General features: G+C 40.6%; 8 protein-coding genes across 21 annotated transcripts in view; 5 read left to right on the plus strand and 3 right to left on the minus strand.

Moving 5' to 3' along the window:
* Positions 1 to 27547: 27547 nt before the first annotated feature.
* On the minus strand, positions 27548 to 41083 carry slc25a22a (solute carrier family 25 member 22a). Of its 2 annotated transcripts, none has more exons than XM_041038373.1 (11): positions 40952 to 41083; positions 34712 to 34912; positions 34470 to 34595; positions 34248 to 34303; positions 33927 to 34017; positions 33232 to 33286; positions 32469 to 32529; positions 32108 to 32252; positions 31858 to 32012; positions 31701 to 31776; positions 27548 to 31567 (listed from the first exon to the last, which is right to left on the minus strand). In XM_041038373.1, the coding sequence occupies exons 2-11, from the start codon at positions 34729 to 34731 to the stop codon at positions 31414 to 31416; spliced, it is 939 nt and encodes a 312-aa protein (XP_040894307.1). In that variant the 5' UTR covers positions 34732 to 34912; positions 40952 to 41083; the 3' UTR covers positions 27548 to 31413. The 2 variants fall into 2 exon arrangements, with proteins under 2 accessions (XP_040894307.1, XP_040894308.1); XM_041038374.1 differs by lacking the exon at positions 40952 to 41083 and adding an exon at positions 38475 to 38569.
* A 974-nt stretch (positions 41084 to 42057) lies between these two features.
* pidd1 (p53-induced death domain protein 1) lies at positions 42058 to 49608 on the minus strand. The gene is given in 16 exon segments (XM_041039242.1): positions 42058 to 42767; positions 42770 to 42990; positions 43647 to 43843; positions 44167 to 44274; positions 44991 to 45106; positions 45260 to 45383; positions 45579 to 45729; positions 45816 to 45951; positions 46033 to 46180; positions 46280 to 46453; positions 46578 to 46727; positions 47146 to 47347; positions 47459 to 47510; positions 47635 to 47787; positions 47927 to 48340; positions 48577 to 49608. Coding segments are annotated over 16 exon segments (2916 nt in total). The 5' UTR covers positions 49106 to 49608; the 3' UTR covers positions 42058 to 42726.
* Positions 49609 to 51742: 2134 nt separating this feature from the next.
* On the plus strand, positions 51743 to 58567 carry pnpla2 (patatin-like phospholipase domain containing 2). The gene is made up of 9 exons (XM_041039007.1): positions 51743 to 52273; positions 52908 to 53140; positions 53748 to 53813; positions 54671 to 54880; positions 55018 to 55078; positions 55489 to 55698; positions 56068 to 56200; positions 56416 to 56538; positions 57149 to 58567. The coding sequence occupies exons 1-9, from the start codon at positions 52087 to 52089 to the stop codon at positions 57465 to 57467; spliced, it is 1542 nt and encodes a 513-aa protein (XP_040894941.1). The 5' UTR covers positions 51743 to 52086; the 3' UTR covers positions 57468 to 58567.
* A 2233-nt stretch (positions 58568 to 60800) lies between these two features.
* On the plus strand, positions 60801 to 76175 carry zmp:0000001167 (protein phosphatase 1 regulatory subunit 12A). Of its 5 annotated transcripts, none has more exons than XM_041038561.1 (25): positions 60802 to 61171; positions 65061 to 65191; positions 65386 to 65504; positions 67064 to 67220; positions 67390 to 67534; positions 67632 to 67706; positions 67828 to 67907; positions 69118 to 69323; positions 69496 to 69608; positions 69707 to 69901; positions 70058 to 70140; positions 70241 to 70330; positions 70514 to 70615; positions 70717 to 70818; positions 70925 to 71015; positions 71132 to 71269; positions 71362 to 71464; positions 71582 to 71685; positions 71852 to 71911; positions 72005 to 72027; positions 72136 to 72199; positions 72291 to 72395; positions 73282 to 73332; positions 73551 to 73601; positions 74823 to 76175. In XM_041038561.1, exons 1-25 carry the CDS (start codon positions 60896 to 60898, stop codon positions 74907 to 74909), a joined length of 2751 nt encoding a protein of 916 aa, XP_040894495.1. In that variant the 5' UTR covers positions 60802 to 60895; the 3' UTR covers positions 74910 to 76175. The 5 variants fall into 5 exon arrangements, with proteins under 5 accessions (XP_040894498.1, XP_040894495.1, XP_040894496.1 ...); XM_041038562.1 differs by having other exon boundaries at positions 69710 to 69901; XM_041038563.1 differs by having other exon boundaries at positions 69142 to 69323.
* A 2132-nt stretch (positions 76176 to 78307) lies between these two features.
* pgghg (protein-glucosylgalactosylhydroxylysine glucosidase) lies at positions 78308 to 83886 on the plus strand. Of its 6 annotated transcripts, none has more exons than XM_041037385.1 (14): positions 78308 to 78884; positions 79089 to 79437; positions 79529 to 79739; positions 79838 to 80273; positions 80363 to 80482; positions 80734 to 80865; positions 80939 to 81050; positions 81331 to 81403; positions 81483 to 81619; positions 81711 to 81844; positions 82456 to 82551; positions 82648 to 82745; positions 82837 to 83060; positions 83648 to 83886. In XM_041037385.1, exons 2-14 carry the CDS (start codon positions 79194 to 79196, stop codon positions 83722 to 83724), a joined length of 2094 nt encoding a protein of 697 aa, XP_040893319.1. In that variant the 5' UTR covers positions 78308 to 78884; positions 79089 to 79193; the 3' UTR covers positions 83725 to 83886. The 6 variants fall into 6 exon arrangements, with proteins under 6 accessions (XP_040893319.1, XP_040893321.1, XP_040893320.1 ...); XM_041037387.1 differs by having other exon boundaries at positions 78308 to 78549; XM_041037386.1 differs by having other exon boundaries at positions 78308 to 78520.
* A 646-nt stretch (positions 83887 to 84532) lies between these two features.
* Positions 84533 to 93750, plus strand: LOC121182695 (inner centromere protein). Of its 4 annotated transcripts, none has more exons than XM_041039351.1 (21): positions 84533 to 84721; positions 85880 to 86028; positions 86186 to 86296; positions 86413 to 87014; positions 87133 to 87175; positions 87426 to 87495; positions 87609 to 87741; positions 87887 to 87926; positions 88130 to 88217; positions 88346 to 88486; positions 88762 to 88779; positions 90005 to 90114; positions 90255 to 90375; positions 90472 to 90582; positions 90779 to 90939; positions 91134 to 91233; positions 91567 to 91650; positions 91973 to 92008; positions 92113 to 92175; positions 92289 to 92442; positions 92926 to 93750. In XM_041039351.1, exons 2-21 carry the CDS (start codon positions 85889 to 85891, stop codon positions 93099 to 93101), a joined length of 2502 nt encoding a protein of 833 aa, XP_040895285.1. In that variant the 5' UTR covers positions 84533 to 84721; positions 85880 to 85888; the 3' UTR covers positions 93102 to 93750. The 4 variants fall into 4 exon arrangements, with proteins under 4 accessions (XP_040895285.1, XP_040895284.1, XP_040895286.1 ...); XM_041039350.1 differs by having other exon boundaries at positions 91567 to 91665; positions 92926 to 93749; XM_041039352.1 differs by lacking the exon at positions 88762 to 88779 and having other exon boundaries at positions 91567 to 91665; positions 92926 to 93748.
* A 19844-nt stretch (positions 93751 to 113594) lies between these two features.
* Positions 113595 to 114883, plus strand: fth1b (ferritin, heavy polypeptide 1b). Its single transcript, XM_041038086.1, is given in 5 exon segments — positions 113595 to 113633; positions 113635 to 113698; positions 113822 to 113958; positions 114196 to 114321; positions 114758 to 114883. Coding segments are annotated over 5 exon segments (492 nt in total).
* A 26906-nt stretch (positions 114884 to 141789) lies between these two features.
* Positions 141790 to 143770, minus strand: part of best1 (bestrophin 1) — a 4440-nt gene continuing 2459 nt past the window's right edge. The window contains exons 6-9 of the mRNA XM_041038667.1: positions 143430 to 143582; positions 143252 to 143332; positions 143021 to 143172; positions 141790 to 142941 (exon numbers count right to left, since the gene is read on the minus strand). Of these exons, the coding sequence (XP_040894601.1) occupies positions 141864 to 142941; positions 143021 to 143172; positions 143252 to 143332; positions 143430 to 143582 (1464 nt within the window). The 3' untranslated portion in view covers positions 141790 to 141863. The remainder of the gene's footprint in view (positions 142942 to 143020; positions 143173 to 143251; positions 143333 to 143429; positions 143583 to 143770) is intronic.

Here is a 143770-nt window from a genome sequence, read left to right on the forward strand (position 1 = left end):
TGGATAAAATGAATAATTACTATGGTTCCAGGTAAATAATGTCATTATCAAATAAACTGATGAGGTGACATTTCACACAGTGAATTCACTCGTGGTTGCTACCACTGCTGTGGCGTGCTCAAAGGATGACCTGTTGTATTGGCATGTTTTAGCCCTTTCACTGTTGTTACAAACCCAGCCAGTCTGGCCAGGCTCAACCGGCATTTTCTTGAGACAGAATGTTATTTCAAGCGGGATGGAGGACAGATGACTGACAGCCCTCTCCGTCACGCAGACATCATTGTGAAGCCTTCCCACAGGTATTTAAACGAAGGTACCACTTGGTGGGTGGACACTGGTCTTTGTTATACCTATAACTGTTTAGCAGAGTTTTTCAGGGTAGTGCCGACAGGAAGTTCAGAAAATCCATTACTGTAGTTTAGAACAGCAACAATTTAATTCACAAAGCTACAAAATGTACATGATCCTTGACAACACATACTTATTTGGTTACTGGTTGTGTCTGATTTTCTGACAACATAGTGTATCTGGAGAGTGTTTGGCAGGGAACTCTCAATTCTTGAATGTCAGTACAGTCACCACCACTTTGTTGCATTACTATGCAACAGTCACAGTCAGAAGCACAGTCTTCATTGGAAGTTATGGGGAACATCTATTCATCAATCCAAAAAGCCATGGTATGCTTTGGGAAAATTGTGTAAGTAACACTGAGTTTATGCAATCTGCAGTGAACGGGAAAAACAGGCACAATTTTAGTATGGTCCACAAGTCCACAATGGACACTTGAGCCCCATGTGCTGCAAATCACCAGGATGTGTAGAGCAACCAGTGAAATTTTGACAGGTGGAGAGCACCTGTGGTGAGAGCGAGTGTCTCTTGCATCCCCTGTAGGGTAGAGGGAGCTTTGCCGGTTCTCTGTCCCTATATGCTCCCTGTGGCTCAGCTGTAGCACTGCTGTGCTGTCACAGAGGCTGTTTCACAGCGAGAGTAAGAGGACTGCCACCCACGTTCTGTCTGCTCTCGGATGAGGGATAAGATCCATCTCAGCCCAGTGACAAGCCGGGCTGGAGTTGGACCAGCAAGACGTCATGTGACACATGCCTGGTGTCATCTATAATGGCACCATCGTCTTATTAGCACCTCTGACACAGACTGGGTGAATAAATTATAAAACCCAAGAAGATCTGGACACTAGGGGTGTAAGTGAACTGAGACTGCGATAATGTTTTAAAACGCTTACAAGGGAACAAAATCCAGTGTGGCATTTTTCTGATTCTGCCATACAACTGATGAATATAAAGTATAAAAATAAAATACAGCAGATAAAACAGATGGTGTTTTGTCCAGCACAGTAATATTCTTATGCAAAATGCTATGGGAAAATACCACAATTAATGAAAATAATTAAAATTAATATATCCTAGATATTATTTGGCGTAATTATTTAAGTCTCAACAAATCTAATGCCGACATGAATTTCTTGGCCAACATTTTAGCAATAGTCTGTTTTCTTATCTACCCTCTGCTAATGGTAAATACTCAGGAGTGTCTGTGAAAAACAACCAGCAGTCCGCTCACAGTAAGATGCTCAATGAATAGCTTAGTTTCTGTGCTGTAAGTAGGGTTGTATTATACTGCCAAAATGACATACTGCAATACAAATAATGAATGTGTGATTACTTAATATTTTCCTTTACAGGATATTTAAAGAAGCATGAACAGAAAGAGCTCAGTTTGAATTTGTACAGCTTATTCATATTTTTTATCATTTTCTTAGAGCCTGGTCTGTTTATGAAAAAAAAAAACAGCAGTTTGCTGGAAACTCTATGACAATATTATATTATATATATTTTTTAAACTGTGATGGCCTGGCTTCCAAAAACTGGAATCAACAAGTTCATTTTGAACTAATTTTCTTTAATGTGGTGATCTCAGCGGGATGTAAGTGAATGCAATCTGCTTTTAATACTGATTGAATAACTGATAAAGATAACATTTTGGGTAGATCTATTTCTCTGGATGTCTTTGATAAGGACTTTATACAGTATGCATGGTCTTCATCTATCACATAATCTATCAGTGTCTCTGCCATAATTTTCTCCCCCCAGCTCTGCCTCAGAAAGACTGAATAAAGTGGTTAGATTGAAATGGATGACTTTCATATAAGCCACAAGAAGGACTCAATACATTTACCAAGGACACTCTTCCCTGTCTTCTAACAGGCCAACTTGTTTTCCGATTTGTAAGTGCCCCTGCCTCGCATCAAACCTGCATTAATAATGGATTAGAATATATCACAGGATGATTCCAAAACACTGCTTTAAAAGAGGCTATTATTCAAGTGGTGCACAGCTACTGGTGCAGTTTACCAACTAATTAAATATCCAGTAACTCATTTGTGTCAGATCTGTCATGAATGAAGAAAAATATTCATAAATATGATGCTTGATTAATTTTCTCATACGGCTGTATCTCTTTGCTTCATGTTCCTCATGACAGTGTGACCTCTACAGTCTCTCCATGTGTCACCTATCTCCTCTTTTATAAGTACTAATCCCACTTTCACTCCCTGAGTGTCACACTGGGACAAATGACTGTTATATATTCCAGACACATGATCAAGCTGAATGAGCTTCTCCTATTTAGTGGTCCCAGAGCTTTAGGATCGTCTAGCTGCTTCACACAGTAACAAATAACCTATTACTCACCAGTCCCACTGATGTCCTTGACTTTATTGACTGAAGTCCACATGGTGGCTGTTGATACTCTGGAGGTAGACTAGTGTCCATCTCAGTAATGAGCTTGTGAGCTGTAAACTAAATCAGCCATGACTAACATTATTCCAAGTTCAGGGGCATTAAATTGCCGATATATAGCAAACTTTATTTGCTGTAAGCAGGGTTAGAGCTTGCACTAAAGCAGCACATTACTGGATTGTTTTACAACATTTCTTTTCTAGTGTCTCCCTCTTCCCCAACTTTTCAGTATCTTCATATTTGTGACCATTTGCTATGCCAGTCTTCTATCCTCACATGAAGGTACACATGAAGTACACGGTGATAACAGCGGCAGGTTTATCTCTCAGAATTCATAGTAATTTAAACAGCAATTTCTTGATTTCAGAGACAATCAAAAGCTGGATGAAGTCGGATGAAAATGCCGTCTCCAGCTGACTTTTTAATGTTTCGTTTCAAAATGAGGACCCTGTAATGCAAAATAACACGGCAAAACACTGAGGCTGCATGTTTCAGGCAAAAAGTCACTATCCTCATCAGGTGATGATCTATGTACATGACATGAAAATAGAGATACAGCCTTGTTCTCGTATTGCAGCATAGTGCCAGTAAGTCTGTTAGTATTACAAGTAGGATGAGTAAAAAATGTCAGATATCATACCATTACTTCACTCTCCCATAACCCTGTTTAGCTTCATCCTAAAAGGCTTTTAGGATGAAGACTCACTAAATGTGATGTTATCTCAGGTTATACTGTCTGTGTAAACTTCCCCAAATAAAAAAACGCTAATGGGACTCTAAACTCTGACAGCATCCAGCTTCTGCACAATGGGTAAATACTACATAGTGGATGTGCTAATCATGAACTTTTCTTAACATAACCTGTAACACCACAAAATCATGTAACCTACTGTGGTTAGTTGATGATATGCTCCTCGGCCTGGGAGATAACACCTGGTTATTACTGTAGGTAGTTTGCTAGTTCCTTACATGTTTGACATGCATTTTTGGTTTTGGAAAGGCTAAAAAAAGGCACCACCCTGCAAACTCTTTAAAAGCAGTGTATCACACCTCTTCCACATGCACATCTTTTCTTTTTCCAACACTCATCTTTTTCCAACACTCATCTTTATCAAGGCCTGAAATGGCGATAGTGTGTAGCCAAACATTTTGCCTGGCTCCTCTGACTTCCTCCACCCCCTCAGTGTTCCCTGTCTATATAACCTTCTTCTCCTCTACACTTCACTGTAACTTCTAATTTAATGCTGTACCCCTTTTACCATCTGTGTTGAAAGTTGTGTTTTAGTTGCTGCTGTGCTAAAAATGGGTACACGCACATGTGCTCAAAGCCACAAACACACACACACGCACACACTGATGCACACATATTCTTCCACTTGACACAGCTTAAGCACAGTGACATGAGTGGGAACACATGCGCTTTAGGGATGTGAAGAAACCAAGAAAGTGGAGAGAGAACAGTGCAGGAAAAAGCAGAGTGGGAGTGATGGAAGAGGGACTCGACTGTAATGCTATTGAGGAGCAATTTGTGAAGCTTGTGCATATGCATACAGGCCTACAGTCCCCATCTGCCCACATCATCAGCTCACTGCTGGTGACATCAACCAAGACAAAGAGGTCTCGGATGCTCCAGATGTATTATGTGGGTGGCATTATAAAATCGAATCCGAGTCAAAGTCAATTGTATTTGCCTAAGGATACAGGGCAGAGTTGCATGCATTCATGGTATGTGTCTTTGTGTATGTGTGTCTTTGTGTGTGTGTGTGTTTTGGATCTATGTCCAATTTCTCCTGCCCCCCCTTCACATAAAAATATTAGCCTAAATATTCTGTCTCCTTCAAAAATGAGAAAACAATTATTGAGGGTGTAATTAAAGTATTGGCAGGACAAGTTCAACTTTAATTGAATGACAGTTAAGTGACAGTCAAATGACAGCGAAGCAGCCTAGTCTTAGCATCTCTGCCATGGTTTATACAAAATCTCATCAAACATCACACAACTACACAATGAGCTTAACTTAAGACTTTTACATGATTATTCACGACCGAAACAGACTCACATCTAGCGAGCAAAGTTCATGTGAAAAAGCCAGACAGACATTTGTCATAAATGAATTAATTTAGTTTCATGGCTACCTGGGGGCCTCTACCTTTGCCTTCTTCATTCAATTAAAGACTCCCTGTAAAAAAGACTTTATTACACGTCTGGACAGACCAGGCAGTAAAAACCCAGGACACTGCAAACCCTAGCCTCTAGCCAGAGGTTAGTGTATTGACTCTGCCACAGCCCAGCCAAAGTCGTCTCTCTTTAGACTCCATAAAAAAGCCACTAAAAGACAGAACTCACGTGACCTGATGCAAGCCATGTGTGTCTGTCTCTCCATCTGTACGTCTGCCTATGTATGTCTTTCTGCAAGTGGCATGCACTTTCCCTGGAGTCAAAGCCTCACACTGACTAACTTGTTCCTTCAGTTGGTATGATGACTGATTCCTCTACATCGCCTGTGACCACAACCTTCTCACAACCAGAGTCAAGAGTGATGGTGAGGGGAGGATGTACAAGTGTACAACAGCTAAATGAGGTGTTACTTAAAGGTTACTTTGAAAGAAATAATGGGTCTGATGTGGCCTTTGTATGTGCAACAGGCTGCCGAACTGCAATTTACACTGTCATAGGGGAGAACTCGGAGAACAGAATAACTCTACTTCAGAGCACATTACATTTGCTCAGTGACTTCTGCTCTCATCAGATGGAATAGAGAATCCCATCTCTCCAGCGACCACCTTTCTCCCCAGGTGACCTTCCTCGTCAGCGGCTGTGCATTAACGGTAAAGCTCTACTATGATCGAAGTGATCCTGTCCTCTTCAGTGCTGCGGACTGAGCAGGGGCCCCTGGGACAACACTATGCTGGCTCTGTGTCAGGAGGAGATTTAAATACCCCTCTGCTTTTAGACTCCAGCTGGACAGACACCACACAAAATAACCCTCATTAGCATCAGCCAATGTCAATGGAAGGACAAATTAAAGTAATGAAATACATCCTATAACATCTACCGTACGTTTCAATGTATCTCCTTCCTCTGACTCAAAAATGGGTTTCTTCCAAAAAACACATTTAATAATTAATGCTAAAATTGAAAACGCGACATGTTCCTCAGAATGAAGTCTTACTCTTCGCTGACAGCTCCATATAAACATAATTTGCTCTTCATAAGCACCTGTGGGGTCATCTTGGACGGGCCTTCAGCGCTGCTGTCTGTTGCTTGACTGCCCATTGATGTGTTTGCTTGTATAACTGTCAACAATTTACAGCTGGGTAGTACCCAGCAGACTGAGACTTATTGACGATGCCATGCAGCTGCTCGCTTGCAGCAGGATACAGTCAAGGGCTCATGGGAAATATAGTTTTCCACAACTACCGGTCCTCGTGGCCTTCGTTTCTGCTGGGAGCAGCCTGTAATTTTCCTTCCACATTAACTCAATTACACAGCACCTGAGGACATTTTAGCCTTGCTCCATACTGTAATAGCTGGTCTTAATTCTTACTCACAAGCATATAAATAGCAACTGTTGTGGAGAAATGAGCTTGACACTCACACGAAGGGGCTGCCGTCAATATCACCTCGAAGTTCGGGAGTGGCCATAATACCTGCAGTACTGTGCAGCATGTCACTGTTTGTCACGTCAACCAATACGAAGAAGTTTTCCATCTGGCTGGCAGAGCAGCAGAGAATAAATGGCAGGCTTGGCTGCTTTCATTAAGCAGAGTGACACACACACAGAGCTCTCACACCTACTTGACATTATCACCCTAACATCATGACAAGGATGTCATTTGGCTAACTATTGCAGGCGTAGCTGAGGGGGGAAATAATAGAGGGAGTGTGAGTTCAGGCTGGAGAGGAATTAAGAGCAAGAAACAGAAGAGATTTCAGTTATTACGTGAAATCACCTTTGATGCCGCTCTGGCAGGGTAATAATGAGCAACAGGGTATTTCTACTACAAATATACGATTAAATGTGGAAAGCGGTGGTGTACTGTTTTCCATCACTTTCTCAATTTACTTGGTCCCCTCTTGAGAGCTCAGAGTGCTGTATTCACTAGGCGTAGCCTGACCTGGGTATATGCTAACGAAGATGTCACAAACAATCTAACTGGCATTATGAGCGTTATTTATTATGACTGGAATGAGAAACAAAGAGGCAGAACTAACCTGATCCGTAATTGATTTATTAACTCTTCAAGTGAGCTATAACTCTCATCATGTGTAATGGGCCAGATGGAGTAGACGAAGAATCACGGATGCTATTGAGGCAGCCTCTCAGCCCTGTGTCTCTATGAGGTCTGTTAAATTACTAAAAGGACAAACAGCGCGGTTGTGTGATTTGTATGCAACCTGACCTTTAAGCCAATTGAGGAGCTCTTGAGAACACAAAGCAATCGAGGAACAGTCTCCAAACAGAGGCTCCTGTTAGATCAGTATCCCATTAAGATTTGGTTGTACTGAACAGGTTTTTACAGATCATGTTTCCTGGCACTTTCTAAAAAAGAACTCACTTCAGCTCTGATCAGTTCAGTTCAGTTCAGTTCAGTTCAGTTTAGTTTAGTTTAGTTTAGTTTAGTTTAGTTTAGTTTAGTTTAGTTTAGTTTAGTTTAGTTTAGTTTAGTTCAGTTCAGTTCAGTTCAGTTCAGTTTAGTTTAGTTTAGTTAGGGCTGGGCTCAGTTTGGCAAGAAATGACTAGTTCAGTCATGCTAATGGAGTACTAAAGCCATGCTGCTAGCATGTCAGTCAGTCGGTCCCTATCTTTGTAGACAGTCAAAGCATGTTATTAAAGGACCATTGTGCAGGACTTTGGGGGATCTACTGAGAGAAATGAAATATTCATATTTCATATAATCATCATATTTCTATAATCAACGGTTTTTGGAAAGGGAAGGGTGAGTAGAGGGTTATTCACTTGGTTGCAAGATGGCACTAAATCCCACACACACTGGTCCTTTAAGTCAGAAAAGTAAAATAAATACTGGATCAACTACATAAGTGTTTTGTAGACATTTTGTGATTAAACACACCTCTTCTATTTGAAAATCAGTGGCTACGTTAATAGAATGGCTATATATTATGCCCTGACAGATATCTGATGAAAATGTGTAAAGTGGTTAGCACTATGCCATTTCAAAACACTAATTGACGCACAGATGAAATGAAAGGTTCAGGGGGGATTATGTGTGTGTGTGTGTGTGTGTGTGTGTGTGTGTGTGTGTGTGTGTGTGTGTGTGTGTGTGTGTGTGTGTGTGTGTGTGTGTGTGTGTGGGTGTGTGGGTATGTGGGTATGTGTCCATGCCTATTTGTGTAATTCTTAGAACGTGGCTCAGCTGTGCTTAGCCTGTGGATGCAGGGTGATTCACCAGGCTGTTCTGAAGGATTCCTGCATGGGCTGACAGTCGTGGACAATGGGAGCTGAAACTAGGGAGACTGAGGAAGAGGAATGGGAGGCAGAATGACACTGATTACCAAAGATTTCATCTAGATTTCATCCAGATCCAATTTGGACCCTCGTACCCTTGTCTCCAACGACTGGTGATATGACAAGTGCCACCTCCACAGTGACATATGGTGCATGGTTGAATGCTTCTAAACAGATGAAGTATTAATACATAGGGAGGGGGTCTGTAGTGTCACTCCTGCCTGCATCTGTGCTGGAGAGATTGTGCAAACCTTTGCTCAAAAAGCAGCACCCAAAATAGGATTAGTCCAGCGCAAGTACAAAAATCAAACACAGAGGACTGTCAGCGTGCCCTACCTCCAGGCTGTTCTAGTTGGGGGCAGGCGAGCTGGAGGCTGGGGGCTGGGGAGGGGGAGAGGAGACCACGCGTATGTCTGGCTGTGGCTGTGCAGCCTGGCTGGAGGAAGACAGTGAGTGAGCATGGGCACACAGGCCTACAGATGCTCAGGGCTTTTCATTAGCCTGCTTTCCACTGCAAAGCCAAAAAGGACTAGGCATTACTAGGTAGGTCATTACTCATATCACTAATTTCTCCCCTAAAACAACTGTGAATCTTTTTGCACCTCTTTATTGACAGTGTTGATTGCCAAGTGGGTTATGATTTGATAGAAACAAATAGTGTTCTATTGCATATTATCATTACCCTTTCCAGCTGGTTAAGTTTCTAATAAATCCTACCTAGTGTTGTGGCTGGTTGCCCATAAGCCTGTCAGAGAACAGCCCTTTCACATGTGTTTCATGTCCTGTTCAGACCAAATGTCTCCAAACTGTGTCTAGATTCTGCTGCAAATCAAACTTGGCATCAGAATGCGTCTAAAAGTGACTACATTGCTTCCTGGCTCCTGGTTTGATTGTGTCTGTGGGAAACTACAACCGCTGCTCAACAGAAAAACACATTTATGCTCAGCCAAAGAGCTGTTGTAGAGACAAGAATTGTTGTTTGTCTGCTCGTGAACTGACTTCAAAACACTGTCCATGCTGTTCGCTCTAAACAAACAACTTGCCGTGCTATAGGCATGTTGTACAAAGTTGAAGTTGACCCCACGGCCTTTGCATGCAGTCAGGGAGGCGCTTGCTTTCACACTACATTGAATATGCAGTCACATGCGTCACTGAACACCGCTGAATGCTGTTTGAGCAATTCAAGCCCGGGAGATCTTCAAAGCTGTTTGGATGCAATTATACCTGGATTAAGAGCTGCTCACTGGTGATCAGATCACCCACGATGCATTTTGGCTCTAAATGCAAACAGGGTCTCAGTAAGGAGGCTCGGTCATATCGAGCATTCGCACAGCCCTTATTCTAGGTAGATTCCCATTAGGATTGAACACCAGGAAATGCTGGGATCTAATTTCTCATTTCTAGGAAATTCTCACCAAGGTCTCCTCCCTCTTACCAGGAAGAATGCATGCAGGAACCCAGGATTTTTAGTATTTATGTGACTGCATGTCTGTTTACACACTGAAGATCATACTTTGTGAAACAAAGATGCCTTCTTCAAAGCTCATTACCATGCAACTGTATGACCTAAAAATGCAGTTATTACAGTTATATAACTGGATAACATTTTCACCTACAAATCACATTTAATGGTAAAAATGACAGCCTACAGTCCAGCTGCATGGCAAAATATCATGTACAATAAGAATGAACAAAGCAGAGTGAAACATCTGTAAATGAAAACTATGCAGCAAATTCTGAATGTGTATTAATTAGACAAACATGCCTCCAATCCTAAATCAGACTGCAAAGTGAAATTCAACAGGTGAGGCACTGAATGCATAAAATAAGACATGATATGTCAACTTAACCTCCAACAGCAATGCCTAAAACCAGTGAAACAGCACGCCAAAATGGCTGCATGCAATGGATTTTCCTTCCCCATCACTGCACACAGTAATAACCTCAGGTCAGCACTATAAAGATGGTCATACGCTCCAGTATAACCACTCAGACATATTAAAACTGGTAAGAGTTTATTCTTTTGTTACTGTGTTCTTTCCACCTCAAAGATAAAATACTTTTAAGAGGAAATGTTGCTCTACTACTATATTACCACACAATCTGATTGAAATTAAATAAGAACATCAGAGAGTCAGAATAAACAGTCAGGATAAACACCACTTTATGGAGCTGTGTGTTTGAAATTAAACTTCATCCTCCTCATGAAAACAGTGATATATTTCCATGATGTAAAGATAAAGCTTTAGCCTTAATTCCGCTCTCTCTGTGGCTGCCCATCCTCCTTCCAGTTTTTTTTTCTTCACTCTTCTATCTAAACCTCACAGACTCCAAATACCTGGGCTTGTGATCTCCAGGTAGATAGTACTCTAACAGGAGGTATTTTATGGTCCACGTCCAGGCTGTCAAATCTGTCTGGAGCACATTACACAAAGTGCTGCTGCAAACAGTGGGTAATAAACAGAGGGAGACGGGGGAGAGCGCACTGTGAAGCAGAAGCTGAAGAAGAGGAAAATGGAGCAGCCAAAAGGACACAAGAACCATTTTCACTGAACTTCCTGAAGCGATTCCCAGCTCACACTACACACTATGAACTCTGCTCCTCTGCTATTCTAATTCTGTCCCGGTCCTACAAGTTTTAAAATTTCAAAGGTAATCTAAAGTAATACTGACCAGCGGTTTATGAGATGCAAATATGACACAAAATTAAATATTTAATACAAATAGCCTATTACATTATATTAATATTTCAGAGGAGTAAAGGAGAGGAGGTGAACGTGGCTCAGGGATTTGGACTGAAACAGAGGAGTGTGCAAAATCTGTCTGCACAGAATATTAATATTCCCACTGTTATTAGACCAGGGCTCATCATTTTATAAACCTAAGATACCAACATGTTGCACAACATCACACATGCCACAGTATAGGTAAAAGCTTATACAGCACAAAGCACCATAGATCCATGTATAGGCTATGCTATATAACCTTGAGCGATTCATGTTTTATACATGGCCCTTACTTGGTATGTCTCAAGTCAATAGAGCCCGTGTGAACAGTCCTTAATGAGGTTTGTCAGGCGCTTTAAGAAGGAGGAAGACTGTCGGAAGAAGCTGGGAGCCACATGTCTGTCAATCCTCAGCCATGTCTGATGTGCAGTCATTGTGTGTTTGCCTCAGAGTCAGAGCCTGTTCAGTGGGGGATCTCAGAGTGCAGTGATCATCAAATATTAACTGTCATTTTTAAGCAATGCTACTTCTAAAACAATCCTAATTAAGAACATTCTCCCTATATGACGTCAGTTTCTCACAGCTGCCCTCATGCACCCATTTTACCTCCTCCAGCTACATGCTTAAAGCCTTTTCTTCCCTATTTCTGGCTTTTGCTCATTTCTCCCACTTTGTCCTCACCTCCTCCCGCTGTTGCTCTGTAATTAAGCAGTGTGTTTTAGAGGGCAATGGACTCAGAGACAAGGGAGGAACACATATACCCCAGGGAAAGATGGTGTGAGAGGCAGATACTGTGACGTCCCATGCATGCATCTACGATAGCTCAATTAACAAGTGAAGACCTCCATCATCTCATTAAGAGTGTGCTGACCGTCACTGGTGGGAAAACAATTCACTGTCCTTATCAAGTGGATAATCACATATAAGATAACATAATTTAGCACAATCAGTCTCATAAAGCAGCTCACAAACGTTACCATCCAGGAAGGAAAATCACCACAGGCAGGATGCACTGTGGATTCTGCACACTGGATGATAGAATGACAATTATCATATAGTGCTTTTTGGCATTCAGGCTTCTTGTTTTTTTATTACGTAATCAACATGCTTATTTTGGTGGTGAGTGAGCCGAGCTGAATCACAGTGCATTCTGGGAGCTCTGTGTTTGACCTGCGTGTTTGTTTTTTCGGGCTGTGCAGCAGGATCCTGCCTGTACCTAAATATCCTGAGTGCATGGAACACGCCACGGGACTGGAAAGTCAAGATTTCTCTGTTTACTTGTGCAAATGCATGTCTGGGGGCATTTGAGTGTGTGCCAACTCTGTCGGCAAACAGACTCCAAGAGTGAGTGACCAATTGAAATATCACCCAATGTCAAGACTATTGGAGTGTATAATTCTTTGCCTTTTATGACTCATTAAGGGTATCAGTGACCCCTCCCAAGCCTGAGAGCCATAATCACTAAGAAGGGTCTCAGGGCGGTTGGCATTAATCAATGAATGTTGTGCATATGAAATATGATCTGTGGACGTAGAAAAGCACTGCTGTTCATTAGCAAGAGAGTAAAGAGAGAGAGAGAGAAAAGAGAGAGATATTTCTACTGCATGTCAGATGTGTGGACCAGTGGGCACAAAAGGCACATTTCAACTGTGTAGCTCAGACCAATCAGAAATGTGCTGCTTGGACGAGCCAGCCCAATCTGGTGTGTCTCAGCTCTACTGAGTCCGGAGCTGAGCTCTCTCAGCTCAGTCCCATGCATGCACAATTGCTTGCATCCAATTCATTGTGCTCTTCGAGCTGCACCAATTCACGCCGCTGCCAAGGCAAACATAGGATGATAAGCCTGCAACCACAAAAAGTTAGATGACTGGGAATCAAGAGGGGCAACGAAAACAGTAATCCAGATCGTTTTTGTAGATGGAGTGGGAGGGAGAGAGAACAACAACAAGAGTCTCCCATCTGTTGGTATCAGTAATTTGATCTTTTTGTGTTCACAACAGGTACCTAGTTACACTGTGAATGGGGTCAGCAATGCTTTTCTTGAGGTAAATATGCTGCTGATGAATTTCAAGCCCCCTAAATCCTCTGAATCTGCACCCCCCCCCCCCCACCCAACCACCCCCCAACCCTCCAGGTTTTCCATTTGCCAATCAGTCGTGTGAATCCATATTTGGATTTAGAGATGTGGGCATGTGTATTTCTTTTGTCTGTGTCAGGTTTCCCCACATCATCTGCCCCCGCCCTGCCTAGGCTCATTACTCCCTGTTCTACCCTCTCCTCCTCCTGCTCCTCCTCCTCTACCCCGTGCTCCCTCTGTCCCATTCTCTATAAGTAGCTCCAGTGGGGCACTACAAGCCTGAAAGATGTCAATTTCAAAACGCCTTATTTGCTCAAATACACGCTAGATACACGCAAAGCAGATGTAGAACATAATAACAATGTAAATGCGTCCACTGAAATGTTATCTTTTCAACTTTACCCAAATGAAAAAAAAAGCTGAAAAGGATTGTGAATACAACAAAATTAGGACATACTGAGAGCTGTTGCTGAAAATCTATCTTTCTATTATTGACGCAGCAGTTCTAGTAAAAGCATGAGCATGAAAACAAACACACGCTGAGACACACACAATCACTCTGTTGAATCCTAGTCATGACCCGGCCTCCCTCTGTTCAGTCCTACAGAACAATAGCTCTCTCTTCTTGGTCATCTACAGTATCTGTGTATTTTCCAACTAACCGTGCTGCAGCCACAAAGTGAGAACAGCTCTAATGGAAGAGAGTAATGCAAGAACACATAGTCCACTCACTGCCATCTCTGGCATTTTAACCTAACGCTGTCACAAGCTGCCTTCCTGGCTCAAGGACAGGGGGGAGACAGACCTGGATGGCTGATCCATCAGGGATTGTTGCTACAGTTATGGAACATTGAGTGGAGTTGATCCAGGGCCATGGGTGAGGGCTTACCTATACAGCTAGCTAGATAAGGCGAATGAAGGAAAAATATCCCTTGCCCTGCTGGTCACCACTGAAGCAGGGTAATAGGGAGATGAGACGGAGGGAGGAAGGAGGAACGAGGGAGAAACACTCAGGCTGCCAAGCTGAGGAGATGGCACTCGTACAGCCCAATCTGTCAGTCTGACTACCTTGCCAGATACAGGGTGGCTCACACAAAATCACGCACTTTTTCGCTAAATACCAAGAGACAGCGCGGCTACACACACAAATGAATGCTCGAGCACACACACTCAGTTGTGGAACATGCTGTACTGAAGCAAACAGCATGATACATCTATAAACACTCCCTTTTTAAGAAAACAAGAAAATACCTGCACTTTTCGGTTCTGTTGTCCGTCTAACAAAGAGCAGCTCCTGTACACCGTTACCACTTAAGGTCAATGTATTGAACAGGTAAATGTATTGAACAGATGTTTTGTGATCCGTAACTATTCAACAATTCACCATGCGTTTTGGAAGTGTATGCGAGCTGGTTTCTGTCCCGAACACATTTCTTCTATGACCATTTTTTTTCTATGAAGACATTTTTATTTGAACTAGCACCATCTGACAGAATGGCTTAGAGCAGATTCCTTTCAGTTAAAGTTAAGGGTCGGGACACCCTTGCGGATGAGTAGTTAAGATGCCATAAGAGACAGTATACCAGGAGCATCCCCCATTTGATTCCAGCTGGGGACTTTTGTTATATGTCATTAGCCTGTCTCTCTCCTAGTTTCCTCCCTGTCTCTATTCTTTCAGCTGTCCAATACAGTAATAAAAAAAGTTAAGGGTCATTTATACACTAGCCCGTACTGTAGGTCAGCTCCGCAGGGTCTGTTTAAGATGAGTAAAATTACAGTCTATAGCTGGCAAAATGCTCTGAACCCATTATTACAAAAGCTATTACTCTTCATCTGCGTAAAATCATAGTGGAAAGATTAATTATGCTTTTGAATGGTAATGATGTCTGTCAACACGATAATTTGCCAAGAATTCACTGGGAGTCTTCAACTGAATGCGACTGTGTGACCACTGGAGGTTTAATGTGAGGATTAGTGGTGGCGACTGCGTTTTAGGAAAGAGAGTGGAAAAAGGACATTTTACTAAAAAGTAAAATAAAATTACATCAGTGGAACATGAATGCATTAAGACAGAGGTTATCTAAAACAATAACAGTGAGAGCTGTGAGCAACCTCGGGAGGCCACCCACAGGGTGAATTCTTGACCCCATGCAAACAAAGTCATCATACGTTATCACGACTCCACACACCATTGCTCCAGAGAGATAATGTCACAGAGCCACCTCAGATCTTTCACATCAGCACCTTGGTGCTCCAAAACACTATGGCAACTGCTCACGCTCGTAATCTCTCCTGGGTGTGAGATGCAAACAGGGCTAATATGTTTGGAGAGACAGCAGTGATCACATTTCCAAGTGACTCCCTGCATCCTGCTAGGATAACCGAATAATGAATGTTCTGAGCAAACCACAATCCCGCTTTCAAAACACTTGATCCTAAGATGACAAGCACCAGGCTATCCATTATGTAATAGTCTTCGTTTCTCCACCACTAATCAAAACTAGAGCAAGTTCTCTGGCTGGGATTAACAGCGTCTTCCTCGTGCTTCTTTGCTTTCAGAACGCCGAAAAAAGGTGGCAGGATGTACCTGCAGAGCTACTGCTTTTCATTTTCAAAACACATGCTTTTAACAAAATGCACCAGGCACCCACTGACCGTGGGAGCTGCAACAAGACAGCAGAGGTCATCAAGTGGTGAGAGAAAAAAACAACAACAGAGAGAATAAGAGGAAGAGACTGCGAAGAGAACATGGATCAACATGAGAAGATGGGATGGTTATGCAACGGCTTACATGGAGATGCTCACACATGCATCATGACGCAGTATTACCATATAAATTACAAATGTGCCACCACTGCCTCTGAGTTCAAGTCAAACATATTCAAAGTTACACATTTATTAAGCCGTTCCTGTCACAAACACAGGATTGAAAAGAACATTAAGCATTAAGAGAGTGTTGTGAAGCCATATTACAGGCTCTTTTCATCTCTGGCTTCCTCTGTTTCCCTCCTCTTCTTCCTTTCTTCATCCCTTCCCCATAAAATCCCCCATCCCAGACTAAACCAATCCGCTGTCACCAGCCCTTCATTCTTTACTATATAGGCCTCCCATCCCCACTGTTTTTCCCTTTACACACATACACACACATAGACATATACACGCAGGGCCTCCTCTCCTCTGTGTGACCTTGACTGGCTAGCACTCCAGGGCTTGTTCTTTGCTTCTCCCTCTGTCTCTCTTGCTCTCTCCATCTTTTCACGCTCGCCTCCACTCTATTGTCTGCCTCTCTACCTCTTGCTTTCTATCACTCTTCCCCCGGCCGGCTGATGTTAACCGGCGCGGTCCTTTTTCTCCTCCTCCCCAAGACACAGAGGAGAAAGGGACAGAAGATGGCAGAGAAAGGAGAAGTGAAAGACCTCCCCCTCTTCTGCAGTCCAGTAGGCTGAGAGAGTCCACCGTAAAAATAACTCCAGCTCTACAAAGGTTCTATCAACAAGTCTTATGTATGAATCTTCTTTCTCATCATATATATTAGAATAAAAGGACTTCAATCATTTATACAATACGTGGTCAAATAAGTGGGTAAAACTTTACCTATATAGTTTCCCCATTTAACATCCATAGACAGTATATAAACATAAAATAAATGGGTTAAAACATATTATAATGCAGTTTTAAGGACATATACGTGTTTATTAATGTATTTGTCAACAACTACAATTCCTCCAGTATGAACCCATATATGGAGGCAGGTGTATAAACAGATACATAGAATAGTTTTAATAGTATAAAATATGTCTTTATGGGAGAAGTTATAGTTGTTGACGAATACTGTTCATTAATTAACACTAAAAATGCTGCTTACAACTACATTAGTGTGTTACAAACACTGTATTAAACCTTTATATTCTGCTAATACATAAAATAGGGGGCTTTAAAGTAAAGTGTTACCAGTAAGGGTCATGAAACAGTAAATAGTAATTGTCTTTAGCTACAAATCTCATATCTAACTTTGGTTTACATTACGTAAGACTATTTTTTCAAAACAAGCCCCAGGTTAATCAATAAAAAGTAATTTCTTTTTTTTTTAAATTCATTACGAATGTGATTTTATTTTATTTATTTATTTATTTTTTATTTCAAAGTGTGATTAGACTTTGCTGTAATCAGTTGATACGGCTTCCTGTTCCACCAGGGAGGATGAAGAGCTCTCTCAGTGGAACAGTGAAACAGCAGGTCCAAATCTGTGTTTCATTGCAGGTGTTCCTACAAAAGCATCTAATTGCGTGCCTTGCCAGCATTGTAGCTTGTTCCTCTGACTCCAGTGATCCTTGAGATTTTCCCAATGGCTTAGTTGACAGCATTCATCTGTATAATAAATTGGAGCTGTTAACCATTTGACTATCCATTCAAAGCTAAATAAACTTAAGCTCAAGTGACGGAGTGATCTATTAAATGTCAAACAGGCTGATTAAGCGCTCTCTACAATTACCTTATTCCTGTGCCAGTTTATGTACCTTACAAATCTAAAGGTCTCTGCTGCAATTGTCCTCACCAATCTGATGCTCGCAGACTGAATCTAATGCTTTGAATTCAGGCTTTGCTGTAAAATATGGCATTTTCCTCTACTTTACATCTGATATCCGTACAGCAAGCTGATGGGACAACAGAATAGCTCGCGGCAGCTTTATGCTTTAAACAAAGTTAAGAGAGAAAAAAAAGAGGGCATCATAAATGAATATCTCCAGTAATCTCTCTTTTAAGTTTGCTCACAGAAGTATAGACTTGTTGAATGCAGCTGCTAAGCCCAAAGCAATTCCTTTTCTCCCAGTATCCAGCTCTTTTTCAATTCATCTTGCTCTAAGAGGCATGGACATTACAAGACTGCCACAGCAATCCCCCCAATAATTTCCCATCCCACATTAGTAAAACAGCCATGAAGTAGAGGGACATCATCAATTTCTACAGGGCAATAATAACAAAGAGGTTAGGAACTCACAGTCTTCTGCTGACACTTATACTTCACACCATGTTAAAGACTCCCCGCAAATTCCCTCCATTTTTCATTTCATTTCCTTAGCAGTTAAAATTCTTTGATGCATACCAAGAATTGCCAGACACCACCAAGTTAGCACACCAAGACCTGCCAAAACCCCAAGCATAATGAAAGTCTTTTCAGTCAGAGGTAAGTGACTGCAGTAAATCACACATATACAAAGGCTCTAACTGCAACTTTAAAAATGTGTATAACAACATATGTGGGGTTATCGCCAAAGGCAGGGACCCATAACTCAGGAGGGACTGAAATATATCCAGCTGGATTGTTTTGTTTCAAGTAGACTAAGAGTCCACAGCCATGTTTGCCTTTCTGCGAGGCAGGCACAGTGGTGCTATGAACTAAATGTTTACATCAGCATGCTGACATGCTCACAGTGACAATGCTAATATGCTAATATTTAGCAGGTATAATGTTCACCATCTTAATTTGGCATCTTAGTATACATTTGCTAATTAGCACTACACATAAAATGTAGCTGAGGGTGATGGGAGTGTAACCAGTTTTGTGGGTATGTCGTCATAAACAAACTGTCCATAAATTACTGTAGTAAAGTTAATCTTTTTTAACATTCATGGTATTCCTGTCATAATTAATCACATGATAGCTTCTGCTGATTGCGTAACTTTTTTTAGGTTGCAGATTAATCTGCAAAGAGGACAAAAACAAAAAGCCCAACCTGAAGAGCTCTCTTAGTGCAGGTTCCACATGCCAAACTTAAGTCATTTAGATCGGTGGCGGTGGCCGGAGGTTTGGACTCCAGCCCAAATCCAAGGCCGGCTTCAACCTAAATCAATAATGAACCTGATGGTATTACTATACTGTATATCATATTCAAGTGGTGGATAGTGTGGGCTGCCAGACAGAGTACAGGACCACACATCAAATAAATTTAGGGAAATTTGTCCCTGATGCGCACTCTGATGCAACTCTGTCTCCAGACTAGAGAGATAACAAAATGACATACACAAGGATATTTAAAGCTGCTGAGCAAACAAGTGCAGTTCTACACTAATTTCTTCCATTACGTAAGAAAATAATATAAACTGCTTTGAGCTTAATCCTGCATGAAACTGAACTGGACAATGCAATACAGGCAAGGCAAGAGAGCAAAATGTCCTGAGGTGACATTGCTCCACCTAGAGAAGCCATAAAGCTGTATGGCTGATCCACCTCTTGTTGTCAGTTATACAGATCAGGGTGATTGCATGCATAATGCATGAAGTCAGTCAACCACAGATTCCCTCTCTGAACATGTCTCCCCAAACCTAACCTGTACCTGAACCATTCTCCCTTAGTGCAATCGATCAATAAAGGCATCATTTCTTGTCCAACAAATCTATTACAGTCAGTTCATCAAAACAGTCATCAGTATATGAAGCTTGAAAGCTCTTCATTTGCTGGTCCCCTGCTGTTTGACAAGCTGAAAACAGCCCTGTGTTTCACTTGGAAAGAAACCCTTCAGTTTCTGGCTTCAGCTGAAATTCCTGTTGAAGTGGGAATAGAAGTAAATCTCCCCGTTCTGTGTAGCACAGGCATTTCACAAGTAGGGATGGTCTCCTGCTTGTGCATGGGGCAATGATGCCGCCTGCCTGACAGATTTTTCACACTTGCTGGTAATGATTAAAAAGGAGAAACACACACTATCGTGAAAGCCACATTCCAACTCAATCCGTTAATTTTACTGAAAAGAAAAATGCATGATTATCATTAATTAAGCTACAGTAGGCAAAAATGTAGTCTTTGTATTCTAGAAAGAAGAATACTTTGATAACTGATTAATCATTTCAGTCATTTTTCAAGCACAAATGTCAAATATTTTCTGGTTCCAGCTTCTAAAATATGATGATTTGCTGTGTTTCACTGTCCAATATTAAAGCAGACTGAATATCTCTGAATTTTTGGGTTGTTGGTCGATAAAAAAAAATTATTTGAAAATGTCACCTTGGGCTCCGGGAATTTAAATGGGCTTTCTTCTGTTTCCTAACATTTTAGAGAGTAAACCATTAATTGTCTGATTAAGAGAATAGTTGGCAGATGAATCATTAATGAAAGTGACCATTAATTAATTCCATCATACAACGATGTATGCTAAGCCTAAACTCTGAAACATCCAACACCTTAGATAGCTAGTTGTTTACTGTTACTTAAGAACCTTTAATGTCACCATGCTCTGTCTTTCAGTAAGACTGTGTAAATATTCACTGGTTCTACAGGTTTTTCAGTATAAATACACTCTGAAACACTGTTTATCATACCCTTGCCCTAAAGTGTTTAGTCTCAAAAAGTAAATTCCTCCTGTTGCCAAAAACAACAGTGAAGCAATCGATGCAACATCCATCACACACTGGAATCTTGTTTGTGTTATTTCAAGCTTTGTGACGGTTTTATTCACAAGTCTAATTGGTTTACAGATCGAAGTTACAAATAACCTATGTGTATTCTTTATTATTATTAGTATTATTATTGTTCTTTTTTCTGGCATTTTTGCCTTTATTTGACAGTCAGTGGAGAGTAACAGGAAAGGTGAGGGGAGAGAGAGAGAGAGGGGATGTCGTGCAGCAAAAGGCCCGGGCTGGATTCAAACCTGGTTCACTGCAGTAAGAACTCTGCCTTAATGATTCACATTTGTCCAAGTGAGCTACCTATGTCCCCAACCCATGTGTCTCCTTAAACTGACACTCTACTTCACTCTAAGTGATTAAATATTCTTAAATATTATTTTCACCATGATAAAGAAGAGTTTATTGTATGTGGGCTAGATGATCTGTACATGCCAAAGTTGTCAATAGCATACAATCAAAAACTGCAGGAGCTTACACTGCTGCATTTTGAACATCAATAAGTAGTCTAAATAGTCACTGAATAGTTGTTTTCCAGTGAGTATAAATAACGAACCATTTAGCCGTCAGACTGAAGAGACAATAATAAGATGCCACATTATCCCCAGCATTCATTCCTTTCTACTCTCACCAATTTCCCTTTTTTTCTCAAGTTTGGAATTGATCAGAGCTCACATATAGTCTTATTTCAGACATTTATTTGACAATAGCAGTTTGAGTGACTGTCAGGCTCACATATGATCAACCTGTTTGTCCTCACCCCCCTTTAATCTTCTGAGGCCATAATCAATATGTCCCTGGGAGACCTTTCTCCCTCTTGCTGCAGCTCCACCTTGAGACACGGTGTGAATTTAAAGGCCACAGCAGTGCGGTGAGGGAAACACCCGCCAGAAAGGAACACCTGCTCCCATAAATCAATTAAAGGCGTGTCAATCAAGTATTGAGTTCCTTACTTAAAAGAGTAGCCCCAACACATTGGTAGACAGGCTACTCATGACTTTAATACATCACTGGCAGTCCATTAATGCCTGGAAACAGCCTTTTGTCTCTACCTAAGCCGAGTAAACGCTATTATCCAACAACAGGTTACAGGTACATTCACTTCAGAACTAACCTGCATGACCTCCTGGATCACAAAGTCCCAACACCATACAGTCTAATAATCCAAAAATGCCTTCGGTATCCCACTTTGACCTTCAATGAGAAAAAAGCAGCCACACTAGCTGCTCTCAGAGGCTGTACTTAGACAGTGTTGCTTTGAGCTAAATGCTAATGTCATCACTCACGCAATAAAACTGTTAGCATGTTAGCGCTTAGCAAGTAATTTACCATGTTTACCATCTTAGTTTACTCTGTTAGCACGCTAGCATTTGCCATTTAGTACTAACCATAGGGGAAAGCTAAGCCTACCGGTAATGTCATTAGCTTTGTAGGTAAGCAATGGTGTTAAAGCCCTTCGAATCCATCATCTGGGAAACAGGACTGTCTGTACCAAATTTTGTGGAAACCGAACGAATAGTTGTGAAGGCTAATCAACCAACCAACCAACCAGCTAGTGTGACTAAAAATGTAATAATTTGGATGGAGACTCACCTTCCTCCGCTGTGAATGGACTTCAAACCATATCTAATCCTGTCGTCTTGATAACTAGTATACTTCCAGTTTTAAAAAAAATTAAAAACACTCAAAGGTGACTCAGTTAGCTAGTGTAGCTACTTAAAAAGAAGAAAAACAACAGTATTTCACTTTGCTTCATTTAGTATCATTATAATTTTTAAACAACTAACAAAAACATGCTTCAGCTGAAAGTCCTGATGTCCCGAATATCCTGACCGAAACTCTGTAAGCAGGTGATTAATAATTACGATTCGCAATGTTAAAGGTCGTTGCCATGACAACATGGTCACATGAGCCGTAGCCACTGGCAGAACGGAAACATACCAACATTACAACTAACCATGAGGGTTTAAGTCCACCATATAAAAATATATCCCCTTGATGTGTGTATTGGGAGTCGTTCACGTCTGTGGAGGTCAGAGTTTAAAGTGACCCCACTGAGCTTTCTTTTTGCCAAATATAAATAAGATATCCTTAAAATGACAAACATCTTGCAGCTGCTGTACACACACACACACACACACACACACACACACACACACACACACACACATATATATATATATAGCCTATATTATTTATTTAATTTCAGACCACACATTCATAGGCTTCTCGCACTTGCATCATTGTTTCACAAGCCACGGTCTCCTCCTATATCCAAGGATGCTGCTGCTCGCACACATCCCCTTACAGTATCATGTTGTTGTCGGTGTGTGGTGAGATCACATTATCTCACATCACAGGGAAATGAACAAAAATGGCTCCTCCCACTCTGCCTTTTGCTCTTTTACCCCCCCTCCTTCTCCCCACCCTATCCCCATACCCACACCCGCCTCCCCACCCTCACCCTCCCCGGTCCTCGGTAGCAGCAGGTGTTATTCTCGTATAACCTGAAGATTTAGGTGGTAATTAGCATTACCTATTTGCCCCAGAGAGTTATTTATGCTTCATGGTAACAGCAGGGGACACGAGTCGAGTGTGTTTCTGGGCACCCGATGAGGGGAGAAATCACGCCTCAAAAACACGTGGGAGAGATTACTCAAATATGCCTCCTTTGTACCCTCTTTGCCCCTCTCGCTGCTGCACGGTTATCCGTAAGCTGCAGCCCATTTCGTTAGTATTTTTGCAGGATGTCGGAGGCTGTAAAGCACCATAAATAACCCGTATATCACTTGGGTTTTCATTGTAGCTAAAGGCTTTGACCTTGTGTTATGCTGCCCTTAAGTGGGCATTGTAAATGTCCAAAACATTAACAACACGAGGCAATGCACACCGGCAAAAAAAAAAAAAAGAAAGAAAGAAAGAAAAAAGAAAATGCATATGACAAAGTGTCTCTGTCTACAACAGGTTCACAATTAATCGTTCACGGTGCATTGAAATAAATGCAGGATTGGGCAAATGATAAGCATCCTCCTAGGAGGCAATTAACTGCACTGGTATTACATAATGACAGCCCACACTTTTCACCAACATCACCGGTCCATGCCTACAGGATTAGGTTGTTAAAAAAATATACATTAACGGGGGATGTGTGACAGTACATCCCCACCTTTTCATGTCAGGCAGTCACCTCCAAGAGAAACAGCGGGTCAGAAATGAAACACCTTGAAACTGTCAGGATGCTCTTCGCAAAGAGTGACAATTCTTGACAGGATCTTACCTTTGCTATTGTCCTCTTCCCTGTTCAGATACATGGCTGTTATTTCACTCCGAAGGCAAATACGATTGCGCTGTCTCAGTTATTGTGTTGGTACTCCTCTGGCGTGTATCGTGAACTCCGCTGATGTGGTTTGTAGTAGTAGCTGTTTGTTGTTTTGTTGCTCCTCAACAGCCTCTCCTCTCCTCCTAGTGGATAGGTAGGCTAACCAGTTTGAGACTCTCACTATCTCCCTCCCTCTTTCTCTCCGCCTGCCTCTCTCTCTCTCTCTCTCTCTCTCTCTCTCTCTCTCTCTCTCTCTCTCTCTCTCTCTCTCTCTCTCTAATAACCACCGGTTCACCGTGGCTCAGAGGACAAAATGGGGAAAAGTGACTTTTGCAGCTGTGTTAAGAAGTCTTCACCGCCTGTTTGATCTGCTGCCACCGCAGAGTCCTGATTCCATTTCTGCACTGATTTAGCACATTATAACATTGCTTTGCATGTGGTGAGGAGTGCAGTTAACAGCCCACCACACAGGGCTTGAACCCGGGTTACAAGGGTTAATTGGAAATCTCTTTAGTGTTGGAATAAGTATACAGATTATTTAATGAGGCAAAAGCAGAAATATCACAATGTATGAGTAGAAAGTCCTCAATTATGAGAAAAAGTCATGCATTCAAAATTATGCTTAGGTAAGTAGCCTATTAAAAGTACTCATTATGCAGAATGGGCCCTGTCAGAGTGTTCTTATATTAAATCTGCTGTATTTTTCTTATTTTAGTTTTTTATTTCCAACATGGCCCCCAGATGTTAAAATACATTCACAAAAAAATAAAGAAAAGAATCCAACAAAATACCCGGAAAACTGGTTTGTTATTAATGATGCACGGATGGAAAGTAACATTTTAATGTTGTACCTGTTCAATGTAAAGCTAATGTTTTTGCCTTGTGAACTGCGGGGTAGTTTAATCCCTAAAATATATTATATTTTATGAGCCGATCACATTTTGCATGTAAAATTGGGCTGAAACTATTAGTTGACAGTCAGCCAACAATTCTGATAATTAAGAAATCAATTATCAAGCAAAAATGCCAAAAACTGACTAGTTCCAGCTTCTTCAGTGTGATGAGGAGTGGGGTTTTTTCCTCTGATTTACATAATTATAAAATGAATACATTTGGGTTTTGGACTGTTGGTCAGATAAAACAAGATGTGTGAAGTAATACGGTGAAATAATAAGTGCAATATTTCCCTTTGAAATATTACAGTAAACATGAATTATAAAGTGACAAAAATGGAAATATTTGGAAACTATGATCTCTTAAACAATAATGACAAATTTGTTAATAAAGCAAACAACATACTGTGGTCTGAGCGACACGTTTTAATGGATCAGTTTGTACAATCTTATGAGAACTCTGCTTTAGTGTCAGCAAACACTGATATGAGGAAGAACCCATCTGGCCCTGTCACTTCAACTGTGCTCCACCTGCTGCATATCCATATCCCCCATCCCTTACACAAATGGTCGTCAGATGGTCTTGTATTCAGAACACTGTCCTGTGCGAGTTTATCGACCACATTATTAGGCACAGGCCAGAGATTAAGAGCACTGAAGGAGTAATTGACTGTGTCTTCTGCTGGTTTTTGATGCAAGGTGATGTGGGTGCTATGCAAACACCCTCCAAATTAGATGCAGAAATGAGATGTAGATTATTTTACCACTCAGTATTCAGGCTGTCTTACATCACATATAGGCAGCCCTGTAAGTGGAGAAGGAACAATTTGTCCATGACCTTGACTTAGTCCTAGAAAAAAATCCAGTCAGAAGGCAATTTTAAACAGTTTCTTTAATTATTTTTCCTTCTTGCACTTGGAACAAATTTCCAATTTGTGATGGAACTACTCATGACTTGAAGCTGGTAGACTACAACAGAGAATTATATAAAATAAATGGGATAAGTTATGACAGTTGACAGCTATTAAAACCACAGCACAAAGGCAGGCATCTCTGGATTGCCAGTTAGCAGAAATGGTTAAAATGGAAATAATGTAATATTTTTTTATTGTACTTCACAGCCCATCAGTAGCTCTCAGTGTGCCTGCGTAATAAATATGCTGGTTGTCCTTACAAGCCTGCAAACAGAAAGCTAATATTTCATTCAATCATGTGGTTCTGTGATATCACAGATTATTATTCAATAGGATGAGAGTAGAGCTGTACTGTAGATGCAAATTCTGTGAGCATTTGCAGTACAGCAACTAACAGTTTGCCTGCGTTTTGTCAACAGAGCTGGGAAGGTCATTTGCTCAGAGCATCCTGCAGTGATTTCCATTTGATTATATTTTGTTTTGCACTGCGCTCCATGCTATTTGTTTACTATTGAGAATCTTTTGCCATTTGTTAGGAGAATTCTCTGCAGACTAATTTGACCACAGCCTATTCCCAGATTTTCCCCTCCTGTGCTCCCAGCATCATTGTGCCTGTCACTGATGCATCTGTCTCCACTGGTATCTATAAATACCCCCTTCTCTCCCCTTCAAAAACCTGATTCCCATTGATTTAGTGACCTATATACACATCACCACTATCCCCTCCCTTCCTCCGGCTCCCTGCTCCTTCTATCGATGGTCCTTTGCTTTCTCCACCTCTTGATTTCCCCTTCCCTCCATCATTCTCTCCCTGTAAGCTCAACTTAGACTACCTTTTCCTCCACCTTCTCCCCTCCCCTTGCAAGAAAGCATGAAAGGCTAATAATAGTTCACGGTGGAAGCTTAAGTCATGACACATGAAAAGGATTTGAATGAGCATAAGAACAATCGCTGGTGCTCATTCCTATATTTCAAAGTCTTGTCATTGTAGTAAACTGAGCCTTTGGCTAATCTGTGTGTGTGCGCGCGTGTGTGCGTGTGTGTGTGTGTGTGTAAACACTGGAGTAGATAGTCTGATGAAAGGAGTCTCTAAAAGAGGCACAGAATTCAATACGAAATCTCACTCAGGCTGAAATAAGATCTAGATACAATAAGATCTGCATGCAACAGATATATAGTAAGACAACAGTGTCTATGTGAGTGTGTGTGCGTGCAGGGTTATATGAACCTGCTATGATGTAATTGTGCTGCAGGGAGCTGCAAAATAGCACCCTGGAAACTAATGCTATAAACAGTTATGTTGAAAACATAGTGAAGAGCTGGGGATTAATAATGAATAAACCCCTGTCACAGCATCAGTTCTGCTGATACGTGCAGGAATCATGTGAGATTTAAACACACAAACACGAGGTAACATCCTCAGGAAGACATATTTCCATGCTTGTGTCATGCAACTTATAAACATGTAAGAAGCACATTACTTATCAAGTGAGACAACAAATATCACAGGCAAAAAAAGGCACATCTGTTTGTAAACTGTATCACAGCTGCAAGAGACAGAAACTAGCATGACTGAGAATAAGATTGCTAGGCAGAGTGTGAGATTGGAGCACATGATTCACTGCCACACCACCCAAGCTTAGCATACACCTGTAGTATGTGCCACTGTTGACACTACTCCCACTCCCACCATGCAAAGACCGTAGCTCTACTGCGACCCCACACTGACACCTGGTGGCTCCACAAGGCAGCAAATCATCACACCACAACAGCCTCAGCTGTTCTTGTGCCCTGGGGAAGCACAATGTCATCCTCATACTCTTCAACACATCGCCCTGCTGTTTGGTTTTCACAGCACAATTACAGACAAAAACGGCAGTGTCAGTTCTTTTGTATTCTGTCACACGACCACTGGACCTTGAAAGCGGATACAGAGATGAGTGTAAAAAAAAAATAGAAGTGTAACTCTCAGCACAGACAACTACATCAGGCAATTTCAGGACAGTCAGTTTATTGAACAGCAAATTGTGACAGGGAATACAATATTTTATTTATTTTTTACATTGCATTGTAAACAATGTTTAGGACTACTGTGTCATTCACCACACATATTCACAAACACCCTCCATGTCACAGAGAGACACTTTGTAGATGGACAGGTTGGGTGGGGGTCCTTGTTTTTAAAGTGCTATAATGCACAGTTCCTCTTGGAGGAAGAGAACAGAGGCCATGAAGAGAGTTCAGACCCCAGAAGGCCTCCAAGGTCCCGGTTGCATTATTCATACATTGTGTGATGTTGTGTGATTGACAGATTGTGTTCAGTGTGTGTGGGGTTTTTTTCTATTTATTTTTTTTCTAGTGTCTTCCCGTGTGTGTGGTTTCTACTTATTGCATATCCGTGAGCTGGTTCATGAATTTTTCAGTGAATGTGTAAAGCACAAATCTTTAGATTAAAATGTAATAAACTCTTCACTATATTTATAATACATCTCATAATATCTAAGTTACATTCTTATATCTGATTCATTGAGAATATGTAGGCGATATACATTTTGTCACTAACTGCTGATGGGTAACATAGTGGACACCGTCACATGGGTCTCTTATAATGTCTCTGTTGTCTCAGCCCTGTGGATCAAGTTTTACAGACATAGATAAACTTTCTTCCAAGACTAAAAAGTTAATCTCAATCAAAATCTCCACTGAAATAAATCAGACTTTGATCCATGTCTGCAAAAGCAGACATAGTTTTCCAAGGACTTTGTCTGAGTATTTAAAGTGGGGCCATGCAGTCTCTTGTGCCTAATAATCCTTTGTGCTTTCTTTGATTGTATACACTCTTAGTCATACATTTGGTGTTCAGAACTCCTCTGCATTAACCTCTGCCCCGGCTGTGGATGCTGGACAGAGTGAACGGCAGAGGAGTGTGACAGAGAGAGGGAAAGAGGGGAGAGAGCATGGGTCTGACAATCAAAGAGGAAAAAATACCGCAGTGTCACACTAAGAACTACACACCAACTACATCACTACACAGTCAGACACACACACACACACACACACACATACGAAACCAAATGCACAAGGTCAGAGAAAATTCACAGCTGAGTAAAACAAAATGACTTGCACGACATTTTCAAGATCCAACCGAAAACAGATCACAAAAAAAAATCAAGGAGGGTTGGGGGAGGTTCAGAAATCATAACAATAATCTCAACAACACAAAAATAGGCATTATGATCACAATAACAGCATATTTGAGATGAACTGGCAACTGGAATGTCAAAAAAAAAAAACTACAACAATTATTCAGCTCACACAAGTAGGCAGGTCTTTTTGCCATTTTCTTGTGGCTCTGCTTGTCATTTGTCAACATGGCTGGAGGTGCCAAGCGATGTCTAGCAGTTTCCCTGTCCCTCGCTGACCTATGGCTTTCAGTTAAGACATTGATAATGCTGAGATTCACTAGCATGTAATTCAGTCGATACAGCCTTGGTCGTTAGTGCCGCCACTGTCATATTGCAGCTATGTCATTGAAAGAAGCACCATTCAAAAGACAGATGTTGAATTTACAGTCTGATGTCAGCAGGTCCCCACTGGCCTTGTCCAGAGTTAATTTCATTTCCAGAACTGTTCAAGTAGTGCCACAGGTCATTCACTTAAAACTAACTACATTTCTATCGTCATTATACGATCCTTCATTTGGTCCTTGTTAATAAAACAGTAGCAAACAGGACAATAAGCTGACCCACAGACTTAACCAATAGCTCAGGAGAAAGGGCACCTCCAAAACACCATCCTAGATGTACACTAGAGTTCCCCTTTGCATACAGTAAAAAAAAAACCTTCATCAATATGCTGCATAAGTTCAAATGATGCTTGTTGCATTAAAACATGTTCCTTCATTTGATATGTCCACCTCATAACATAAAATCACCACAATATGGATTGAGGGGGGAGCTGGAGAGGTAGGTGTGCAAATAAGCCATCATGTACAAAACCAACAATAAATCCTAAAACATAAAGTTCATATCATCTGCATATGTACAATATAGTTAAGGTGGACACTTTGACACAGAAAACAACACATACAAATATATAGTGCTATATCACCTATAGAAAGGAATATTGATAAATAGATCTCACTCCCACAAATGATAATACACTGAAAAGTTGCATTGCCTATCTACAGTGCAACAGTACAATTGACGAGCTGCTTGAACAGTGGGAGCGAGGAAGGAATGTGATTGGATAATACACACCAAAGTCACCTTGATCTCCGGCGAGATAAACCAATGGCAGGGATTCAGTGGTGTGATGCATAAACAAGACACAGACGGGGCTGCTTTCCCCAGCAGCTTAAAGCAAACAAAACCTCTAAAGCAAACAAGCAGAGATGTTTGGTAAAAACCATAAAACACTGAAAACACACCGGTTTGATTCTCTGATAAAGAAAGCTTTTTTTTTTCATTAGGTCTTTGGGTCCTGCCACTGAATTCAAGTTCGGAGAAAAGAATTTAAATTGAGTGTCAGCTCATCTGTAAACAGTAATAATTATGTCTGGATCTAAGGGGACATGACGACTTCAGCCTATGGCTCCACAATGGATGACTGTGCACATGAGGCCTCAGCAGGTGATATTTGACCATGTATCAGCAAAATTAGTGAATATCTGATCTATTAAGGTTACTTTCAGCTCATTTAGTGCTCACAGCTAATGCTTTCATCTGAATTCACAATGAATTACACAGAGGAAAGCTCCCGTGCTGTTCTCTGTGGACTGAAATTTTGAAGCTGCTACTTCTGGACACAGTCCAATCAGTGAAGTCCCAGCAGGTGTTTTCCAACATCCCTTAACGGTTAAATCCCTGGTTTGACATTACTGATTGAGATGTGACCTCAAGTACAACATGCTTGGCAGTTTCAACCCTCAGAAAAAGTACAGAAGCTGTTATTTTGTGATTCTGTGCCGAGGTTAAACAACGTGTACATGTAGCTTGGTAGTGCATAATGCCCAAATGTAGTACATTGTCTCTTCACCCTAGTGTGTGACCAGGATACAGAGATCTCTTTCACAGAGGCAAAACAGTCAAACCATTGTGGTAGCACTAAAAATCAGATGGAACCTGATCTACTTAAATAGCAAAGGCAATCAAAGTCTGCTTGGAGCTGAATGGCTGAGGTCATTACAACCACTTACAGAAAGGGATGTGGCTTCCAAGGAAAGATCACAGGGGGTGTGCTGTTATCACACAACACATTCCCTGGCTTTTTGTCTGAAACAGAGGCATATATTAAAAAGATATCTTTTTTTAAAGACATATATGGGCAATATCTTAAATTGCATTTTAGTAAATGTTGTACCAGAGCTAACGGTCTCAAATCTAAGTAAGGTATGTGCATTTAGTTTAGCTAGTTGGGGTTATAATTTTCAATAAATCACTATGGTCTTCTCATTTAGAGGCTAATGCTATTTGAAATAAAAGTACTGTAGGGCTTGCAGAACTGCAGCAACCAAGGGCAGTACATCTACTTTGAAAATTCAACAATCATATTCCAAAATGCATTAATATGTTGTAATTATAAAGAAATATTCCTTTAAAACTTCAAATGATATTTGTGGCTTCATTTTCCAGAGAGCTAGCTGAGCCTGCCTACTGGAATTTTGTGCGCCACCGTAGGCAGCTTGGCAAACAAAGGCTCTCTTCTAAACTGTTTCAACATTCAACACAACAAATTTGAAAACAAAACGAACTGATTGGTCATGCTTTGACCCATCCAAAACTTCTTTCAGAAAGAGATGAATCCTCACGCAGGTTGGTGTAATGCATTATGGGAGGGAAAGGCAGAAAGGAGGCGCTTCTTAGTTGTCTTTTTTAGGCAAGAAGCTGAGGATAAATTCACCCACACCCAGGAAGTAGACTACCTGGGCGATGCCAAACAGAGGTGCAATGACCAAGGCTCGACAGTAGGCTCCCTTCAGGAAGGCTGCTGGACCCTCATTACGCATGATTTTCCTAGACAGCAAATGAAAGCTTATTATATAATCTGAAAGATACAGCCAGCAGTAGTTATGTGTCAGTAGATGTGGTGGTGCACCATACACACAGCCTCACACATGGTGTAGCAGTAATGACATAATGAGGTCACCTGATACAGTCAGTCACTCCACTGTATGTGTCTTCTGTGCTCCCTCTGTTCAGGGACTGCAGTCGAGTCTTTATCACTGCAACACACAGAGCTCAGGTAAATATACAACATCAAGTATCAGTGCGTGCATGGCAATGTCCACGGTCTCACTGCTCACCATCAACAGGGTTGACGGCGACAGCCGCTGTGCTCCCCGCAACACAGCCTGATATAAACGACACATAGAACGGAGCAGGGCCTTCTCCTCCTTTTTTGCCCAGGTTATTCAGATTGGCAAAAAGGGGGAAATAGATGATGGAGAAGGGAACATCCCTACAAAAAGAAAAAAACACAAGACCGATGATCACAGGAAAGCTTCATTACATTTGGCTGTTAAAACCACTCCTGCATTACCAGATCTGTTTTACCTGAGCAATGTGGCACCAAGGCCTTTATACAGCCCAGCGATCCCCTTTTCCCTCAGTAAATCTCTTGTGAGCTGCATGGCTGTTGGGGACTTGGTCTCCACAGTACCTGCTGCCACTGTCTCTGGCATCAGCTTCCTCTGAGCAGCTAAAAGACACACAACATTAATAGCAGCAAATTCACAACTTAAAACACCTTGAAAACAATGTTAGTGGCAGACATTTTGAATTCATAACAGTAAGAAGACACTGTGATGAAGCAGCTGTTATCTCTCACATGGCCACTTGAGGCCGCTGTTTCTCCAATTTACCACATACACTTCATTCTTTGCTAAACCACCATCTGGATTTAATATCCTCTTACCGATTCGTCCAGCATCTTGGAGCTGGATTTTCAACATCTCCATAGGAGTTGTGACAATAACCTACAACAAAACAAAATAAACAACTCAGGTGCAGTGTCAACATATGCACACTGTGAACACATGAGCTGATTTTCCTACATGTGAATGCAAGTAATTTGAGTTTAGGGTTGATTAGTACTGAGTGTGTCAGACAAAATGTGCATCCAGTGTGAATGTACTGGCATTCATTAGCAAAATGTCAACTCTTGTTTTCCTTTGTAATCCACATAGTAGTACTGGTTAACTGGATTACGGGTGAGATGGCCATGTTCTCAGGCGCAATCTTAATCCTGGGTCTGCTACATTTAATCTAATCACATTCCTTGGGCTTGAAGCCTTTGCCCTCATTGACAACAGGCATTTCCCTCTGACTCACTCACTCGGTGCACATGGCCTTGCACTCTCACAATGTCTTATCTGATCACTCACATCTAGCTGCCAGTGTATCGCCTGCTAACAGGACCGCATTTCAGTGATTAGGAATCATTCATGAAAATGGAACATTACAGGTCACGCTCTGATCACAGATAACAGGGGACGCATGTTTCTGCAACCACCACCTCTTGTTTAAATGCAGACATGCCTAATTCTTGCCGGAGGCAGAGACAAATGAGGCAGTGGCCGAAGCCTAGTGGTTTCTACGTGAGCTGACACTGGCAGTGCTAAAGGCAGGAGTTCCAGATGGAGAACAGGAGGACGCAATCAAAGGAGCCTATCACTCACCTGGCATGTACCTGCCCCGCACCCAGCCAGCATCTCTTTGAACAGAGTGAGTTTTCTGAAAAAAAAAAAACAAAAAAGCCAGATCAGTATAAAAGCATGCATTTGACTAACAGTGTGAGAACCAGACAACTTTATTTCCACAGCCCTGAAAATGCCCTGAATTGTCACCACCTGTGCTAGTGATGCTAATCTTTGTCTTCTATATCAACATGTCAGGCACAAGGCCAGATTAATAATTCACAAGGTGAGTTGCTGGGCCAGACAAGTCAATCATTCATCAGCCTGCATGTTTGTCACCATAGAGATGGAGATAGAGGCCCCAGAAACCCGGCTTTATCTATGCAGACAGTGCTTAGTGCTTGATTTCATCAACACCAGATGATGGTTGCTAATGTTTTGACATGTGATACCACTTTGTGCTAATTTTACCCGGTAACGTGATTTCAGACAGAGCTTCTGCTGTCACACATACAAGTAATTCAGCATTTTTAAACCAGACAGTTAACAAAGCGTCGTGAAATTCTTGATGCCCCAGAGGAGATGACAGAAAGGTGGAGGATTAACTGGAGCCTTAGCGAGAATACAGACAGCTAATGTGTCAGGTTACATGTTAGTAAACACGCCAGTTAATCACAGTGTGAATGAGGGGAGTGGGTGTGTGTGTCAGTCAGCCTGTCAGCACTTTCATGCCTCACCCATCCTTGGAGAGGTGATGCCTGAAGAAGTCGTTGGCAGCCAATTTGATGGCTTTCTCTGGCGTGACTAGTGTTAAGTTCACCGCTGCTCCTGGGATGATAAAAAGGACAAAGACCAAGAGAGAACAAAGAAAAGAAAAAGAGGAGAGTGAATGAGGCGGACTTTGGTGGAAGTTTTTTTTTCAGATAATTGCATGTTTTAGTCAGACACAGATCCCTCCATTTGATGTCTGTAGCTGAAAGTAAGAATCTTATGCGACCGAACACTTCAGAGGACTCAAACATTAATCACAACTGTCACTTGTCAAAGTTATAGCTTACCTCGGTACATCCCAAAATACCCCTCTGACCGGATGGTCTTAATAAGGCAATCTGACCTGTAACACAAATACATGAGCTGGTATGTTTGTGAAACAACTGCCGACAGGATGTTCAAATAAATCTGATGATAAACTGGGTGGTACTGCGGATTAATTCTGACTACAGCCCAGCAGTGAATTAGAGACTGTTTATGTGTGAAAGTAAAATACAGAAATTTCATACATGCTGGTGTAAAGGCGAGATCCATTTTGCTGGTTTTGCAAGCGAGTCTTGGCCAGGTCAATAGGAAACACACAGGTCACTCCAATTAGGCCGGCGACCCCCCCATTGATCAATTTGGCAGGCAAACTAGACAGTGACCATAGAGAAGGAGACAAAAATATGAAAGCTCATTAGATGAAAACAAGGCCACAGTACTGTCTATTTGTTGCAAACCTTTGTGATTGTTCCACATTCAACCTTACCTGATCTGCTTGTCAGCCATTTATCTCAAGCCCCGGCTGGTCAAAGTGCCAATCTGTCTGTTAGCTGGTCACTCAGTGGTCGTCCTTGTCTTTTGTTGTTTGTTACCGTAGTGTGTTGCTGTCCAAGTGGCAGTATGTAGTCTGATTATGCTTTGTCCACTGGTCTCCTTGCAATTGTTGTTAGTTAAAGTTAGGGGATATCTGTAAAAAGAAATAGCAAAAGACCAGTTCACATTAGCCGCCCGGTTAGCTCAGTTGGTAGAGCATGAGGGTCATGGGTTTGAGCCCCACTCTGGATGACACTGTCTCCCATAGGCCCACCACCCGTGGGAGGTGCTGTAGGACTTCGGTGCATTGTGGATTGGGCAGCAGTCGCCCCTGCAACCTGGGCCTGGACTCAGATAAGCGGCAGATGATGACATGACATGACAGTTCACATTAAACACTCCTATGACATGACTTCCAACAAAACATTTCAAAAGTTAAAATGAAGCAACGTTGCTTTCACAAACATTACAACAGGCTTGCTTCATCAGATTGTTTGTCTTATTCACATTCAATGTCTAAACTGACTTACAATGAATGTATTCAAACCAAAAAAAGGAGTAAAAGCTAGAGGTCGTAAAAAAAAAAAACTGGAAATGCAACCCTTCCAAATAAACAGCTTAAAACATGCTGAGCAGTAACTGTCTGAAAAAATGATGTGACTAATTTTAGTGGTGAGTTCACACCACCATTGTGGAACCCACAAATTACCAAGACAATGGCTTAGCACTGACAGAAACTGAGAGCACGTTCATTGAAAAAATATAAACATGCTAGAGAGTGTGTGTGGGGAAAACTGAAGTTTTGCGAATGTAAGCTTGCCCAGTTATGGTTTGGGGCTGTGTGACAGTAAGAACTTTTAACTCTACCAGGTGAGCTGTGGACCAAACCAAATACAGGGCTCAGTTACAAGTGGCCGTGCAGGTCAGGGGTCAGGGGTATTTAATCAAACCATTACCCTAAAACCCAAAGAGATTCAGTTTATGATCACATAAGACAAAGAAAAGCAGCAAATCCTAAATTTGAGAAACTGAGGGAACGTTTGACTTTTTTCTTTGAAAAATCAATCATGAAAACAGTTGATATTAATCTGTTGTCAACTGACTAAATGAATCAGGCCTATGGTTGATCATCAAAAACTATGTATTTTACTTAATAACCCTAAATATGGACAACAGCAAAAGATACATAGCTATACATCACTATACATCACTATACATCCTATAGCCAACCCCAGTGTAGCATGATCACGCAGCACTGCTGACAGCTCCCTCAAAATAGAGCTTTATCCATCATTATAGAGGGATTACTCTCTGTTAAACAAATCTATCACCACTGGAACATCTGTGCCCTGTGCGTGTCCTTGAACATTCATGTTTTATGCCTGAGCTCTTTCGGTGTGAAACTGGAGCAATACGGGGGAAAATTCTTTTCTCTGTATGTTATAACGATAATTTAGAGCAAACAGATGATGTGGCTGAGATGCTCCCTATTTTTGGTACAGTACAGAATGCCCTCTGTGTGAAAAGATGCTTCCCATTTCCCCTTCCATTCTCTCCACCCCCTCCATCCACCAATCACAACCTGCCTCCGCGTGTGCAACCCGCCTCCTCCTCTCTCCTCCTCACCAGCCCTCCCCCATCATTTCCCTCAGTCACGAGTCACGACTCTCAAACACAGCCTTTCCGTCTCAGATCTTTGCTGACTTGTGGGTTTCTTTGTGAAGTGTAATATGCGTACACTTGTGTGACACAAATATCACTAATTTCCCAGGATCCATTTCAGAGAGACTGCACAGCGTGAGTGAATGTTTTTAGGTTTGTGATATCAGTATCTCGGCATGAATGCAGCTGTGGTCTGGCATGTTTATTTTGGATGGGGACCTGAGGCCATCGCTTGCTGCTCCAGAGGTGGAAGTTTAGGGTTCAGATCAGGTTAGCGAGCCACCCCTGTGGTTTCTGTTGGCTGGGTGTTCACCTCTGAGATCTTCACACTTCGCAACTCACTTTCATCGTTCATCTCTCTCTCCGCTGTTTCTCACACAGCTATTGGGCCACATTTTTTACTCTCCTGCAAGCTACTTTTGTTTCCCTATTTCCTATCACTGACTTCCTCATGAATATGCACAGAACATGTTGTTAACTCCACAGTCAGCACTCAGGTTTCTCTTTAAACCACAATTTACAGACAAGACTATATGTTCTGTTAGTGACAGGACTGAGAAGAAAATGTATGGGTTGTAAAGAGAGCCGCAGTCCAACATGAGTCACCAATCAAACTGACGCGTCCCTTTTTCTTTACCATGCCCGCGGCTTTACTCGTCCACTTCAATTCATCTACACCATATAACTGTGTCTACACGAGAATATTTATTTGGCCCTCAGGTCATAGCCTGGCTGCAATGTCTTGTCATGACAATTGGAGTCTGTATGGAAACAACTAGCCCCACTGTGCAGTGTCCGCAGCACAGTGGCATCAACCAAACCTCAAACAAATTCATTTTATTCTCACAGCAGAAGAAAAAAATTACAAACTGTCAGGAAACCACAGAGGAACTGGTCATTCTTCTCTCCAGACCCCACGTAACCACGTCAGTACATCACTTTAAAAATCATTTTCAGTGCAAAGTCAGTTTTTAATTCAATCACCACCTATTAAAAGAAGAGGCTTACTTCTGACCAGACATAGTTAACAAGACAAAACAATGGATTAAAAGTGACCCGGAAAACTTATTTCTCGAAGTAGCAGACCACAAGTGACTTTAAACATCTCACTCTCTCTCACACACACACACACACACGCACACACGCACGCACGCACGCGCATGCACATTTACACAGAGGTCATATTTTGAGTTTGTACCTCTAAAGCAGATAAGAACTGATGAGTAAACAATAGACAAGGCAATTGTGTAACTTGCCTGCTATGTAGAACCTTGAACTTAAAACTTAAACCAGCCATTGAAGGCACGTGATTAAAGCGCTAGTAGAGAGTCCAGACACCCACGGGCAGATAACAGCTGTGCTCTGACCCTTGTACATCATTTTAACTTAAACAATGATGAAACAAACCCTGCTTTACTGACAAGGATATATATGATTTATGAAAGAACCTTGTCAGTAAAGCAACGTGCAGTGCTACAAGTTAGGATTTTAAACTAAAAGATGTCATTTTATAGAAACTTTTTATATTAGTAAGTACAAGTTTATGGACCAATGTCTAAGGCTAAATACTTAATAGTACTGCATGTAATGATCTCCTCTAGGAGTCCATCCCACAATCCCATAAAGGTGGGGCAGAGGGTGTGGCAAGAATTACATACCATATATGAATGACACCACATGTAATATGTAGTGCAATAATATAATGATGAAATAATGTATTAAACAAAGGGATAATAGCCCTAAATATGGCAATTTTTCTCTCAAACCATACAAAACAAAACAGTATATTTGTTGGAGATGCATAAAAAAACTGACAATACTCAGTGCTATAAATAAGAGAAGTACTTATGTGTGCTAGTTATCAATTTCCACACATGATTATCATATGTAAAGCATACCTGCAGTTGGTTGCTTCGGCTAATCTGCTCTAAGGCACATCTCAATCACCCAAAAAAAAAAACAGTCTGCAGACAAATCCACCCCAGTTTCTTTACCATGTAAAGCACAATGCAAGATATACTCCTTTCATTCAAATCAGGTACTAAAACTTTTACCTTATCTATCGCAACTCCTTGGCTGCCTCTCTGTCCTTCGAGTGCCAAACAGAGTAAAGGTCTTGCTGACTAAATGACAGTGAGTCTGGTGGTTGATAGGGAGGACATGAGTGGCTATAGTGACAAAGCGCTGTGGTAGTCAGCACTCAACTCACGTGACTGTGGCTTGCCAGTTTAGAAATTAAAATCACACGGGCCCTTTACTCATTAGCTTACAGAAGAGGCTGTTGTTACCAGTCCATCTGTCTCACATGAAATGGGTCGATTAACACACTGTGGACAAATCAAAGGAGGATCTGAAGTCTATTTCTGCAATCCTCTATCAAAAGTCATGTATTTCTCTGAGCTACAAGAGCAGGCCAAATATAATATACTCAATCTGTCCACTGTTACTTTTCTTCTTGAACCATTATTTTTCTAGTTGAGTATTAATTTGTGGGTGTTATATGTGTCTACTGTAAGGCAACTATCGGCTAATATTATGTGATTTGCTTTCAGTTTGATATTGTCCTTGTGTGTATTTGTTGAATCAGTTTTTATTTTCTAAAAGGATTGGGCTTTAAATAGTTCTCTGCACTGGCAGCTGTATATCTCCTGTTCTTCACAAGTAACCCGACAGCTGCTATGGTGCTGCTATCATGCTTTTTTTTTTATAATAATGGTTTATAAGATGTGGTCTATATTTGGACATCTACAGCACTGCGGAAACAAGGGATGAAATTTGTGGTGTCACAGATAAATCTGATTACTATTCCCTCTTCCCTACAGCATCAGGATTATAAACCTAATACCTACTTATGAAAGCTCTCTCGCAATCTCCACTTACAACCAGTGGAGTGAGAGTTATGATCTGGACACAGCCAATGCATTTCCGCTACAGGTGCTCTACTCTGAGTTCACATTGCAGCCATTAAACCCACACAATTATGCATTGTTGTGATCACTGACTGGGTATAACAAGCAGGAAAACTGCCCCTTCTGTCCAGGGAGGTGGTGTAGAGTTTAGTTCCTCCACTGACACGACAGGTATCCCTGGTGGCCCAGTTTCTAAAGTCACCTGGGGCTTTTCTCTTGTATCTCATCTGTTTTGCCTCCATCTCAGCTTTCCTGCAGCCTTGATGGGGAAATAATAAAGCCACTGTAAGTGAACTTTCCCTAGAAAGGAAGCCAAATGTAGCATTAAGGTAGCATTAAAACGAGCCACTGAATAGCTTGATGTCTGTAACTTTCACACAGGAGCACAGCATCCAGTGTGGCTATTACATTTCCATTCTGTTCACATTTACCAGTGACATTTAGCGGTCCTTGCCTCTGGGATTTTAGCCATATGCCTGTGGTCCTGCATGCAGATTAAATAAATACTTAACACAAGGTTGTTGTTGTTGTCTTAAAGTAAAGCAATGTTTTCAAGCATTACAGCCAAAAAGGTACAACATATATCAACTGGAAAGCACAGGATGAGTCACCTTACACCCAAGAATGGCTCACCTCATCAATTATTTCAAGGCTGCAGGAATGCTTTATTAAACCTGCCTGGCCCCATCATAACCTATATACTACTACCACTACGCAAGTAACTGTGAAAAAAAAATTAAAAAGCATGCATTGGGGTATGTTTGCATGTTCATCTGATATCTTGCTCAGCAGTTATCAGTTTTCCTCATGTGGAATCTGAGACCTCAGCAGGGATGAGGGATGAGCGGGCGAGACATTGAGCAATAATGGTGATTTTATTCAAATGCTCCATTTTGAATCAGTTTGATCCTCTAGAAGCAGCAGTGTGTTAATGTTAAGCTAGAGTCCGCCTGTCAGATGTGAGCCTGTAGCTTCTCTTTTCTCTACCAATGGAAAAGGAGGTGTGGGTTTAGCCTCCACTACCAACATCCCACCCCACTGAGTGGAAGCCTTACTGGGGTTACTGCCCCGGTGGTAACACCGACAAGAAAGCATAATAAAAATTTACACTGAAGTCAAACTTGACATAACACGTCTGTCTGTAGCATAATAATGAATAACCGCCACATCTTTGTCTAACGGCTCGTCGATTTTATGGAGGAAAAAAACGTATGACAAGCGACATTAACGACCCAAGTGTAACGATTATTCACCGGTGATTTTTAACGTTAATGCCGACAACAGTCAGCATCGGGCCTCACAGTCACCGTTACATGTTTAACCCACCACATTATGATTTTCCACATAACGGGAAATGATCTGCTACCTCTCACAGCGAAGCGACAACCTCCCGTACGTTCACATCCCAGTCTCCGGTACTAGCTTATCTTTTCACGTTACCTTATCTCCATTTGTTTTTTGTTTGTTTTTTTTTCCAGTAGGAAATTTTAGCTAAATATGTCGCCCTCACGTTATTCCCTGGTAAGAATTTAACGGCTTCATGCCAATATACACGTTTTCTTAAGCTGACAGCGGCCACATACACAACAACATTTTCAACTGCAATCCCGTTATGTACATACCACATAGAGGCGTCTCCGTTATCCGTCCTGGTGTGGTCGCAGTGTGAAATCAAAGCATTTACGCTCTGGATCTTTGGCTGACAGACCGACCACAGCTAACCTACCGGTGTTACTAGCAGTTGAGTCCAGTGGAGGGAGGTAGAGGAGGTGGAAGTGAAAGCAGGCAAGCAGGGAGAGAGAGGGAGGGAGACAGGGAACGGGGGAGGGGGGGGGGGGGCGGCAGCCTGGCTGGCGATGGAGTAGAAAAAAAGGGGGTTTAAAGAAAGGAGTCCTCTAGTGGTATATAGTAGAAGTACACACACATTTTTTTTTACATGCAGTAAAGGTGTAGGGGTGGGGGGATGAGGGCCCGCGTCATCGTGACGATTCATCTCAACCCCCATGACCTTGAACATATAAATAGAAAAATGGCTATAGTTGAAATATTGGGGATGAAGGGGAGCATGCAGCAATAAATGTGTCTACAAAAAGAACAGTGAGTCACCGCAGGACTCGCAGCAAAAAAAAAAAAAAAAAGCTGACACATGCAGTATTTCTTTAAATCAGTTTTACTTCATAGACACATTATAGTCATACATAACTAAAATCTAATGTCCTGATAGGTCACAGAGTTTGTGCTGCAGCTAAAGTGGTTGCTCAGTGACCAAAGGCACACAGGGAAGAAATTTAATCAGCCATAAAAACAGCCTGCTCTTGCACTTTGAGTGTTTTTCATACATCTGAGACTGTCCCACAGCTTCCAGTGTTTGCTCTGCTTCTTAACTGTGTCCTGAACAGGTACGAGTGAATTATCTGAAGGCTATTTCTGCCAAGAAATGACAAAAAAAAAAAAAAAAAACAACAGGATAAGATAGGAATGGTGAAAAGAAAGATACTAATTTGTACTTTGAGATCTTTGCGCAGAGGTCTTTTATCTGTTCCTGAAAACTAAAGGGGGCAAAGTGTTTGCAGTCAGGGCCCCAAGGCTCTGGAACATTCTGCTTGAGGAAATCAGGTCAGCTGACTCAGTAAATTCTTTTCAGTCCCTTCTTAAGTCATACTTTTCTAGAAGAACCTTTCCTTATTTTACTTGAGTCTGAAATTTCTTTGAACTGCCTTTTAACTCCTTTAAAAATGTTTTGTTTTTTTTTTAAATTCTTGTACTTTTTTTTTTTACACTGAATTGTTTTGTTTTCACTATTATGGTTTTATACACCATGTTGTTTCTATTTCCTTTTTAAATCCAATGATTACATGGCTTGTCTGTTTTATTGTGCTGCCTTGTAAAGCACTTTGTGATTTTGAAAAGTGCTCTATAAATAAAATTATTATTATTGATAATTAATAATAACTCTGTTAGTGTAAGCAAATGAGTAATAAATAAGCCAGAATGATGAGATACTACGTCAGAACTATGAGATGAGACTAAGTCAAAATAATCATATATTAAGCTGGTATGGCAAAATTGTGTCATGGTATTTCATACTTCTGACTTAGCCTTGTATTTTTAGCAAGCATAACATTTCATCATTTTCTCCTGGCAGAAATAAGCTATCACAGTACTGTCTTGAATACTGAGACAGTTTTGAAAAAGTGGGGGAATAAACAGGCCATCATCTTCATGCAGTTCCGCCATTTTTCTTGATGCTCTGCAGCTTACATGAAAGGTGCTGTCAGCTGGTAGCTGACATGATTGTGAAAAAAAGAGAGTGTTTTTGTACTCCAGGACAGTTGTTTAGACAGCAGGATGAGATGATGGGGGTGCACTGTAAACAAACAGGTTACTCAAGTGTAAGTCAGCCATCTGCACCGAGCAAGGGCTCATCTACTGCTGTGTTTCAGCGAGGGAGGAGCTCTCTTCTTCCAGACCCACTCTCCTCAGTGACTCTGAGTACTTTCTCCTTCCTATACTGACTATGTCCTCAATCTCATCTGCAAGGTCTCTCCTGCCGCTCTCTACCATAGCTTCCACAAGCCTCGACACTGCCCCAGGTCCTGCATTTCTCTGTCCCCGGGCCCATTGGAACAGCATGTCCAGCACCAAGGCTCCCAGGTTGTCCCTGGCGGGGAGAACAGGACACACAAACAAAAAATTTTTACATAATGCATAATTTTTCCTCCACCTCCGGGATGCGTCATGAGAGGTTTTCTGAGCATGAGGAGAAGGGGGAGGGCCAGATGAGCACCAGTCTGTGTGTAATCTCCTGCAGTGTCCCAGATGGCTTAGTGATGGCTGACAGTGCAGATTAAAACAATCAGAAATTCTCTACCATTTCTCTCCCACTGCGAGCTTTCCTTCACGCACATAACATCTCACTCCATTTTGTTCCCTGACTGGCTTTGGCTGTGCAAACACACACATGTACACACTGATTATATCTCTCACTCACGTAGAGATCCTTTAAACAAAAAAAGCTACATATTTGATTTTCATTTTAAGCTACTCTAAGTATTCTTGGACATCTATATTTGTTTTTTTTTTCTACTGTAATTGAGCTCTACTTTCTATGGCTGAATTTGCAGTATTGCATTTTGACAGTGTGGTGACCAAGTCTTGGTTTAAAATGAATGTATCCACTGAACTGAATTTATATCTCAAAATCACAGGAGTCAATATGTAAAAATAATTACCATAAAAACTATCACAACCTGTGAATTACCATTAGTGTTGAGTTGAGCTCAGGAATTTTGAATGGATGCAATTTATCATTCCAACCTGTATTTGTACTGGATGCGTTCCAGCTCCTGGTAGCTTAAGCCAAGGTTGATGCCAATAACATGCCAGTCCTGTCCTATCTGAAGAGAGATGGACAGCAGGTTGGCTTCTGTCAGATAGCCGCTTTCAGGGTCACCCAGGTTGAGAGGAGGATACTGGAGCTCCTCCATGATGTAACTGTTGTCTGAGTTTAGAGCCTATGACACAAACAGAGAGGAGATAATTCAATTCCCTCAGGTTTTGATGTTAATTGTAGGCAGCAGCAAAAAATAGGTATCTAGTTTAGATGCTAAATAATCTTAATGCTAAATAATAATGTGAGTGGGAGGAACAGGAGAAATATATTTTTTATTTCTAACCAATATGCACATATTCTGAAATCAGCATATAATCCATTATTTTAAGACAAAATGCACAACTGTTTCATACCAATCCACATACTTTCCAAAAATACCAAAATATCTCTGGTATTTGTATGAAATGAGGAAAAAGGAGGAAAACATCTGTTACTTTCACTCACGGGAAGTCTTAGTGGTAAAGTTGCGAGCCACTGGCTGTCATTTCCTTTCCTCTTCTGCACCACTTCCTCTGGCAGATTGCTGGGAATCTCGCCTCTGTAAAAAGATACCTGTAACACAGTTACAAAGTGGATTGTCTGTGTGTTGTCCGAACAATACATAAAAACTGATTTGAAGGACAACTACATTTTGAAAGGGAAATGAACCAGGCAGCCATCGTGAACTAGTACATTTTACACTGAGTAACCACAAAAATAGAAATATCAATTAAAGACAACACATATTACCAAATAAATGCTACCTTACATAAAATGTTCAGCTTACATTGGTTTTATATGTGACCCATATTTTCTCCGTGTTTGTAACTTGATGTATCATTACGTTGAAATGGTGTTTCTAGTCTTTAGGTCTTCTACATATACGATATATATATGATATATATATCAAAAACACTAATGTAAATCAATTCAAAAACACCCCATAACACCTGAGATCACTTTTAAAATTTACAGTGGAGCTGAATCAACACATCCAGCAGGATTTCTATTTTGTTACAGTGGACAGGGTTTTCTCCTGTTCTGGTTACATAGTGTATAATATGCTCTACTGTATGTATATGGGTGATATGTACAGTCTGTTAGATATTGTTTGTTCAAATATGCTGTAGTTGAGGTCATGCTGTCCTTCCGTGGGTACCACTATGTCATCTGGATATAAGCAAGATACACAATGTGACTTTGATTATACATGTACAAAAAGAAAATATGTCAGAATACATTTTCTGCCACTGCACTTTCTTGTTTGCCGAATATGATGTCTGTCTTACTTGTCCCCTCACTGGCACCTTCTGACCCTGAGCCGGACAGATGTACACTTCCTTCAGATTCTTCAGGCTAGAGTAAAACACAAAGCACAGCCTTCCCTGCACACAGTCTGGTCTGTCTGGAGACAACAGGAAAATATCATCTCAGACTTCATACAAATGGTTGTTTCAGGACAATTATTGCACAACAGCAGATCATAAGACCTTGGAAGGAAAGGGAGCAGAGGAAAAAAAATGTTTATTTAAGATAGAGCCTCAAGAGGACTTCAGACCTGTGCTGATATCTAAGCCCCTCTCAAAGCCGGCAAAGAACTGCTCTCCTTCCAGAAGGTCACAGAGGTCTGAAGGCTGAGGTCCATCATACTGCTCCAACAAAGACTGTACTCTGCCTTCAACCTGGGCAGGAAGCATCACAATCGTTGTTTATGCAGAAATATTACAATGACACTCACACCCATGAAGAAATTAGTTGGACTCAAACAGCGTCATGGCTGAGACACCACATATCGAGACTGATACACAGACTGTCCTTGGTGCATAAGTATTTCTAATAAACTTCAGAGTTATTGCCCAGAGAGGAGAATTACCAACCTTGTTAGCTGGTAAACACTGCAGCAAAACTTGTGAAGGATCAGTTTTCCGCTGCAGGACAAAGAACTGGACTTTAAACTGTTTTAGTCTTTGATAGACCTTCCTGACCACCCCGCTAACACAGCGCTGAGTGGTGTACCACAGCCAGTACCTGTAAAGGTCGACACAAAGCTGTATTGATACACTGTAAATATATTAACCAAAACTACATCATGAGAATATATTACAGAAACTCACCAGGAGAAATGTGTAATGTAGAAAATGGCATACAAATGAGTGACATAGAGAGACACTTGTGATGTAATGTCAGTCCAGGTTTGGGCAGTGGGATCTCCATGGAGCAGGTGCAAACAGGTCATATCAACTGTATGTCCTGCAGAAGCACCAGACATTTTAATAAATGCTAATACATCCTGATGTAAACATGTATAAAAATGAAGATGGCATACTGTACCTGTGAGCCCAGATGGCAGAGGGATCTGAACTTTGACAGGCTGCAGGAAATGTATGTTGGGAGTCTGGGAGAGGCAGAGGAGAGGGCTGACTCTGGCCTGAGGATCACCACACAGTGCTTGTACCTCTAACGCAGACACCGGCAGCACCTACAGAAAGAGAAGTAACGTAACGCCTTCAAGACTGATGTGCTGTCAGTGCGATACCACCTCGCCACTGGCTGTAATACTACTGTACTCATGGCCCACCTGTAAAGTTATGGTGCGGGTCTGCATGGTGGAGTCTGGAGGGAAGTGCAGCTTGATTCCAGGGTCAGAGCTGGACACCAGCAGGGCTCCAGATGGTGTAACAGAGCAACTGTCCTTCACTGGACGAGACACTGCTATAAACCAGGAGAACTGGCTCACTGAGCAGCACGCCAGCTACAGGCACAACAGGTCATTTTTTTTTCATCACTGGTGTTACAATTTGCACACTACCAAGAAAAATGACATGGTGATTCGAACTGAAGTAATATTCCTTTGAAGTGGGAGATTTATGTTTTACCCTGGCTGGACGTCCTCCAGGGTGACTGCTATGACTCTCGCTTCCCCTCCTTAGATTAGTGGGCAGAGTGCTCCACGACTGTCCGTCAAACTTCCGCACAACCACCTCCCTTCTTTTTATTCGATGATATGGCACACACACTTCCACGGGCTGTAAGGATTTCAAAGTTGAGGTATATTTACATCATGCAAGTGCAGGAAAGAATGGAATCACATGAGGGAAGAAAAATAACCTATGACCCATAAAACAGAGATGCGCCATTCCAACCTACCAAGTCAGTTTTTAGAGCCACAACAATCTGAAGCCTCATGTTACCTCACATGAAAATGTTGGCAGAGAGTTCCAGTCAGGTACACAGATTTTAAATGCAAGAAAATAGACCACTAGTATCAGGCTGGTTTGTGGTATTGGCAGATAATCCAAGATGAATTAGAAATGGGATCAAAAGATCAAAACTTAGATCAGTGCATCCTGACTACAAAATGTTCAAGAAGTTATATCTTCACAATAGTGATTTGAGGGAAAATAAGTGGTTTAAGATGTGAATGGGAAAATTAAGTTAATGCACCTTAAGAAACGTGATTCCATGGGGGTGAAGTTCCAGAGGACGACTCAGTAGGATGTCATGCTCCTCCAGCCACACCCACTTCCTTTCTGGCCTTTTTTCAATCCACTCCAGTCTTGTGGTTCTCAACAGGCACCCTGGGGGGAACAGCAGCTCAGCCCCCCCTGGGAGAAACACATGACACCCAGCAGACGAAACAGAGAAACTAAGGAGCAAAAGGAGCATGGCATCATCTTAACCTGGTCAGAAACGCCTTAACGGACAATCTTATTAAAGAGAATGAGAAAATATCTCCATGCTAAGAGTGACACTGTACCTGTGCTGATTAAATCCAAGGTGCAACTCTGGAATTTCTGTTTCAGCTCGATCTGGTGAGAGAATAGAAATGTAGCTGAGACTATGTATAGTAGCAGCATGTAAAGACTATCTAATGACTATAAAGTCAAAATGATTTGAGCACTAATCAATTTGAAGCCCTTTTTCTCTGCTCACCAGGTGTAGGAGGGAGGGGGGGAGGGGTTGGGGGTTGTCCCAAAGGATTGTCACGCACATCTATTTTCAGCTGAGGCAGTTTGTTCAGACAACGTGGGATCAGGCGGAGGTCATTGCTGTAAATGACAAGCTCCCTGAGCAAAAGGAGAGAGCCTGGGCAACAGAGAAAATAGGTTTAGACATTTTTTATTGCTACATTTAAGATTTTCTCTCACTTAAAACAAAATGAGAACTCTAGTATATTACTGTAATGGTCTTCCCCAGACATACCCACTCATCCTAACACCCTTACCCATAGTCTCTGGTAGCTGTTTCAGTTTGTTGTGGGATAATTCCAGCTTAACAAGCCCCTCCAAAGAACCAATTTCATCAGGTAGATGCTGGAGGAGATTGTGTGAAACATCCAGTGTCTGTAGGGCTTTCAGCTGGCCCAGACTTGGGGGAAGAGAGACCAGCTCGTTCCCCATGAGGGAGAGGTAGGTGAGGGATGACAGCTGGCCTATATCAGGAGGCAAAGCTGAGAGGTGGTTGTGACAGAGAAGCAGGGAAGACAGCGCAGGAATACTGAGGAGGCAGGATGGCAAACAGGAGAGCTGGTTGAAGGAGAGATCCAGGTGCACCAGACGAGAAACGGAGGAAACGGTTGTGGGCAAAGTGGTGAGGAGGCCAGGCAGCGGGTCACCTTGCGAGTCATAAAAACAGTGTCCTTTAATTAGAAAGAAGAGTTAGTTAGAAGCAGAAATATTGGAGCAAAGCATGGAGAAAATAAAGAATGACTCATACTATTACATTTTAATACAGTATTTACTATAGCCACTTTTATGTGTGGAAAAATTTCCAAGGCTAAGAACAAAAAAAATTAATGAAACAATGTGAACTGAGCCATTTAATCATCCATACTAACAAGCAACTGGTAACATGTCAGATTAACTAGAAATATACCCCGAATAGCCAATGAGCGCAGCTCTGTCAGATGCGGTAGGACTTCCAGTGCACCATCCAGTCCTGCTTTATCTTCAGAGCCCAGTCTCAGGTATTGGAGGCCTCTTAGCTGCCCAGGGATGGACCCCCACAGAAGTGGCAATGCCGCTGCTCCTCCCTGGTACACATCCAGGGTCAGTCTTGTATCAGTCAACACAGCTGAGAGCTCCACAGAAGGAGGCAAAGGTGGAGTCAGAGACAGGACAGAAGATGATGAAGAAGAATTGATATAATGATGATTGGATGAGTATGAGGAGGAGGAGAGGCTTGATATGGAAGGACCACAGGTGTCCATTAGGCTGAAGGGAGACACAGAATGAGCAGCTGAGCTCTCATCCCTCTCTGGCTCCAAGACTTCTGCCTGGCCTTCAGACATGACACCACCTGAAGTCGTTGGTCCGGTCTTCCTCCAGTCTGTCATAACCCAACTGGTTGCTTGGTCTGCATCCTCTTCATCAGGAACTGCTCCTTCCTCGCTGCTTCTCTCCATCGCAGCTACTGTTTAAGACACTACACAGCTGGCTAACAGTTACATGCTAGTCCAATACTGTCCGGGGGGTTTTCACATGATGTGTCTGTAACGTTACTCATGACACGACGAGATACGTTCACTGTCATTAAAGCCAAATAGAGCTAAATGACTGCCGTAAAAAGCGGTAACTTACAATGACATGTTCGATGAGTGAAGTTGGTATAAGTTACAGTAGCTCTTAACTATTCGCAGCTATGCTATAGCTTCACAATTTATGTAAACGTTAGCTAAGAATTACATTTCTGGTGGCCTCTGTGGCTACGTTAGAAATGTATGTTGAGTTACTCATGTTGATTACAAGCTAATATAGTGTGTGTAATATTAGTCTCGAGGTTAAGCTGTGTCTCCATTTCGTACCTATACACACTCTATGCTCCGTACACTTCCTTGAGCCCGAATGTTTTTAAAGAAAAGCCTTTGCATCACAGTTGCTCGTTCGTTTTGCTCACTTCTTCGACGGCTTCACGACGGGCAGAGTCTAGTTACTAGTATTGGTATGAAAAAAAAAAAAAAAGAATCCCCGCCCGTCCGGTAATCATTGTGTTTAACACCGAACGCCTCCGTGCTGGCGCCGCCAAAGTTTCAATTCAGGGCGGGACAGTTGTTCTCAACGTGTGGCCTCGCTGTCAGTCCTTGCTCGGCCATCTGGTGGCGCTGTTTAGTCTGATGAATTATTTTGTTTTGAGTGTGTTTTTTAACTGCTTTAAAACGTCTAAATGGCCCTCACTGTAAAATTTTAAAATTACATTAAATTGAAATGTTAACAACCTAAACCAAGGGCAGTAACTATGGTAGCATTTGTTACTGTTGCTTTTTCCACCATTCACTGTGGTCCATTCATTTCTGCAGTGTATACTAAAAAAAGAAAAGGAAAGTGTCAAAAGTTCATCTCTGTTGTGGAAACCATTTAACCATGAAGAAAAGAATTTGTCCAATTCAGATTTTGTGCCAAAGGCCAACAACAGTACAGTGGTACAGTGAGCTGTTTGGGTACAATAACAAAATGCTCCTCTGAAAACCTCTCAGCCTCCCAGTGGAGCGGTCATCTCCTGGTCAGACACATTTCACCTTTTGAGCCACTTTGTTTGGAGCTCAGCTTGAATGGCATCTCTTTGTGAATCCACGTGAGTCCATGTAAATGAAAACAAATGAGACGCTTAATAATTTTTATTTAATCTCAATGATCCCATTATTATCCCCCATTATTAACCCTCCTCTGTGCACTGTGTGCACCCAGTCACCTCCAAGTTCTCATGAAGTACAGAGCACATAGTAGACGTGGCAGCTTTATTATTTTCTAAGACAGGTTTTCTGTGTGTCTGTTTGTGGAACTTTATTGAGGAACTTGCACCATGGGAGCCCAATATAAATAAAAATATTTAAGGTATTAGATTTGGAACCGGGACCCTTAGATTTTGAAATAGGGCCCCTCTAAAAAACAGAGCCACAAGGTTATATAATAATGCAGGATACACTTTAGTTGATACTGTACTTTTGTTGCGAAAATTCCTATGAAATTACGCAATTAATGAAATTATCAAAACCAAAGGCCCCACAGTGAACCTGAGACTTTTGGGGCCGCTGGGGGTCTGGGACTCTGGGAAAGTGGAAATCTAGCTTTGACTGTCTGTAGTCAATACACACTTGATAGAGAAGGGATACTTTTTTTAAGACAATGAACCCTAGCTGATGTTGCTTTCACAACAGGATACGCTCTCTTAGGAATCATGTCCTAAGCAAAACCTGGATCTATGCCCACAAAAAGTGACTATTTGCAGTCTAATTCTGTGAATACTTTATTCAAGGAATAGTTCCAGAAAAACATTTCAGTGTTATTGTTCAATGTGTTTCAGATGCAAGAGATTTGTAATTTCATTACTATTTCTTGTGAAACCCTACTACTGCTCACTATTTTGTAACCAGGACGTTGTAAACAAGTCAGATTTGTGCATCTTTATTATTAGGACAGATTGTGTTTCTTTTTTTAATTTTTTTTTTTTATTTGTCTCAAAACTAAGTTTCTAAAAGCTAAAATAAGACCCAGACCATTTCTTGAAAAACACTTAAAGTGTTTATCAGTTTCAAAATGACCACAACAACAAATAAAAGCACAAAGAACAAATAACTATTAGTAAGCACTATCACAGTTTTGCTTGTATCAGTCTGTAAACAATAGCTTTATCTATCCCGAATTGCGTAGTGGGAAATCAATATAGCCTTCTTCCTGTTGATAACACCTATTACGAAAGAAAGACCCAATATAGCCCAGTTTAGTTTTTCAGGACATGGACAGATTTTTCCTGACAAAAATGTGGACACAAACAGGCAGATAAATTTAGAAAGGACAAAACAAAACGCGGAGCCCTGCCTGGGGAAAGATATTTGACAGGAGTCAGAGGGATTCAAATCTCCACTCACTGACTTCAAGGGTTTTTCAGCGATGCGGATTGTGATTGGGTCTTTCATCAAGTGTTTCAATTGTGGTTGGTCAATTTCCTCAGCAGTGTTGATTGTGATTGGGCAAACCGGTAAATTCTGCGCCCGCCTCCCAATACACGCCAACCAAGCATGTTAAATAACAACAACACCCCGTGGTTCACCATGTCGCTATTTAAATAGCTTAGGACTGCTTTAGCTACACTTACTAACGGTGATTCGGCTCAGCATAAGGGAATTCAATTTCGCGACTTAACCTGCAACGAAAACAGTTAATTCTACCGTTAGCTAGAGAGCTAAAAACAACTGGCAAAGGCAACAAGGCAAAGTTCGTTATCCCAATGACAGCATGCAAAGAGACCTCTTCAACAAAAGGTGAACTGTGGTCAGTCCTAAAATTAGTTCTTCTGTAGTCATTAATATCAGTGAGTGAACTTTGCCTTACTGCTAGCCAACGACTTTAACAGCGACCACAGTCGACTTAGCTGCGGACGGTCACAGGTATGTTTCCGTTAGACTCGCCGTGGAACATCTCGTTTGCGGGTTGTGGCTTCCTCGGTATCTACCACGTCGGTGTAGCCAGCTGTCTGCTGGAGCAGGCTCCTTTCCTGGTGCAAAACGCCAGGCACATATACGGGGCTTCAGCTGGGGCTCTCACTGCCACTGCTCTGGTCTCTGGAGTATGTCTCGGTACGTACATTTCTGGTGTTTAAAGTATTTTATATGTAGCCACTACTGGATTATTGATTTTGCAGCATTAACGCAGAAGCAGTATTGTAATGTTGTAGCTTGATGAGGTGCAGCTTATTTTAACTACATTATATACTGTGGAGTAGTTTAATCTGAGCAAATGTTTTAAATGTTCATCTGCGTAGTAACGAGTAGCTGCAGCTGTCAGATAAAAGAAGGGAAGTGAAAGAACAATGGTTCCCTCTGAATTGTAGAAGAGTGAAAGAAAAGGAAGGAAATAAAAACTTAGTCACTTTCAGCCACTGGCAGTTACATAAACCATTGTCAAAAGACCAATATTGCATGTTGACCATAACCGTTTTGATAATAATATGCCATGTCAACCAAGCCCTTTCCAATTCAGTGGTTCACTTCAAAATTATATCCGTCTTGTTTTCATGTATTCATAAAAGGGAGATGATGTGCAAGGGAAACATCCTCATTATATCCTCTGTTATTCTGTAATTCTTGCTTTTCCATATATAGCTGAGTACAGTACTTCATCTACAATCTTCTTCTGAAGCTACAATTCCTGATTTTAGAATGTACTCAAAGTACAGCTGCATGAAAAACAACTGTACAACTGTTTTCACAGGAGAGGCTGGTGCAAGCATCATCGATGTTGCCAAAGAGGCAAGAAAGCGATTCCTTGGACCCATGCATCCTTCCTTCAATCTGGTGAAGATTGTGCGTCACATGCTGCAGCGCACTCTGCCAGCTGATAGTCACCATCGGGCCAGTGGACGGTTAGGAATCTCTCTCACCCGAGTGACAGATGGAGAAAATGTCCTGATATCTCACTACAACAGCAAGGAGGAGCTGGTGCAGGTGTGCACTGTGTAGTATATTTTTCAAAATATTTTGCAGAAGAGTTGGTTGATGCAAATAAAACCAGGTATCATGAAAGATTTTGGAGATGCCCATGGGTGCTTTCAAGTGCCATTTGCATACAAGAACATTTTGAGAGATTAGTGGAGAGGATATGATGGATGATTTTATGGCTGAATCAATTAGTCAATTCATGGATTGAGTCAATTATTAAGCAAAAGCACCAATGCCTTTTCTTAATCTTTGGGTTTTGGATTGTCGTTTGGACAAAACAAGACATTTGAAGACACCATCTTGGGATTTGGAAATTGTGACAGGCCCTTTTCAGTGTTTTTTAGACATTTTTTAGACAATGCAATTAATCACTTACTTGAAAAAAAAATAGACGCAAGATTAATCAGGGCTCAAAATAATTGTTAGCTGTAGTCCAAGTTGCCACAGCCCTATAATGTTATTACGGTATTCATAAAATATCATTATACTGTATCATTCAACATAATGTTTACAGTGTAATTCTCTCAGTTTTATCCAGTAGTTTTTTTGGTTCTTGTTCACTTTTGTCTTTTCAGCCCTTACTATTTTAATATTTTCTTTTTTTGTTAATTAGGCATGTGTCTGCAGTGCCTATATCCCAGTGTATTGTGGCCTTATTCCTCCTACACTGCAAGGAGTGGTAAGTAAATTCAGTCTTATTCAGCATTTGTTCACTTTTCCCTCTGTTGTCAATATCCTATATATGGGCTAATGGAAATAGATTACCTTAAGCATTTGCACTGAGTTTAAATTTAGAACTACCCACTCATTAGGTATTACTGTTGCAGAGGTATAATGGCCAGTCTACCTTCCTGCTTTGCTTGAATCATGTACTGTATTTTCTCTCATTGTGTTTTGTTGTTGTTACCTCTGGCACTTTTTCATCTGTAACTGCCCCCCATCAGAACCCTCCCTTCCTCAAGAATGTGTTTGTTCTGAGTGCCACTTGTGTGCGTCTGTGTGTGTGTCTAAACAATTATTATAAAAATCCTCTGCAGTTAGTGTTTGTCTTAGATCTAACACTAAAGGGGAAAGTAGAACTGGTATTCTTTTGCTGGACATGTTTCTAGCACAAAGGTTTTCTGGGGAATATCATTGAGCAATACCAGCGCTCCCACCCTCCCTCTGTGGCCTTTGTGAGGGGTTTTAAGAGCTTACATGTGCTTGTGGGTATGCCATGTTGGCCCAGGCTGTAAGGTTGTCCTGTTCTCTCCTACCCTCAGTGGCTCAAATTCAAAAAACTGATGTCACTCCAATCTTATCTGTTGACACACACTCTGTGCCTCCCAGCTCTCAGTTTAAAAGTTTAGAAACTTCAATAAAAACAAACATTAAGGAAGGATATGATGTAATCATTATCATGCATGGTAATGATTGCTTTCTCGACAAATATCGGCTAAGTGCTTAACAGTTAATAGTAAATATTGTGTAGATTTTGTCCAGTTAATGATCTGTTTCCGTTTACTCTGATGCCAATATTTATCTTTTATCATTCAGCGATATGTTGATGGAGGAATCTCAGACAACCTGCCTCAGTATGAGCTGAAAAACACCATCACAGTGTCCCCTTTCTCTGGAGAGAGCGACATATGCCCCCGGGACACCTCGACCAACATACATGAGCTGCGATTCACCAACACAAGCATCCAGTTCACTCTCACCAACCTCTACAGAGTCTCCAGAGCGCTTTTCCCTCCAGACCCAATGGTAGGTTGATTACAACCTTCATGACCCATATGGACACACACACCTTTGGAGAAATTGACAGGCTCAGTTGAACTGTAGTAAACTCATTGGACTTGTTTGACTTATAAGAGATAAATGTATGTTTTCTTTGACTGCAGATTATGAAGGCCATGTGTAAACAGGGATACAAAGATGCTCTGCACTTTTTGAAGAAGAATGGTAAGAATCAGTGGTTTGCTTTTTTTCTAACCTTCTCCAAAGCTTTTCTTAATAAAACCTGATCACCACTAACAAGCCTAATTGATCTTTTGTCCACTGTCCGGAAAGTATTAGTATGTAAACACAGCGTATCACACAGATATGCTATCAGAACTTGTGTTTCCTGTGACCACATGTCACCAAATCAATAGATTACGTTTGCTTGTGATCAGGCTTGTGTTACTCTCCATGGCTACTCACCTTGATTTGGTTCTTTATATCAGTATTTTCAGTACCAATCACACAATCAGCATGGTTTTACAAAATAAACTGAAATATGTTGATTATTATAAAGTTGTTGACTAATTAAGAAACAACTTCACTGCTGATCACAGATTAAAAAGCACTTTCACATTTGCTTTTCCTTTCAGGATTGCTTAATTTCCAGGGACCTCTCAGAGACAGACCCCTGCTAGCTAATGGAGAAGAAAATGAGGATTATAATGAGGAGGAGGAGGAGGACAATAACAGTGACGAAGAAGACGAAAAGCCACAGATGGAAGACAGAGCAGTGATGGCTCATTCCAATTTCTCATTAGAGGAGCACATCATCGAGCACCTTCCGCCGACCCTACACAAAGGTGAAAACGCAACAGAACTTTTTTTTTTAAGTACTCATACAGATGTAATCACAGTAAACATCATATCTGCTTTTCCACACGACATGTTTACAAAGTAAGACAGTGGCCAGAGCAGATTCATTTGAAGGTTGTACTGCCTTATAATGCCAAGATAATGTTACTTTGGCAACAATAATCACAGACAGGCTGTTTAATGTTATGGTTAGTTGAACTAATGTCAGGTTTATCTAATGAAGCCTCATCTCAACTGAAACCTTAAATGAATAGTGAAGTATTTGAAGTAGATTTTCAACATCATCATTTCTGAGGCTGGGTAAATCTGTGACTAGTCATGGTAACCACTGAACTCCTCTTTACCTCCCTCTGCAGCTCTAGTTGAAGCCTGCATGGAGAGGAGGAGCCTGGCGCAGTCGCTAGGCAACCTGCTTCCTGTCCGGATGGCCTCAGCCATGATGCTTCCCTACACTCTCCCTCTGGAGTCTGCTATGTCCTTGACTCTCAGGTAGTGTAGCAGTTAATTACACATGTACCCAGTGTCTCCTTATATATTTGGCATACACTGACAATAGTACTTACTCTACTGCTCTCTACTTTTAGAATGCCTTTACAGATTAGTAGTACCAGTTGTTGTACTTCCCATAAAGACATTCAAATGGCACAAATTACTGGACCAGCCTCCTGTGCCCACTGACTAACAGCTGCATATCCCATGTGTAGACTTCTGGAGTGGCTGCCAGATGTGCAGGAAGATGTCGGGTGGATTCGAGAGCAGATGCTAAAAATTCTGCAGCATGTTCTTCGCCAGGCCTCCAAAAGCATTTCTCAGCGTGTGTCTGCCAGGTATGTGACTGTGCAATTACACATACTGTACACACAGCTTACAGTTTCAGCTACACGTATATGCCATATATTTATAAAGACTACAGTTGTACTTAAGTTTTTAAGGCAACTTTTAACAGCATCATCATGCCAGAATACATTAGATGTCAGGTCTACACATTCTGTAACTGCATCTAGCTGACATCTACAGTATGTGAACATGGCTGGATTAAACCTGTGATAACTGATTATTTTGACCACTTGGGGGCAGCAGACACAAGTTGTGCTGAATAGCAAAGAATTGCTTATGTACACATCCAGGAGACACTGAGCAAAATTAGCATTTATTTGGTAAGCCAAATATTCACTCTGCATTTAGCTCGGTTTTTGGTCACTACCAACTCCTGAGGGAAATATCTGGCTTTTTAGCTGCTGAGAGCTCCTCTGGGTATCAGGGCTCCTCTATTAGGAGCTTAGATTCAGGGGATTATTGATATTGACCTCTACGAGCGACCGCTTTCACATAGTTTTCACATTAATTTGATTGTTATAATAAACATATTTATTACAGCCGCTTTAATAACAGTAATTGAAACAGTTACACCTCTGCATGCTGGTAAATTTACTTTAGGTTTTCCTGTCAGCTGGAGCTGCACCACTACCAGTCCCTCCCATCCCAGTTTAGCTCCACCAGCCTGTTTCCCACCTGGGTGAATGGGAGAAGCTCTTCAGTCCAGGATGTCTTCATGCGTCTCGATCAATACAAGAGACAGCTGCTGTCTGGAGTGCTGTGTATCAACATGGACCTGCAAGGCTCCTACCAAACTGGGCTGAAGTCACAGAATAAGGAGTCATCATCCATCCTCTCCACAGAGGGCCTCACAATGCACAGAGATTGTCTTAATATTCCACCAGGTGCCGACTCTGGAGACGCCACCAGCAGCTCCTAAGAGGTTTTGACAGGGTTCTGCAGCAGGTGCTGCAGCTCTGAGGTTCAAACGTACTTATACCCCAGTGTTTAGATACTTTTAATATACCAGGAAGGTATTTGTATTGTAATCAGCCCATTTGTATAGTAGAGCTAAATGGTAGTAACTTACCATATTTATACTTACTGTGTTTTCAGTATTTTTTCACTAATGCATGACAGTGAAATAAGTCTCTAGCTACAGTATAATCAGGAAGGCTCTTAGACACTGAATGTCTGGAGGCCTACAGAAGTGCATTTAAACTTAGCACATGCACCCAGTCATGTATGAACTTGAATTACAGGATGTTACAAACAAAAATGCGCACTTGAAGTCGTATGGTTAAAATGGGAGAGTGTTCGTGTTTTTAGTGGAATGCAGTCAGACCAGTAGCCATATCCAGTTATGAAACTCTTTAAGTTGCTTCTGCTTCACAGGCAGTAAGGGACTGGAGAAGGGAAAACCTGTTTTTACAGGTAGTTACTCCATTTATTATGTGCAAATGTCAATGCATTGTTGTGAAAAGAAAATCCATTGTTTTTATGTTTTTTGGGGGTTTACGTGAATGTCAGTGTCTTATGTCTTTAAAAGTATTTATATGAGAGATACAGAACTGGTTTGCTCTGTTTTCCTAATCATAGAAATGTGTTACCTTCATGTATCATCTTGATTTACTTGTATGTAATTTAGAGCTCTTTTAGGTTTAAATTTAAATCTACATTTTATTGGATTTCTGCTTTAAAATCTTGTGAATAATTATTTTTAATGTTTTTACAGATTATTTAACACATATACAGTAAATCAAAATGTGATTTTTGATTAATCCACGAATCAGTTCAATCTGAATTGCACTTTCTCCTTTGATGTCACTGTATGATAATGAATTAAGGTCCTAGGTAACAACCTACCTGCTTAAATACTTCTCTTGTATACTACAAGAAATGCCAACTGTATGATCAAGCCCCAACTTGTGCCTTAAGCTTCAATGAAACTGAATTGCCAAGTGAATTTAACATATTGTCGAAATGTGGCAGGGAATAATATTTATGTAATCATGAAATAAACTTGTATTTTGTAACATTTACTGCAGCTTACAAGTGTTCTCTCTTTGCTTTGAACTCTCAGAGATCAGTTAAACAGCACTGATCCTCACATTACTCAGAAAAACGGTGACTTACAATGAAAAGGGCACATAGGACAGGGAACAGTACACATGCGCAACAGTAATCAAACAGTGGATCAGGGACCTGAAGGAGTATTTGGGAGGTGTCCAGATGATCCCAGCAAAAGCTATTGATTCCTGACATGTGAGTATAAATCTATATTATACACTACAGGATGCAGTTTGACAACAGCTAAATTGGTAACTCAGAAAGTGTGGAATCTGAAAATTGCCAAGTGAGGTTGAATAAAAAAGAAGAAATTATATCAGAAAATCCTCTGTCAAACAATTAGGAGCTGGGGTGATAAAACCCACAACTTCTATAGTTATCAGAATAATGGCTTGAGAAGATGTATGTTGTTTCATAACTGTAACCATCTGATCTCTTACCATGTATTTAGAGTTCAACATTTATTTGGTATTTGGAAATCACAACTTTAATAGCAATTTATAGCCTTTGATAATACATGGGTATTTGCAAACTAGAATTTGTGCCTTTAAAGCATATTTTAAGATGATTAGGCTTAAGTCACAAAATCTATAAACAAATATTGTGACTAATTTTTCTGTTCTAACAGAGTCACATAGGCCTAACTGTTTTTCATTAAGTTTTTCAGCCCATCTTTAATCCCCTTGTGCCTCATGTTATATGCTCTTCTCTAGGCTGTTAGTACTTTTGGTCTAACAAACAAATGAATTTACTTGACTTAATAAATTAAAATAAATGAGATGGTGCCATAATGACAAACACTGATTTATTAAAGGCAAGGCAGTCAACAGTCCTTGTACCGTACTGTCAACAGTAGAGGCGCATCGCGGGAATCCCCTTCAGCTGTGGACAAAACTCACCATACGCAGTCTTATCAGCTGTGGTGTGTTGCGAAAGCTGTTTAACTGAGTGTCCTTGGTAAAAAGAAAAAAAAAATACAGGGAATCCTGAAATCAAACACGTTAGTAAATGCAAAATATTTGTTGAAGAGCATTGTCAAATTAGAGAGATTTTAAAGTACGACACAACACGTGAGAATGCCTTCAAGTGATGTCGGGAAAAATGGGAACTTCTGAACAGGCCTCACTGTTACAAAAGTTATTAGTACTTTGTTTAGTCTGCCTCTTAAATTTTTGTGTGGAGAGCACTTAGACTTATTTATCTATAATTTCACTCTTTCATTTGTCACCATGTTCACGCTCATGCTCATGTTAAATCACTTGATTCTGATTCTCACCCACGTTTTAATGAACTGGGTTTAATTGGGAAAATTTGCATCATGAATTATCACATGTCACTGTACTAGTGTGAACTAGGGGGTGCTTTTCTTAAGTGTGCCTTCAATAAAACCAATCAATCAACCAATCACTTTGTGTGTTCCCAAAACTGGTTGTGCAGTAGCATAAAACAAAACACAAGATTAAAACACAAAGAACACAAGTTAAAAGATTTGATTTAAAAACTATTTTAAAATATTTGGAATTTAGGTCCTGAATGGGTACATGTGCTCATATCACCAAGAATAACATACATTAAAATGATGTGTATCATAAAGCATTTTTAAAAAATGAGCTTATTTCATATTAATCATTAATCAATACATTAATCAATACATTAATCATTATTCTGCACTCCATTTTTTTTTGTTTGTTTGTTTGTGTTTTGCTTGTCTTTATTTTCATCCAACTACAAACGTTATTCAGCGTCGTCTTGTAAGTTATTGGTTGTAGCCTAGTTTATGAGTGACATTTGTAATATCTATTTTTGGCTGCTTTAAAAAACAAAATAAAATTAAATATGATGCAAAGATAATACATTGTCCTGACCAGATTTAAAATAACAAAAAAGGGGAAAAAAGTTTCATTACAAGTAGACATATTTTGAGTTTGTGTGCAAGTGCTCCACAGGGATTATTTGAGTATATGTAGGCTAATTCTTTTATTTGTCATATCTCCCTAGATATTTTCAGCATTGTCTTGCATGTTACTGCTTTGTAGCCTAGTTTATGAGTGACATTTGTAATATCTGTTTTTGGAACAGATAAAACATCATACCTCCCTCAGATGAGGGAAATTTCCGAGGAGTACCCGAAGGCAGCACAAGACTGCCACTCAGTCAGAAGTTCGCCCTGAAGTTCACGGCTCCGTCCTCCGGCGCGTCTCCACCAGGGGGCGCAGCCCGGGGGAGGCTCAATCCAAACCATCCACTCCGCTTCTCCTCGTACCATGAGCTGAATCTGTCCGGGACAGACCAGGGAAGATGGCGGCCACTGACCATTCCCGGTCCGAAGCTGCCAAGCAGCGTCGGCAGGATCAGCTGCAGCGATGGCTGGGTTCGGAGACGGATCGGACGGGATTGGAGATACGGGAAACCTCGAGCGGTCCCGGAACGCGGCGGACGAAAGTCCGGTTCGCCCAAGGAGCTGTGTTTATGGCCGCCTGCTCCGCCGGAGACCGGGAGGAGGTGGCAGCGCTTCTCCGGCAGGGAGCTGACATCAACCACGCCAATATTGACGGACTGACAGCGCTTCATCAGGTAGGAAGTTTAACGTTAGTCAACAACTGTTTATTTGTTTATTTATTTACTCACGAGTCAGCCGCTGAGTTTCTGCTAACTGTCGCTCAACTAGCGGCAACGGTTTATCCGTTAATGATCCTCACTGCGGAGAAGCGTTAACTTAACTTACCGGGGAGTCAGAGGTTAAATTGCACAGTTAGCGTTAATCTAAACACCCCCGTTGCTTTGTTGGTAGCAGCTTCTGTAGCTTAAATCGACCTTTATCATCGTCTTAGCAGCAGCTTTTGTGGCCTGTGTGGACAGGCACAGTTGAGTTAGGAGCGTTGTTGGTAGGCTGGTCCACCCGCATCGCTGTATTTCAGTAAGTTACAGGCTTCTTTTTGTAGCACACAAGCGAGCAGGGGGACCGCAGTTAGCAGCAGACAGTAAAAACCGGTCATCTCACAAAATGCTGGGATCAATTTTTAGACATTATAAGGCACTGACTGGCAGGCTTGTGGCGGACTGTCCTTGGTTTGAGTCGCACTATAATAGTGGATCATTGAATTCGGGGATGTTTGTATGATTTGATCAACAGGTTTTTTTTTTTTTTAGTATTTTCCACAGGGAGGAAAGCGAAGCAGAGGGCTGCTGATTTTTAAAAACTGCCACTATCAACAGAAAGCATGTGGTTTAACCTTCAGTTTTTTTTTAAATTGTAGTCTATGTCCCAAATAGGCTGCACTGCTTTCTCCAGAACATGTTCTGGTCTTAACGCAGCTCCCTCCCTCCCCTCCACTTCAGTCATAACACAACGGCGCAGCCTGGACAACATCACTGTCACACAAGCCCTCGGTGATGCAGTATTTCCTCTGCTTTTATGATACTGCGTGTCATAAACACACTGCTGCCTCTTCGCATACAGTGAACTCACAGTTGGATGGATTTAACTTTGATATCTAAGCACACTCGTCAACATAAAATTTGTTGTGCTTTTAATTTTCCGGCCCACTGGAGCTGAATGGTGGTTCAGCAAGCCTGTGTGCTTCGCAGTGATCTCATGCCCGGAGATGACTGGGGTTTTCCTCCTAATTTGAGCCAATTGTATGTATTTGATGAAGTTGCTTTCCCATGACCAGCTCAGATGCGTGATTGAGCATGTTCCTGCCTGGATGTTTGGTAAATGGGCCCGCTTTCAGTCCATCCACATGTTGGACCGTCACCCAGTGTGGTCCCTCTCCTGCCCTCCATCCTTTTCTCCCCTGTTGCTCGTCGGTTGCCTGGCAACCGGAATTAAATATAGGCCCACACTCTCCAAACTTTCCATCCTCTGCATCCAAAGCCTTTCTGTCTTCTCCACTACTCTTTCTCTCTCCTTGCCCCCACCCCCTTCTCTCTGCCTCTCTTTCTCCTTCCCTTTGCCAGTTCCCCGTGGAGGGGACTTTAGGGATTTCGGATGAAGAAATGGAAAACATTCCTCAAACAGCACAAGCTGCTGTTGTCAAAGGCCATTTCCACAATGAGTCACTTGATGACCCAGTGAAGAAGTCTGCTGGGAGGCTGTATGTGCGCCCTCCTCCTAACGCACAGGGTGCAAGAAATGCCCTCTGTTCATTCATTCAGTTTGGAGCACCCACTTGTTTAAGAGGGCTCCCCCTCTGCTGAGAGCCAAGCCTGCTTTTGACTTGCCAAGCTCTGGCTCCGGAGCATACTACGCATCTCATCTCAGGGTCTTACAATTACTTTTTTTTCTGCCATACTCCCTGACTAATTATCTCATATTATGAAGGGGGAAGGAGACTCGTAGCGGCTTTGTGATTAGTTGATTTAGCCCAAAAGCAAAGCCTCTTAGGTGGCTTAAGACAGGCCTGATGGACAAAGGTTCAGTGCAGGTATAGACACTTACTGCTGTGACATCCTGAAGAGTAACAGCAGTAATAATGAATGACTGGAAAGCCTGTTATGTTTGAGAGGGAAGATCTGGTTCGGAGCAGGTGTCATCTCCTTGTCTGATAGTGATGAAATCTGACATAGAGACCTTTTCCTTGTTTGGGTAGTATCACATTTATGAGAGAATACATCAAGCAAAACAGGAAATTTTTGTCCCCGTAAAAATAAACAGTAAACTATGTGTCTGCTTTGTGCTACACCAGCTTTTGCTGTGCATATCAGGGAGAATCACCAGTATTCTCGCTGAGACAGATTTCTGTCTGTTTTTGAGCTACCTGATGGCGTATGCTACAAAATCTTCTTAAGTGTTTTCAGACATGGCAGTGGAATGGCCGTAGGGATGGCAGTGTCAGTCAGTTGATCCCCCTCTGCGATCCAGACTGCAATATCTCAACAAATGTTGGATGGATTTCCATAATTTTTCAAGAACTTTATTTATTTGACTAATGACTTTGGTGATGTGCTGACTTTTCCTTCAGCGCCACCATGAAGTTGACATTTGTGTTGAATGAAAAGTCTCACTCAGCAACTACTGGATGGATTGTCATAACATTGGCGCAGACATTCATGTCCATCTCAGGATGAATTGTAATGACTTTGTTGCCCACACCAACATACGTACTTTGGTGTATAAGCACATACTTGCAACATTATCATGTCTCAGCTGTAATTAGTCTTTCGTGCTAATTAGTAACTGTGAGCATGCTAAGCTAAGATGGTGAACATGGTAAACAATAACATTCTATGTGCTTAGCATCAGCATTTTAGTGTGTCTGTGAGCATGTTGCCATTTTAGCATTAGCACTTAGCTCAGAGCACAGTTGTGTCTAAGTGCAGCCTCACAAAGCCACTGCTGTGACTGTAGACTCTCGTTTTTGTCTGTGATTGATTCTTAAAACACTTATTTTGTTAGAACAAGAGAAGAAACTTGGTTGTGGTTAGCGTTTTGGTAATTTATTAATTGTTAAAATCATTTATCAAGTTCTTAATCTTCTATTTACAGCTTAAGCAAGCAAGCAACATGAGGGTATTACCTTGAAGTACGTCGGTTCAGGCAGGCTGTGACGTTGACAGAGAGTAAAGTTTTAGTCTTATTAGTTTTATTTTGTGTTATTCTTCCTAGGAAGGCTCACAATTTTTGAAATGTAGGCTTATCTTCATCTATTTTGGAGCGAGTTCACACTGTAAAAAATGTCTTTTTCAAGTAAATTTTGTTTTATTTATTTAAAACAAGTAAAGAAACTGATACTTTTACAAACTTACTACAATGTTTTTCTCATACAAATAAACTTATTTTGGTACTAGTGCAGCTAGATGCAGCTTGAAATTTGTTTGCATTTAAAACATCTCACCCCACTGGCAAGTGCTTTTTTTTTCTTTTACTTGTTTTAAGGACGACTCATGAATTGTCTTATATCAGAACTTTTTCACAGTATTAAAAACTCTTCACTAGAAAAATTAGCATACACTGATCTGACCCTCTGTGGTTCTTTTTCTCATAAATGTTAGCTAACATTAAAGCAGACTATCACCACATACTACCATAAGGTCCTCATGAGATTCATCTTGGGACTTGTGTCAAATCACATTGGGATCTTTGCTAGACCAGCCTCAGGAAAAGCAGCTAAATAGGTTTGCTGTTCACTCACGCCACAAAATGACTGTTTTGGAAAGTACTTGAGGGCTTTTAGCAGCCCACTTAACAGAAAGTCATTATAACAAGTAGACACAGTAGTCATTGTTTTAGCCCCAGTGCTTTAGTTGAATTTAATAGATTTTGGAAGTGTCTTTAGTTTTGCCTTTCACAACAAACCAAAAGGGGTCAAAGACCTTTTCTACTGTACTGAAACTGGACTCTGACTGACGTGTGCAGTCTGGTTTCTGGTTTTTAATGTGTGTAGTGGGGATTCTTATAATAAACACTAAACAGTAAACACTTGTATGGCAATCCATCATGTGGCTGTGTGTCCTCTGGCAGGCCTGCATTGATGAAAATGCTGAGATGGTGCAGTTTCTGGTGGAGAGCGGGAGTGACGTCAACAGAGGGGACAACGAGGGCTGGACTCCTCTGCACGCTGCAGCGTCCTGTGGCTTCATCCAGATTGCTAAGTGAGTGTTGATCATCACCACACTGACCCATCACTGCCACTGTGACTTAAATACCCAAAAGTATGAGGCCTACATTGACTTTGAATCAGTTTAGAGGTAAACGTTGTTTAGACATGGATAGGAGATTTGAGTGGACAACAGTGACGTCTGTCTAAGCTCTTGACTACATGTTTACTGTGTTTTTGTTTTTGAAGATACCTGATAGAGCACGGCGCTCATGTCGGGGCGGTGAACAGTGAGGGAGAGCTTCCTCTGGATGTGGCCACAGAAGATGTCATGGAGAGACTTCTCAAAGCTGAAATCAAAAAACAAGGTGAGAAAACGCTGTGCACTCACATTAACACCTCAACTCCAACTTAAAGTCCCATGTTGCATCTGGTCAGTTCTGCTGTGTCTGTTATCTTTATAATAATCTCAAGTACACAATGACTACAATGTATAACACAGAATTTGACAACAGTCAAATAATCCTTAGTTCCTTTTTTTACTTTATTTTTATTGTTTTTTTGATGAAAACAGAACAGACAGAGCATCAAACAGCAGACAGGGTCTTCATAGGTTGGATGAAATGCTTGACATTGTGTATAACAGGAAATAAAAAGCATCACTATCAAGGTCTGTGGGTCAGGTACCATGATTGTCCTTTGAAATGGTAAAGGTTCTTGTGATCTATGACTTTGAGTCATGTAAAGCCAGGGTGTTTTTATGGAGGGAGGGGTCTTCCTCTCATTCACAACCTAAAGTCCATTCTGTTGGCTTTAGAACAGAAGAAAATAAAACAATGTTCTCCAAACAAAATAAATGTATAGTTAGGAAGTCAAATAAGATTTCCAGTATTTTTCATATTTTTTTGTGACATGTCTCAGAGATTTTTTAACTGTGTCATAGTATTTGTAATAAATATTTGTGCTGCTTTTTCAGGCGTATTTCCCAAATACATAACACGGGAATTTAAAAGCAAAATCTGAGCTTATTATAGATTTGACCTCTGTTACCACATCTGCCCAGTAAGTGGAAATATTAGGACATTTATAATGAGCAGCAGACATATTATCACATTTTTTCCAACAATGACCGTGTTCGGTTTTGTTGCTTCTGTTCTTCTGTGTTCTGTGACTTTTTTATTTTTGGATTTCTCAGCTCAGATGATATGAATTCTGCTGTCATTTATTTGCCACCTGATGTGATGTTCATGCATGTCTTTCAGATTTCAGGTCTTTGAGTTCTTTATGTCAGACGTTTAGTCAGTCAGTTTATTTAAAGGTTTCTTTTTGAGAGCTTTTTCTCCCAGTATAGATTGGACAGGTGTGTTTATTTGACTGTCCTGTCCTATGTCCTTCCAGTTTGCATCACATTTAGGATCACACCAACAAACCTTAACTAACCTTAATAAGCTAAGCTAAATTGCAAGTGCCATCTTAAAAGAGGCTGCTGATGTTTGGAATAGTGTAGATGATTGGATGTACTTTACTGTATCATTCCATGTGGTTTCCAAGTTCCTTGGCCTTAGTTGTCATTTATGAGCATTTACATTACATTTTTGTCCTGTTGTAAAACACGCCATGCACTGAATAGGTAAAAAAAAATTAGGACAGAGTCAGAGTTTGTACCAAATGTTCTGTGACCTTCATAATACTCAAGTGTCCTGAAGCTCCAGGCTTATACCTTTATCACTGTCACCTGCACAGTTTGCTGAGATCCAAATGCAACTAAAGCCAGAGATCACATATATGATAAATATATATGCTTCCATATACGTTCATACACACTGACTGGACTGTTTTGCAGTGGACGGCAAACATAATAGATTCAGCCGGAAGGTGATGTGTACGTGTTGTCATTTGCCACCGTGTGTTCATATGTCTGTCACAGGAATAGACGTGGACAACGCCCGAAAGGAGGAGGAGAGGATCATGCTCCAGGACGCCATGGCGATGCTGGCAGGAGGTGGCACTCTCATACCTCACCCAAACACCAAGGCGACCGCTCTTCACGTCGCCGCTGCCAAAGGCTACATCGAAGTCCTGAAGTGAGCATCAGTCCACGCATGACCGCGATGACACCTTGTGTTAGCTTTTGTCTTATTTTGGTGGCACACCAAGTCAAATCAGCTTTTATTCATAGCCTTGTTCCTCATTCTCTCTGTCCTTGTTTGTTTTTCTCTCTTTGTTCCCTCCCCTCTTCCTCACCTTGTTCAGGGTGCTGTTACAGTGCGGCGTGGATGTGGACAGCAGGGACATCGACAGCTGGACACCCCTGCATGCAGGAGCTCACTGGGGGCAGGAGGAGGTGTGCACCCTGCTTGCTGACCACATGTGTGATATGGGTGCCGTCAACAATGTGGTGAGCGGTAGACTAACAACCTTCCCTTGGCATTAAGTCTGTGATTGAAGCCTTTGCCCGTGCCAGGGCTGATCATACACTGTGAATGTCCTTGTAGGGCCAAACACCTCTAGATGTTGCAGATGAAAACCTCGTGGACATTCTGGAGGAGCTACAGAAGAAACAGAACGCTGTGAGTCTGCCCTCAGACATGCTCCACGACTATCTCACTCACTTAGATAAACCTGATATGATTGATAGTGTTACAGCGGCGAATGTTCTCTGTGTTTATGTGTGTTTATATTCCTCTACAGTTACGCAGCGAGAAAGAGAAACAGACTCCTGTTATTGAGACCAGTCCGCCAATCTCCATGGTACCAGTTCGTGCACGCAGGTCAGTGCCAGTGTGTTGGCGTGTTTGTGCGTATGTGCGTGTGTATGCGGGCACATGCTATGCTGTTTCTGAATCCCAGCTGAATCCCAGTAAATCCATTGCCAGTTGTCTGCATGCAGGTGTGATGTTAACAGTCCCAGCATTCCTATGAACCTCGTTACTTCTATCCACTGACATTGACCTGGATAGATGTAGCGTTCAGTAACACTCTGTGTCCCAGTTTCATACTAAATTCTCATTGTACCTATAAAAAAAAGTATAGTTTACTTTAAAAAAAAAACAAAAACAAAACATACATGCTGAAATTCAGCATGGTGTCATTGCATCTTTTTGTCCCACAATGCAATGCATAACAGAGACAGAAAAATAATCAACTTAAAAGAGTATCTCTACCATCACAAAGTAATAAAAGTAAAATAAAATTTTTACATCAGGCTAAATTTATATATTTTTGATATATGTTGGGTTTTCTACACAATCCACTGTGAAACAGTTTGTGGTTAAACAAGACAGTACTGTTATTTTAAAATGAAATCAGAAAAAAAACCCCAAACAATAAAAATTCTATCTTGCCATGAAGCAGTCCTGCTCAGTAATTTGCAACCTTAGCCACAATGGTCTAATAGACCCTGGCATGTAATAGCTACCACATCCAGAGTTCATGTGTGTCACAACTTCATTAAGCAGGGTTTGTGTATGTAGTGGGTTCACGCAGGAAAAGTGTCAGAATATGGTACATTAAAAACATTCAGTGGGCAAACAGCTTTTAAAGTACACTATACTCCCATAATGCAACACTGATTTCTTGTATACCACCTAGAAAAACATCCTAAGATTAGAATATAGTGCATACACACTGTATACAGTTGATATGTAGTGTGGAACTGGGACACTAATCGTTTGCCATTTGTGTGGGTGCTGTGCTGCTGTTTTATCCCTGTGGTTTTGTGTAAAATTTGCATTATCACATGTGAAGGAAAGATTATAAAAGCGACCTGCAGGTCGAAGTGCCATGTAGCGAAATGGCAATTTAGTGCTAAGACAGCAGTTTTACACATGGCATCACAGAAAGTGACCCACTGTTTCACTCACTGATGTGTTGATTGGCGCATGCTCGCTCTAATTGGCTGCACATGGAATGATTGCCTTCACTGATCAGCTCCCTGCATGCCACCTGTTGTTCCATCCCACCTTGGCCCCGCCCCTGCAGGACTTCTATCTCTCGTATGAGCAGTAAGGAGAAGATCTGCCTCCACGAGCGGGAGAAGCACCCGCCTCCCGCTCTGCAGAGCAGCCCGGCTGAGGATGAGGAGGAGGAAGGCCAGACCGGACAGAGCCAGTCTCAGAGCCAGGCGAAAGCCTCCAGCAGCTCCAGCTCAGAAGAGGAGAGCGAATCCGAGAGTGACGCTGAGTCAGGTGAGAGAAGCTGCCGCTGTTTTTGTTTTGAAGGGAATCTGTGGTTGTGCTGCTAATCAGTATTTGAGAGAGGAGTGTGTTTAAGAGCTAACATGTTTTATTGGATCAGAGTTTTATGACTTTATGACTTTAAGCAGTGATTCATGAATTAATGACCTTTGCTTGGTTGCAGAGAAAGCGAAAAACCGAGAGATCATAAACAACTTGAACAACAAACGGAACACCACCAGCCTGCTTCCTACCTCCAACGAGTCAACGAGTACTGCTGCAAACCAAGTGAAAAAGGTCATTAAAAGAGATATCATAAAAATAACATCAAATGCCTGTTTTAGCTGCATAATAATAATAAACAACAGAGATGGTGACTTTTATTGGCTGTGTAGCAGGAACCAAGCAAACCCACTGTCACTGAGGCCCCAGGCTCCTGGAGAACATCTCTGAGGAAGGCGGGCAGTTCGGTGACTCTGGGCTCAGCTGGACTCTCTGACTCCGGCCAGGACCCCAGCAGACCACCAGAGTCAGGGCTAGGCATGACCCGCTCTGCCTCCAGCCCCCGCCTCAGCTCAGAGGACACCAAGGTACGTACCACATGACTCCAGGGTTTATACACCTGTAAAACCGCAGTTATTATTTTATAAATCTGGCATGACAGGCCAAATAAGGGCTTCTTTTACAGCTTCCGTTCACTGAGTCACATAAATAACCAATGAACTGATTTGAACCCTCCTTGTCAGGAGCCGAGGCTCGCTCGGGTACCGCCCATTCCAACACGGAGACTCTTCAGTATTCCAGACAGCAGCCCTGACAACTCCAACAGGTGGGCCTGTGCTCTCATATGGTTCTACACTTGTGAAACCACAATCTGTTTTTCTGAGTCTCTGCATATGTGCCCCTGTCACCCGGTCTCTCTCTCTCAGTTGGCTAAGCCGTAGCTCCTCTTACACCCGACGCCTTCATAGTCATACAGGGAATGATCTCACTAGTTCCACCCCCTATTTGCTTCACAGGTCAGTCAAGCTGCTCACTGCTCGTCTTGTATTTGTTTGCTCTCCTGTTTGTGCGTGATTGTTTTTGCAGTGTCACAGCTTATTACATTCCCTCAGCAGTGAATACTAATTGTGTGTGTGTATGTGTGCGTGTGGCTGTGAAAGATGCCTTTGTGTTTCCAATGGGTTTTGTCTTGGTTCTAGCTCATCTTATGGAAAGAGACTGGATGACCCCACCGTGACCTCAGCTAGCACAGGAACAAGCTCTGCTGGACTCAGCCGCCTTAATAGTGTCTTGGCGCAGAGGTATTTCATCTTTGTACACTGCGCTGTATGTCAATTGGTCTGGAACGTTTTCCTCACTCATCTGAAAGATCTGATAGCCAGCTCTTATCTTTCTTCCAAAGACTTCCTCAGGAACAGGCAGAAAAGAAGGATCAGTCTGCCGTCACCACCTCCAACTCTCAGAGCACGACCACAGGCGAACAGGAGACCAAGCAGAGGCGCAAGTGAGTCTTTGCTGTTGTCTTGTGTGTTATCGCGTGGCTGATGTTTTTTATATTGTGAGCCTGGTGATGCTGCTTTGTGACTTAAAGTTTGATTTGACTTGTGTAGATCCTATTTGACTCCAGTGCGGGATGAAGAAGCAGAGGCACAGAGGAAGGCTCGCTCCCGACACGCACGGCAGTCCCGCCGCTCCACTCAGGTATAAACGCCACCTGCTCATGAGAGGAGAATGAGGAAGAAGCCTTCCAACTCAAGAGCCTTCAAGTAATGTTTGTCAGTCTGGTACATAAGACTTTATCTGTCTTTCATATGAAGGGGGTGACACTCACAGATCTGCAGGAAGCGGAGAAGTCGATGAAAACCATGAAGACAGACAACAAAGGGAGAGAAAAGAAGGAGGAGGAAGAGAAGGAGAAAGAGAAAGAAGCAAAATCGAAGAAGGGAGAGGAGGGGGTGAGAGTTATATTTCACAGTTGCAGCCCTGTGTTTACTGCACTTATATAATGTCATGTGACATCACATAGCGGGGGATACTGTGTTTACAGGAAGTGAGCTGGAGGTCTCGTATTGCCAGCCTGCAGAAGTCGGACCTGCTGGGCCTCACGCAGCCCGCTGGCACTCCACGGCCTCAGGCTTCTGACAGGAGAGGTACAAACCACCACTTCCCTTTTTTTTTTTTCTAGCAAAGTGTGGAAATATGACAGTGCAGAGTTTGTTGAAATATTTGATTTGTTGTTAAAAGACTGCTGTCTGGCTTTGTTCCAGATGTTGAGGCCAACACAGGGGAGAGTGAGACTGAGCGATGGGCCAGGGAGCGCAGGGAGAGGAGACAAGCTCGGGCCAGGAGGAAGGCACAGAGGACCGGGGAGGTAAACACCGCAGACATCTTTTTATCTGGAAAATTGATGCAGGATGCGTAACAAACCAAGCTAACAAGAAAAGGATCATTGTGCAGTGGTAAAAACAAACCCAGTGATGTTGTAACTTTGACCTAAGAGTTTCATAAGAATATATTGCTGTCTGTGTGACGTGCAGAGTGACGACAATGATCCCAGTGGAGAGGAAGAGTTTGCAGGCAGTGGGCTGGATCCACAGGTGTGTGTCTGTGTGAGTGTGTATTTATTTGTGGTCATGGTGGACTGTAACCTAAGACACCAGCCATGACTTGTTTGTCTTCTCTGTTTACAGACAGGCCAACACTTGAGTTCCAGGTATGAATCCAGCCTTTGACCTATCTGATTGTCCCTTTTTTCTTCATTCTGTCAGCACGGTCTGTATGATAGCAGTATCTCTGACCTCTGCTCTCCTCTTCCACTCAGGTCAGATGTATCCTGTAACGACAACACCCAGGGACGAGAATCCGAGACCAAGGATTTTAAGAAGGTCGGCAGGCAGGGCTGACACTGAGGTCACACAATTTGTTTCCCTTATTTGTCCCAGTTATTTACTGCTGTGTGTTTTTTGTGTGTGTCAGTTGTTCGAGGAGGTCTCCAGAGAAAACTGCCAGCTCCAGTCTCAGTTGCAGGACACTCAGAGGATTGTCAGTCAGACTAGGTTGGACCTGGAAAAGGCCACGCAGGTGATGACACAGACACACAAGTTAAAAGGAAACTGTTATTGTAATCCTCCCCATGCAAAGACAAAAGGAAGCATTTCAAAGTGGTTAAACCGGTAATCAACAAGCTCTATCATTATATGTCATCTGCTTTGTTTTTTTCTTTCTTGGATTTCCTGTTTCTGTGTTCAGTTCAGGTGGCTGTCACTCGTCAGGCTGTTTACCCAAACCCTGTTCTGTGTATCACAAATACTGTTTTTGAAGATGAAAACATAACAAACGTCTTGGTTTAATCCAAACTGTCTGACATTAAAGTAAAAATATGGAACTTTTAAAAGAAGCAATTCAGTCATCCTCCTACAAATGAGAAGCTGAATTCATTTACACTGCAGTACACCATACTGCTCTCATAAATACAATCAGGGGTTTTGGCTTACGTGCTCTGGTATGACTAGTAGCTTATGGTGTCTGATGTTAGATGATGTTTGCAAATTTAAGCAAGTAAGTGACATTGCTGAGCCAGTTCACAGACATAATGACTTGTCTCGGCTTGAGCTCCTGTTACGCCACATTTAAGCAAGTCTTTTAAACATGTCAGGGGCTTTGTCACAAAGTAAAACAAGAAGTAACGCTGAACCTCAGCGGGAGACATCATTCATAGAATTCAATCATTATTCATTGTATGGCACGTTTAGTATTTTTAAATGTATTTGCATTGTGTATTATTATTTTTCGTGTATTTATACCCCAAATGAGCCCACAATGCACCATGAAACATAGTGTATTATCAGTGGTCTGTAACTGAGAGCTAACTACCATGATGCCTTGCACAGCAAAGGAAAAAAGGCCAGTTTAGACAGCTGCCAGATCAAGGATGCTGATAATATTGTTGGTTTGTTGCATCCAACAGAGACAGGAGCGCTTCAGTGACTGTTCAGCCCTGCTGGAGCTGGAGAGGAAGGTAATGCTTCTCTGCTGATGATGTGACATGTTTTTGTAAGCTTCATCTGCCTCACTACTGCCACCCCTGCTGTCTGTTGACACTCTCTCCTCTCCCCACTCGAACCACTTTCTCACCTGTTTTCACTCAACTTTTGTGGTCCTTCTTCTTTCTCTACATCACTTCCTGTCTGCCCCCCCCCACCCCCCGACTCTCCCTCACGTTTCTCCCGGCATCAGGACCGGAGGATGTTGGAGCGGCGAATGGCAGAGCTGGAGGAAGAGCTAAAGGTGAGGAGATACATACAGAATGAATCTTATCATGGCCACAGACACTTTGCATGCTCCTGCTTGATTAGCTTGGCTTTAGCTTGTGCAGTTCAGCAGCGTGGTGAAGGCACACTGCACAGAGCGGTTTCACACAGTATATTCTCTCTAATGATGCATCTCATAGATAAATTTGGTCGTTTATCAAATGAATATTTGTTGTTGCCTAACTGTGCTTGCATAATTTTTAGGTGTGAAACAACACAGTGGCTCATTTTGTAATTTATCTGAACTTTCTGTTAATGCAGAATGAATATGTAAAGAATGTAAGGCACGTGTTTTTAGAGGAATAGTTCCAACATTTTGGGAAATAAGCTTATTCCATTTCCTGCAGAGTTTTAGATGAGAAGATTGATACCACTCTCATGTCTGCACAGTAAATACGCAGCTGGAGCCATCAGTAGGTTAGCTTAGCTTAGCATAAAGACCGAAAACAGGGGGAAGCAGCTAGTCTGGCCCTGTATGAAGGTAACTATCTGTTATTGCTAGTTCACTGCCACCAGACTTTTATTTTATAGCTCCTCCTTTCAGGCTTTTGACACTTGACTGAATCCCACAGATGTGATTTTTTTTAGTTCAACTTCTAAAATCCAGATTGTTGAGGCTCTGTAGAAGGAGCAACATGGGTAACAACTAATTGATCATGTAATCATATGCTTTGTTTGTCTTTGTTGCTTTGTTTGTCCACATTTCAACCAAATATATGTATAAAACAGCTCTAGCCAAAGCTGTGAGAGTGTGGCAGCAAAAGATCACCGTCCTTATGGTTTGAATCTTAAAAGTGAACCCACTGTCTTTCCATCAACTGTATTTAATATGACATGGAATAGGTGCCCTGCTTCATTTTAATGCTTAATGCATGTATGTTAATCAGTCTTTCTTTAATTAATATTTAATTAATGGGTCTTTTTCAGGGCACATACACGTCATAGCAGAAAAAAGTACAGGTGTAATTAATAACACTGATAATTAGATGATTACATTTAGGAGTTCAGATTATTTGTATTGAACATGTTGGGTCACTGGTGAGGCAAGACCAAAGTGATCTTTTAACATGTCTGCTGTGAAAAAGGCATGTAACATATGATCTTAGCATCCAAAACAAGCAGTGAGACTATATAATACAATTAAATCTGATTTTATATTTTGATTGGTTGTAATGGGAGCTTAATTTTTTGCCACTAGGTTCTGGTTGACCTGAGAGCCGACAACCAGCGTCTTAAGGATGAAAATGGAGCACTGATCCGTGTCATCAGCAAACTCTCCAAATAGATGTGGAGAGCGAGAGAGAGCGAGAGAGAGAGAGACACACACATGAAGAGCAGGGAACCCCCACCCCCAACCCCCTCCCTCCCTCCATCCCTCCCTCCATCCATCCACCCACCCCTCCCTCTTCCACACATTCCTCCCAGTGCCAAAGAGCGAGGGGGGGGGGGGGGGGGAAGCAGCAGAATGTCCTACGTACATGAGCACCACAGCTTGACTTGGATCGCGATGCCTCTCTGTGAACAGCTGGAGTGGCTTTTGTGTGCCTTAATGCCCGTTTGTCACAGGAGGACCGATCGCGTGAAGGCCCACGGCTTCGGTCAGAGGCTCCAACAGTAGCAACATGAGACTCAACAACAGCCAAAATGCCCACGGCTGGTACAACACAACAAAACACGACATCTACTACGACTGTGCATCAGGGGAACCCGAACATGCACACACATTCCCATGCGTGCATCACATACTTCCTCAATGCACATTCCACTGAGCGCACAAGGCAGCTTGAGCCTTAAAGCTCCCACTTAGTATTTATTTTTTTTTGAACACACTCACGTCACACACTCACAAATTTTACCCCACTCACAGTCCAAATCAAATGTGTTTGTCAAGCAGTAAAGGTTTTGGTGTATTCTTTAAAACTCAGCTCTGAAACGCGTTTCAGGCTCTTGTCTTTACATTCATCTATGTCCTGATGACACGGGGAAGTCCATGAAGCTCTGTTGGGTTGTTTTATTTCCACATGCAAGTGTTTGAACCCACCTACCTCTCCACCTATGCACTTCCCCACATACATTTTTATATTTGTGACCACAGACACACTCCATGCTCTTAAAAATGACCGCAGAACCAGGTCAGTCGACCACAGCACTTTACTCTCTGCAAAGCAATAAAAAGATCTGCGAGGCTTTGCCCGTCCTCCAGACAGACAACTTTACTTTTCAGAACAGCACCTTCTCATGTTGTAAGTGGAGGGAGAAGTTACCCATAGCTGAAGGTCAAAGGTCATTGCACAGTTATAAGAATTGCTGTTCTGTCAAAGCCTGTTATGCTATGAATGGTTTTAATTATTACCATTGATAAAGATATTATTTTCATAGTTTTTCATTGTCAGTTCCTGCAAGGGAGCGTGGTTATGTATATTACATGTGTATAAATATTAGTCTTGAATAATACCCTTTTGAAGTAAAATCCCATGTAGCCTTTCTTCACATGTTGGTTTTCTAATATATTAAATGGATGTCGGCACCCTAATAAAAAAAAAAATAAGTGTGTTTTTAGCAATTGCTTGGTTTTTATGCACATAGTAGTTTGGTAATTTCATCCACTTCAATTGGATCATTCACCAAAGGTGCTGTTTCATGTAAAATATCAACTTCTATGCTTTGTAACATCGTAACCATTGTCATCCTCACCACTCGGATTCCTGGCTTCTTAGTGACATGCTGTGGCTGATGGAGTCATCAGATTTCTCACTTGTGTGATCTCTGGTCACCTGGTTGTTTGGGGGGGGGGGGTTTGGCTTCATCCACACTATGCTTGTATCGTCCCTGTGTACAGTGTCAGTTGCTCTGTTTTCTGGTAGCCAGATGTCCTACATCACAGGGGAGAGGAAAAAAAAAACACGAGGGACAGAACAGCTGCAACACTGTGACTCTCACACACAGTGAGCCTAACAGAGGAAACAGGGAAACAGATGTATTTACAGTATGTTTGGACTGTAACATTAATCTACTGCTGCTCCCAGGTGAACTGGACATCCTGAGCGGTTTGATTGACGTGGTAGAAATTAGTGTTATCACATATGCTGGATGAGTGTTCAGTAGGCGTCTGGCTGTAGGAATCCTGTTGTCTTTTGAGCTTCTGTCCATTTGCACTAAAGTGAAGTTAACACCAGTCATCCATCTGTTTGTCTCATCTGAGAGCAGAAAGATGGACCACTGTCCTGCAGGGTAGAAGTACTGACAACAAGCTGAGCTCCTAATAAGGAAGGGCAGGCTGGCCGAGGCTCTCTCTCTGTAAATATCCCTCAGGTCTGAGAAAGACAGAGGAAGGGAGCTGGGGAGGAAGAGGGAAGCGGATGGATTGCAGCCTTATATGGACAAAGCACTGCTTTTCCCAGGGTTTGTGGCTCTGACCCCCGGCATGATGCCAGATGCTACACAAACAGCTCCTCAGCGCCACCAAGAGGTGCAACTTATGTAATGCTACAGCGAAAGGTTAAAAAATGTGTCTTCTCAATTACACTTTTTTACACTTTGGACAACTGGTTTCCCAGAAAAATTTACTTTAAATGAGAAATAATGTGCTTCTGTGAAAATCAAAATGGGTAACTGCACCAGTGCCCTGGCTCCTCAGGAGCCCAGAGGCTCCAGGTGATTTGTGTGGCAGTTATTTTGTGGTAATTTGATTGATTGGAAATGTGTTTGTTGAGATGCACAACAAAAACTGAATTGGTGAAACCTTTGCGTTAGTCTTCAGGCCCTGTCTTGTAAATTTGGTTGTAATATTTAATATGACGCCTACACAAAACATATTCTTTAAAGGGGTTTTCCAGTGATTTAGTATTGCATTGCCATAGATGGGAATGCACAACAGACAAGTTAATCTCAAAGATGCAGAGACTGAAGAGGTAGAAAATTTGCTGTGAAAATAAAGAAACAGATTTAAGTTAAATAACATAAAAGAAATGTCACTCAGAAATATTATTCAGGTAAAACGGAGTTAACGAAAAAAAAACTTTCCCATAAAAGTATGTTTTAAGAAAAGATTTAAAAGAGAATACGGATTCTGTCACCCCTGGTTCATCTGTTTCAGAGCCTGAGGGCCCTGACTACTAAAACTTTGTCTCAAATTATTGTGTAGATTTGTTTTGTGAGGAGTAAAATTAGATCTAATAATATCAAAAAAGGCAAGAGGGAATTTATAGAGCGACTGGTGAGCAGAGGAGAGATGACATGATTTAGTTTGGAGAGAGTGACGTGATACTTCTTGGAAAAGATAGGATGAAAACACTCTTACTGTGACCTGGAGAGTATTTTTTTACTGTCTCAGCCAAGTGCTCCTGGTGTTTTAATTGTAAATACGGTGCAGCACAAGGTGGCAGAAAACACGACTGGTTAAACTGTCCAACTTTTGTTTAAAAAACTGTATATCAGTAATGTGAAAAATCCTTCTTAAAGATGAAATTAACACCATACATAATCTGGCTTACTGATTTCAGAAAATATAATAATCATGTTATAGCGCGGTGTCCTTCCTGCCGATCCGGTGTACAGCTCTGTTTGTACACACGCGACCTTAACCTTTACATTAAATCCATGCCATGTTTTCCGACAGACCAAGAATCGGGTCCAGGTTTTCTGTGCAGCACAGATCTGCGGGGCCTCCTCCTACACTTGTACTACTCGACTAACTTGGACCCGCTTTGACAACAACTTTTGAGTTCTTTGCTCTGACTTGATATGAATTCAAAACAAAGAATTAGATCGCACAAGCTGTTTTTCATAGACTAAAGTGTAAAGAGCAAGCGGTTTGGGAATTTCTGCAGATTTTTCTTTCACTCTGGTTTTTCCAGCATTCCTTTGTTGCAGAAACAGATGCTTCTTCCTGTTCATGTGAGAGTGAAACATTTCCCACTGTAATGGTGTGTTAAAGGGAATTATACTGGATGTTTGTGCAGCCCTGGAACAGTTCATTCTGACTTTTAGGACTGTCTTAGCCTGATCACTGAAACTGTGTATTTATTTGTTTACTTCGCCAATGAAGTAGTTTATAATTTCAGACATAATTAATAAGGAAAACTAATGGTCCAGTAATTAAGGTTTTCTGTTTTTTGTGTGTCTGATTGTGTTTTTGCTCAGTGACTGTCTTTTTCAGTTGGACTACTGTACAACATCTTAGGATGACATTTGGATGTGTCTTGTGACACAAAAGTGTCAAAGTACACAAACTACAAATAGCTTTTACTAGCAGGAACCTGTAAGTGTGTGTGTGTGTGTGTGGGTGTGAGGTTCGACAGTAAAACTTTAAAGTGGTGATCTAATGTCTCAGCAGTGCATGGTGTTTTCATCCAAAAATGTTGTAGTAGTACGTAACTGCTCATGATTTCAGTAAAGAGTATGAAAGTATAATACAGCAAATAGAAAACTGCTGTGAAGATATACCTTTTTTCACACCCTACAGTGAGTAAAACAATTGTTCGTTCAGCTGAAGACCTCCTGGGACTTTCTGACTGACCCCTGACTGCATTGGAAAAGAAGTTTTCCAAGCAGAAATCACCTCCTCGCCATGTCCTGTGATTCAGACCCTTACATCTTCTCCACCAACACCCTACCCAGTGACCTCCGCTTCCTCCCTCCACTGGCCAATGGGCTTTTGGGCTGGAGGGTGTACAACAATATCATGCACATGGGGGGTGTGTATAACGGGGAGGGTGGACGTTGTCACCGTGCAGATATCCCCTGTCCTCTAGCTATCAAAATTGAGATGGAGGAACCTGCACAACATACTTACAGTCTGGACACACACACAGGTAATCTCTGCAGTGCACTTGACTTTTTGGATGGCAAAACCTGTACTAGGAGCAATTATCACTGCTAACTGTCTTGTCTTATCTCATCCAGGCATTTTTACACACACTCTGAGCTCAGCCAGAGTTACAGCCTCACAGTCTTTGTATTCACATCGATTCCACTCCAACCTGATGGTGATGGAGATTTTGTTGGTGCGGCAGGTGACTTCAGAGGAGCCAATTACTGTTAAGCTGGTCAGCTCGTTCTCACCTCAGAGCAAAGACATTGCTTTTGAGTCTGGTCCTGATTACAAAGGAGGGAGGTATGGTTAACAAAAACACATGCAAAATACTTTATTGTTTTTTGCTATATAGTACAAGTGGGATCATTATACATGGTCTACTTTCCCTTCTCCCACAGGCACATTCAAGGACAGACGACCACTGCTGAGTTCCCCGGCAGCTCCCGTCCCACAGTGCATCTGATCTGGATCCCCGTACCTCAGACTCTGACACTGCTTCCAGAACAGAGCCAGGCTCGCTGGGGCTTCGTCCTGGTTATGGCCAATAGTTTAGAATCTGCTGAGGCCAGTTTTGATGAGGCCCTGAATCTGATGGCGACTGGTAACCTGCGTCTGTCGCACGAGAAGGCCTGGAAAGAGCTGTGGCTGCAGAGCCAGGTGGAAGTGGCTGGGTCAGAGAGCCTCTGCAAGGCTCTGATTGGCTGCATGTTCTACCTCCTCAGTGCCTTTCCTTCCATACATGACACCTCCAACTCTTTTGGCGGAGTCAGTCCAGGTGGGCTGTCTAATGGTGGGGATGGTCAGGACTACTGGGGCCACGTTTTCTGGGATCAGGTACGGTTGGAGGCAGTTAATTCCTATATATGTTATTTTTGGGTTGTATAAATAACGTATCACACAGTGTCCGTACCTTCCTGTGACAGGACATCTGGATGTATCCTGGAATAGCCCTTTTCTACCCCAAGTTAGCCAGATCTGTGCTGGAGTACCGGGTGGGGACCATAGATGGCGCAAAAGACAATGCCCAAAAGCAGGGCTACAAGGTATGATGATACATGTTACTTTTGGACTGAGCCGGGCTAGCTGTTTCCCCCAGCTTCCAGTCTTTATGCTAAGCTAAGCTAAATGACTTCTGGTTCTATCTCTGTGTTTAGATACAGACATGAGGGTAGTGTTGATCTTCTCAGTTACCTAGACTGTTGTATTAAGAACACATTAGCCTCCAACATTAAGTATAAAGGCAAACTGTGAAACTGTGCCTGAGTCTTCTGAAGAAAAGATGCTATCTTGACAGGGACTAAAGTTCCCATGGGAGAGTGCTGTGTCAGGGAGGGAGGTGTGTCCAGAGGACATTTATGGACAACAAGAGATTCACATCAATGGAGACGTCACCCTGGCCTTTCAACACTATCTCTACCTCACTGAGGTATACTCTATCCTCACTCACCATCATGTGACCTCACCCTGTGTGATGGTGTTAACTGAGCCCTTTGTTGCAGGATCTGTCCATGTTCAGAGAGGGACAGGGCAGCAAGGTGATATATGGTGTGGCTGATTACTGGGTTTCTAGAGTAAGATGGAATCCAGAGGACCAGAAATATCACCTCCTAGGTAAAGACGATTATTAGAAACAGTAATTAAACTTAATTTATTTAGGTTGACATGGTTATCAGGGTAATTCTTTAAGGAAAGCAAAATTATTTGAATTCACTGTTATTTTTTAAAAATTTGTTACAGTAAAGCCAATGTTTTTCATTAACTTTATTTTTTCTATGTTCATACATTTCCAAAAAAAGACATAATTGTTTTTATATAGGCACATTGTTTTTGTATAGCAGCATGAATATTCAATTTAAAATATAATTAAGCATTTCACATTTGTGCCATTTAGGTGTCATGCCACCTGATGAGTATTATTACAATGTCAACAACTCTGTGTACACAAACACAGTGGCCAAATTCAGGTACTAGTATTTGAATATTTCCCTGCAGTGTTTATCAACTTGTGAATACCAATAATACAAAAAGTTTCTCATTTGTCAGTCTCCAGTTTGCCGTAGAGCTGGCGGAGCTTCTCCAACATCCTGCACCAAAGGAATGGAAAGAAGTGGCCGAACACATCAAGATACCTTTTGACCAAGAATCCCAGTACCATCCTGAGTATGATGGCTATGTTAAAGGTTAATTTTTGTGCTTTTTTGGCAACGATTCACATAAGAAAAACAAAGTGCTCCTGACATGATGTCAGACTGTCTTTTGGGCCTTGCACAGGTCACCCAGTGAAGCAGGCAGACACGGTGATGCTGGGATATCCTCTTGGATTGCCAATGTCTCTGGAGGTCAGAAGAAATGACCTAGAAGCGTATGAGCCAGTAACAGACCCTCGTGGTCCAGCAATGACATGGGTAAGATACAGTATGTTCTGTGGTGAGGACAAGACTGATGTTGTTGTTAGTTCTAGTTGACTGTATGACAGATTTGTTTAGAGCAAAATGTAATTAATGTGACACTATACAACTTTTGAAAGAAGGAATGACACATTTTTCCTCTTTCAAATGAAAAGTTTGAGTGAAGCAGTGAAAGGCACACTTGCTTAGTGTCATTGTTTTACTGCTCTAGCCTTACTCCCTCTTGTATATAGTAGTTTATGGAGGTATATTGCATTGTAATTGATATTACAGAGTTTGTTATACTGACACAATGAGTCATTTCTAATTGTGCTAAGGTTGTACAATGTTTCAGCATTAACCATTATACATAACTGACACCTGTGGCCACAGTTTCATAGTTTCGTACAGTAATCCTACTTTAAAGTGTCAAAAGTAATCACACTTGTTTTCCAGCTGAATGGTTCTTGGTTGTGCCTCAAATTTGTGCTTGTACATTGAGTAAAAGTACTTATACATTCCTTCATTAAAAGTGGATGACTTAATGACTAAAAATATCATTGTTGCTGTTACTTCTTTGTTAATTATTTTATGTTTGCACCAATGCTTTTACATATTTCCACTGCAAGGGTATGTTTGCCATCGGCTGGCTGGAGCTGGGGGAGGCTGAGAGATCTCAACGTTTACTTGAGAAGTGCTTCAGCAACATCCAGGGCCCGTTCCAGGTATCCCTCTGACTCTCACGCCCACATTATACTAATGCTGCTTTACTGAATAAATATTCAGTAAAAGAGTCAATGTGTGATTACCTCTCCTCACAGGTATGGAGTGAATCATCAGATGGCTCTGGTGCAGTCAACTTTCTCACGGGTATGGGAGGATTCCTGCAAGCTGTGCTGTTTGGTTATACTGGCTTCAGGTCAGCCATCAATCCTCCCAAAATGCACAATGAAAAAAAACCTCAGTATGTACAGCAGTGGTACAATCTTTGACAGTATGTTTTTTTGTAGAGTTCAGAAGGAGTGCCTGGCCTTTTCTCCACTTCTTCCGAATGACATTTCCGAGCTCTGCATTCGTGGTGTGAACTACCTGGGCAGTCAGATGGACTGGCTGCTGAGGAAAGATGAAGTTTGTGTCATACTGAGGGAACAAGCAAGGAGTGATGGCAACGTTAAGCCCTATGATCTACAGGTTGTCCTGAAGGCATCAGGAACTAAAATCCCTCTCACACCAGGTAACACACAAGCTAAGATATGCAATGATAGCAGCACATGTCTGTTTCTTAGAATTATTAGAAGTAGTCTTGCAATAAATGTGAATGTTTGTACATTAATAATATAAAAAAGAATTGACAACAGTAAACAAGTTCATAGGAAGAGCATAGTATTTGAGTAACAAAATAAGAAAAAGTGTAATCAAGCCTGGACTACCAACCAGATAAAGTGGACAACTGCCCAGGGGCCCCAAAAGTCCCATGTTTCGATTAATTAATTAATTGCAAAGTGTTTAGCACTGGTTAAGAGTACTGGTTACTTTCTAGGGGTCTGAGGAATTAATCAAACTATCATGTATATCAAGGGTCAGTGGGGACCTAACAATTTTTTTTTGCCCCAGGGTCCTTGAGGAGGTTAATCCAGATATGAATGTAATAATGAGAGAAAATCATAGGCTGGGTCTTAAACTGCATATGTGTAAACTTCAGGAATGTATAAGTATTTTCCTGTTATTGTGTTGTACGAAGTCTCGATGGCACTTTTGTTATTAAAAAATGATGCAGTAACGGATTATTATGAATTTACTCGTTTACGTCTGTATTTTCAGGCCAGCCGGTAACTTTTCCTCGAGAGCCTGGGTGTGTGTGTAAACTGACTTCGACGTCTTTCTGCTGGCCTATCTGAAACAGGACCTCTGACCCTCCTAATCATTCCATATACGCATAATTAAAAATATGCTGAGCAAATTATTTTATATCTAGACTGTTGCTACACGTTGTATGCTAACATTCACTTGACCAATCATGGACAAAATGTATGAAATTCAATAAAGAAAGGCAACATGAATTCCATGTCACTTTTGACTATGTCACCGACCAGGATCACAAATAAGCACAACACTGTTTACAAAATGTAAGTCGATTGTGAATGAAATTAAAAGAAAAATGAAAAAAGGACTTGTTTGTGAACTCCTCCTCTACTTTCTTAGGCTAAAAGGAAAAAGGTTTGATACATGGCATTTTGCCTATTTTAAATTCACAACAGTGGCCTACAAACATTTCTTACAGGTTTAAAAAAAAAGTCCTCCTCTTAAGTAATCATGCTATGGTTCTGTTTTAAGATTTCTTAAATGTTTTTATTTTATTTCTGGGTGTTTTACGACATTACGGAAGAGAAAACAGCGGATAAAGTTTCTGACAAACATTCTGGGATTTAAGTGTATGGGCGGGGTCGAATGACTCCTCAAGTCCCTTGATTGGTTCATTTAAACCTTGGCAGCTCTGCAACAACGCCCAGAACTTCCGATGGGTTTGCACGATTTATATTCTTAAGTCGACCGTTTCCGCACTCCGCACCACTCCTCGCTATTCATTCAAACAGCTGGCTCCGCCCTTCCGGACAATCAGAATTATCAAATCGAACAGCTCCTCTGGTCAGGGAGCCTCGGGATTGGCCAGCGAGGTTTTGAACCAGTTAAACGGTTTCAGCGGGTGAGTGGGAGGATTGCTGTTACCGTCCGGGACGTTCAGGTTGGGAAAAGTTTACACATGAATTGTAAAACAAGATAGAAACTCCTTCATTTTAGCACATTTATTTTTGCGTCAGTATGCGATAGATTTGTTTTTTAAATCAGCGGAGCAACGAGCATTGGATTTCTTTTTCGGAAACTGGGATATCAAAGGTAATCCTTCAAAGACTACATTAGCGTGAGTTAGCTAACATCATATCGACAGCCTTTTAATTGCAGAGCAATTTAAAACTTTATATTGGACTCAGTTAAATTAACATACCGCGTCCCCCTGTAACTTTCGCAGTCTTACGATACCACTTAAGATTATTTGAGTTTTTGGTGTTTCATGCCCGTCGATCTCATTCGAGTGTTTGATGTTAGCTAGCTAAGCTAACTTGTTGCCTGGGTAACACTAAGTTAATTTAGTGTATATTTCAAAACGCTTGGGTTTATGTTAATCTGATGTTACTGTGCTGTTTTCTTTATTGTAATACGAAATGCCAGTGCTGAAGACAACTATGTTACTGTCGACCGCATTGTTTTCAAATAGCTAAAGCACCAGTCTGTCCGCGAAAACACAAGACATTGCGCATGCACCGATCACGCACACAAAGCTAAGAACAGTGCAAAATGGATCTGTCAGTGCACGACTGAAAAACAGATGACAGCCAGAAATACCTAGACTGATACAACTTATTCGCAGAAAGGACTGCGCCAAATTTGCTTTTTCTCATTGGATGTCGATGTACCCTGTTAGTTTGTTTAGTGAGATTATGAAAAGGGTGTTGCGTTATCAAAGTTTTACACAGATGCCCATTATTGTAAAGTCAAAATGTTATAAAAAAAAAAAAGATTTTTAAGCGTTTCCCCTAGAATTGGATGTGACTTGAAATTACATTGATTGTTTAGAAAGGTTACCTGTTTGTGTGAGTGATGTTAACTTGATAACCCAGATAGTTAACCTCATAACATTGTTAACCTTTTAAGGAGTTGTAGGTGTGTGCCATATACTTCAGGATCCCCTTCTATGCACAAGCACAATTAACTAAATAGGCACTGTGGTATTACATAAAAACGTTTTGAGTATAGCTTTAATGATACATTTTTCATTTTTTTAAAAGCTGTTCAGTGGATTTAATACAGGTTCAAATAAGTGGGGGGAAATGCTGGCAGAAAATGTTAAAACAAACAAAATGCAAGACCGATCAGTTTCATCTTAGTGTTCTGTACGTGATGCTTCAAATTAGTTTCCTTTTGTGTGCTATCTCAACTCATGTTTCAAATCTGCTCCAGCTCGACCTGATTCTAATTGCTCAATCATTTCCCCAGGCCATCACCATGAACTCCGTACTATCATCTGTACGATCCCTCATGCAAATGTTCGATGGCAAAACACAAGAATTCATCAGTGACATTGATAATGTCCATGTCGTTTGGCTTGAGGAGATTCAACAAGAAGCCAACCGCATGTTCTCCAGGTAGGCTTGAAGTAATGTTCAGAATTGATTGTATAAAATGTTAAAATGTTTTCTTCTTTTCACAGGTTTCCACCTTAATGAATCTGTTATTCTTTGTAATTCTTCTCTGTAATTGCTTTTAAGGTTTTGCTAATGATGCTATTTCTTTTTATTTCAGAGATTTTAATGCAGAACCAGAATTAATGCCAAAAACACCATCACAGAAAAAGAATAGTCGCAGGAAGCGTGTATCTTTGGGGCGTCAGGAAGAAAATCAAGCCAGGCGAAGGTTTGATGCTATTGTTATCATTTTACTAAGGGCTGAATTTTCACATTTCTTCAAACCTGTGTAATTTTAAACATGTTGTGACTGTAACCCCAAACAAATCTTCCTTTCCTGTCCAGGTTTTCAAAGGGAAAGCGCAGTAACCTTCGTGGCTCCTCTGTCAAATCACTGAACTTCATTGCTGAAGAAGAATCCATTCCCCAGGCTTCCACCTCTGAAACCAGCACCACCACACAGCCTAAACGCACCACGCGCAAAAACAAACAGACGAAGCCAGAAGAGACAGAGGATGTGAGCTGTTCACCTTGTGACAGCAATAAAATTGAAGAGGTGCAAAACAAGAAGCCAGAGCTGGTCGAGAAAAAAGAGGCGAACAGTGCAGAAGACATGTCCGACGACGCATATAGCACTGCCCAGTCTCCACCTAAGATACCCTCACCTGAGGTTGTTGTCAACATCTCCTCAGCAGACCGCTTGTCTGCTGAGCTCGCTAAAAAGCCAGATCCCTCTCCTGGCCGCACAGCTGCTAAGATTGCAATAGCTGGAGCTGCGCAAAGCTCACGACGGAGCTCTGTGCGGTGCTCCCTTAAACTACGTCACTCTCTGGCTGGTCTGCGGCACAGTATGACACAGGAATCTGTTCGCCGTGCCTCTCGCCGCTCCATGCTTAAGAGGAAGGCAGGTCGCATGGGCAACTCCACATGTGGCAGCAACAGTAGTGGTGAGAAAAGAACCTAGTTTGGTTTGTAATTACATAAAATGCAAAAATGTGCAAATTCTTTTTCTTCTTTGATTCTTCTTTATCAATGTGTTACATCTGGCTTTTTTTCTGACTCTAGGGGACTCTTGCATGGACTCTGTAGAGGAAGAGGATAAGAATGTGTGAGTAATGACGTAAAATTTTTCTTTAGATGGCTGAGAACAACATTGTCTTTTTGGAAAAGAAAAATCAGGGGTTCAGGATCTAGAATTTAATACATTTGTAACAGTGATTGGTAAATTTGTCTGCACAACTTTCTCTTAGCTACATGTGACCAGTCATGAATTTAGTGTTCTTTATTTTAAAGTGTTTCTCGATTTATGTATATTCAGATTGATTAGTTAATGTAGATGAATGTATTCATTCCTATAGTGTGTTAGAAGCTGCAACTTCAGACACAGAGGGTGTTGCTGCACCAGAGGAGTCTGAGGAAACTCCAGAGGTATGAATTTATGTATTTTTCGATTAAAAGTGCCAGACTGAAATTGAATTCATCCTACATTTATTGATCAGGTGATGTTATTGTTTTACATTATTTGTATCAAACAAATGTAGATCCAGATGAACCAGAGTATACATCCATCTGTTGGACGCATTACTCGTTCTGTGGCTGCGAACTCTCCCACACTGGCGCCCCCATCCTTGTTTACCATAGATAAGAAAGTGTGCACTCCAGACAAGAGAGCAGGTATTGGAATTTTATTAGCTAGCTATAGTTAAATTATATTTTAGTTAATGTTTTTTGTCAGGTCTAAATCTGTTTTGGTATCTGACAGTTTTGTACTAAAATGTAATGTGTGTGTTCTAAATTCATGTTTGCATTTGTATTTCAGCTGCTGCTGAGAAGGAGCAGACTTTCCAGTCAGATCGGAAGTGAGTGTTCTGTGTGTTTGTGTGCATGCTGGGAATCATGTGATGGTCTATTGTCCTGTCGCTCATACTCTCAGAATTTAGCTGTTGTCCTAAATAACAGAAGGGACATTAAAGGACGTATCAGTGTGTTGGCACCTTTGTATCAACATGCTGATATGTCCTTTCAATTGTTTCAATTGTGTCTTTTTTTTCGGTGTCTCCAGATCACGCCGGAGCACTAAACGTAAAGCACCGGATGTTGCAGAAGAAAGTCCCACAAAGAGGTTCTCTCCTCCCAAGAAAAGTCAGAGTGTAAGATGCAAAACTTTTGCCAAGTGTTAATGTTACAAAATGGAAAGTATGGGCACACGTGTATGAAAGATCGGTTTCTTAATCAAATAGTAATGTTTAGGAATTCTCCTTTGCTTTTTAATATTTAGGCAATCAGGCCCAACATGAGATCTTTTCTCCACACTGTGCAGAAGAATCAGATGCTGATGATGACTCCAAATTCCCTCGGCCGCACGGGGGTTATTAAATCCTTTATAAAACACACCACTCCGATGAGGACTGACCCCAAGGTATGTTATACGCTTATCTCGTAGCAAATCAGATATCTTATAATTTTTAAATGTTTTGTGCATCCCTAAAACCACAATCTTTTGTACCCTTTTTAGAATAATTTGTAGATTGTAACAGCACAAATAAACAAGGAGAAATGTCAGACATTTTATCTGTAATTGTTGCACTGATTTAAAAAATAAGACAAAAAAGCTGAAAAATGTCATAACTGACATTTTTGTTTTCAAACTGTGATCCTCTTATTTGGATATTTTTTTTTTCCTCATTTCCTCAGTTGAGTGTTGGCATAGTGGTAAGTGTAATGCACCGTGTGTTGTTCGTGGGCATTTGATGGTGTCTAATATCCCACTGTGCAACTTGATTGTCTCCTCATTTAGCACGTACCTTCTTAGATGAGCCCCTTTCCCACGTCCATATGTAAATTATCAGAACAGAAATTAAGCCTCTGGCAGTTTGATGGCTCAGGATTTTTAGAGAGTTCTCAGGCTCTGTTAAGAAAAGAAGCAGCAACATTCCTGGATGAATTTCTCAAAAAGCAAAATGCTGTACAGAATTAGATTCAGAGCTGCATGTTTTTCTGTAAACTTGTGACAATAATTTTGCAGGGTCCATGTGTGAAAGGGGCCAACGAATATATGTTTTAACACCACCCCAAACTGTGCTTGTTAGCTGATGGTGTTTCTGATCCCATGGGTGACTAATGCTCATACCTCGCAGTCCTTTATGATCTAACAACCCTTCAGATCACCAAAATAGCTTTGATAACCTCACTGTTTGTTGACTTTGGAATATCATTTGATCAAAAGTAGAAGCTGCATGTAAAAATCCAACTTAACCAGAAGTCATGTTAATATCATTTTGGAGAGTTTAATTTAAGCCCCCAGAGCTTCAAGGGAAACTGTGGGTTGTTGTTTGTAAAATGATCTGTGTGTGTGTGTGTGTGTGTGTCAGTGGATTAAAAGCACAGGGTGATCAGTGATCACACTGAAGGTTAGGGCATAGTCCCCTTTTGGTGCGTGGGCTCATGTTTAAGAATAACTTGTTCTTGTAATTGCATTCAGCTGCTCCTGTTGGTATTTGGACACTTTTGTGGTGATGCACTGGATGATTCTCTCTCTTGGTTTCTCTTCCTTTTGTGTTTTGTTAGATTAACTATTGTTAGAGAAGATAACATAGGTACAACAGCAGCTGAGCTTTGCCAGACAACACAGCTTGTTTAAAGCAAGTTTCACTCCCCATTGAAAGATGTAGGCTGTGAACCTAAGAGGTGGCAGTAAGTTTCTTGGTTTCCAGCAACATCTTTCTTTAAACTTCAGGTTACCGGCAGGTCTTAAAAAAGCAAATTCACTTCCCTCAAAAAGACATTAGAAGGTATTAAAAAGGATGTTAGGATGGATTTTTGCTTTGGTATTTGTTCTGGGAGGTGATTTTTTCCCCCCATGTTAATTCACTCCACTTACTACTGTGGATTATTTTGATGTTTTATCTTATTCTTTCCTTGTTTTCTCTTTTCTCAGACAAAAGAGCGTCACAAACTGGAAGCACTTAAAAAGAAGCAGGAGCAAGAGGAGGAAAGGATGAAGAAAATGGAGGAGGAGAAGAAAAAGAAACAGGAGGAACTTAAAAGGTTAACGCTCAATGTCTTTCAGAGTTAATACACTCTGACTCGACTGTTTAGGAGTTTACTCATCTTATTTTCATTTTTATGACTGATTACTGAGTCTAAGTCTGCTAATTATATTAGAACGTTTACATTTTGTGTTCTAGGAAGAGGGATGAGAGGCTGAGAAGGGTGTTTGAGGCCAAAGTAAAAGAAGAGCAGAGAGAGGAAGAAAAGAAAAAGAAGATTGAGCAAAAAATGGCCCAGATTGATGAGAAAAATGATAAGGTATGCAACAAATCTGATTACTCTGACTTTGCATGTTCACCTCAAAATAGACTGAACACTTTTGCCTCATCTTTGATATTGTGCCAATTCATGCAGCGTCTGGCAGAGGAGAAGGCCAAGAAGAAGGCAGCCATGAAACGTCAAGAGGAGCTGGAGCAGAAAAAGAAGCTGGAAGAAGAGGCTCGACGGAAGAAGATTCAGCAAGCAGTGAGACATTGCGCTTTTATCATTTATGAGGATTTGATAAACAAATTCAAAGAGGTGATGCCTCATGAATGCAAAGTACTCCTTTTTCAGTTCTTGTCATGTGGCTCGAAGGTTTTTTAAGTCATTGAATTTCCTTAGTCGGTACACATTGCAATCAAGCTTTTTCTTACAGTCTATGTGTTTCTTAAAACTTAAGGAGGAAGAGAAGCGGCAGCAGGAGTTACTGGCCAAAAAGAAGGCAGAGGAGGAAGAACAGCGAGCTCGTAAACTGGCTGAAGCTCGCAAAGCACTGGAGCTGAAGAGGGAGCAGGAGCGAGAGAGGGAGCTAGAGAGAGAACGACTAGCTGCTGCTGAAAGGTTGCCTGCTCTCCTACAACAGTGCCATAAGAGCTACTTTATAAACTGAGTGGTCTGAATATCTTTTGAACATAATGTCTTGTATCAACTGAAACTTGCTACCGGTGAAGACAGCAAGAAAAAGATTTATATTCACTCCAGAGCTTGTTTCACTGACTTTATTTTTATTTATTTATTTATTTATTTTTTCTCAGAGAGCGAGTGGAAAAAGAAAAAGCTCTCGCTCAGCAGCGTGAACTGGAGAGAGCAGCGAGAGAGAGAGAGAGGAGAGAACTGGAGGAGAAAAGAAAGCTGGTAAAAAAAATTTCATTTGGAACCAAAATGTCTGTGTTTGAAGGGTGACCTTTTACCTTAATTTCATGTCACCATAGGGGAGTCCATTGTAACTTTAAATTTAACTTGTGAACGATACAGTATCACCATTTATTGCACTGTTGCTGATTAATAGGACAGTTTCATGAAATCAAACCTCTATATGACCATGTAACCATGTCCATGTTTACCTCCACGAAACAACTCAGTGGACAAGTAGTCCATTCATATTAATGTACTAAGATTTCAAGCAGCTTGGTTTATTACTCTGGGTGCTCAGCTCTCTGGATGTTCATGTGCTTTTTGTTCCATCAGGAGGAGCAGCAGAGGTTAGCTGCAGAACAGAAGGCTGCTGAAGAGAGAGAAGTTGCTAAGCAGAGAGAGGCTGCTGCTAAACAGGCTGCTAATAAACAGGTGATCCAGTGAGGGAAAATAATACTTAGTTTAGGTGAACTAGCAGAGTGGAACATTAGCTGACATGAATGTTAACTACTCTCAATTTAGCGGGCCGTTTAGCCAAATTACAGTAATATTTTCTCACTTCTTTATTTATCTATGTTTGTTAAATTGTCCCTTTTTATGATATGAATATGTTCAGAAGTAATCATACATTGTATATTGTTGGAATTATGAAATAACTATTTAATCAATGGAGGAAATCTTATTAATGATGTAAAAACTAAACCTAGCTTTTTTTTCCTCTCTGCCCTCTGTAATGAAGGACGCTGCTGGTCTGAATGTGACTGTGGATATTGAGGTAAGACGGTTTTCACCGTAACCCGTGGATAAACACGTGGACACAGATTAAAGACAAGCAGTGGTGAAAACAGATTTACAACTTTTCTCCTTAAATCTTTTCAGCATTCTGTAATGAGCACCCCAGTAGGAAAAGGTGGTGGCCTCAATGTGACTGTGGACATTGAGGTAAATATTTAATAATGTACAGGTATTTCATTGATTTCTCTCTTAGAACATGAAAGAACTGACTCCTCATCAGAGTAAAGCCTCCATAATGTGTGTTTTATCGTCATCTGCAGCAATCACCACAGTCATACTCCATCACTCCCAAGGGAGGCAACAAACCTCATATTATGTCAAAAAATCAGGATGATTACGGGATGGATCAAAACAGTGACGACTCGACTGATGATGAGTCTGCCCCGAGGAAACCTGTTCCATCCTGGGCAGAGGGTATGTGTGAATCTTTTCCTCTCGTCATTTTGAACCTGAAAACTTATTGGTTTAAAGTACAAACCAAATGAGCATGTATGAACATGAGTTGGTTAAGGTTTTGACATATTAACTGAAATGTGCAGTTCAAGCCTCTTCTAGCATTATATCCTATAGGCAGCCATTAAGTGCATATTAAGACCCTTTTTACAAGATTTGGTTTCAACATGAGTCAGCTGGAAACATTACAGAGACAGCCAGAGACAGCATTTTCAACCAACTCCTGGAGCTAATATTAATTTAGTGACCGACAGTGGATGAAAGCCTATGTCAGCCAACAACAGCAACCAAAGTAAACAAGGCTGGTGGGCTTAGCAAAACAGTCAGCTGTAATATTGTGAGTTATTCCAAACTGTACAGGCCTAATTGTTGTGTTACATAATTTTATTCTCATATAGTATTGTCTTAAGAGAAAGCATTGTTTCTGATTTTTTGCCCTCCCAGGTCCCAAGCTGCAGCAGATAATTATGAAACAGTACTTCACCCCTCCTGATTTGGATTCTTTCTTCGGAACAATTGAGCCACCAAGACTGGAAAACATCTTTTACAAGAGCAAACCTCGCTACTTTAAACGCACCAGCTCTGCTGTGTGGCATTCGCCTCCAATTGGATCCAAGTAATGTCTGTACACTGATACAGATATACACTGCTGTATAGTTTAATTTTTGCTTTAACGTCTGTTTCCAATAAAGTAATGTTTTTTCTGAATGTTTTTTTCCAATATTTGTTTTAAAGTTTTTAGGCATCAACATTTTAGGAATATTGTTACTAGTATGTACAATATCATGCATTTAAGTTATATTTGTGTGATTAAATTGATGAGTCTGTACTATAACTCGGTGGGATCCACACATTTGAGAGTTTTTGCCAAATGATCAGGAAAAACTTGTATAATGTGTGTTAATCACAGAAATCCCTTCAGGATTTATCAAGTCCATTAAAATGGTTGATTGCCTCAAAAATATTGTGCAGATTGCAGCTTGTAAATGGTTTGATAATACATGACACCAAAAAGAAATATATGCTTGTCATAAGCTGAGATGTGTTAGAGCTGTACCCCTTTAGTTTCTGTTATTTTGGCTTAGACTCAACTGTTATTTGTCCTATTCACCAGGTGCACAAAAAAAGCTAACAAGTTATGCTAAGAGATGTCAAACACAGCAATTGATTAAAAAAAAGAGGAAGAGAGTAAGATCTGCTGTAATGACAGAAAGCCCCAGTACAACTGCAATATGGACCTTGTGTTTCCCGGTCAAGAATCAACAAAACACGGAACCGTGTAAAGTGTTGTAAAATGTTGTCTTCACAAACAGTGAAGACAACATTTCCTAAAGTGCTCAGATCTGAGATAAAATAAATAATTGTCAGAAGGGAATCAGTATATTAATCCTATCAGGGGAGATGAAGCATCAATCTTGATTCTTCAACCTTAATTTCATCAGATTATGAAGTCGGGATGAGCTCACTGACAAGGGCAGGAGTGACCATTTTTTTCTGAGTGACTGATGTGCTCGTTGTCGGAGTGTCAGTGTCAGGTGTAGGTACAGGTGACCCTGAATCCTGTTTCAGACTCACCAGGAATTCTGATTCTTTTCTCAAATATGCACTCTCCAGCTTTGCCATCATGTTATGAAATTGTTCTCGTATAATTGTGACAAAACAGTCTTTCTTTCCGGTTTCCATAGAAATGGCAAGTGTAGAGAAAAGGTCTTTCAATATGTCAACAATTAACATTATATTAAAATAAGGTCTCTCACTGCCAGAGAACAAATTCTGTAATTCATTTTGAATGATGCCTGTGATTTTTGATGCAGCATCAGAGACATTACGTTCAGTGAGTGTGGGTAGGGAATGTTGGACAGGTTGGTGGGTAGTTCCACTTTCCTCTGCCATGTCTGATTTCTCATGGCACCATTTCATGAGAATCTCAGCCACAGCTTCAGTGGGAACAGAGAATACGTTTGTTTCTCTGGCAGACTCTGTAGTGGTTGAGTCCCAGCACATTTGCGGACAATGAAATGTCAGCCTACCAAAGCATTTTTCCAGGTATCTGAAAGCTTCAGTCACCATTTCACAGAGGGTTGGAAAGGATATACTGTCGCTCACAAAACACATGGGGTCTGGTGGGAAATCCTGGGGTCCAGAAACAAGGGATACAAGAGACCTCAATTTGTTTAACACCTCTATCTCAATAAGTTCTGCTAGCTCTGCAGGCCTCTCACAGGATCCATATGGGATGCCAAGAGCATCAGCAAAACTTGCAGTGAGGGGGCCTACCAGACGTGACTCCTTCAATGGCTTTGTAACACTGTCTGCACAAAGTCTGACAATGCCATGAGTTTTGTAAATAAACATTTGACACATTTTGCACCAGATCCGTTACCATTTCAGCCAGGACAACTAGTGAGTGCTCTTGTTTTAACCCCATAACTATCATGTTGCGCTCACTTTCATTAACATAATTATCTAATATATAGTTGTCATATGTGTGAAGACTTTTAACGTGAAGTACAACATTGTCTGAAAGACTTTTGTAGAACAAATGTTATTTTGTCTAAGCACTCAACGGTTTCTAAACTCCGCTTGGGCTGCTTTTGTCAGTCAAATCTGGCAACACTGGCGGCGCTAACGTTGATATGGGAGGGAGTGACCTAACATTTTACACGGATCGGTAACGTTAGCTGGTCTGCTGGAAATTTAACCCATAAGAGCCCATGGTGACACCGGTGTAACAAGCACTTTGAATGCCCCTGTCTCTTCCTTAGAAAGCTTTATGTCTGACTTTAACCCATTAAGTCCCTAAGCGACATATACTAAACATCCTGGTGTGATGACCATGTGGCTGTCATGCGACTCTGTCAGGAAGTGCCCTCTCCAAAATGCTAGCATGGCCTGTGTGCAAATTTCAAGGAAGCAGCTAATTTCAAAAAGCTGTTTTTGATACTGCAGGAAATTTCAAACACATTTAAAAGTTCCAATGCTTTGATAATGTCCTATATTACATTCAACCTGGTCTGACCATATTTGTTGAAGAAAGTAATATCAAACCAGTTACGGAAATATCACTGTAACAACACAGATCTGTGGTATTAAAAAGTGTTAGTTTGAAAAAAAAAAAAAACAATCAATCAGAAATGTGTTCTATGTGGTCTACTTGGCCTGTGGTATATCCCACATAATTTTAATAAAAGGAAAAATGGGTCTGGGTTCTTATAGGTTAAGGTCGCTAACAATATTGCATTTTAGCTACACACCGAATTACTTCTGTTGGAAATCCGAGATCGACAAACCAGGCACGTTAGTGTAACAGCTTGATGCTCAGCTAGCCTGTCAGTTGTCACCTGTCGTGTTGTTCTCTCTTGGATGAATGGACTGATGGAGATTTGGTTGCAAACTGTGTTTGGCAACGTTATTGATCTTCTGTAACGTAGCTGCTTATGAAAAGAGACGCTGGGTCAAGGCTTGCTAACATGGTGGCTAAGTTAAACGCCAAACTAAAAAGGAACAGACTTTATTACTTAGCCCAACGTGTTATAGTACCACACAGGGCAGCTAACTAGCGATAGTAGAAGTTACGTTACAGAAGATCACGTTGCCAAACACAATTTGGAACCAAATCTCCATCAGTCCATTCATCCAAGCGAGAACAACGCGACAGGTGACAACTGACAGGCTAGCTGAGCATTGAGCTGTTACACTAACGTACCTGGTTTGTCAATCTCGGATTTCCCACAGAAGTAATTCGGTGTGTACCTAAAATGCGACATTGTTAGCGAACAGGGGCAGGCTGGGTTTGGAGAGGCCTTTTACCCGATCGCACAACGGATGTAAGTGGAACTGTGATTTTAACATGAATACTTTATTTGCAATATAAAAACAATCTAATGATATAAATGATATACAGTAAGTAGAGTGTACTAAAGTAAGCTACATATGCTCACACATACTATGCATACTCAAATACAATGTGTATTTAAAAATTAAAACTGTGTGTGTGTGTGCGCGCGTGGAGAACAGAGGCAAAAAGACTAGGCAAAATTCTGTTCAATTTCTGCTTTATTTGGTAGAATGAAAACATGGAAAAGAACATGCTTTGTGTATTGCTTGCACGTGGTTTTTCTCAAATAAAAGCAATTGTGTGTGTGTATCGGCTATATGATGTTTTTTATGACATTTTGAGGTCTTACTAAAACATGAATTTTTTTGGCATCTTTTAACGCCTTACGGCCGTATGACATTTTTTATGACATTTTGAGGTCATACAAAAATGTGACTTTTTTTGGCCGATTTTGACGCCTTACTATACTATGACGTTTTTCATGACATTTTGAGGTCAAAAAAATTTTTGACTTTATTTGTCCGATTTTGACGTCTTACGGACGTATGACGTTTTTTATGACATTTTGAGGTCAAAAAAAATTTTGACTTTTTTTGTCCGATTTTGACGCCTTACTATACTATGACGTTTTTTATGACATTTTGAGGTCAAAAAAAATTTTGACTTTTTTTGTCCGATTTTGACGCCTAACTATACTATGACGTTTTTTATGACATTTTGAAGTCAAAAACAATTTTGACTTTTTTTGTCCGATTTTGACGCCTTACTATACTATGACGTTTTTTATGACATTTTGAGGTCAAAAAAATTTTTGACTTTTTTTGTCCGATTTTGACGCCTTACTATACTATGACGTTTTTTATGACATTTTGAGGTCAAAAATTTTTTTGACTTTTTTTGTCCGATTTTGACGCCTTACGGACGTATGACGTTTTTTATGACATTTTGAGGTCAAAAAAATTTTTGACTTTTTTTGTCCGATTTTGACGCCTTACTATACTATGACGTTTTTTATGACATTTTGAAGTCAAAATTTTTTTTGACTTTTTTTGTCCGATTTTGACGCCTTACTATACTATGACGTTTTTTATGACATTTTGAGGTCAAAAATTTTTTTGACTTTTTTTGTCCGATTTTGACGCCTTACGGACGTATGACGTTTTTTATGACATTTTGAGGTCAAAAAATTTTTGACTTTTTTTGTCCGATTTTGACGCCTTACTATACTATGACGTTTTTTATGACATTTTGAAGTCAAAAATTTTTTTGACTTTTTTTGTCCGATTTTGACGCCTTACTATACTATGACGTTTTTTATGACATTTTGAGGTCAAAAATTTTTTTGACTTTTTTTGTCCGATTTTGACGCCTTACGGACGTATGACGTTTTTTATGACATTTTGAGGTCAAAAAAATTTTTGACTTTTTTTGTCCGATTTTGACGCCTTACTATACTATGACGTTTTTTATGACATTTTGAGGTCAAAAAAAATTTTGACTTTTTTTGTCCGATTTTGACGCCTTATTATACTATGACGTTTTTTATGACATTTTGAAGTCAAAAATTTTTTTGACTTTTTTTGTCCGATTTTGACGCCTTACTATACTATGACGTTTTTTATGACATTTTGAGGTCAAAAATTTTTTTGACTTTTTTTGTCCGATTTTGACGCCTTACGGACGTATGACGTTTTTTATGACATTTTGAGGTCAAAAAAATTTTTGACTTTTTTTGTCCGATTTTGACGCCTTACTATACTATGACGTTTTTTATGACATTTTGAAGTCAAAATTTTTTTTGACTTTTTTTGTCCGATTTTGACGCCTTACTATACTATGACGTTTTTTATGACATTTTGAGGTCAAAAATTTTTTTGACTTTTTTTGTCCGATTTTGACGCCTTACGGACGTATGACGTTTTTTATGACATTTTGAGGTCAAAAAATTTTTGACTTTTTTTGTCCGATTTTGACGCCTTACTATACTATGACGTTTTTTATGACATTTTGAAGTCAAAAATTTTTTTGACTTTTTTTGTCCGATTTTGACGCCTTACTATACTATGACGTTTTTTATGACATTTTGAGGTCAAAAATTTTTTTGACTTTTTTTGTCCGATTTTGACGCCTTACGGACGTATGACGTTTTTTATGACATTTTGAGGTCAAAAAAATTTTTGACTTTTTTTGTCCGATTTTGACGCCTTACTATACTATGACGTTTTTTATGACATTTTGAGGTCAAAATTTTTTTTGACTTTTTTTGTCCGATTTTGACGCCTTACGGACGTATGACGTTTTTTATGACATTTTGAGGTCAAAAAAATGTTTGACTTTTTTTGTCCGATTTTGACGTCTTACGGACGTATGACGTTTTTTATGACATTTTGAACTCAAAAAAAATTTTGACTTTTTTTGTCCGATTTTGACGCCTTACTATACTATGATGTTTTTTATGACATTTTGAGGTCATGAAAAAATATGACTTTTTTTGTCCGATTTTGACGCCTTACGGACGATGACGTTTTTTATGACATTTTGAGGTAAAAAAAATTTTTGACTTTTTTTGTCCGATTTTGACGCCTTACTATACTATGACGTTTTTTATGACATTTTGAGGTAAAAAAAAATTTTGACTTTTTTTGTCCGATTTTGACGCCTAACTATACTATGACGTTTTTTATGACATTTTGAGGTAAAAAAAAATTTTGACTTTTTTTGTCCGATTTTGACGCCTTACTATACTATGACGTTTTTCATGACATTTTGAGGTCAAAAAAATTTTTGACTTTTTTTGTCCGATTTTGACGCCTTACTATACTATGATGTTTTTTATGACATTTTGAGGTCAAAAACAATTTTGACTTTTTTTGTCCGATTTTGACGCCTTACGGACGTATGACGTTTTTTATGACATTTTGAGGTCAAAAAAAATTTTGACTTTTTTTGTCCGATTTTGACGCCTTACTATACTATGACGTTTTTTGACATTTTGAAGTCAAAAATAATTTTGACTTTTTTTGTCCGATTTTGACGTCTTACGGACGTATGACGTTTTTTATGACATTTTGAGGTCAAAAAAATTTTTGACTTTTTTTGTCCGATTTTGACGCCTTACTATACTATGACGTTTTTTATGACATTTTGAGGTCAAAAAAAATTTTGACTTTTTTTGTCCGATTTTGATGCCTTACTATACTATGACGTTTTTTATGACATTTTGAGGTCAAAAACAATTGTGACTTTTTTTGTCCGATTTTGACGCCTTACTATACTATGACGTTTTTTATGACATTTTGAGGTCAAAAACAATTTTGACTTTTTTTGTCCGATTTTGACGCCTTACTATACTATGACGTTTTTTATGACATTTTGAGGTCAAAAAAAATTTTGACTTTTTTTGTCCGATTTTGACGCCTTACGGACGTATGACGTTTTTTATGACATTTTGAGGTCAAAAAAATTTTTGACTTTTTTTGTCCGATTTTGACGCCTTACTATACTATGATGTTTTTTATGACATTTTGAGGTCAAAATTTTTTTTGACTTTTTTTGTCCGATTTTGACGCCTTACGGACGTATGACGTTTTTTATGACATTTTGAGGTCAAAAAAATGTTTGACTTTTTTTGTCCGATTTTGACGCCTTACGGACGTATGACGTTTTTTATGACATTTTGAGGTCAAAAAAAATTTTGACTTTTTTTGTCCGATTTTGACGCCTTACTATACTATGACGTTTTTTGACATTTTGAAGTCAAAAATAATTTTGACTTTTTTTGTCCGATTTTGACGTCTTACGGACGTATGACGTTTTTTATGACATTTTGAGGTCAAAAAAATTTTTGACTTTTTTTGTCCGATTTTGACGCCTTACTATACTATGACGTTTTTTATGACATTTTGAGGTCAAAAAAAATTTTGACTTTTTTTGTCCGATTTTGATGCCTTACTATACTATGACGTTTTTTATGACATTTTGAGGTCAAAAACAATTGTGACTTTTTTTGTCCGATTTTGACGCCTTACTATACTATGACGTTTTTTATGACATTTTGAGGTCAAAAACAATTTTGACTTTTTTTGTCCGATTTTGACGCCTTACTATACTATGACGTTTTTTATGACATTTTGAGGTCAAAAAAAATTTTGACTTTTTTTGTCCGATTTTGACGCCTTACGGACGTATGACGTTTTTTATGACATTTTGAGGTCAAAAAAATTTTTGACTTTTTTTGTCCGATTTTGACGCCTTACTATACTATGATGTTTTTTATGACATTTTGAGGTCAAAATTTTTTTTGACTTTTTTTGTCCGATTTTGACGCCTTACGGACGTATGACGTTTTTTATGACATTTTGAGGTCAAAAAAATGTTTGACTTTTTTTGTCCGATTTTGACGTCTTACGGACGTATGACGTTTTTTATGACATTTTGAACTCAAAAAAAATTTTGACTTTTTTTGTCCGATTTTGACGCCTTACTATACTATGACGTTTTTTATGACATTTTGAGGTCAAAAAAATATGACTTTTTTTGGCCGATTTTGACGCCTTACTATACTATGATGTTTTTTATGACATTTTGAGGTCATGAAAAAATATGACTTTTTTTGTCCGATTTTGACGCCTTACGGACGATGACGTTTTTTATGACATTTTGAGGTAAAAAAAAATTTTGACTTTTTTTGTCCGATTTTGACGCCTTACTATACTATGACGTTTTTTATGACATTTTGAGGTAAAAAAAAATTTTGACTTTTTTTGTCCGATTTTGACGCCTAACTATACTATGACGTTTTTTATGACATTTTGAGGTCAAAAAAAATTTTGACTTTTTTTGTCCGATTTTGACGCCTTACGGACGTATGACGTTTTTTATGACATTTTGAGGTCAAAAAAAATTTTGACTTTTTTTGTCTGATTTTGACGCCTTACTATACTATGACGTTTTTTGACATTTTGAAGTCAAAAATAATTTTGACTTTTTTTGTCCGATTTTGACGTCTTACGGACGTATGACGTTTTTTATGACATTTTGAGGTCAAAAAAAATTTTGACTTTTTTTGTCCGATTTTGACGCCTTACTATACTATGACGTTTTTTATGACATTTTGAGGTCAAAAAAAATTTTGACTTTTTTTGTCCGATTTTGATGCCTTACTATACTATGACGTTTTTTATGACATTTTGAACTCAAAAACAATTGTGACTTTTTTTGTCCGATTTTGACGCCTTACTATACTATGACGTTTTTTATGACATTTTGAGGTCAAAAACAATTTTGACTTTTTTTGTCCGATTTTGACGCCTTACTATACTATGACGTTTTTTATGACATTTTGAGGTCAAAAAAAATTTTGACTTTTTTTGTCCGATTTTGACGCCTTACGGACGTATGACGTTTTTTATGACATTTTGAGGTAAAAAAAAATTTTGACTTTTTTTGTCCGATTTTGACGCCTTACGGACGTATGACGTTTTTTATGACATTTTGAAGTCAAAAATTTTTTTGACTTTTTTTGTCCGATTTTGACGCCTTACGGACGTATGACGTTTTTTATGACATTTTGAGGTCAAAAAAAATTTTGACTTTTTTTGTCCGATTTTGACGCCTTACTATACTATGACGTTTTTTATGACATTTTGAGGTCAAAAAAAATTTTGACTTTTTTTGTCCGATTTTGACGTCTTACGGACGATGACGTTTTTTATGACATTTTGAGGTAAAAAAAATTTTTGACTTTTTTTGTCCGATTTTGACGCCTTACTATACTATGACGTTTTTCATGACATTTTGAGGTCAAAAAAATTTTTGACTTTTTTTGTCCGATTTTGACGCCTTACTATACTATGACATTTTTTATGACATTTTGAAGTCAAAAATTTTTTTGACTTTTTTTGTCCGATTTTGACGCCTTACGGTACTATGACATTTTTTATGACATTTTGAAGTCAAAAATTTTTTTGACTTTTTTTGTCCGATTTTGACGCCTTACGGACGTATGACGTTTTTTATGACATTTTGAAGTAAAAAATTTTTTTGACTTTTTTTTATCCGATTTTGACGCCTTACGGACTTATGACGTTTTTTATGACATTTTGAGGTCAAAAAAATTTTTGACTTTTTTTGTCCGATTTTGACGCCTTACTATACTATGACGTTTTTTATGACATTTTGAGGTCAAAAAAAATTTTGACTTTTTTTGTCCGATTTTGACGCCTTACTATACTATGACGTTTTTTATGACATTTTGAAGTCAAAAACAATTTTGACTTTTTTTGTCCGATTTTGACGCCTTACTATACTATGACGTTTTTTATGACATTTTGAAGTCAAAATTTTTTTTGACTTTATTTGTCCGATTTTGACGCCTTACTATACTATGACGTTTTTTGACATTTTGAAGTCAAAAATAATTTCGACTTTTTTTGTCCGATTTTGACGTCTTACGGACGTATGACGTTTTTTATGACATTTTGAGGTCAAAAATTTTTTTGACTTTTTTTGTCCGATTTTGACGCCTTACGGACGTATGACGTTTTTTATGACATTTTGAGGTCAAAAAAAATTTTGACTTTTTTTGTCCGATTTTGACGTCTTACGGACGTATGACGTTTTTTTATGACATTTTGAGGTCAAAAAAAAATTTGACATTTTTTGTCCGATTTTGACGTCTTACGGACGTATGACGTTTTTTATGACATTTTGAGGTCAAAAACAATTTTGACTTTTTTTGTCCGATTTTGACGCCTTACTATACTATGATGTTTTTTATGACATTTTGAGGTCAAAAACAATTTTGACTTTTTTTGTCCGATTTTGACGCCTTACTATACTATGACGTTTTTTATGACATTTTGAGGTCAAAATTTTTTTTGACTTTTTTTGTCCGATTTTGACGCCTTACGGACGTATGACGTTTTTTATGACATTTTGAGGTCAAAAATTTTTTTGACTTTTTTTGTCCGATTTTGACGTCTTACGGACGTATGACGTTTTTTATGACATTTTGAGGTCAAAAAAAATTTTGACTTTTTTTGTCCGATTTTGACGCCTTACTATACTATGACGTTTTTTATGACATTTTGAGGTCAAAAAAAATTTTGACTTTTTTTGTCCGATTTTGACGTCTTACGGACGATGACGTTTTTTATGACATTTTGAGGTCAAAAAAAATTTTGACTTTTTTTGTCCGATTTTGACGCCTTACTATACTATGACGTTTTTTATGACATTTTGAGGTCAAAAAATTTTTTGACTTTTTTTGTCCGATTTTGACGCCTTACTATACTATGACGTTTTTTATGACATTTTGAAGTCAAAAATTTTTTTGACTTTTTTTGTCCGATTTTGACGCCTTACGGACGTATGACGTTTTTTATGACATTTTGAGGTTAAAAAAAAATTTTGACTTTTTTTGTACGATTTTGACGCCTTACTATACTATGACGTTTTTTATGACATTTTGAGGTCAAAAAAATTTTTGACTTTTTTTGTCCGATTTTGACGCCTTACTATACTATGACGTTTTTTATGACATTTTGAAGTCAAAAACAATTTTGACTTTTTTTGTCCGATTTTGACGCCTTACTATACTATGACGTTTTTTATGACATTTTGAAGTCAAAAATTTTTTTGACTTTATTTGTCCGATTTTGACGCCTTACTATACTATGACGTTTTTTGACATTTTGAAGTCAAAAATAATTTCGACTTTTTTTGTCCGATTTTGACGTCTTACGGACGTATGACGTTTTTTATGACATTTTGAGGTCAAAAATTTTTTTGACTTTTTTTGTCCGATTTTGACGCCTTACGGACGTATGACGTTTTTTATGACATTTTGAGGTCAAAAAAAATTTTGACTTTTTTTGTCCGATTTTGACGTCTTACGGACGTATGACGTTTTTTTATGACATTTTGAGGTCAAAAAAAATTTTGACATTTTTTGTCCGATTTTGACGTCTTACGGACGTATGACGTTTTTTATGACATTTTGAGGTCAAAAACAATTTTGACTTTTTTTGTCCGATTTTGACGCCTTACTATACTATGATGTTTTTTATGACATTTTGAGGTCAAAAACAATTTTGACTTTTTTTGTCCGATTTTGACGCCTTACTATACTATGACGTTTTTTATGACATTTTGAGGTCAAAATTTTTTTTGACTTTTTTTGTCCGATTTTGACGCCTTACGGACGTATGACGTTTTTTATGACATTTTGAGGTCAAAAAATTTTTTGACTTTTTTTGTCCGATTTTGACGTCTTACGGACGTATGACGTTTTTTATGACATTTTGAACTCAAAAAAAATTTTGACTTTTTTGTCCGATTTTGACGCCTTACTATACTATGACGTTTTTTATGACATTTTGAGGTAAAAAAAATATGACTTTTTTTGGCCGATTTTGACGCCTTACTATACTATGATGTTTTTTATGACATTTTGAGGTCATGCAAAAATATGACTTTTTTTGTCCGATTTTGACGCCTTACGGACGATGACGTTTTTTATGACATTTTGAGGTAAAAAAAATTTTTTGACTTTTTTTGTCCGATTTTGACGCCTTACTATACTATGACGTTTTTTATGACATTTTGAGGTAAAAAAAAATTTTGAATTTTTTTGTCCGATTTTGACGCCTTACGGACGATGACGTTATTTATGACATTTTGAGGTAAAAAAAAATTTTGACTTTTTTTGTCCGATTTTGACGCCTTACTATACTATGACGTTTTTCATGACATTTTGAGGTCAAAAAAATTTTTGACTTTTTTTGTCCGATTTTGACGCCTTACTATACTATGATGTTTTTTATGACATTTTGAGGTCAAAAACAAGTTTGACTTTTTTTGTCCGATTTTGACGCCTTACGGACGTATGACGTTTTTTATGACATTTTGAGGTCAAAAAAAATTTTGACTTTTTTTGTCCGATTTTGACGCCTTACTATACTATGACGTTTTTTATGACATTTTGAGGTCAAAAAAAATTTTGACTTTTTTTGTCCGATTTTGACGCCTTACTATACTATGACGTTTTTTATGACATTTTGAAGTCAAAAACAATTTTGACTTTTTTTGTCCGATTTTGACGCCTTACTATACTATGACGTTTTTTATGACATTTTGAAGTCAAAAATTTTTTTGACTTTATTTGTCCGATTTTGACGCCTTACTATACTATGACATTTTTTGACATTTTGAAGTCAAAAATAATTTCGACTTTTTTTGTCCGATTTTGACGCCTAACTATACTATGACGTTTTTTATGACATTTTGAAGTCAAAAACAATTTTGACTTTTTTTTTCCGATTTTGACGCCTTACTATACTATGACGTTTTTTATGACATTTTGAAGTCAAAAATTTTTTTGACTTTATTTGTCCGATTTTGACGCCTTACTATACTATGACGTTTTTTGACATTTTGAGGTAAAAAAAAATTTTGACTTTTTTTGTCCAATTTTGACGCCTTACTATACTATGACGTTTTTTATGACATTTTGAGGTCAAAAAAAATGTTGACTTTTTTTGCCCGATTTTCACGCCTTACTATACTATGACGTTTTTTATGACATTTTGAGGTCAAAAAATTTTTGACTTTTTTTGGCCGATTTTGACGCCTTACTATACTATGACGTTTTTTATGACATTTTGAGGTCAAAAAATTTTTTGACTTTTTTGGCCGAAAAAAACGTCATGCTATACTATGACGTTTTTTATGACATTTTGAGGTCAAAAAAAAATTTGACTTTTTTTGACCGAAAAAAACGCCATGCTATACTATGACGTTTTTTATGACATTTTGAGGTCAAAAAAATTTTTGACTTTTTTTGTCCGATTTTGACGCCTTACTATACTATGACGTTTTTTATGACATTTTGAGGTCAAAAAAATTTTTGACTTTTTTTGTCCGATTTTGACGCCTTACGGACGTATGACGTTTTTTATGACATTTTGAGGTCAAAAACAATGTTGACTTTTTTTGTCCGATTTTGACGCCTTACGGACGTATGACGTTTTTTATGACATTTTGAGGTCAAAAAAATTTTTGACTTTTTTTGTCCGATTTTGACGTCTTACGGACGTATGACGTTTTTTATGACATTTTGAACTCAAAAAAAATTTTGACTTTTTTGTCCGATTTTGACGCCTTACTATACTATGACGTTTTTTATGACATTTTGAGGTAAAAAAAATATGACTTTTTTTGGCCGATTTTGACGCCTTACTATACTATGATGTTTTTTATGACATTTTGAGGTCATGCAAAAATATGACTTTTTTTGTCCGATTTTGACGCCTTACGGACGATGACGTTTTTTATGACATTTTGAGGTAAAAAAATTTTTTTGACTTTTTTTGTCCGATTTTGACGCCTTACTATACTATGACGTTTTTTATGACATTTTGAGGTAAAAAAAAATTTTGAATTTTTTTGTCCGATTTTGACGCCTTACGGACGATGACGTTATTTATGACATTTTGAGGTAAAAAAAAATTTTGACTTTTTTTGTCCGATTTTGACGCCTTACTATACTATGACGTTTTTCATGACATTTTGAGGTCAAAAAAATTTTTGACTTTTTTTGTCCGATTTTGACGCCTTACTATACTATGATGTTTTTTATGACATTTTGAGGTCAAAAACAAGTTTGACTTTTTTTGTCCGATTTTGACGCCTTACGGACGTATGACGTTTTTTATGACATTTTGAGGTCAAAAAAAATTTTGACTTTTTTTGTCCGATTTTGACGCCTTACTATACTATGACGTTTTTTATGACATTTTGAGGTCAAAAAAATTTTTGACTTTTTTTGTCCGATTTTGACGCCTTACTATACTATGACGTTTTTTATGACATTTTGAAGTCAAAAACAATTTTGACTTTTTTTGTCCGATTTTGACGCCTTACTATACTATGACGTTTTTTATGACATTTTGAAGTCAAAAATTTTTTTGACTTTATTTGTCCGATTTTGACGCCTTACTATACTATGACATTTTTTGACATTTTGAAGTCAAAAATAATTTCGACTTTTTTTGTCCGATTTTGACGCCTAACTATACTATGACGTTTTTTATGACATTTTGAAGTCAAAAACAATTTTGACTTTTTTTTTCCGATTTTGACGCCTTACTATACTATGACGTTTTTTATGACATTTTGAAGTCAAAAATTTTTTTGACTTTATTTGTCCGATTTTGACGCCTTACTATACTATGACGTTTTTTGACATTTTGAGGTAAAAAAAAATTTTGACTTTTTTTGTCCAATTTTGACGCCTTACTATACTATGACGTTTTTTATGACATTTTGAGGTCAAAAAAAATGTTGACTTTTTTTGCCCGATTTTCACGCCTTACTATACTATGACGTTTTTTATGACATTTTGAGGTCAAAAAATTTTTGACTTTTTTTGGCCGATTTTGACGCCTTACTATACTATGACGTTTTTTATGACATTTTGAGGTCAAAAAATTTTTTGACTTTTTTGGCCGAAAAAAACGTCATGCTATACTATGACGTTTTTTATGACATTTTGAGGTCAAAAAAAAATTTGACTTTTTTTGACCGAAAAAAACGCCATGCTATACTATGACGTTTTTTATGACATTTTGAGGTCAAAAAAATTTTTGACTTTTTTTGTCCGATTTTGACGCCTTACTATACTATGACGTTTTTTATGACATTTTGAGGTCAAAAAAATTTTTGACTTTTTTTGTCCGATTTTGACGCCTTACGGACGTATGACGTTTTTTATGACATTTTGAGGTCAAAAACAATGTTGACTTTTTTTGTCCGATTTTGACGCCTTACGGACGTATGACGTTTTTTATGACATTTTGAGGTCAAAAAAATTTTTGACTTTTTTTGTCCGATTTTGACGTCTTACGGACGTATGACGTTTTTTATGACATTTTGAGGTCAAAAAAAATTTTGACTTTTTTTGTCCGATTTTGACGCCTTACTATACTATGACGTTTTTTATGACATTTTGAACTCAAAAACAATTTTGACTTTTTTTGTCCGATTTTGACGCCTTACTATACTATGACGTTTTTTATGACATTTTGAGGTCAAAAATTTTTTTGACTTTTTTTGTCCGATTTTGACGCCTTACGGACGTATGACGTTTTTTATGACATTTTGAGGTCAAAAAAAATTTTGACTTTTTTTGTCCGATTTTGACGCCTTACTATACTATGACGTTTTTTATGACATTTTGAGGTCAAAAAAAATTTTGACTTTTTTTGTCCGATTTTGACGCCTTACTATACTATGACGTTTTTTATGACATTCTGAAGTCAAAAACAATTTTGACTTTTTTTGTCCGATTTTGACGCCTTACTATACTATGACGTTTTTTATGACATTTTGAAGTCAAAAATTTTTTTGACTTTATTTGTCCGATTTTGACGCCTTACTATACTATGACGTTTTTTGACATTTTGAAGTCAAAAATAATTTCGACTTTTTTTGTCCGATTTTGACGTCTTACGGACGTATGACGTTTTTTATGACATTTTGAGGTCAAAAAAAATTTTGACTTTTTTTGTCCGATTTTGACGCCTTACGATACTATGACGTTTTTTATGACATTTTGAGGTCAAAAAAATTTTTGACTTTTTTTGTCCGATTTTGACGTCTTACGGACGTGTGACGTTTTTTATGACATTTTGAGGTCAAAAAAAATTTTGACTTTTTTTGTCCGATTTTGACGCCTTACGATACTATGACGTTTTTTATGACATTTTGAGGTCAAAAAAATTTTTGACTTTTTTTGTCCGATTTTGACGCCTTACTATACTATGACGTTTTTTATGACATTTTGAACTCAAAAACAATTTTGACTTTTTTTGTCCGATTTTGACGCCTTACTATACTATGACGTTTTTTATGACATTTTGAGGTCAAAAAAATTTTGACTTTTTTTGGCCGATTTTGACGCCTTACTATACTATGACGTTTTTTATGACATTTTGAGGTCAAAAAATTTTTTGACTTTTTTGGCCGAAAAAAACGTCATGCTATACTATGACGTTTTTTATGACATTTTGAGGTCAAAAAAAAATTTGACTTTTTTTGACCGAAAAAAAACGCCATGCTATACTATGACGTTTTTTATGACATTTTGAGGTCAAAAAAATTTTTGACTTTTTTTGTCCGATTTTGACGCCTTACTATACTATGACGTTTTTTATGACATTTTGAGGTCAAAAAATTTTTTGACTTTTTTTGTCCGATTTTGACGCCTTACGGACGTATGACGTTTTTTATGACATTTTGAGGTCAAAAACAATTTTGACTTTTTTTGTCCGATTTTGACGCCTTACGGACGTATGACGTTTTTTATGACATTTTGAGGTCAAAAAAAATTTTGACTTTTTTTGTCCGATTTTGATGCCTTACTATACTATGACGTTTTTTATGACATTTTGAACTCAAAAACAATTTTGACTTTTTTTGTCCGATTTTGACGCCTTACTATACTATGATGTTTTTTATGACATTTTGAGGTCAAAAACAATTTTGACTTTTTTTGTCCGATTTTGACACCTTACTATACTATGACATTTTTTATGACATTTTGAAGTCAAAATTTTTTTTGACTTTTTTTGTCCGATTTTGACGCCTTACGGACGTATGACGTTTTTTATGACATTTTGAGGTCAAAAACAATTTTGACTTTTTTTGTCGGATTTTGACGCCTTACTATACTATGACGTTTTTTATGACATTTTGAGGTCAAAAAAATTTTGACTTTTTTTGTCCGATTTTGACGCCTCACTATACTATGATGTTTTTTATGACATTTTGAGGTCTTACAAATATTTGACTTTTTTGCCATTTTTTGACACCTTACTATACTATGACGTTTTTTATGACATTTTGAGGTCAAAATTTTTTTGACTTTTTTTGTCCGATTTTGACGCCTTACTATACTATGAAGTTTTTTGTGACATTTTGAGGTAAAAAAAAAATGTTGACTTTTTTTGTCCGATTTTGACGCCTTACTAAACTATGACGTTTTTTATGACATTTTGAGGTCAAAAAATTTTTTTTGACTTTTTTTGTCCGATTTTGACGCCTTACTATACTATGACGTTTTTTTATGAAATTTTGAGGCGAAATAAAAATGACTTTTTTTGGCCGATTTTGACACCTTATTATACTGTTTTTTATTGACATTTTGAGGTGAAAAAAATGACTTTTTTTGCCGATTTTGACACCTTACTATACTATGACAAGGATGTTTAGTATATGTCGCTTAGGGACTTAATGGGTTAAGGTCAGACATAAAGCTTTATAAGAAGAGACAGTGCTTATTACACAAAGTGCTTATTACACTGTTGTCACTGTGGGTTCTTATGGGTTAAATTTCCAGCAGACCAGCTAATGTTACTGATCCGTGTAAAATGTTAGGTAGCTCCCTCCCATATCAACGTTAGCGCCACCAGTGTTGCCAGATTTGACTGACAAAAGTAGCCCAAGCGGAGTTTAGAAACAGTTCAGTGCTTAGACAAAATAACATTTGTTCTTCAAAAGTCTTTCTGACAATGTTATACTTAATGTTAAAAGTCTTCACATATATGACAACTATAGGCTATATTAGATAATTATGTTAATGAAAGTGAGCGCAACATGATAGTTATGGGGTTAAAACAAGAGCACTCACTAGTTGTCCTGGCTGAAATGGTAACGGATCTGGTGCAAAACTGTCAAATGTTTATTTACAAAACTCATGGCATCGCCTGAAGAAGGCGTTGTCAGACTTTGTGCAGACAATGTTATAAAGGCATTGAAGGAGTCACGTCTGGTAGACTCCCTCACTGCAAGTTTTGCTGATGCTCTTGGCATCCCATATGGATCCTGTGAGAGGCCTGCAGAGCTAGCAGAACATATTGAGATAGAGGTGTTAAACAAATTGAGGTCTCTTGTATCCCTTGTTTCTGGACCCCAGGATTTCCCACCAGACCCTTTGTGTTTTGTGAGCGACAGTATATCCATTCCAACCCTCTGTGAAATGGTGACTGAAGCTTTCAGATACCTGGAAAAATGCTTTGGTAGGCTGACATTTCATTGTCGGCAAATGTGCTGGGACTCAACCACTATGGAGCCTGCCAGAGAAACAAACGTATTCTCTGTATTCAGCTGTGGCTGAGATTCTCATGAAGTGGTGCCATATCAGACATGGCAGAGGAAAGTGGAACTACCCACCAACCTGTCCAACGTTCCCTACCCACACTCACTGAATGTAATATCTCTGATGCTGCATCAAAAATCACAGGCATCATTCAAAATGAATTACAAAATTTGTTCTTTGGCAGTGAGAGACCTTCAATGCCTTTAATACAATGTCAATTGTTGACATCTTGAAAGACCTTTTCTCTACACTTGCCATTTCTACGGAAACCCTCACCACCACCAGAAAGAAAGACTGTTTTATCACATTTGTCCAAGAACAATTTCATAACATGATGGCAAAGCTGGAGAGTGCATATTTGAAAAAAGAATCAAATTCCTGGTGAGTCTGAAACAGGATTCAGGGTCACCTGTACCTACACCTGATATTGCCACTCCGACAACGAGCACATCAGTGATCACTCAGAAAAAAAGTGGTGAGCTCGTTTACTTCTGGCATCATCACCACATCTGGGTTTGATTTCTTGCTCTATTTATTGCTCAAATGGTTTGAGAATAATACCATCAAATCTCTGAGATGGATTGAAATACAGTGGAAGCTAAAAGAGTATTCACAGATATTCATCAAGAACATATATAATCTTATGGTTTCTCAGATATATCAGATGCCCCAGGTTCCATTGAACAAATATCTCTCTGACTCTGTCAGCACAGGCGAGGAAGGTGGATGCCATTGAGCCATACTTTTCTCCTCAAGTTCTGTATGCCATGATAGAGGATGCAGTAGAAAAGTTCATGAAGCAGGGGGTTCTCTGGATGGAATGGGAGCCATTGTTAATAACTAGTCACAATGATCATGTGTTTGGTGCACTAGCTGACATCATAGACCTGATCTCAGACATGCTGATAGCAAGAGAGGAAAAGATCACCAGGATAAAGTCGTCTAAAGCCAGCTCCAGTCGGGCTTCAGTATGCTCAGTTTGCTGACCACACCAAGAGAGATATATAGATAGATATAGATAGATATCTATAGATAGCTGTAGATAGATATAGATAGATATATACTTTAGTTATGTTTTTTTCCTCTAGACTCAGGTTGATTGTGATTAAAAGATGTAATGTATTAAGTGCATGTTTAATTTTCAGCATAGTACAAGAAGATGGACAACACATACTGTGTTCCAATAAAGCTTCTGAAAAACAATTGAAAGTGGATAAAATCACCAGGCAAATATGTGTTTTTTTAATTTAATATGACCCCAGTACGAGAGGAATTTCAAAATATTTTTCCACATTTAACCATTTAGATTACATGCAGCAATTTCTCGGGGTAATCCACATCATTCTGAACAGTTTTTGTCCCAATGCAGTGACTCTTTAAGGGGATATTTATATTGATTCAGAAAACCGGACAAACTGATGCAATGTGTATTTAAGTGAGACACTATTGGTCAAAGCCACTGGTAACCTAGCTAAATAAATACTCTAACTTTTGTCTTTGGATAATAAAATTAAGACACAGACCGTTTACCTGCTTATGAAAAGAGACGCTGGGTCAAGGCTTGCTAACATGGTGGCTAAGTTAAACGCTAAACTAAAAAGGAACAGACTGTATTAATTAGCCCAATGTGTTATAGTACCACACAGGGCAGCTAACTAGCAATGATAGAAGTTACATTACAGAAGATCACGTTGCCAAACACAGTCTAAATGGTTAAATGTGGAAAAATATTTTGAAATTCCTCTCGTTGTACCGGGGTCATATTAAATTAATAACTTAAAACATGTGCAAGTAAACCCAAAAAGGCCTGCATGGATGGATGCAGCTCGGGGAGGTGAGATGAACTGACCCTTTGAATGGTGGATAGCAGTTATCTGTTAATTCACAGTTGTGCCTGTTTTCATAAAGGTGCTATCTTTTTGGAATCTCATTGACTGGGCTTTAGCAAGAGATCATCTGAGTTTAAGTTCTCATCCAGGTATTTTATTAGCAGCTGTCTGTGAGGTCTTTGCTTTTTATACTTGCAAAATGTTCATATCTAATTATGTACTGTCCTACATTTGACCAGCAAAAGAGTGTCATTGAACTTCCACTTGGTCATTGGTATAATCCATAGAGATGAGTTCTCAGGTCAGACAGAACTTCAAACCAGGTCTGTGAGGCAGCCATTAACAGACAGATAAACCTGGAGTTGTATGCCTCTTACGTTTATCTCTCTATGGTAAGAAATGCTTTCAAGACAGTAGTTTGATGTCTATCTTTTCTGCTCAGTGCTCATAGCTCAGTGCTGTTTGTGATGTGGGGGAGAAAGGTTTTCTTGTCTTTTTTTTTTTTTTTTTTTAGGCATTACTACTTTGATAGGGATGATAAATCCCTGCCAAAGTTCTTTCACACACAGTCCAAAGAGGAGCGTGAGCATGCAGAGAAGCTGCTGAGTCTGCAGAACAAGAGAGGGGGCAGGATTTTTCTGCAGGACATCAAGGTACTGATGCCTTCTCTGCTTAACAAAATTACTGTATGTCAGTTTTATTATTTTTCCCACAGCAGGGTAGTTTAAGGGACCAAGACCTGTTCATTAAGTGAATTCACAAAGTGAATCTTTTTTGGTGAAGTGAAGTACAAATTTATGATGAAATTATTAATTAATCAGTTGTTTATTTTTGTAAAATCAGCATATCACGAGTATTGAATTGTCCTGAATTATTTCTGCCTGTCTTAGAAACCTGATAGAGATGAGTGGGGGAGCGGCCTGGAGGTTTTGGAGTGTGCCCTGCAGCTAGAGAAAAGTGTAAACCAATCTCTGCTGGACCTGCAGAAAATGGTGACTGAACACAACAATCCTCATGTAAGCAGCAGACTAAGGGCTAATGTACACAGGATCTGGCTACAGGAAGGAGTCTGCTGCCATTTTACCCAGTGCTGAAATTCCTTTATTTCTGTTTCTAGACACATTCAAAGCAAAACTAGTTTTTGGTGGTTGAAGTTGGTGAAAGAGAGACATTTACAGTGTTTTAATATAGCCAAAATCACAATATTCACAATAATATAGCCAAACAGAATTGTTTTCGTGTTTCATACATATTTTTCTGTTGTCAAGCAACGGAACAAGAATGAAATCTGATCGCAGCTCATACTTTGTTATACAGCCACTGAGCTGTAGTCATTATTTTATGATCACAGCATTTTCAGACAATGTAAACATATACATACATACAATACCTACTATTTAAAAGACCAGACAGTCTAATAAGATGCAACATTTTGTCGTTTATTTTCCGCAGATGTGTGACTTCATAGAAACACATTTTCTGGATGAGCAGGTGAAATCTATCAAACAGCTCGCTGGATCTCAAACCTGTGCCGCATGGGAGCCCCTCATAATGTGGCATGGCCGAGTACCTCTTTGACAAACACACCATGGCTGGGGATGGCAGTAAAACTACTCTGTGACACTGATCATCCTGTTTTCCTCTGCATGCCAGCCCGCCCCCATCCCTGACATGTATGAAAAAGCCATATATATCTCTATTAACTGGACAACTGCAGACCTCGCTTCATGTTACATTCCAGATTACAAACTATCCTGGAGGTGTTTTGTATAAAGGCTGAACGAACCTTTAATTCATGCCCTTTAGGTTCTCATATTTAATTATATATTTTACCAGTCATTTCAGTGTTTATGCTTTTCCAAAGTAGGTGGTTAAAAGTAGGACTGTAAGGAGGCTGAACTGTGCCTCTAAAACATTAAAAGGCTTTTACAATTTGTAAACTCACTGTTATATGGCAATTAATAATTCAGCTTCATGATTTATAATTATATACATGCATACACCCTTGAAGTAGATGTGGGAAATAATTTTTAAGCACACTTTTATTTACTTTGTTACTCCAAGTCCAGAAAGTCTGCTGGGAGTCTCCGAAGTCATCTATCCATCAGTCCATTAACTCAAAACTTCATCACATTCCAGTTCTGTATTGCCTGTGGAACTCCTCCTCAGCATGTTCTCCCATGGTCTTGAGATCTTTGGAAACCCTTCCAGAGAGGCTCAGCAGTAATTAGCTAGCCCAATGTCCTGAAGTACATGGAGACAGTCTAAGAAGACATTATTGTCTTCTAATGCACTTTACACCTTTTGCAGACTAACATCAACAGGTTGACAGCTCCATGTCTTGAGCTCAGAGACAGAAAAGTCCAAATGTAAAGCAAAAAATTAAAAAAAAAAAGACAAAACAAATGATCAAGCACTACAGAGTACATGGTTTTCTTCATCCAAGTGACAAAGTTAAATAAATTCACAAAAACAAAAATTTAAGAAAAAGGATAAGTGAAAACAAAATTAAAAAAAAGCATACACATAAATAATATAACAAACTTAAACTTAAATTAAACTAAAATAAATAACATGACAAGTTTATGGAATAAGGTGCTAAAGGACAGAAAACTGACCATTTGAGAGCAATGTGTGAAACAAGACAATGTAAAAGTAAATAGCATGGATAAAGAGAGTAACACCATCACTGGAAGTTCAGCCACAGAATAAAGCCTCAGTTCACTCATAATTGTACTATGGCAACTACAGAATCATTTAAGCAGATTTTATGGTCTGTCCAAACTTCAACATGTTTTCCTCAGTCTGTTTCTTCAAGCACTGGAACGAGGCAATAACTGTGTCTTCCCCTCTAGTGTGTTTGACATAGTTTTTAAAACATAGTGAAAGGTTTCTCTACCATCTGTGAACATCTTTTGAGGTTTGCCTTTTGAAATGGCTGTCACTCTGTTCAGATTTGTTTATAAAGATTAGCAGCCCATGACAATGTCTCATTGCATGTCAATGGCACATAGCTCAGTAGGAGCAAATTAATCATTATTGTTCAACCTGGTGAACTTGACACATCTATTACTGCATTCATCATCACCACTAGATGGAAAAGTAAGCAAATATACCCAAACTGGGTGCATCTTTACAGTTGTCTGAGCTATCTGAGTCGTCTCTCTGCCAGGTTTCCTTCCCTTACCCTGTCCACAACGCACAAAAAAAAAAAAAGGGGTATGAACTCACCTAAACTTAAACCTTACCAAAATAACCCCGTCGCTTGATGTTGTCCGCGATTGACCGTACGTAGCGCTTTACAGGGGCGGGAAAAATTCCCCTGTCGGGAGGCCTCCCTATGTGCTGATGCCAAAAAAAACGCAAGAATCGTAAAACTTTTCCTCACCACACCTACTTTAACCCAGAAAGGTCCTACTCCAGTCTCCACTTGGAACGAAATTTGGCAGAGCGAGACGAGCCAGTGTTTGACCTCAAAGTCCAACTCATCCTCCCTGTACAATAAAGCTTCTATCAAAATCTGGCTGGTGATGATGGGCAGCAATGCAACTATGCTCAGGACACAGGCTGAATATTATTAAAAAACAAGTCTTACTTTGCAGGATCCTCAATCGATCTACATCAGACCTACCCGTGTACCTCCACCATTTAATGATGGAAAACTTAACAACTTACTGACCTAACAGTGATTTTACTCAATATCAAAAAATGTGATCGCAAATGTATCTCAGATGCCAATACAGATTTTAAATGCATTCATAAAACATCATCCATGGGCTGAATAACTGCTTGAGAAAGCCAACATCACAGATCCAGCTGTTTTGTTTGCACTTTCCTGAGACTGTGTCCTCTTGAGGCATCACAAGTGAAGAGCTGGTAAAACTTTGGTTCCAACAACAAAGTAAATGGTCACAGTCTGTGCTTAATCAGGATTTGAGCTTCACTACGCAGAAAATCAGTCCATCCACCTCCTAGATGCAGCAGACTCACTTCCTGGTCATGTCCTGTAGTTTGAAGAGCAGCTTGCAGACTTGTACGACGTGGGCTGCAACAGTACTTCAGAGATGAGGTCCGGAGATGTAGGCGGTGTCCAGGGCTTGGTGGATTAGGTCAGGCCACAACATTCCCCTTCCAGCCTTCTTTAAGGTTGGACATATGATTTGAACAGAGAAAAAAAAATCATTAGCCATCAGTAAATAGCAAACAGACTAAAGCAAACCTTCAACGTGACCTCAGATCTCACCTTTGGTTGCCGCTCTCTCACTTCCTCTGATTCTAGTGTCCGCCGCTATCACAGACTGTGGTGGAACAGTCCAGTGCATCCATCCCTGCAGGGTGGAAAATCTGCTGGGAGTCTCTGAAGGCATCTATCCATCAGTCCATTAACTCAAAACTTCATCACATTCCAGTTCTGTATTGCCTGTGGAACTCCTCCTCAGCATGTTCTCCCGTGGTCTTGTGATATTTAGAAACCCTTCCAGAGAGGCTCAGCTGTAATTAGCGAGCCCAATGTCCTGACGTACACGGAGACAGTCTAAGAAGACACTATTGTCTTCTAATGCACTTTACACCTTTTGCAGACTAAGATCAACAGGTTGACAGCTCCATGTCTTGAGCTCAGAGACAGAAAAGTCCAAATGTAAAGCAAGAAATTAAAAAAAAAAGACAAAACAAATGATCAAGCACTACAGAGTACATGGTTTTCTTCATCCAAGTGACAAAGTTAAATAAATTCACAAAAACAAAAATTTAAGAAAAAGGATAAGTGAAAACAAAAGAATAAAAAAAAGCATACACATAAGTAATATAACATAAACTTAAATTACAACTTAAACGTAATAACTTAAACTAAAATAAATAACATGACAAGTTTATGGAATAAGGTGCCAAAGGACAGAAAACTGACTATTTGAGAGCAATGTGTGAAACAAGACAATGTAAAAGTAAATAGCATGGATAAAGAGAGTAACACCATCACTGGAAGTTCAGCCACAGAATAAAACCTCTGTTCACTCATAATTGTACTATGGCAACTACAGAATCATTGAAGCAGATTTTATGGTCTGTCCAAACTTCAATATGTCTTCCTCAGTCTGTTTCTTCAAGCACTGGAACGAGGCAATAACTGTGTCTTCCCCTCTAGTGCGTTTGACATGGTTTTTAAAACATAGTGAAAGGTTTCTCTACCATCTGTGAACATGTTTTGAGGTTTGCCTTTTGAAATGGCTGTCACTCTGTTCAGATTTGTTTATAAAGATTAGCAGTTCTACTTCAAGACAAAGCCTGTTACCCTTAAGACCTTCTCTTTAATTCAGCCCATGACAATGTCTCATTGCAAGTATGTCAATGGCACATAGCTCAGTAGGAGCAAATTAATCATTATTGTTCAACCTGGTGAACTTGACACATCTATTACTGCATTCATCATCACCACTAGATGGAAAAGTAAGCAAATATACCCAAACTGGGTGCATCTTTACAGTTGTCTGAGCTATCTGAGTCGTCTCTCTGCCAGGTTTCCTTCCCTTACCCTGTCCACAACGCACAAAAAAAAAAAAAGGGGTATGAACTCACCTAAACTTAAACCTTACCAAAATAACCCCGTCGCTTGATGTTGTCCGCGATTGACCGTACGTAGCGCTTTACAGGGGCGGGAAAAATTCCCCTGTCGGGAGGCCTCCCTATGTGCTGATGCCAAAAAAAACGCAAGAATCGTAAAACTTTTCCTCACCACACCTACTTTAACCCAGAAAGGTCCTACTCCAGTCTCCACTTGGAACGAAATTTGGCAGAGCGAGACGAGCCAGTGTTTGACCTCAAAGTCCAACTCATCCTCCCTGTACAATAAAGCTTCTATCAAAATCTGGCTGGTGATGATGGGCAGCAATGCAACTATGCTCAGGACACAGGCTGAATATTATTAAAAAACAAGTCTTACTTTGCAGGATCCTCAATCGATCTACATCAGACCTACCCGTGTACCTCCACCATTTAATGATGGAAAACTTAACAACTTACTGACCTAACAGTGATTTTACTCAATATCAAAAAATGTGATCGCAAATGTATCTCAGATGCCAATACAGATTTTAAATGCATTCATAAAACATCATCCATGGGCTGAATAACTGCTTGAGAAAGCCAACATCACAGATCCAGCTGTTTTGTTTGCACTTTCCTGAGACTGTGTCCTCTTGAGGCATCACAAGTGAAGAGCTGGTAAAACTTTGGTTCCAACAACAAAGTAAATGGTCACAGTCTGTGCTTAATCAGGATTTGAGCTTCACTACGCAGAAAATCAGTCCATCCACCTCCTAGATGCAGCAGACTCACTTCCTGGTCATGTCCTGTAGTTTGAAGAGCAGCTTGCAGACTTGTACGACGTGGGCTGCAACAGTACTTCAGAGATGAGGTCCGGAGATGTAGGCGGTGTCCAGGGCTTGGTGGATTAGGTCAGGCCACAACATTCCCCTTCCAGCCTTCTTTAAGGTTGGACATATGATTTGAACAGAGAAAAAAAAATCATTAGCCATCAGTAAAAAGCAAACAGACTAAAGCAAACCTTCAACGTGACCTCAGATCTCACCTTTGGTTGCCGCTCTCTCACTTCCTCTGATTCTAGTGTCCGCCGCTATCACAGACTGTGGTGGAACAGTCCAGTGCATCCATCCCTGCAGGGTGGAAAATCTGCTGGGAGTCTCCGAAGTCATCTATCCATCAGTCAATTAACTCAAAACTTCATCACATTCCAGTTCTGTATTGCCTATGGAACTCCTCCTCAGCATGTTCTCCCGTGGTCTTGTGATCTTTAGAAACCCTTCCAGAGAGGCTCAGCAGTAATTAGCGAGCCCAATGTCCTGACGTACACGGAGACAGTCTAAGAAGACACTATTGTCTTCTAATGCACTTTACACCTTTTGCAGACTAACATCAACAGGTTGACAGCTCCATGTCTTGAGCTCAGAGACAGAAAAGTCCAAATGTAAAGCAAGAAATTAAAAAAAAAAGACAAAACAAATGATCAAGCACTACAGAGTACATGGTTTTCTTCATCCAAGTGCAAAGTTAAATAAATTCACAAAAACAAAAATTTAAGAAAAAGGATAAGTGAAAACAAAAGAATAAAAAAAGCATACACATAAATAATAACTTAAATTACAACTTAAACTTAATAACTTAAATTAAACTAAAATAAATAACATGACAAGTTTATGGAATAAGGTGCTAAAGGACAGAAAACTGACCATTTGAGAGCAATGTGTGAAACAAGACAATGTAAAAGTAAATAGCATGGATAAAGAGAGTAACACCATCACTGGAAGTTCAGCCACAGAATAAAACCTCTGTTCACTCATAATTGTACTATGGCAACTACAGAATCATTGAAGCAGATTTTATGGTCTGTCCAAACTTCAATATGTCTTCCTCAGTCTGTTTCTTCAAGCACTGGAACGAGGCAATAACTGTGTCTTCCCCTCTAGTGCGTTTGACATGGTTTTTAAAACATAGTGAAAGGTTTCTCTACCATCTGTGAACATCTTTTGAGGTTTGCCTTTTGAAATGGCTGTCACTCTGTTCAGATTTGTTTATAAAGATTAGCAGTTCTACTTCAAGACAAAGCCTGTTACCCTTAAGACCTTCTCTTTAATTCAGCCCATGACAATGTCTCATTGCAAGTATGTCACTGGCACATAGCTCAGTAGGAGCAAATTAATCATTATTGTTCAACCTGGTGAACTTGACACATCTATTACTGCATTCATCATCACCACTAGATGGAAAAGTAAGCAAATATACCCAAACTGGGTGCATCTTTACAGTTGTCTGAGCTATCTGAGTCGTCTCTCTGCCAGGTTTCCTTCCCTTACCCTGTCCACAACGCACAAAAAAAAAAAAAAAGGGGTACGAACTCACCTAAACTTAAACCTTACCAAAATAACCCCGTCGCTTGATGTTGTCCGCGATTGACCGTACGTAGCGCTTTACAGGGGCGGGAAAAATTCCCCTGTCGGGAGGCCTCCCTATGTGCTGATGCCAAAAAAAACGCAAGAATCGTAAAACTTTTCCTCACCACACCTACTTTAACCCAGAAAGGTCCTACTCCAGTCTCCACTTGGAACGAAATTTGGCAGAGCGAGACGAGCCAGTGTTTGACCTCAAAGTCCAACTCATCCTCCCTGTACAATAAAGCTTCTATCAAAATCTGGCTGGTGATGATGGGCAGCAATGCAACTATGCTCAGGACACAGGCTGAATATTATTAAAAAACAAGTCTTACTTTGCAGGATCCTCAATCGATCTACATCAGACCTACCCGTGTACCCTCCACCATTTAATGATGGAAAACTTAACAACTTACTGACCTAACAGTGATTTTACTCAATATCAAAAAATGTGATCGCAAATGTATCTCAGATGCCAATACAGATTTTAAATGCATTCATAAAACATCATCCATGGGCTGAATAACTGCTTGAGAAAGCCAACATCACAGATCCAGCTGTTTCGTTTGCACTTTCCTGAGACTGTGTCCTCTTGAGGCATCACAAGTGAAGAGCTGGTAAAGCTTTGGTTCCAACAACAAAGTAAATGGTCACAGTCTGTGCTTAATCAGGATTTGAGCTTCACTACGCAGAAAATCAGTCCATCCACCTCCTAGATGCAGCAGACTCACTTCCTGGTCATGTCCTGTAGTTTGAAGAGCAGCTTGCAGACTTGTACGACGTGGGCTGCAACAGTACTTCAGAGATGAGGTCCGGAGATGTAGGCGGTGTCCAGGGCTTGGTGGATTAGGTCAGGCCACAACATTCCCCTTCCAGCCTTCTTTAAGGTTGGACATATGATTTGAACAGAGAAAAAAAAATCATTAGCCATCAGTAAAAAGCAAACAGACTAAAGCAAACCTTCAACGTGACCTCAGATCTCACCTTTGGTTGCCGCTCTCTCACTTCCTCTGATTCTAGTGTCCGCCGCTATCACAGACTGTGGTGGAACAGTCCAGTGCATCCATCCCTGCAGGGTGTAAAATCTGCTGGGAGTCTCCGAAGTCATCTATCCATCAGTCAATTAACTCAAAACTTCATCACATTCCAGTTCTGTATTGCCTGTGGAACTCCTCCTCAGCATGTTCTCCCGTGGTCTTGTGATCTTTAGAAACCCTTCCAGAGAGGCTCAGCAGTAATTAGCGAGCCCAATGTCCTGACGTACACGGAGACAGTCTAAGAAGACACTATTGTCTTCTAATGCACTTTACACCTTTTGCAGACTAACATCAACAGGTTGACAGCTCCATGTCTTGAGCTCAGAGACAGAAAAGTCCAAATGTAAAGCAAGAAATTAAAAAAAAAAGACAAAACAAATGATCAAGCACTACAGAGTACATGGTTTTCTTCATCCAAGTGCAAAGTTAAATAAATTCACAAAAACAAAAATTTAAGAAAAAGGATAAGTGAAAACAAAAGAATAAAAAAAGCATACACATAAATAATATAAACTTAAATTACAACTTAAACTTAATAACTTAAATTAAACTAAAATAAATAACATGACAAGTTTATGGAATAAGGTGCTAAAGGACAGAAAACTGACCATTTGAGAGCAATGTGTGAAACAAGACAATGTAAAAGTAAATAGCATGGATAAAGAGAGTAACACCATCACTGGAAGTTCAGCCACAGAATAAAGCCTCTGTTCACTCATAATTGTACTATGGCAACTACAGAATCATTGAAGCAGATTTTATGGTCTGTCCAAACTTCAACATGTCTTCCTCAGTCTGTTTCTTCAAGCACTGGAGCGAGGCAATAACTGTGTCTTCCCCTCTAGTGTGTTTGACATGGTTTTTAAAACATAGTGAAAGGTTTCTCTACCATCTGTGAACATGTTTTGAGGTTTGCCTTTTGAAATGGATGTCACTCTGTTCAGATTTGTTTATAAAGATTAGCAGTTCTACTTCAAGACAAAGCCTGTTAACCGTAAGACCTTCTCTTTAATTCAGCCCATGACAATGTCTCATTGCAAGTATGTCAATGGCACATAGCTCAGTAGGAGAAAATTAATCATTATTGTTCAACCTGGTGAACTTGACACATCTATTAGGTTTTCACAGTGGTCACTGCGTTCATCATCACCACTAGATGGAAAAGTAAGCAAATATACCCAAACTGGGTGCATCTTTACAGTTGTCTGAGCTATCTGAGTCGTCTCTCTGCCAAGTTTCCTTCCCTTACCCTGTCCACAATGGAATAAAAAAAAAAGGTACGAACTCACCTATACCTAAACCTGACCAAAATAACCCCCTGTCGCTTGATGCTGTCCGCGATTGACTGTACGTAGCGCTTTACAGGGGCGGGAAAAATTCCCCTGTCGGGAGGCCTCCCTATGTGCTGATGCCAAAAAACGCAAGAATCGTAAAACTTTTCCTCACCACACCTACTTCAACCCAGAAAGGTCCTACTCCAGTCTCCACTTGGAACGAAATTTGGCAGAGCGAGACGAGCCAGTGTTTGACCTCAAAGTCCAACTCATCCTCCCTGTACAATAAAGCTTCTATCAAAATCTGGCTGGTGATGATGGGCAGCAATGCAACTATGCTCAGGACACAGGCTGAATATTATTAAAAGACAAGTCTTACTTTGCAGGATCCTCAATCAATCTACATCAGACCTACCCATGTACCTCCACCATTTAATGATGGAAAACTTAACTTACTGACCTATCAGTGATTTTACTGAATATCAAAAAATGTGATCGCAAATGTATCTCAGATGCCAATACAGATTTTAAATGCATTCATAAAACATCATCCATGGGCTGAATAACTGCTTGAGAAAGCCAACATCACAGATCCAGCTGTGTTTCGTTTGCACTTTCCTGAGACTGTCCTCTTGAGGCATCACAAGTGAAGAGCTGGTAAAACTTTGGTTCCAACAACAGAGTAAATAAATGGTCACAGTCTGTGCTTAATCAGGATTTGAGCTTCACTACGCAGAAAATCAGTCCATCCACCTCCTGGATGCAGCAGACTCACTTCCTGGTCATGTCCTGTAGTTTGAAGAGCAGCTTGCAGACTTGTGCGATGTGGGCTGCAACAGTCCTTCAGAGGTGAGGTCCGGAGATGTAGGCGGTGTCCAGGGCTTGGTGGATCAGGTCAGGCCACAACACTCCCCTTCCAGCCTTCCTTAAGGTTGGACATATAACTAAAACAGAGAAAAACAATCATTAGCAATAAGTAAAAAGCAAACAGACTAAATCAAACCTTCAACATGACCTCAGATCTTACCTTTGGTTGCCGCTCTCTCACTTCCTCTGACTCTGGTGTCTGCTGCATTCACAGACTGTTGTGGAACAGTCCAGTGCATCCATCCCTGCATGGTGGAAAGTCTGCTGGGAGTCTCCGAACTCAACCATCCATCAGTCCATTAACTGAAAACTTCATCACGTTCCAGTTCTGTGTTGCCTGTGGAACTCCTCTTCAGCATGTTCTGCAGTGGTCTTGTGATCTTTGGAAACAAAGATTGGAAATAAATGGTCACAGTCTGTGCTTAATCAGCACTTGAGCTTCACTACATGGAAAATCAGCCCATCCACCTCCTGGATGCAGCAGACTCACTTCCTGGTCGTGTCCTGTAGTTTGAAGAGCAGGTGCAGACTTGAGCGATGTGGGCTGCAACAGTCCTTCAGAGGTGAGGTCCGGAGATGTAGGCGTTGTCCAGGGCTTGGTGGATCAATTCAGGCCACAACACTCCCCTTCCAGCCTTCCTTAAGGTTGGACATATGACTAAAAGAGAGAAAAAAAAATCATTAGTAAAAAGTAAAAAGCAAACAAACTAAACCAAACCTTCAACATGACCTCAGATCTTACCTCTGGTTGCCACTCGCTCACTTCCTCTGACTAATTTCCCCTGACTCTGGTGTCTGCTTCTTTCCATTCTATCTATTCACTCAAAACTTCATCAAATTCCAGTTCTGTATTGCCTGTGGAACTCCTCTTCAGCATGTTCTGCAATGGTCTTGTGATCTTTGGAAACAAAGATTGGAAGATTGGAAATAAATGGTCACAGTCTGTGCTTAATCAGCACTTGAGCTTCACTACATGGAAAATCAGCCCATCCACCTCCTGGATGCAGCAGACTCACTTCCTGGTTGTGTCCTGTAGTTTGAAGAGCAGCTTGCAGTCTTGTGCGATGTGGGCTGCAACAGTCCTTCAGAGGTGAGGTCCGGAGATGTAGGTGGTGTCCAGGGCTTGGTGGATCAGGTCAGGCCACAACACTCCCCTTCCAGCCTTCCTTAAGGTTGGACATATGACTAAAAGAGAGAAAAAAAATTATTAGTAAAAAGCAAACAGAAAATAGACTAAACCAAACCTTCAACATGACCTCAGATCTTACTTTTGGTTGCCACTCGCTCACTTCCTCTGACTCTGGTGTCTGCTGCTTTCACAGACTGCTGTGGAACAGTCCAGTGCATCCATCCCTGCATGGTGGAAAGTCTGCTGGGAGTCTCCGAACTCAACCATCAGTCCATTAACTCAAAACGTCATCACGTTCCAGTTCTGTACTGCCTGTGGAACTCCTCTTCAGCATGTTCTGCCCGTGTTTTTTGTCCTTCCACACTTGTGACTACGGTCACAAGTTAATTTGTCTTATTTGAAGCATAGCATTTTGTTTTGTGATATAACTGCTGCTTTATATCACTGTGTATTCTGCCAATCATCTGTCTGCTTTGGAAATTAGGTGTTTAGGTTTTTCTGATCTGATAAAGGCCAAAATCGACCATATTAGACAGAGAGGCCCTAAACAGCCCCAATGCTGGGCCCCCAGATCAACCCCTAGCAGGTTGATTAGAGGGAGAGAGAGAAAGATGTGTGAGTGTGAGTCTGTGTGTGTGAGTGTGAGACAGAGTGAGACAGAAGGACAGAGACAAGGAAAAGTGATGGCCCTGTGGCCAAGCAAACAACCTCAAACCTCATACCTCTTGAAGGCTCACAATAAAGATGGACGGATGGACAGCAGCCACGTCGGAGGGATGGACAGGAACAAATGCTCTAGGAGGGAAAAGTTATGGCACAGCGGCCAGACATCCCAGCATCAAAGAAGTGAAAGCCAAATACCTCGTATAGCCTCTTCCTCCCACGTAGTCAAAATTGACGCTAAAAACAAACAGGCAAGCAAGCAAGCAAACAAACAAACAAACAACCGCCCGACCAACAGACTAATAGATGATCGATGGCCGCCTCAATGGATGGACAGGAACAAATTCTGTAGGAGGAAAAGTTATGGCACGGTGGCCAGACATCCCAGCACCAAAGAAGTGAAAGTCAAATACCTCGTATAGCCTCTTCATCCCACGTAGTCAAAATCGACGCTACAAAACTAAAAGGGGGGTTAGACCAGGGGTTGGCAACCCATGGCTCAAGAGCCGCATGTGGCTCTTTCATCCCTCTGCTGTGGCTCCCTGAGTATTTAATTTAAATGTATTTTTATTTTAGTTCATTTGTTTTTTTTATGTAATTCTAAATTTGAGGATTACGGTGATCTTATAACATTAAAATGTTTTAAATTTCTGGTTGCTCAAAATATGAATCACAAACGCCGCTGTACGACACCCAGTGGTAACATTTTCAGGTTGACAGCTGACTGCATGCTAAAGTACATGTGATAAAATGATGACTGAACACAGAAGCAGACAGCATTTTTGGTTCGCTGCAGGTGGATAATTTAAGTTTGGATATTTTATTTCATAGATACGAGGTTCAAAATGTTTTTGTTACATGCAGAAATAAAATTTCTTGTTTTCTGTAGCAGTTCACTGATTTCGTAACTGCAACACACTATCTAGTTTTCTGTGGGAGACAGTCCAAATGGCTCTGAGTATTTAAGGTTGCCGACCCCTGGGATAGATAGGCTAACGGTCGGGCGGACATTAATAATTATGGCACGGTGGCCGTGTGTGAGACAGAAAGAAAAAGAGGGTGAGACAGATTGGCATAGTCGCCATGTGTGTATGCATGTATGTGCATGCAAGAGACAGGTCGGGACAGCGGCCGACCAAACGCCCCAGCAACAGAATAAAAACTTCACTTACAACTTGTTGATTTATTCTCATGCTGATCTGTTTGTGGACCTGAAAGAAGAAGCAGAAGAAGAACCAGCTCAGTCTGAGTCTGCAGGTCAGAGTTCACCTGTGAAGACTAGCGGTTGGACTGATTCTGTCCAACACTCACACTTTGTGGACATCAGTTCCCTGAATATAAGTCCATCTGTTTGAAGCTTTACACATACACACACACTGGGGAATAATCATTTCCTGTCATAGTTATTGACCGTATTGGAGACTGTAATGTTTGAGTGAGGATGACTGTGGTGCAGCTGAAAGATGAAGATCTTCAGATTGCAGGTGGTTTATTGATCGGCAGCATGTTCTCTTCATTGAGCAGCGTTTCACACTTTTTAAATATTGTTTATTGATTAAATTCTGCTCAACGTGTAAAAGGGAAAATCAACACTGATCAAACTGTACTGATGACAGTGAAACACCGTCAACAGCGTTAAAAGTAATACATGTAACGGCGTTACGTATTCAGTACAAATTATGAGCAACTGTATTCCATTATAGTTACAGTTTAAATAGATAGTATTCAGAATACAGTTACATTGTTGAAATCAATGGATTACGTGACGATACATCTGTTTCACGAGTTTATATTTATTCTCTAAATGAACAAAGGCAACCCGATGCGTTTCCCAGAAGCCCCAGCTCCACAAAAACAAACGTAAATAAACGAGCTATTTGCCTGATCAGTCGGTCAGAATGGAGTCGGACGAGGAGCAGCAGGAGCGACAGCTTGAGCAGCAGCCAGCAAAACAGAGCCGGGACAGGAATGTGTTGGCCAAGACAGAAACGTATCGTGAATACATAACGCTGTTACATGTATTCCGTAACTCCCCAACACTGTCCATACGACTGAAGTGGAGTTCTTTTTGGGGACCAACTCTAAGCTTTCACTTTCGTTGTTGGCCATGGCTACCTGCTACACCTTGACTAAAACAGCGAGGCTAGTTAAAAAAAAAAAAAAAAAAAAAAAAAAAAAAAAAATCATCAGCACTGCTCATACTTCGCCATGATTGGTTGGTCATGTTCACGTGAAGCGGCCGTTAGTTGCCCAAGAAAAAAAAACTTATGATCTCTCTCCTCTGGCAGATCATCAACATCGTCTTCACGATCTAATATCGTCATATCGCACACCCCTAGTATTTTACCGTTAGCCCTGGATTCTAATATCACTAACAAAGGTTTATGTTGGTAAAAACTGCATCTCTGTTCTACTCTGAGGACTTACAGGCCTGTCTCCACATACCCCTGATAACCTGAGCACGTAGGAGGTGAACTGAGGGTTTACTAACGTGAGCTGAGGAGGCCGCTGAGGCCTAATTATCTCTGTGCAGCTGCGCTGTCCCGCCTGTAATATTCAGCCTTTATCTTTACCACATGAATCACATCACGGTCCAGAATTTAAATAAGTCAAACCACCAAGACTGAAGGAATATTTACTACAGAACCAGGTGACCTCCACCTTAAAACATAACCCCAGGTGGCACCAGTGCAACATGGCACCGTAAACTAGGCCTCTGAAATGTTATGTGTACTCACTTTTCGAAAAAAGTTGAGAAAGCCGTTTCCAAGCCGTCTGTCCAAGGTGAGCGATGCGATGGAGACACACGCACTGAGGCTGTGTGCGCGAGCGTGTGCGCGAGCGTGTGCGCGGGCGTGAGCAGAAAGTGGCGTCTGTGGCTCATGCGGTGGAAAGGCTCCGGCCCTCTGTTGCTGCATCTGAAGAACAGAGATTGACAGGCTGATACACCTGGTCTGTTTCCCTCAGTGTGCTCACACTGTCTCCATACTCACTCAGAAACTCGGTGGAAGTCTCCGTTCCGCGCACACGCGCTCTGCTCTTCTCTCCTCTCCTCCAAACCGGCGCAGTAATGGCGGACTCGGTGGAGACCGCGTGGTGGTCACAGTGGTACTGTGGTTTAGCTGAACTATCAGCTGAAACCAGCTCCAACACACGGCTCAGCTTCCGGTTTTATCAGGTTACACTTTGACTCAAAGTCTCGGGTCTTCACCTGATGAACAACAGTATTTCAAAGATTTGAATAAACTCACAACCAGCGTCTCCGTATCCACCTGTTTCTAGCGTCCTCCCGGCCTGCACCGGGCCCTTTTAAGTCCCACCCCTCTAACCAGGTTGGTCGTCATCTGTGATTGGCTAATGATTGGCCAGTGATAATTGAGCCATACCATATCACAGGCCATGTATTACGAAACAAAACATAGAAATTAATAGGAGTGTGCCATACTGCAAAATTTGGTATGATCCCATACCAAGTAAATACAGGGCCAGTACTTCTGATACCAGTACCGCTATCAATACTTTTTACTCAGAAAAGCAGCTTATCTACTTTTGTGTAGGGCGGAGCAATGCGTCATAATGACGTGAATGCAATATGCAAACTTGAATGAAATCATGAATCAGCACTTGAGCTTCACTACGCAGAAAATCAGCCCATCCACCTCCTGGATGCAGCAGACTCACTTCCTGGTTGTGTCCTGTAGTTTGAAGAGCAGCTTGCAGACTTGTGCGATGTGGGCTGCAACAGTCCTTCAGAGGTGAGGTCCGGAGATGTAGGCGGTGTCCAGGGCTTGGTGGATCAAGTCAGGCCACAACACTCCCCTTCCAGCCTTCCTTAAGGTTGGACATATAACTAAAACAGAGAAAAACAATCATTAGCAATAAGTAAAAAGCAAACAGACTAAATCAAACTTTCAACATGACCTCAGATCTTACCTTTGGTTGCCGCTGTCTCACTTCCTCTGACTCTGGTGTCTGCTGCTTTCACAGATTGTTGTGGAACAGTCCAGCGCATCCATCCCTGCATGGTGGAAAGTCTGCTGGGAGTCTCCGAACTCAACCATCCATCAGTCCATTAACTGAAAACTTCATCACGTTCCAGTTCTGTATTGCCTGTGGAACTCCTCTTCAGCATGTTCTGCAGTGGTTTTGTGATCTTTGGAAACAAAGATTGGAAATAAATGGTCACAGTCTGTACTTAATCAGCACTTGAGCTTCACTACATGGAAAATCAGCCCATCCACCTCCTGGATGCAGCAGATTCTCTTCCTGGTCTTGTCCTGTAGTTTGAAGAGCAACTTGCAGTCTTGTGCGATGTGGGCTGCAACAGTCCTTCAGAGGTGAGGTCTGGAGATGTAGGCGGTGTCCAGGGCTTGGTGGATCAGGTCAGGCCACAACACTCCCCTTCCAGCCTTCCTTAAGGTTGGACATATGACTAAAAGAGAGAAAAAAAATTATTAGTAAAAAGCAAACAGACTAAATCAAACCTTCAACACTACCTCAGATCTTACCTTTGGTTGCCACTCGCTCACTTCCTCTGACTCCAGTGTCTGCTGCTCTCACAGACTGTTGTGGAACAGTCCAGCGCATCCATCCCTGCATGGTGGAAAGTCTGCTGGGAGTCTCCGAACTCAACCATCCATCAGTCCATTAACTGAAAACTTCATCACGTTCCAGTTCTGTATTGCCTGTGGAACTCCTCTTCAGCATGTTCTGCAGTGGTTTTGTGATCTTTGGAAACAAAGATTGGAAATAAATGGTCACAGTCTGTGCTTAATCAGCACTTGAGCTTCACTACATGGAAAATCAGCCCATCCACCTCCTGGATGCAGCAGACTCACTTCCTGGTCGTGTCCTGTAGTTTGAAGAGCAGGTGCAGACTTGAGCGATGTGGGCTGCAACAGTCCTTCAGAGGTGAGGTCCGGAGATGTAGGCGTTGTCCAGGGCTTGGTGGATCAATTCAGGCCACAACACTCCCCTTCCAGCCTTCCTTAAGGTTGGACATATGACTAAAACAGAGAAAAACAATCATTAGCAATAAGTAAAAAGCAAACAGACTAAATCAAACCTTCAACATGACCTCAGATCTTACCTTTGGTTGCCACTCGCTCACTTCCTCTGACTAATTTCCCCTGACTCTGGTGTCTGCTTCTTTCCATTCTATCTAATCACTCAAAACTTCATCAAATTCCAGTTCTGTATTGCCTGTGGAACTCCTCTTCAGCATGTTCTGCAATGGTCTTGTGATCTTTGGAAACAAAGATTGGAAATAAATGGTCACAGTCTGTGCTTAATCAGCACTTGAGCTTCACTACATGGAAAATCAGCCCATCCACCTCCTGGATGCAGCAGACTCACTTCCTGGTTGTGTCCTGTAGTTTGAAGTCTTTGCAGACTTGTGCGATGTGGGCTGAAACAGTACTTCAGGGGTGAGGTCCGGAGATGTAGGCGGTGTCCAGGGCTTGGTGGATCAGGTCAGGCCACAACACTCCCCTTCCAGCCTTCCTTAAGGTTGGACATATGACTAAAACAGAGAAAAACAATCATTAGCAATAAGTAAAAAGCAAACAGACTAAATCAAACCTTCAACATGACCTCAGATCTTACCTTTGGTTGCCGCTCGCTCACTTCCTCTGACTCTGGTGTCTGCTGCTTTCACAGACTGTTGTGGAACAGTCCAGTGCATCCATCCCTGCATGGTGGAAAGTCTGCTGGGAGTCTCCGAACTCAACCATCCATCAGTCCATTAACTGAAAACTTCATCACGTTCCAGTTCTGTACTGCCTGTGGAACTCCTCTTCAGCATGTTCTGCCCGTGTTATTTGTCCTTCCACACTTGTGACTACGGTCACAAGTTAATTTGTCTTATTTGAAGCATTTTGTTTTGTGATATAACTGCTGCTTTATATCACTGTGTATTCTGCCAATCATCTGTCTGCTTTGGAAATTTGGTGTTTAGATTTTTCTGATCTGATAAAGGCCAAAATCGACCATATTAGACAGAGAGGCCCTAAACAGCCCCAATGCTGGGCCCCCAGAGCAACCCCTAGCAGGTTGATTAGAGGGAGAGAGAGAAAGATGTGTGAGTGTGAGTCTGTGTGTGTGAGTGTGAGACAGAGTGAGACAGAAGGACAGAGACAAGGAAAAGTGATGGCCCTGTGGCCAAGCAAACAACCTCAAACCTCATACCTCTTGAAGGCTCACAATAAAGATGGACGGATGGACAGCAGCCACGTCTGAGGGATGGACAGGAACAAATGCTCTAGGAGGGAAAAGTTATGGCACGGCGGCCAGACATCCCAGCATCAAAGAAGTGAAAGCCAAATACCTCGTATAGCCTCTTCCTCCCACGTAGTCAAAATTGACGCTAAAAACAAACAGGCAAGCAAGCAAACAAACAAACAACCGCCCGACCAACAGACTAATAGATGATCGATGGCCGCCTCAATGGATGGACAGGAACAAATTCTGTAGGAGGAAAAGTTATGGCACGGTGGCAAGACATCCCAGCACCAAAGAAGTATAAGTCAAATACCTCGTATAGCCTCTTCATCCCACGTAGTCAAAATCGACGCTACAAAACTAAAAGTGGGGGTTAGACCAGGGGTTGGCAACCCATGGCTCAAGAGCCGCATGTGGCTCTTTCATCCCTCTGCTGTGGCTCCCTGAGTATTTAATTTAAATGTATTTTTATTTTAGTTCATTTGTTTTTTTATGTAATTCTAAATTTGAGGATTACGGTGATCTTATAACATTAAAATAAAACGTTTTAAATTTCTGGTTGCTCAAAATATGAATCACAAACGCCGCTGTTCGACACCCAGTGGCAACATTTTCAGGTTGACAGCTGACTGCATGCTAAAGTACATGTGATAAAGTGATGACTGAACACAGAAGCAGACAGCATTTTTGGTTCGCTGCAGGTGGATAATTTAAGTTTGGATATTTTATTTCATAGATACGAGGTTCAAAATGTTTTTGTTACATGCAGAAATAAAATTTCTTGTTTTCCGTAGCAGTTCACTGATTTCGTAACTGCAACACACTATCTAGTTTTCTGTGGGAGACAGTCCAAATGGCTCTGAGTATTTAAGGTTGCCGACCCCTGGGATAGATAGGCTAACGGTCGGGCGGACAATAATAATTATGGCACGGTGGCCGTGTGTGAGACAGAAAGAAAAAGAGGGTGAGACAGATTGGCATAGTCGCCATGTGTGTATGTATGTATGTGCATGCAAGAGACAGGTCGGGACAGCGGCCGACCAAACGCCCCAGCAACAGAATAAAAACTTCACTTACAACTTGTTGATTTATTCTCATGCTGATCTATTTGTGGACCTGAAAGAAGAAGCAGAAGAAGAACCAGCTCAGTCTGAGTCTGCAGGTCAGAGTTCACCTTGAAGACTAGCGGTTGGACTGATTCTGTCCAACACTCACACTTTGTGGACATCAGTTCCCTGAATATAAGTCCATCTGTTTGAAGCTTTACACATACACACACACTGGGGAATAATCATTTCCTGTCATAGTTATTGACCGTATTGGAGACTGTAATGTTTGAGTGAGGATGACTGTGGTGCAGCTGAAAGATGAAGATCTTCAGATTGCAGGTGGTTTATTGATCGGCAGCATGTTCTCTTCATTGAGCAGCGTTTCACACTTTTTAAATATTGTTTATTGATTAAATTCTGCTCAACGTGTAAAAGGGAAAATCAACACTGATCAAACTGTACTGATGACAGTGTTTCACCGTCATCAGTATTTTACCGTTAGCTCTGGATTCTAATATCGCTAACAAAGGTTTATGTTGATAAAAACTGCGTCTCCGTTCTACTCACAGGACTTACAGGCCTGTCTCCACATACCCCTGATAACCTGAGCACGTGGGACGTGAACTGAGGGTTTACTAACGTGAGCTGAGGAGGCCGCTGAGGCCTAATTATCTCTGTGCAGCTGCGCTGTCACTCCTGTAATATTCAGCCTTTATCTTTACCACATGAATCACATCACGGTCCAGAATTTAAATAAGTCAAACCACCAAGACTGAAGGAATATTTACTACAGAACCAGGTGACCTCCACCTTAAAACATAACCCCAGGTGGCACCACCGCAACATGGCACCGTAAACTAGGCCTCTGAAATGTTATGTGTACTCACTTTTCAAAAAAAGTCGAGAAAGCCGTTTCCAAGCCGTCCGTCCAAGGTGAGCGGTGCGATGGAGACACACGCACTAAGGCTGTGTGCGCGAGCGTGTGCGCGGGCGTGAGCAGAAAGTGGCGTCTGTGGCTCATGCGGTGGAAAGGCTCCGGCCCTCTGTTGCTGCATCTGAAGAACAGAGATTGACAGGCTGATACACCTGGTCAGTTTCCCTCAGTGTGCTCACACTGTCTCCATACTCACTCAGAAACTCGGTGGAAGTCTCCGTTCCGCGCACACGCGCTCTCCTCTCCTCCAAACCGGCGCAGTAATGGCGGACTCGGTGGAGACCGCGTGGTGGTCACAGTGGTACCGTGGTTTAGCTGAACTATCAGCTGAAACCAGCTCCAACACACGGCTCAACATCCGGTTTTATCAGGTTACACTTTGACTCAAAGTCTCGGGTCTTCACCTGATGAACAACAGTATTTCACAGATTTGAATAAACTCACAACCAGCGTCTCCGTATCCACCTGTTTCTAGCGTCCTCCCGGCCTGCACCGGGCCCTTTTAAGTCCCACCCCTCTAACCAGGTTGGTCGTCATCTGTGATTGGCTAATGATTGGCCAGTGATAATTGAGCCATACCATATCACAGGCCATGTATTACGAAACAAAACATAGAAATTAATAGGAGTGTGCCATACTGCAAAATTTGGTATGATCCCATACCAAGTAAATACAGGGCCAGTACTTCTGATACCAGTACCACTATCAGTACTTTTTTACTCAGAAAAGCAGCTTGTCTACTTTTGTGTAGGGCGGAGCAATGCGTCATAATGACGTGAATGCAATATGCAAACTTGAATGAAATCACGAATCAGCACTTGAGCTTAACTACGCAGAAAATCAGTCCATCCACCTCCTGGATGCAGCAGACTCACTTCCTGGTCGTGTCCTGTAGTTTGAAGAGCAGCTTGCAGACTTGTGCGATGTGGGCTGCAACAGTCCTTCAGAGGTGAGGTCCGGAGATGTAGGCGGTGTCCAGGGCTTGGTGGATCAGGTCAGGCCACAACACTCCCCTTCCAGCCTTCCTTAAGGTTGGACATATGACTAAAACAGAGAAAAACAATCATTAGCAATAAGTAAAAAGCAAACAGACTAAATAAAACCTTCAACATGACCTCAGATCTTACCTTTGGTTGCTGCTCTCTCACTTCCTCTGACTCTGGTGTCTGCTGCTCTCACAGACTGTTGTGGAACAGTCCAGCGCATCCATCCCTGCATGGTGGAAAGTCTGCTGGGAGTCTCCGAACTCAACCATCCATCAGTCCATTAACTGAAAACTTCATCACGTTCCAGTTCTGTATTGCCTGTGGAACTCCTCTTCAGCATGTTCTGCAGTGGTCTTGTGATCTTTGGAAACAAAGATTGAAAATAAATGGTCACAGTCTGTGCTTAATCAGCACTTGAGCTTCACTTCATGGAAAATCAGTCCATCCACCTCCTGGATGCAGCAGACTCACTTCCTGGTTGTGTCCTGTAGTTTGAAGAGCAGCTTGCAGACTTGTGCGATGTGGGCTGCAACAGTCCTTCAGAGGTGAGGTCTGGAGATGTAGGCGGTGTCCAGGGCTTGGTGGATCAGGTCAGGCCACAACACTCCCCTTCCAGCCTTCCTTAAGGTTGGACATATGACTAAAAGACAGAAAAAAAATTATTAGTAAAAAGCAAACAGCAAATAGACTAAACCAAACCTTCAACATGGCCTCAGATCTTACTTTTGGTTGCCACTCGCTCACTTCCTCTGACTCTGGTGTCTGCTGCTTTCACAGACTGTTGTGGAACAGTCCAGCGCATCCATCCCTGCATGGTGGAAAGTCTGCTGGGAGTCTCCGAACTCAACCATCCATCAGTCCATTAACTGAAAACTTCATCACGTTCCAGTTCTGTATTGCCTGTGGAACTCCTCTTCAGCATGTTCTGCCCGTGTTATTTGTCCTTCCACACTTGTGACTACGGTCACAAGTTAATTTGTCTTATTTGAAGCATTTTGTTTTGTGATATAACTGCTGCTTTATATCACTGTGTATTCTGCCAATCATCTGTCTGCTTTGGAAATTTGGTGTTTAGGTTTTTCTGATCTGATAAAGGCCAAAATCGACCATATTAGACAGAGAGGCCCTAAACAGGCCCAATGCTGGGCCCCCAGATCAACCCCTAGCAGGTTGATTAGAGGGAGAGAGAGAAAGATGTGTGTGAGTCTGTGTGTATGAGACAGAGTGAGACAGAAGGACAGAGACAAGGAAAAGTGATGGCCCTGTGGCCAAGCAAACAACCTCAAACCTCATACCTCTTGAAGGCTCACAATAAAGATGGACGGATGGACAGCAGCCACGTCGGAGGGATGGACAGGAACAAATGCTCTAGGAGGGAAAAGTTATGGCACGGCGGCCAGACATCCCAGCATCAAAGAAGTGAAAGCCAAATACCTCGTATAGCCTCTTCCTCCCACGTAGTCAAAATCGACGCTAAAAACAAACAGGCAAGCAAGCAAACAAACAAACAAACAAACAACCGCCCGACCAACAGACTAATAGATGATCGATGGCCGCCTCAATGGATGGACAGGAACAAATTCTGTAGGAGGAAAAGTTATGGCACGGTGGCCAGACATCCCAGCACCAAAGAAGTGACAGTCAAATACCTCGTATAGCCTCTTCATCCCACGTAGTCAAAATCGACGCTACAAAACTAAAAGGGGGGGTTAGACCAGGGGTTGGCAACCCATGGCTCAAGAGCCGCATGTGGCTCTTTCATCCCTCTGCTGTGGCTCCCTGAGTATTTAATTTAAATGTATTTTTATTTTAGTTCATTTCTTTTTTTTTTATGTAATTCTAAATTTGAGGATTACGGTGATCTTATAACATTAAAATAAAACGTTTTAAATTTCTGGTTGCTCAAAATATGCATCACAAACGCCGCTGTACGACACCCAGTGGCAACATTTTCAGGTTGACAGCTGACTGCATGCTAAAGTACATGTGATAAAGTGATGACTGAACACAGAAGCAGACAGCATTTTTGGTTCACTGCAGGTGGATAATTTAAGTTTGGATATTTTATTTCATAAATACGAGGTTCAAAATGTTTTTGTTACATGCAGAAATAAAATTTCTTGTTTTCCGTAGCAGTTCACTGATTTCGTAACTGCAACACACTATTTAGTTTTCTGTGGGAGACAGTCCAAATGGCTCTGAGTATTTAAGGTTGCCGACCCCTTGGATAGATAGGCTAACGGTCGGGCGGACAATAATAATTATGGCACGGTGGCCGTGTGTGAGACAGAAAGAAAAAGAGGGTGAGACAGATTGGCATAGTCGCCATGTGTGTATGCATGTATGTGCATGCAAGAGACAGGTCGGGACAGCGGCCGACCAAACGCCCCAGCAACAGAATAAAAACTTCACTTACAACTTGTTGATTTATTCTCATGCTGATCTGTTTGTGGACCTGAAAGAAGAAGCAGAAGAAGAACCAGCTCAGTCTGAGTCTGCAGGTCAGAGTTCACCTGTGAAGACTAGCGGTTGGACTGATTCTGTCCAACACTCACACTTTGTGGACATCAGTTCCCTGAATATAAGTCCATCTGTTTGAAGCTTTACACATACAGACACACTGGGGAATAATCATTTCCTGTCGTAGTTATTGACCGTATTGGAGACTGTAATGTTTGAGTGAGGATGACTGTGGTGCAGCTGAAAGATGAAGATCTTCAGATTGCAGGTGGTTTATTGATCGGCAGCATGTTCTCTTCATTGAGCAGCGTTTCACACTTTTTAAATATTGTTTATTGATTAAATTCTGCTCAACGTGTAAAAGGGAAAATCAACACTGATCAAACTGTACTGATGACAGTGAAACACCGTCAACAGCGTTAAAAGTAATACATGTAACGGCGTTACGTATTCAGTACAAATTATGAGTAACTGTATTCCATTATAGTTACAGTTTAAATAGATAGTATTCAGAATACAGTTACATTGTTGAAATCAATGGATTACGTGACGATACGTCTGTTTCACGAGTTTATATTTATTCTCTAAATGAACAAAGGCAACACGATGCGTTTCCCAGAAGCCCCAGCTCCACAAAAACAAACGTAAATAAACGAGCTATTTGCCTGATCAGTCGGTCAGAATGGAGTCGGACGAGGAGCAGCAGGAGCGACAGCTTGAGCAGCAGCCAGCAAAACAGAGCCGGGACAGGAATGTGTTGGCCAAGACAGAAACGTATCGTGAATACGTAACGCTGTTACATGTATTCCGTTACTCCCCAACACTGTCCATACGACTGAAGTGGAGTTCTTTTTGGGGACCAGCTCCAAGCTTTCACTTTCGTTGTTGGCCATGGCTACCTGCTACACCTTGACTAAAACAGCGAGGCTAGTTAAAAAAAAAAAAAATCAGCACTGCTCATACTTCGCCATGATTGGTTGGTCATGTTCACGTGAAGCGGCTGTTAGTTGCCGAAGAAAAAAAAAACTTACGATCTCTCTCCTCTGGCAGATCGTCAACATCAACATCGTCTTCACGATCTAATATCGTCATATCGCACACCCCTAGTATTTTACCGTTAGCCCTGGATTCTAATATCACTAACAAAGGTTTATGTTGGTAAAAACTGCATCTCTGTTCTACTCTGAGGGCTTACAGGCCTGTCTCCACATACCCCTGATAACCTGAGGTGAACTGAGAGTTTACTAACGTGAGCTGAGGAGGCCGCTGAGGCCTAATTATCTCTGTGCAGCTGCGCTGTCACTCCTGTAATATTCAGCCTTTATCTTTACCACATGAATCACATCACGGTCCAGAATTTAAGTAAGTGAAACCACCAAGACTGAAGGAATATTTACTACAGAACCAGGTGACCTCCACCTTAAAACATAACCACAGGTGGCACCAGCACAACATGGCACCGTAAACTAGGCCTCTGAAATGTTATGTGTACTCACTTTTCGAAAAAAGTCGAGAAAGCCGTTTCCAAGCCGTCTGTCCAAGGTGAGCGATGCGATGGAGACACACGCACTGAGGCTGTGTGCGCGAGCGTGTGCGCGGGCGTGAGCAGAAAGTGGCGTCTGTGGCTCATGCGGTGGAAAGGCTCCGGCCCTCTGTTGCTGCATCTGAAGAACAGAGATTGACAGGCTGATACACCTGGTCAGTTTCCCTCAGTGTGCTGACACTGTCTCCATACTCACTCAGAAACTCGGTGGAAGTCTGCGTTCCGCGCACACGCGCTCTCCTCTCCTCTCCTCCAAACCGGCGCAGTAATGGCGGACTCGGTGGAGACCGAGTCCGCGGTCCACGGTCACAGTGGTACCGTGGTTTAGCTGAACTATCAGCTGAAACCAGCTCCAACACACGGCTCAGCGTCCGGTTTTATCAGGTTACACTTTGACTCAAAGTCTCGGGTCTTCACCTGATGAACAACAGTATTTCACAGATTTGAATAAACTCACAACCAGCGTCTCCGTATCCACCTGTTTCTAGCGTCCTCCCGGCCTGCACCGGGCCCTTTTAAGTCCCACCCCTCTAACCAGGTTGGTCGTCATCTGTGATTGGCTAATGATTGGCCAGTGACAATTGAGCCATACCATATCACAGGCCATGGATTACGAAACAAAACATAGAAACTAATGGGAGTGTGCCATACTGCAAAAATTGGTATAATCCAATACTAAGTAAATACAGGGCCAGTGCTGCTGATACCAGTACCACTATCAATACGTTTTTACTCAGAAAAGCAGCTTATCTACTTTTGTGTAGGGCGGAGCAATGCGTCATAAAGACGTGAATGCAATATGCAAACTTGAATGAAAATTGAAAATCTGAATTTTCATGATCATTGAATGATTTTCAATTTTCAATTAGTTGATCATGGTTATGATCATAATAAAACCCTGGACAAAGATTTTAGGCACATTTGAAAAAATTTTAAAGTCAAAATTTAAATTTTACTCTTTCAAGTAAGATTTTTTTTCAGTTTTTAACAGAAGAGGGCAAATTTAACTAACAACAGCAAAAACTACTATTGGCTATCATTCACGACCTTTGGATAAGGTCCCCTTTTTGTTCCTGTCCTCATGTTTAGAGCCACAGATTTATAGGTTTTTGTTCAGAAACAATAACATGTTTACATTTTTCCCTTTTATTGCACTCAATGCAATTGCAGTTGCTGACCACTAAATCTGCTACTGTTACTATTTTTATCTATTTTATATTTGACTTTTACTGCAGTTAGTATGACTGCTGTTATCACTGCTAATCACAGTAATAATTTGTCTAATCCTATGAATGGATCTAATGTGGCTGCACCATGTCAGGACACTGGAATCCACAATACACACATTCCACAATACACACCCATTGTAAACTCTGTATTTTTCCAAAATCACTCATGATCATTAGAAGGTCACTGTTCAAAAACTACACAACTTAGGAAAAAAGTTGAATACACCTCGAATACACAGGACTTGGTGTCTACATTTTAAAGTTTGAATGGTGTTTCTAGGTGAAAAGTATGCCAGAGCAGTTGATGTTTGAAAAACACTGAAAAAGTGCAACTTTTTTGACAGTTTTTTGACCTCGTCCCATTCATTCTCTATGGGAAATTTTTGGCAGTTTTTCACGAATGATGTGACCACTAATTACTGTATTGTAAGTAACCAAGGTTAGAAACTAAGATGGCGCACTTAAGCCTCCTTATATAGTAGGTGTAAATAAATATTAAATGCACATCACACTGCATTTCAGTGAGTGTGCCCATGAAATAGCGTGTTTTGCAGGTTAACTGTATATGGAGACTCAGTGAGGCGACTGTACAGTAATTGCTTTAAATGAATTCTGATGTTATCTGGATACACTGATGTGGAAAAGCAGGTGAAATCCAGAAAGAATTTCCTCAGCTGTTTCATAGTTGGACAGATTGCTTCTCCCTGCAGGTGCTTTATATGTTTTATGAATATTTGTAGTTGTGAATTTAATTGTACATATAGTTTCCGTGTACAATAAGAAAATAAAAGTAGTATATAAAAAATTTTAGGTTTTAATTTTTTATTGAAAAAAATTCTTGTTAAAATGACAAAAGAAGCATAACGTTATAATAAGTAATATTTATTGAAGAGTACAGTGATGGAAACAATACTAAGACTACCAGAGAAGAAGAATATACACATTTTGGCTTCATGTTGCAGGGTATCAGAGGAAACTGGAAACTGTTTCTTATTTTTCCTTCACATGTTGGCGGTTAAATCTCATAAGGTGCTTTTTGCATTACAAGTAGGTTAATTGTTCTGTAAGAGTTTGTCAGGATGTAGAGATTAACTCAGTGTTTGCTACAAGTACTTTTCAGTTGTGTGTATGGCCCCATTTCAGATGTAACATCGGTGAGTACCTGTACGTGTTAAATGTTTTGAATGTCACATGTGGTCCAAAAAAACTGTCACACCTTGTTTTCTCAATCCTGTTCCCTCCCTCCTGCAGCCTTGTTCACCCCACCATCCACCAAAACGCCCAGCAGGTCCCCTTCAGCCAGTGAGATTCCCGAATCATTGGGTGAGTTTTGCTGATTGGTTTCTTGTTGCGATGACGCTGAAGTGGACACTGTGTTCATGTTATTGCTCAGCCCGCCGTTGGTGCCCCCGTTGCTTGCCCTCATGTTGGTGCTGAAGTTGCCATGGTTACTAAAATTACTGTGACTTGTACCGTTGCAGAGACTTCCCAGCGTGCCAGCGCTGTTGGTGCTTGTTGCATTAATGCTGCTAGAGCTGCTGTTGGGATTACTGGGATTTGCTGTGGCTGTTCGAGAGGGAGGAGTGAACGAGAACACCCTTTCACCTCCGCTTCCTGCAGCTCGAGCACTTGGAGGTCCCGGCTGGCTGTCAGCTGAGGGGAGGTTGTCCAGAGTGAGGCGAGGAGGAAGAGGCCGGCGAGACAGCAGGCCGTGTCCTGGTCTGAGTTTAGATATTGGGCAGAGTTCAGGTGGAGGGTCAGGGAAGGAGAAAGTAGGGGCACTCTGCATCTCGCCATCCTCACTCAGCCATGGGAAAGCAGAGGATGGCGGTGGGGGGACGTGGTTGGGGGTGTCAGGAGGCAGCAACTGTGAGCCGACCATAGGAGGGGCGAGGGAGCTGCAGCTGCGATCCCACTCGTTTTGGGTTCTCCGGGCAGGTCGTGGGCGGGGCACTGCAGGGGGCACGCAGTGGATGGGTGTTTGTGGGCAGCTGTAGAAACCTGGCCTTTCGTACAGGGGCATGGTGGAGAAGGCGTAGTCTGGATCTCGCTCCTGGCTCAAAGGCTGGCGAACTTGACTTGGGGTTGATGGAGCCTCTGGGTGCAGGTAAAGAGGGAAGCGGCTTAGTGGAGCTCCAGGACGGCGGCGCAGCAGAGGGACCCGGGAGGAGCGAGGAAAGTTAGGAGACTGGACACCCAGAAGACGACCCAACCCTCCAAGGAGTGGGGTGGAGTAGTTGGCCTCTTCGTGTTCTTTGATCTGCTCCAGATTGGATTGAAACTCCATCTCCTCCTTAGGAACACTGGTTTAGATTACACAGATGGTTACATGACAGAGTATTTAAGAATTGTCTGCCAGGAAATTAGAAAAAAATACTGAACCTGATATCCAGGGCTGAGCCCATGAAGGACGGTTTGCGGTGTTCAGCACTGGCGGTGGTGTAGGGAGGCTGAGGTTCAGACTCATTCCAGTACATATCCCTCTCAACCAGCGGCAGGCTGTCATACATCTCATCCACAGACAGCAAGGACACCTGGGACACAATGAAAAGCCACTGACGACCACTGTCTATTTGAAAAACAGATAGCAAATCGTTTGGTTTGGATCCAAACCTGTAAATTGCGATCAACAAGCCAGTTGGTTTCAAAGTCATCATCATCTTCACCAAAGGGATTTATGAGCTGCTCTGCCACCTGGAACCACGAAAGGAAAAGGCCTCAACAATACAGCTCAGACAATGAATAAAGTTTCATTATGACTGGATCACACAAACAATCTAATGTTCCTCACCTTCAGCCAACCAACATAGAAGAAAAACTGCAACAGGGTGAACACAGGAAGGTAGAAGTCCAGATCATGACCAGGGTAACCCTGAGCTGGATCCAAGAATTGACGGCCAATCAGACAAGCCAGGAAAAAGCTGTACACCGCAACTGTCGCCACCTAATTAAAAAACATCTGTCAAGTCTGGCAGTGTTTCGCAGCAACCTCAGAGAAAAATTTACCAAGTGTCTAGAGGAGTTTTATTGCTCCTTTGGTTACATTTCTAATTTTGATTAAACTGAGTTAATCATTTCAGGTACAGGTTGATTACTGTAATAATGCAATCATATTGTTTTAGCAGCAAAAAG

This window comes from Toxotes jaculatrix, chromosome 5 (assembly GCF_017976425.1).
Source record: "Toxotes jaculatrix isolate fToxJac2 chromosome 5, fToxJac2.pri, whole genome shotgun sequence".
Taxonomy (NCBI): domain Eukaryota; kingdom Metazoa; phylum Chordata; class Actinopteri; family Toxotidae; genus Toxotes; species Toxotes jaculatrix.

Coding starts and splice junctions, on each gene's coding strand:
- slc25a22a (XM_041038373.1), bottom strand. CDS start 34,731: ATGGCTGACAAGCAGATCAG. Junction 33,287..33,926: donor CATCACCTCTCCAAGGATGG/GTGAGGCATGAA, acceptor TTTTTTTTTCAG/AAAACTCACTCTGTTCAAAG. Junction 31,777..31,857: donor CGCCGTCAACCCTGTTGATG/GTGAGCAGTGAG, acceptor TGTGTGTTGCAG/TGATAAAGACTCGACTGCAG.
- pnpla2 (XM_041039007.1), top strand. CDS start 52,087: ATGTTTCCGTTAGACTCGCCGTGGAACATCTCGTTTGCGGGTTGTGGC. Junction 56,201..56,415: donor GCTATGTCCTTGACTCTCAG/GTAGTGTAGCAG, acceptor TCCCATGTGTAG/ACTTCTGGAGTGGCTGCCAG. Junction 56,539..57,148: donor TCTCAGCGTGTGTCTGCCAG/GTATGTGACTGT, acceptor AATTTACTTTAG/GTTTTCCTGTCAGCTGGAGC.
- zmp:0000001167 (XM_041038561.1), top strand. CDS start 60,896: ATGGCGGCCACTGACCATTCCCGGTCCGAAGCTGCCAAGCAGCGTCGG. Junction 65,192..65,385: donor GGCTTCATCCAGATTGCTAA/GTGAGTGTTGAT, acceptor TTGTTTTTGAAG/ATACCTGATAGAGCACGGCG. Junction 72,028..72,135: donor GGCCAACACTTGAGTTCCAG/GTATGAATCCAG, acceptor TCTTCCACTCAG/GTCAGATGTATCCTGTAACG.
- pgghg (XM_041037384.1), top strand. CDS start 79,194: ATGTCCTGTGATTCAGACCCTTACATCTTCTCCACCAACACCCTACCC. Junction 82,746..82,836: donor TTTGGTTATACTGGCTTCAG/GTCAGCCATCAA, acceptor GTTTTTTTGTAG/AGTTCAGAAGGAGTGCCTGG. Junction 83,061..83,647: donor TAAAATCCCTCTCACACCAG/GTAACACACAAG, acceptor CTGTATTTTCAG/GCCAGCCGGTAACTTTTCCT.
- LOC121182695 (XM_041039350.1), top strand. CDS start 85,889: ATGAACTCCGTACTATCATCTGTACGATCCCTCATGCAAATGTTCGAT. Junction 92,176..92,288: donor ATGTGACTGTGGACATTGAG/GTAAATATTTAA, acceptor CGTCATCTGCAG/CAATCACCACAGTCATACTC. Junction 92,443..92,925: donor TGTTCCATCCTGGGCAGAGG/GTATGTGTGAAT, acceptor TTGCCCTCCCAG/GTCCCAAGCTGCAGCAGATA.